Below are 110980 nucleotides of genomic sequence, written 5' to 3'. Positions count from 1 at the left end.
GCAATTTAATTAACTTAAATAAAATAAAGGATAATTGGAGTAGTTGGGGCATTTAAAAATTGTAAAAGAAAGATAGGGAGGTTAATAGTGTTTTGAAAAGTAATGATGTGAGAGGAAAGAAATAATAATAAAAAAAATAGTAGTGAGTTTGGGTAGGGTTATAAAAAAGAAAAAGATATAATAACAAATACACTTCCTTTTTAATATTATATTATTATATAATATTAAAATATAATATTAAAAAGGAAGTGTAACACTTATTAAAACACGGACACATTTGATAAGTGTAACACTTATGAAAACACGAAGGGAGTACATTTAGTGCCACTGAACAGTGGTTGATCAAGGATTTTACGGATGGTAGGTCATCAATTCACCACACACCGTCCTTCAACGACATACGGAGTATTAATCAATAATAATGCATAATTTACAAAAATAAAAATCAATACTTGTATTTCACAAAGATTTATTCTCTAAATATCACCACCTTCATTCCTTTTTATTAAAATTTCATCAAAAATGAGCAAAAAAAATATATAATTGGGTGCACTTTGAATCAGGCCGGGTGTATTTAAAAAGCTATCTCTTTATTTGATATTATACAAAATCAGAGATAAAGATGGAAGTATATTATATATCATTTTTTATGAAAGATATTATTGGGTGTACTTTGTATCCAGGTGTAAAATAAGAATCAATCTCTTCAATTTGATATTATGCAAAATTAGATATAAACTTGGATTTATCATATACCATTTTTTATAAACGGAAACAAAAATAAATGAAGGGGAACGTCCAATAATGCACAGTACATGACGAAAAGAATATTAAGGAACCGAGAAAACACATAGTCTAACCAATTAAACAATCTGATTTTGTCAAACTAGTAGATAATTACATATACTCCGTATAAATTAGATTAAACAATCCAATTTATAATTAATCTATATTTTTATTGATAGTAATTAATCTTAAACATCATTTTTTTCATCAAATAAATTATACTTTCATTTTTTTTAAAATTAATAGTGGGTCCCGTGACCCACCATGCACCAAAATAGCTCTGTCAATGCCACTGAATACATATATAGTACCACTAAATATTCAATTGTAACATTTTATAATCCAATGATACTACTCTAATTTAGGATATGCATTTATCCATGCATAAATTTAATTACGTAAATGCCCCTTGTTATGCACTAGCAAATGCATTGTTAAACTCCCTTTGAAACGCCTAATAGTTTCTCTACTGTTGAAAATCAATCTTGCCATCTTGGGAGTCTGGGCAGCAACTAACCAAATGGTTTACTCCATAGTCCATACAATTGATGTGATGCAGAGTAATTGTTTTAGTTGCTATTATGCTTGTGTATAGAGTTGGTAATCTCTACTAGTTATTGATATCATTTGATAGCGTGATAGTCTTTATTCAAATATGATCATTAGCTAGCAGTCAAATAGCATTCCAGAAGAATATGTAAGATTTAATATTACCTCCATTTCAAATTATTTACAACGATTTGGCATAAGATGTGATTAGAAAATGTTTAATCGTAGTATATAACTAGATTAAACTCCGTGCATTGCACGGTTGTTAAATTATTACAGTGACGATAAATTTACCAAAATGAACTGATATAAAATATTATGAATTAACTCAGTATTTAAAAAGTATGAAATATATGTGAAAGAAATAATTAAACATGTAAAAGTTATTATGGACAATTTAATATTTAAGGAAGTTTATTTTAGATTTTGTACAAAGTAAAAGCCATAATTTAGATACAAACCTTATTTTCATGTAATAATAAGTTTTTCTTAGTAAGTAATTTCGGAGGGAAAACTTTTTACATTATGTTGCCAAGTGTCCCTCTCAATTTCGCCTTTAGTATAATGTAATTAATTTGAAACGGATGTAGTATGTTACTATTCTCTAAAATTATTAAAATATCTCAAGATTCAATTTAAATATGAAAACATGATGGGTGAGATACCAGATACTACTCAGTCCAGTGATAAGGGTTACACTCCAATTTTCATAATTGACAAGGTTAATATGTAAAAAATTCCAATTCGATAAAACGCATTCTCCTTACCTATATTCTTCAGGGCCCGATAAGTCGATAAATACTAGATCAAATCCACGTAATAACAACATCCCTTGCTTGATTGCTCCCTTTCATACTCACATTTCTCTCTTTGATAAAACATAAAGATTGACCAAAATCTCCCATCATTTTCACACTTTTCATTCTCTCTCTCTTCGAAGGTTATTAACATTTTCGTCTTCAATAACTTGGGCTGTTAGTTGAGAGATGTCCCAATTAGGCCCGAGTGGGGAAATTATGACGCTTTAGTAACGTTAGTGTTAAAGTGTCAATAGCCTCATTCGTATGACTTATTGCCTGTTGATGAGATACAACGTCCTGTTGTCCAACAAGGCGTACTCTCTATTAATAAAATCCAACATCGAATGCTCCTCATTTTCTCTCTCCTCCGCTGTTAATCTTCCGTCACTACTCTCCTCCGCTTTCTTCCACCATTACTTCCGCCATTTCGTCGAAACTTGCACTCTTTTCATTTTCTCAATTTCCAGGTTTGTTTCGATTTCTATTCAACTTTTTTCTGGTTTTCTTGAATTGATTTTGTCATCTTTGCATGCAATTATGGTAGATTTTGATTTTTAATATCATAAGTTTAAGCCATTGATTTGTTTATTTGATGAACATTTGGAGATATTTTAGTGTTGATCGTAGTTTGAAATTGTATGTTGTTGTTTAATCAGTTTTTTCTTGATGATTCGAGACTTTTCTTTAATCGTATATTTGTTATTGTTATTATTTTAATATTAGATTTGTACTTGGTTTTATACCATTGATTCTTTTGTTTAATTTTTTGCGATTTGGAAGTCAATTATTGAGAAATTGTTTAATACATACATATAATATGATTGGAGATTTATGAATAAACATAACATGGTAGCCCCCTTTTGTCATATGCCATGGGTCCATAGCCGTTTCTAATATTTTAGTGGCCCGGGGCAAAATAAAATACTTTTGTTGAATAAATCATTTGTTTTTATAATTATAAATATTTATGTAGTTTGTTAATTAATAAATAAGTTTACGTAATTTGTTAATTACTTCATCCGTTATTTTAATTATTTTATTTACACTTTTTCACTATTCACACACCTCTTTTGAATTTCTTTTGTGATTTATTCGTTAGAATATCATATTTTTAAATAGTTATATGTAATAATTTATTGCATTCGCCCCTTAATTTTGTGATTAATCAATTTATTACATGCTTATGACACACACAAAATGTGCATAATTAGACTTCTACATTGGCATCCTTCTTTGACTCGACTCATTCTATGAAAGAGTATTAAATTTACTTACTTGTCCCAATCTATAAATATGAGTGAGAAATCAATAATAATCACGTTCATAAATAATAAATGTAGTTTTTTCTTATAAAATAGAATTAAGGTTACATTAATTTTTTCTTGTTACTTATAAATATATAATTATATGATTTAGTTCACTTTTAATAAATGTATCATCTCATAATTAAATTATCACTTCTTATCATGCTTGTAAACAAGTCATTAAATAGAATTTATCAAACAATCCAAGAATCATAATGTTTTTATAATGATGTCACTTTGATTTTCAAAGTATATAAAATACCCAATAAGATACTATGCGAATATTAAAAAATTCATACATGCATACATACCAAATAAAATTATGATGAATAGCCATAACCACTAAAAATCATCTCACTCGATTCTCCTATATCGTAAAAATAATTATTGTCAAAATAAAATTGCATAACTAAAAAATTTCCTAAAGTGAAGAAGGGAGTATTATACTTTAGATATAGGGTAATTTTGTGAAAATTTAAGAAAATTTTACCAACAACTACCATTATAATGACTACTTAGAGAACAACTAACTACCATTTATTTATTTATTTTTTTTGTAAAAAACAATCTAAAAAAATCTACCACAAAAACCTTGACTAACACAACTACATTTAATTTCTTAGCAATAATCTCCAATTGAGGGAGCTAAAAAATCGGTCGTTTCAACGACAAGGGAAGGGAGGTGGGCGGTTTCATTGACCTGAGAAGGGAGGGGCTATTTGGGGGATGGGGGAAGGGGGGTGGTTTCAATGGTGTAGGTGGGTTGCCCGAGTGGTTTTAGGGGTAGGGAAGGGCCGACCAGCTGTTATCGGTTGCTAGGGGAGGCGGGCGGTCGAATTTCGGTTCGGGTTGGGGGTTGGGGCTAAGGGGAGGAAGGATGGTAACTGGCTGGGAAGGGTTTTTAATTTTTTTTTTCTTTTTTTTACAAAAAAATTTGGATCAATTATGTTGCCACACATCACACATGGCTTTTACAAAATAAAAATCACCCTTTCTTTAAGTCACTGGTAAATCGACCTAATGGAAGAAAATCAACCCAAAAGTTCATAGTGTTCCCTAATTAATGTAAGTTGGGATTATTGAGAGTAAATTGCTGAAAATTCGGATTAATAAATTAAAGTGAATTTTTCTAAAAATTAAAACTTAGATTTTGGAAGCACCCAATATAATAGATCGAAAAGCGAAGACAAGTCGAATTCAGGGTAAATTGGAGGATGAAATGGAGTCGTTTGACTCTTGAAATTGCCCTTTTTAATCTATTTAGTTTTAATAAAAATGTATTCCTTTAATGGAAGTGGTGTGACTAATGTGTGTTGGGAGATGTAGCAAAATTTCAATTTCAGATTTCCATAAACCCGTAGTAAGTGTCGTTAAACCCATTTGTATGTGATATCGGTAAAAGTCATTACAACATCATGACCTTGTATGAGAATATATACTCCCTGCCTCACAATATAGTTTTTGTTTTCCTATTTTAGAGACCCAAAATGTTGTTCCTGTTTCTATTTTTGAATAGTATGTAAAGACCATTATACCCTTATTTTTTACTTTATTCATTGAACTTTCTAATTTACCCTTAACTTATCCGCTTGCATTGTACTTTTTTCACTTTCTCTCTCTAACTTTTGTCTATAATTGAACTTTTCACCTTTTCCCCTTAAATTATCAACTTGCCATATACTTTTTGTCTAGTTCTTTTCCAATTCTCCTCCCATTTCTTAAATATCGTGAAAAAAACACTATACGAACTATATTATGGGACGGAGGGAGTATAAGATATGGTTTTGTCAGATCAAAAAGAAATGTGATTGACATGTATGAAACATAGATCTCAAGAGGATTTCATCCATTTGAATGATTGGGGTCCTTAGGGTAAGACATACTGATTTTGGGTTGTCTCCGTCATTTCAGCAACATTCATAGACTTTTAATTGTATGTTAGAAAATACCTTGCACAACACGAAACATCATCACCAACTTCCCTCGTTCTATCAATAGTCTCATCGCATGTTTAAATGTAAATTGGTAAGCCTTATATGCGTTGTCCTCACTCGTTGTAATAGCTAAAAGGTAAATATCGTTAATGACCTTAATTGATATCGTGTAAGGGCTTCTTATGCGAATAATAACTTATGTTACTTCTTTTTTTTTTTAAGTGAAGTAACTTATGTTACTTATTGTCCATTTGTTTGTTGTATACTCAGTTTAATTAATGTAATTTCAGCTGTTTTTTTTTTAAAAAAAAAATCTAAATTTTTACAAAGAATTGATACAAGCTTTGGTGTATGGAAATATTTAAAACATATTTACATAAAACCTTTATAAAGCCCACATGTCTCGTAATTAGACGATTATATAAAGACCCGCTCCATTTATTTATCAGATCGATCTAACCCATATTATAACTATGGCGGGTCATGCCTTTTAAAGGCCTCCATTCCTATTGCCTACCTCTCTGAGTTTTGTCATTGAAGCGCACTCAACGTTCTCCATTGAAGCGTTCTCCGTTGAATCTAATTCTTGTATCCCCCATCGAAGCAGCTTCTAAGGTAAGTTGTTTGTTGTTGTTATCATCACATCAATTTCACAATCTAGGGTTTATATTTGATCTAATCTAATTTAATTATCAGTGCTTTGAGTTTAGGGTTCGCAAATGCTTAGATTATGAAACATCATATCCAAAAGAAAAGAAAATTATGAGCGTAATTTGATTATTGAATCAAGTATCCCTAAAATTATGTATTTTTTGAGATAATTCAATATGAAATCAAATCTCTTTTCCCTGGGCCTAGGGCGGCCGCCCCTCCTGCCCTGCCTCAGGGACGGGCCTGCTGCTAATTCAAAAATGCTAGAGTGAAATGGACAGATATTATTACAGAAGGATGCTGATCAGCTAGCATTATTATTTAGATATGGACATATTGTCAATGTTCATTAAAAAATGTTAGGTTCAAAGTTAACTTAAGGCATAATATAAGCCAATCCCAATTATACAGAAGAACCTAATTCTTTTCTAAACAATCAGGATGATATGTCATTAAATACAAATAAAACAAGATTGAGAAGACCAAACTAAAATCACTAATACTTAAGCCATTAAGCAATAATTCATCATTTATTAAAAAAAAAAAACAGTTCAGCCAAAATATACATATTAATAATAATATTAAAAAAAATATTAGGAAAATAAAAAAGAGTCAAAAATTCTTTTCAAATTATTCTCTGCCTTTTAGGAATCTCGAAGAATGCTTCTGTAATTTTTTTTTCTATTTGTATTGTGTAATCTATTTGCAATCCATGATTTAAACTTATGTACTGAATATTTAGTTATTATATTTTTGTTTCTTTGTTAATTATGATTCTGAACTTCCGAAGTTTTGAACCCCCTCTTTGGAAATCCCGGAGACGCCACTGAATGGGAAAGAACGAATTTCTAACTCCGAAAGCAATCGCAAATCATCAAAGCGGATGGTCTCCAGAAACTTCGATGGTATTGTCAAATGTGTCAAAAACAATGCCGAGACGAGAACGGGTTCAAGTGTCATTGTATGAGCGAGTCTCATCAGAGACAAATGCAGATTTTTGGGCAAAACCCAGATCGTATCGTAGATGGGTATTCGGAGGAATTCAAAAGTACGTTTCTTGATCATATGAAAAGGAGTCATAGGTTTAGTAGGATTGCTGCTACTGTTGCTTATAATGAGTATATAGCTGATAGACATCATGTTCATATGAATTCTACTAAGTGGTTGAGTTTGACTGAGTTTGTTAAGCATTTGGGTAGGACTGGGAAGTGTAAGGTTGATGAGACTCCCAAAGGGTGGTTCATTACTTATATCGATAGAGATTCCGAGACTCTTTTTAAGGATAGGATGAAGAATAAGCGGATTAAGGCGGATTTGGCGGAGGATGAGAAGAAGGAGAGGGAGATCATGAAGCAGATTGAGCAGGCAGAACAGTTGATGCCTATTGCGGAAAATGAGGGTGAGGGTGAGGAAAAGGAATTGCCAGGTGGGAAAGTAGCATTTGCACTTGGAGGTGGGTTGTCGAATCCCGGGGCTGGGAAGGAGAGAGGGGAGGGAACGAGGGTTGTGTTTGAGGATGTTGTGGAAGGGGAGAAAGCGAAAAAGAGAACTAAATATGGTGATGGTAATGCAGCTGTTAAGTCTGCTTTGGAGGATATGATCAAGGAGGATGAGAAGGTTAAGGAACGTCATAATTGGAAGGATTATTGGGTGTGTGAGGGAATAGTTGTAAAGGTTATGAGCAAGAAATTGGCAGAAAAAGGGTGTTATAAGAAGAAGGGGGTTGTCAAGAAGGTTATTGAGAAATATTTAGGTGAAATTGAGATGCTTGACACCAAACATGTGCTTAGAGTGGATCAAGCAGAGCTTGAGACAGTTATTCCACAGATTGGCGGTTTGGTGAAGATAGTTAACGGGGCTTATCGAGGAATGAATGCTAGGTTTCTCTCCATTAATACTGACAAATATTGTGCCAAGGTCCAGATAGAGAAGGGTCTATATGATGGAAGAGTTCTTCAAGCTGTGGATTATGAAGACATCTGCAAACTCGCTTAGTCAAGGACAAATTGTGCCAAATACTACCATATCAAAGTTTTTTCAGAATTTGGCCAGCCATCTCATCTTTGTAATGTATTGCTGAATTTGCTGCTACATTTTCCTCTTATTCTTGATTTTATCAGATTAGCAATTGTATTTTTCTTGAAACGATCCCTTTTTGCTATTTATATTCTCAGTATTTGTTCTTCAAAGGTGAAATTTGTTATAAATGGTGTTTTGTATATGTATCTTTTGTCAGAACTTATAGTGTGCGCCATTTGCTTTGGATTTTACTGTAATCTGTCACAAGTGTGTTTCTGGTGTAGTATGTCTAAGCCGTGATTCCCATTTTTAGTTTCACCGGTTACTTTTGTATGTTTTGTCTCAAGGAATTACTCTCTTGTGATAGTAGATACTCTGCTTTTAGTTTTCTTCTTATACTTCTATGAGTTCTATTAGCGGTTATGATCACTATAAATTCTTGGATAGATTGTTATAAAGGCATGCGTGATTATTTTTCATTTATCTCATTTGAAGGTGTATGACTGTTTGAAACTAGTTTGGCACCTGCACCCTGTTATATATGATGCCTTTTTTTTCCTTGTTCTTATGTCCCCTTTGACCCAGTTCTGATATATAGTATTACTGCTTGCATGTAAAAAACACTATACTTTTTATTATACACATAGTATATGCTGTTATATGTTTGAAGTATTCAGTTAATGCCTCAACTGTAAACGATGTTCTGTGCTAGTGTGCTGTAATAAGTCAAGAATGTACAGTTCTTGCTGATAGCTTGTTTGTGCTGCCACCATTTGCACCATGTGGCTAGGCACGTGGAAACATTACTTACGTATTCATATTGTTTATGCTTACTTATAGGACACTTGAAATATGGTTTCAATCGAGAAGAGAGGAGTGTTGTGTATTGAGAATGGGCTCCTGCTGCTCAGTAAGTTTGTTACAGGTTTAAATATTTTAAATTTGGTTCAAAGCTGAGATTTTTGGTTTTGCTAAAGATTTTTTGCTAGCTTGGGATATGGAGGGGTGAATAGCAACACTTGAATATTAGAATTAGAGAGAGATAAGGAAGTAGGAAGAGACTCTCTCAAATTTGCATGATTATAAAAAAAATGTGAGAGATTTGAGAGGAAAAAAGGAGTGAAATGGGAGAACAAGTAAGCTGAGGCTTATAATATCAAAAGCCATAAAAAAAGTGTCCTAGAGAAAGAGGAATGCAGATATATAGGGGGAAGAGAGAGGAAATGACTTCAACAATAAGGGGAGAAAAAATGTTGTGAAAAAGCGAGAGTAAAGATATGCCATGCAGAGAGGAGGGAGCAAAATTCCTTAATAGACTGTAATTGAGGTGAAGATATGCACTTTTACAGGTCCATAGTCTCCATACCTCACATTGGAAGATTGGAGTGTCGAGTATTACATGGATTTGAAACGAGGAAGGTAGTATATATGGGGGTAAGAGGGGTAAATAGTAGCTCTTGAAGATTACAATTAGAGCGCGCCAAGGAAAGTAGGAGACTTTCTCAAATTAATCGAGAGGAAAAAAGGATTAAAATGGGAGAACAAGTAGGCTAAGGCTTACTTAAAATATTAAAGCAGAATTGATCTTCGTAGTTGTCTACTGCCCACTAAAAGCACACTGAAAGCAGAATGCGGACAATTTATATTGAAGAACCTCTTAATTCAGGTGTGATACACTAAATTCAACGGCAAACAAGTGTCTTTCTGTCTTTACCTTTTGCAACCGTGCATATTAGTTTAATTTTTATGAGTTACATAAATTTCATTTGAATGCAGAGTCTAAAACTATGATGATATATTCTTATTGATGTATAAGTGTATAACTTAAACTAACATTTTGGTACTCTTAATCTTACAATGAAAGCAGGTTGCAAATTGGTTTATTATTGCACGTGTATGTCTTTGGAACCCAATGGTGGAGGATATGCTCATGATTCAAAGAGTAATGTCAACAAAGGTATTGAGGCTCTTGGAAATAATGACAGCCTTGGGATTTACAATAATTTTAGGACTCTTTCCTTTCCTGACCCAAACGGTGGAGGGCATGGACTTCCACATTTCATCTGAAAATTGCATGGAATTGTGTAAATCAATAATATACTGTTGTAGATTTCTCTCAGGAGTATTATGTATATGTAATAAGAATATAGATCTTGGGTTGGAGAAAATAGCATGTGTTTGTACAAGATAGGGATCATCATGTAAATTTTTGTTTTTGACATTTTGGTAAAATAAAACAGCAAATTATAAGTGTAAAAAATTTTGAGTATACAAATATAGTTACTATTTACTTTTATATTCTTGTATAAACATTGATTATAAACATTGATTTAGAAAACAATTTTCCATTTTTAGATATCGCAGTATCTGTAACACACATAGTGGACGGGGAAGAGTAGTGGAGCACAGTCGTGCCAAGCACAAAAATGCCTCCAAATTGCACATCAAGAATGCCAATAGTCTTCTAAATCTCATTAGTGTTGGTTAAGTGAAGATCTCTATATTATGAAATATACGAGTATCATCTGTAGTAGAAGTTGCTTTACAGAACTAAAAAAATTGCAGAATTATACAGTATCGAGTAGCAAGATAATTTTATCTAAGAGACATTCTCTTCATTTGAAACAGAAGACTCTAGCTCAGCTCTAGATTCAACGGGCACTGGTGGAACTTCGGTGGTGGAGGTTTGAGACTCAGTTGCAGAGGAGGTATCACTTTGGCTAGACTCAGTGGTTGAGGAACTTTCACTTGGGCTAGGTGCAGAAACTTCAATGGTTTCCGTGGGCTTAAACTTGTTTACATAGTAGCTTAGTGATGGTCCAGAATAGACTGTTGTTTGCATTTGGGGCGCATTTTTACCAACCTGAAGCAGGATTGATGAGGCACCTGCAACAATGAATAGGCCAAGAAACGCTGCAATAGCTGACGTGTTCTCTGCACCATCAGAAGAAGAACCTGCAGTTCCTGAGCTGATAGCGCTTTCTGCCACATATACCACGGGCTGCAGAATTATTATCAATGTTAGATTTTTAGCTAAAACAGTAAGCAAGATCTGGACCATGAGTTGCTGAATGTTCATGGAAGCAGATTTACAAATGGAGTCCAAAGAGCTTTAAGCAAAAAAAGATGCCATATTCTATGAGCAAAATTTAGAAGCGGCTTATGGATTTGTGTAAAACCTTAAAAATCCTCCATTACTTATGATCAGACAAGTTTTACCCGTTCTGTACAAGAGCTTTTTTTTTTTTGACAAAGTGGAAAAGGAGGCTATCCTCCAATCGAGTCGACACCACAACTAATACAATGAAAGTTAGCCATTTAGGCTTGTATCTTCTTAACAAATCATAGAGTGGGGAGTACAGGAGGATAAGAAAAAAAACTGGATGGTAATTGGTCAATATGATTCCCAAATAAATAGGAAAAATTATACAAAGTAGGATGTTAAGTGATTCCAAATTACTTTTTGTCAATTTAGCTCTGAGATAGAGGGAATAGTTTTCAAGAGAAGCAATGCAACTTTCAGGAAAAAAGATGTATTCTGAAAACGAAAACCTGGTACATGATTCACAATATGTTTTTGAAATTTTGCATTGACGAGGGAAGACAGCCATAGTACATTTGTACTATCCATGACTTAATTCGTTAGAACAATCAGGATGAATTGGCATGCATTTATCACTTGGAAACGGATGCATACTAGTCGAAGAGCAGCCTGATTCAAAGGTGAATCTATTTCTACGAAATATAATCAGTTTTTGGAGATGTGAATGAGTATAATGATTAAATTACCAGCTACAAGTTCTATGCAAGAAAGAGAGCACAATGTAGCTCAAAACCACATACCTCAACTGAATAGATATTCGTCTGGCCAGCCGTGTCTTTCTCTATGTACCCGGTCCAACCCTTTTTCCGAGGTGGAAATGTTCCCACCACCTGGGTCTTCTCTTCAGCCAACCATTCCACACTAACCTTTCCTACCTGATCATAAAGTAGCCAAGAAAATGATTTGTCACAATATAATGACAGTTTATTTACAAAACTTCAGCACAAACATAAGGGAGAAAGAAAGCAAGAAAAACAAATTGGTGCTCACTGAGCATGGGAAAGAGGCAGACATCATTAAAACTCGATAAGGCAAAGAGTTAAATCGATAATGATCCTGAACAAAACCTACTAAATCAATATAGAGATTACACAGTCGGAATTGATCATTACAGTTAACATACCAAAACATTAAACAATATTCCTGTGAAACAGGTTGTTGCAGAAATTCAACTGCATTGCAAAGAAAAATGGAGATCATAACTCATAAGCATGAAATCCCCAGTTTTGTTTTTTTTTTTTTATCCGGGAAAAGTTAAGCACACCCGAGTATATAACGGATATTGCAGCATCTATGAAATTGAATAGTACTAAACACAGAATTTGAGATTGCAATGAACTAAACCACTCATTTTTTATCCATAAACACCACCTTTTTTTTTTAACAGAAAAACCCCATTTTGTTCAACAATGTTAATAATCCAAAAGCCTCCATAACTAAGATAAAAGGCAAAATTAAGATATACCCATCATACATAAATCCAGGATTCAATAAAGGGTATTAAAAAGAGAAAGAGAGAAAGAGAAACCTCTTTATCAGGGGCGCATTCTTCGGCATTGCAATCATCAGACTCATTGGAAGAAGCTCGAATTTTGAAGTTGGAAACATTAATTCGCCCAATTTTCTTACTTAATTGATTATTCTTGAATGTAAATGAGCTTGTATTTGTTGCAACTGATATTACTGACCGCGAAACACAAGCCATTGCTTACCCCCTCTTGCTGGAGGAGAGAGAAGGAGAGAAAAAAGGGTAATTTTTCGACACCACAAATAGTCCGCTCGAATCTGAAGAAAGATGATTTTGGTGTTTTTGGCGAATTAATGAAGTTCTGAGGTACCCGATCAATGAACAAGAACAACTGTTTGTGTTGTTGTAGCTGGAATTTGAGTGGCTTTCATTTGTGATGATAGACGAGCCACCTAGGCAATTGTTATGCTCGCTCGCTCACTTCTATGTTTTTTTTTTTTTTTGAATAGATTAATTTTGCCCACTCACTTCTATGTTGATTTTAGGCGTGAAAGACCTCTTGGAGCAGTGGCTTAGGAGTCACCTTGCATCCTTGAGGTGCGACCGTGCGAGGTTCGATTCTCATCAGGCACAAATTCCATCCCCTATCCTCTTCGGGCATTGTCAGCCAGACTTTCGATTATAGGAGCCTTCGGTTGGGACAAAGTTGATCTTACCGTGTAAAAAAAAAAAAAAAAAAAAAAAAAAATTAATTTTAGGCTTCAACATACGACTAGAAATCAAAGACTTTTTCGTTAAAAGCTAGCCCCACAGTAGTAAGAGGCAGCCCTGATTTCTCACTATGAGAAACATGTTATGTATCCTAAAATGGCTTAAATGTAAATAAACCGAACTTTATTATTATTTTATTATTTATAGTTGTACTTTTTTTTCATCTTTCTTCTTTCATCATTTTCTTTCTTAGATCATCCAACCTACCTCCATCTTCTTCCTCCAATCACAAACCAGTGAACCACGACCTACGAACCACCACCTCCGCTTCCATCTTCGTCCTCAAGCTTTCCTCTTGTGAACCACCACTTTCACCATCGTAATTTCAGCAGCTTTGCCGCCGAATTAAACGAAAACCCTAATAAATAATGGAGAAATTTATGGCATGGTTAACCCAAAAAGGGTATGAGTGTTATCCTCCTCCATTGAAGCCGAGTGCCATGTTCAATTTTACCATTGAAATACATGCTTCTCCATTAAATTTCTTCTACTTTGCTTATACAGTTTCTCCATTTATTAGACAATTTTACAATTTTAACTCAATTTATTGGCTAAAATGACAAATTTGCCCCTTTTAGATACATAATATGTTTCTCATGTTGAGAAACTTGTATTTTCTCCAGTAGTAATGTTGATAAAATTGTTGATTTATCTATCAAAATGTTATATCTTTGTTTAACACATAAATTAACTTGACCTTTTTCAATTTCTACGTATTTCACTCATAAAAAAAATGCGAAGGAATACAGAGTAACTTTCTAATCTATGAAGTAATAGTTACAAAATGAAATATATTTCCTCCATCTTCTTTTAAATGCAACACACCTTTTTGGCACGCTCTTTTAAGATATGATTAGAGTAGGTAAACGAGCTACATTATCAAAATAATTTCAACACCAAAAAATATAAAAGGGTTAAAAACTACATGTATAAATTATTTTGATTAACTTGTCCATTTAAATTACTTAATCTATTCCTCAAAGTGCATGCCAAAAAAGGTGTGTTGCATTCCGAAGAAGGTAGGTTGCATTTATAAGAAAATAGAGGAAGTATTATGTATGATTTCAACAATAATATCTTTAAGAACTAGCCATTTTTTTAACTCACTAGAGTGAATTCGAGTGGACCAAAAAATCGAGAGGGGTAGCGTCCTTCTCCTTAATTACTAAAGAAGAAGAAGAGGAAAGATCCGGGAGTAAATACGGAATTTATCTAATTTACTACGCAAAGAAAGATAATTTTGACACTTCAAAAGTGTCAGTTTACAAAGTGATTTTCTTTTAATTAAACATTTATTTTTTTTAATAAAAGGGCACAAAATTGCTTCTTTTAAAGATTGGAGTGATGTTCAGATTTCCTTTATTTACACATTGATTCCAAAATTGTTCCTCAATTAACTTTTGTTTCTCTCGTTACATAAACAAATTTAAACCAGAGGTAAACAAGCTAATTTCCAATATAATCCAAACTTAAAATGATTTTCAAATCAACTTGACAAAAAATCCGAGATAATTTGATCAAAATATGACTCATATCCAGAAGTAGTTCTAACCTTAAACATGATAGAATTTGAAAATAATCCAACCCAACCCAGCCTAAATTTGTAATTGATATAAATAGAACAAAATCGTTCACATAGTCCATTCTAATCCGAACCTAGAATAAATAGAATCTGTAATACCCCGTATTTTTATACGTATTTAAAATTTAAATAAGTATTTCTTGAAATATTTAAATAATACGAAATAAATTATTTAGGGTTTTCTCAATACAAAAAGGATGATTTTAATTAAAAATATATTTTTATTATTTAATAATCTTGAAAATATTTTATTTCATGATTTAAAAATAGTGGGGCATATTATTTTATAAAGGATAATTTATTTTAAAAAGTCAAAATTCGAGTTTGAATAGGAAAGGGATTATTAAGGGAATAAGTAGGAAGGAAAAAGAGAGGGTAAGAGAGAAAGGCTTTATGTTGAGGTTCTTACTGTTCACACTAAGTTCATTCATTGCATTGTCAGTTCTCTTGATTACAGCAAACAGGTTGCTATTTCTTTTGTCTATGGTTTGCACAATATCCATGATAGGAGAGAGTTATGGAGTGGTATTATAGTTATTGGTCCTGTTTCTCTGCCCTGGATTTGTACAGGTGATTTCAACATTGTGCTGTAGGATGGTGACAGAATTAATGGAAGTGAGATCACTGATTATGAAGTTAGAGACTTCAAAGATTTTATTGAAGATATGGGTTTTGTTGAGATTAAAAGTAAGGGCTCTTATTTCTCCTGGTCTGACAAAGCCCGTAGTGGTCCCAGAACTCAAACCAGAATTAACAGAGGTTTGGTTAATTTGGAATGGTTGTTGCACTTCCCTAATGTTGAAGCTGTCTACCTCCCTCCCCCCCTCTCTGATTACACTCCCCTTCTTTATGAGATTTTTCCCCCATCTCCAGGTAAGGGAAGGTCGTTTAGGTTCTTGAACCATTTGATTACTCATCCTGACTTCCTGACTTTAGTGCATGAGGTTTGGAGTGGTGGCACTCATGGTAGTCCTATGAATAGAGTTTGGAAGAAATTTAAGAATTTGAAAGTTAAGCTTAAAGAGCTTAATCATCATTCTTTTAGTAATGTTGAAATGAGAATTGATCATGCTCAGCAGGCTTTGTTAGACATACAAGATCAAATGGCTTCTGACCCTCAGTCTTCCACTCTAGGGGATCAGGAAGCTACTGCTATTCAATAGCTCAAGTATTGTAGGTCTGTTCAGGAGAGTGTTTATAGGCAGAAGTCTAGGGTAGAATGGGTTAAGCTTGGTGATTCTAACACTAAGTATTTTTTTTTCTATGATGAAGCAAAGACAAGCTAGGAACAGAATTGACTCTATCATGACTGACCAACATGTTTTACTCAAAACCCCTGGTGAAGTGGAGCAGGAAATTGTTCTGTTTTACAAGCTATTGATGGGGTCCAGTTCTCCTGATCTTGATGCTATTGATCTGGGTACAATGAGATTTGGAAAGCAACTTTCTATGGAAGCTCGGAACATGTTAATTGGCCCTGTGACAAATTTTGAGATTGAGTGTGCTGTAAAGGATATTTCTGATGACAAAGCTCCAGGGATTGGTGGTTTCAATTCAAAATTCTTCAAGTATACATGGGAAATCATTAAGTTTGAAGTGTATGAGGCTGTGCATGAGTTTTTTGAAACAGGCATTATGAATGCTCAATGGAATTGCACAACCTTAACTCTGGTTCCTAAAGTGCAAAACCCTTCTTATGTTAAGGATTTTAGACCAATTGCTTGTTGTACAGTCCTCTACAAGATTGTTTCTAAAATCCTTACAGCTAGGCTTGCAAAGGTTATTGGAGAGGTTGTTGATGAAGCTCAGGCTGGGTTTATTCCAGGGAAGCATATTGGTGACAATATCTTGCTAGCCACTGAACTAATTAAAGGATATAACCACAAGTACATCACTCCTAGATGCATGATCAAGGTTGATTTGAAGAAATCCTATGACTCCATTGAGTGTGAATGTGTGAGCTTGGTTTCCCTGTTGTGTTCATTAATTGGATTATGGGGTGCATTACCTCTGTGTCTTTCTCTATTTTGATCAATGGTACTCCTACTTACCCTTTAAGGCAAAAAAAGGATTAAGACAGGGTGATCCTATGTCCTCTTTCCTGTTTGCTATAGGAATGGAGTATAGTGCTTTCATGAGCTTGTTAGGGTGCCTGATTTTAATTTTCACCCAAGGTGTGAGAAGCTTCGGATTACTCACCTTATGTTTGCAGATGATCTTCTTATGTTTGCTAGAGCTGATGAGGGTTCTGTCAAGCTTCTGTTTAAGGCCTTTCAGAAATTTTCAAGAACTTCTGGCTTAGTTGCTAATCTCAATAAGAGTGAGGTTTATTTTGGAGGAATAAATTTGGAAGATCAGGAGATTCTTTTGGCATGTCTGGGTATGGCTACTGGTTCTCTTCCTTTTAAATATCTTGGGGTTCCGTTGTCCTCAAAGAAATTGACTATTCAACAATGTAAACCTTTGGTGCACAAGATTACTAGTAGAATTGAAAGTTGGGCTGCTAGGTTTCTCTCTTATGCAGGTAGATCACAACTTATTAAGAGTGTGCTCTTTGGGGTCCAAAATTATTGGGCTCAGATTTTTGTGTTACCAAAAAAGATCATGAAGGAGATTGAAAACAGGCTTAAAGCTTTTCTCTGGACAGGCACTGCTAATCCAACAAAGAAAGCCCTTATAGCTTGGAGCACTGTTTGTTTACCTAAATCCTGTGGGGGGTGGAATGTTATTGCCTTACATACTTGGAATATTGCTGCTGTGTGCAAAACTCTATGGGATATTGCTCACAAGGCCGACTCACTCTGGGTTAGGTGGGTTCATGTGTATTACTTTAAAACTGTTGAGTTTTGGGAAGCTGATACTCCTCAGAGAGGATCCTGGGTTCTCAGGAAATTAATGAAATATAGAAGGGTGATAGATGACTTTGGAGGTTGGAGCTCTGTGATGAGGAACAATAGAGTTTGTATTAAAAAGATTTATGCCAATCTGAGACAACAAATTAAAGCTCCAAGGTCCCCTGGAGAAGAATTGTCTGTAACAATAGTGCCTCTCCAAGGAGTGTTTTTATTTTATGGCTTGCTACCTGGAACAGAATGCTTACAAAAGACAAAATTCTCAAGTGGAATCCTGCTTGTGATCCTATTTGTCTTTTATGTTTAAAAGAAAGGGAAAGTGTTCAACATCTGTTTTTTCTTTGTAACTATTATGGTAGAATTTGGGGGAAGGTATTACAACTTCTTAACTGTCAGAAACCAGTTCAAGGTTTCAGTCAGGAAGTTGAATGGGCAGTTAAAAGATGTAGGAGATCAAGCTCAACTAGCAGATTACACTTGATGTTCTTAGCTGAAACTGTGTATAGCATTTGGATCCAAAGAAATAACATTATGTTCAACGGCACTTGTGAGCCTGTTAATGTTGTGTTCAGAAATGTGGTGTATAAAGTTGCTTGCAGGTGTGATTCAGTTGATAGACAAAAGCTAATTATAACTACTGATTAGCTGTGCTGCTGGTTTCTTTGCTTCTGCTAGTGTTCTGGTGTTCAGGCATGGTGATGCTGTGTTTCTGCTGGGTTCTGGTGTGAGTCCTTGAAGCTTATTTTGTCGCCTGTTTCTGGTCTGCTGGGGGTCGGCTTGGTTTGGCTCTGTCCTGTTCCTGGCTGGTCTCTTTTGCTTTCTGTTCTGTGAGCTGGTTTGGATGCTGGTTTCTAGCCTGTGTCCAGTCAGCCTGTGCTCTTCTAGCCTGTAGCCTGTTTTAAGCTGTTTGTATTTACTTTGCTATTTGTGTAATAGTTGTTTGTGTTTTGTTTGGGGTGGTTTGGCTTTTGCTTGGTCCTTGTTCCTGATATCCTTCCTAGAAGGTGCTCTGGCGCATGGGCTTAGTTTGTTCTAGGCTCTGCTTAGAACCCTTCCTAGAAGGTGGCTAACTCAGATCCTTGAACTGTTTTAGGGATGGTTTGACCCTCGGGTCTTGTGTAGCTTGGGTGTTATCGCTAGTGCAACTTTCTTTGTCGGTTGTACTATCCTTTTTGGTAATAAAATTCTATTTTCTAAAAAAAAAAGAGGGTATAAATACCCATCTTATACTTAAGGTGGAGTGCACCCAAAGGTAAATTCTCTCTCCTGTTATTTTATTTTCCTCTTAATTTTTCCCCTTCAGCTATTAATTTAATTTTTTTTTGTTTATAATCACCCCCACACACCACCACCACCGGCCGGCAGCCACCACCGTCGGCGCAAGCCAGCAGCAGCAGCCGCAAGGCAGGCGGGCGGCAGCCGCCAGCCTGGTGGTTCGCCGCATGTATAAAAAAAAAAACGGATTTTTCATCAAATACCACTGAGTTATTGCAAAATTCACCATATACCACACAAAATTATCTAATTCACCATATAGCACTGAGTTAATGTAAATTAACACAGAATGCCATTTTTGGTAACTGCCGTTAACGCCGTTAGTAATTAAGGTTAATTGTGCCACGTGGCAGCTTGTAATTGGTTCTTATTAATATTATTTAATTACTTAAATAAAATAAAATTAAAAAAAAAGCCACCCTCTCTCTCTCCTCTGACCGAACACCCAGACCACCACCAACGCCCAAACCACCGCCCAGACCACCAACCCAGAACCCAAACGCCCAAAACACCGCCCAGACCACCAACCCAGAACTCCAAACGCCCAAAACACCGCCGACAACTCCCTTCCTCGCTCCGACGCCCCACCCAATACAACGCCCCAAACCTAACCCTTCCTCCTCAATTTTGCCGCCAGAATACCCCCAAATCTGACGCAACACGCCACCAAGGCAGCCCGTAAGTCAGCCCTAGTTGGCAGAAAAGCCCCCAAATCTTGACATGACCCATGAAAGGTTTCTTTAATGGCGGCAATGAAGAGAGAAAACTGAGAAAAATCAACTATAAAATCGAGCGAAATCAAATCGAGCGAAACCAAACCCTAAAGCTTTGAGAATAGAAGAAACCCATGATTTTCGACCTTCATCTCGAAACCCTAATTATCTGATTTCGTTTTGGGAGGAATGATTGAGAATTTGGGGATTCTTCGAGGAGGAGGAGGTTTCGGGCTGAGGGAGTTGGTTTCGATGAAGGGGCTGGTGGTTTAGGGGGCAGGAGAGGCGCGACAGGGGGAGGCCAATGCACCGGCGACTGGGGGAATCTGGTCGGATTCCGTGCCGGCGAGGGATGTCGGGATAAGGTGGTGGTCTGGGTGTTCGGTCAGAGGAGAGAGAGAAGGTGGTTGTTTTTTTTTAATTTTTTTATTTAAGTAATTAAATAATATTAATAAGAACCAATTACAAGCTGCCACGTGGCACAATTAACCTTAATTACTAACGGCGTTAACGGAAGTTACCAAAAATGGCATTCTGTGTTAATGTACATTAACTCAATGCTATATGGTGAATTAGAAAATTTTGTGTGGTATATGGTGAATTTTGCAATAACTCAGTGGTCAGTGGCGGATCCAAGATTTCCGAGATAGTGTGTCACCATCAATTATTGATCATTTGTGAAAGTACAATTTTTTTTTCATATTTCACCAAATTGATTTCAATCCAAAAATAGGACACAAAAATACATACCACAACCAAATACAGTACTTAAGAATTCAATTTTACAAGTCGAAAATATTACAAATAACATGTTATAAACAAATGGTACAATAAAATTATTATATTGAATTAACTTTATGATTTTTTAGTTAATTGATAAGCTTTATGGGGAAATATTAAAATCGGTTATACAAATATAAGATATAAAAAGGGAAAAAAAATTATTAAAAAATTATACAAAAAAAAAGTGAGATAACTTAAGAGACCAGTTATTAAATATAACTGGTCTCTTTAATGAAAAAAAAAGTAGCGCAAAAAAATTGCGAAATGCAATAGCAGCATCAAAGAGACCTCTTATATAAATAACAGGTCTCTTTAATATTTAAGTAGCAATAGCAGCATTAAAGAGATCGCCTACCTTTATAAGAGGTCTCTTTGATGTTAGCAGCATCAAAGAGACCGCCTATCTATAATAAGTGGTCTCTTTGATATTTTATTTTAAAAAAAAATACTGTGTCACCGGACCCATTATGACTAAAGGTGGGTCCGCCCCTGTTAGTGTTATTTGGTGAAAAATCCGATTAAATTTAATTATTATTATTATTATTATTATTGTTATTGTTCTTGTTTAATTAAATCCATCCCGCTTATTTATCAGACCCATATTATAACTATGGCGGGTCATGGCTTTTATAGGCCTCCATTCCTATTTCCTTCTTCTCTGAGTTATTTCATTGAAGCGCACTCGACGTTCTCCATTGGAGCGTTCTCCGTTGAATGTAATTCTTGTATCCCCCATTGAAGCAGCTTCTAAGGTAAGTTGTTTGTTGTTGTTATCATCACATCAATTTCACAATCTAGGGTTTATATTTGATCTATTCTAATTTAATTATCAGTGCTTTAAGTTTAGGGTTCGCAAATTCTTAGATTATGAAACATCATATCCAAAAGAAAAGAAAATTATGAGCGTAATTTGATTATTGAATCAAAGATCCCTAAAATTATGTATTTTTCGAGATAATTCAATATGAAATCAAATCTCTTTTCCTTGGGCCTAGGGCGGCCGCCCCTCCTGCCCTGCCTCAGGGACGGGCCTGCACGGGTCTTCCATGCATGATAGTCATTTTTTTCATGTGCCACTACTCGCATTCTGAAAGTACATATCGCGATTTTACGATTGTAGTTTTGGGTACACAAGTATATCATTTACACCCTATGTCCCTAAATAAAAGTCGCATTTCACTAAATCATTTCGTCTTTAATTTTATATTCACTCTTAGTTATTCACTGGTATTAAATCCCACTATCTTGTTTTTTAATGATAACCTATGATTAATCAAACTCCAATTTTCTTTTTCTTTTTCTTTTGTTAATTCTCCTTTAGTCAATCAAATCCCATTATCATTTAGATTCATCTTTCTTAGAAATGTTAGAATTGTGCAAAAGGCGTAACAAAAAGGTAAATGAGACTTTTATTGAGGGTGTAGAAATTATTACTTGGAGTCTTGAAGTTGTTATATGAGTTTATCCAAATGTGGGACCTAAAAAGTGGGGAAGAAGATAGTTTGTCCACGATGTTTAAGATTACATGGAATCATTCTTTTTAACCTTAAACATCATATCACATTTGAGGAAGTATTATTCTATTTTACAGCATATCCAAACAAAGGTATTGCACTTACATATTATTCTCACAAAAAGATGCTTTTGGGGCTACCACAACTGTTCCTATCATAGATTTTATTGTCCTGTTGTTACGCTCTTTTGTGTCAATTTACACGTATAAAAATTGTCAATGGAGAATTACATAAAAAAGATTTGGTGGGTTCCTATTAGTAGGTTCTTAAATAAAAGTTCCTTTTTCTACTATTATTTTTTTTATTAGGAAACTTATTTTTGGCCATCTAGTTGTGTCAAGAACTTTCATAGACATTGGAAATGAAATTAATTTATAAGTGAAAATAATTGACAAAATCATAGTCTCTTAACTAGGAAAATCATCCTTTGAATTGTTCTAAATATTGGTTAACTAGGAATTGTCCCAACTTTGGCGGTGTCTTATTCAAGCAGTATATGATCAGAATTATTGTGCTTGTGTTATATTTTCATCCGCCTATCCCTTTTTTCAAACACGCACACACACGACCCACTGACCTGACCTTCACCTTCTATCTATAATGATGTAAAAGTCATTACAAATAGTCAAAGGATAGTATGTGAAAAGTGTACAATCTCAATTGTTGTGATAAAAGAATGAAGGAAGGAAGTATATGTACCCGAGTTTTTGGTCATACATGCGTCATTCGGGAGCAATTAGAGAAGATATCTTCGAAGTTGGTACTAGTTGTAGATAATCAATAGATGACAATGTTTGAAAAAAATGGGCTGTAGTGTGAATAATATATCTGCTTGTGGAGGCATATGGTTAAGCTTTGTATGTCTCTATCTTACCTTACACTAAAATTGTCCTCAGTAGCTATCATTGTATTTTAAGGACTAATCCGTTGTTGGTTGTGTGATTTTTTGTAGTTCCTGCAAAGTAGTGGACTAGTGGTTGAGTTTTTTTGTCAACTTTTTTCCTCTAGTAAATAGCATGTATATATTGTTTTAAGTTGTAAAATCATTTGAAGTATTTAGTTTTCCTTCAGTTTCATTGTATCTTGAACCATATTGTACTCTGAATGCAAACTAATTTAGTCCTGCTTGATTTAAATTGTTGGCCTGATAATGGGAATCATCTTCAGAAAAGTCATCAGATTTTAGTCATGGGTGCTGTTGATAGTCCCAAAACCAATAAAGAAAATCCATTGCCATCAGAGGCAACGAAGATCCTTCAGTCAATAGCTTCAAAATGGAGTGATGTAGCTGATCCAAATGCTTTACAAGTGATTCGACTCAAGGGGGCAATGACCAATGAAGTATATCAAATCAAGTGGCCAACCAAAGCTGGGGAAATGTCTCGGAAGGTCTTAGTAAGAATATATGGTGAGGGTGTGGACGTCTTTTTTAATAGGGAGGATGAGATTAAGACTTTTGAGTGTATGTCAAAGCATGGCCAGGGGCCTCGTTTATTGGGGCGTTTTTCAACTGGGAGGATTGAGGAGTTTATTCGCGCAAGGGTTAGTCTTTTTCAAGCCATTTATATATTTCCTTTTGAATGATCTTTCACACGAATTTCTCTAGCATGTTTGTAAGGTTACTGTATTATAGAGTTTTAGGCAGCTTAACATGGGAGATTTATAAACTTTTTGAATGTTATTGATAAAGCTTTGTCTTGGAATAATGTGGTATTACTATTACATACCTTGTTGGATAACTATACCTGTTGCTAGCACTTGCTAGTTTATCTCATATAGTAAGCTTTCAGTCAGCCTTTTTTCAATTTGTTGAGCTTACTAGAGGATCTTTTCCTCTGATTTTCTTATAATATACATTTTGTTTTCTTATAGATTGGAGGGGGGATAAAGCAAGTCATTAGTTCCTGTTTATTTTATACAAGGGATGTGCTTGTGATAGGTTATAGATTAGTCGAATAGTATTTTCTAATGCTGACTAATATTGCTTATTGTTCCACTGATATGTCTCTATGAGCCTTTTGTTATTTTAGAGGAATTGGTCTGCATATGACTATTTTGCATGCCTTTTGTAATATGTTCTTGATGAAGATGTGGGTTTTGACTCTATACTGAGAAGGTTTTGGGACATTCTGCATTATATGGAAATGTTGTTGGGAAGAGGCTAATAGCTCTTTAATTTTTGAACTTCAGACATTATCAGCAGCTGATATGCGTGATCCAGATATATCTCCACTTATAGCTTCCAAACTCAGAGAATTCCATGATCTTGACATGCCTGGATCCAAAGTTATTAAACTCTGGGACCGATTACGGTAGTTTTCTATCATTTTCCAATTGCTTGGATTATAAGTTGTATACTTGTATTGTAACAATATGTAACTCCTGTTGTTTGTTCTTTGCAACTTTCAGTAATTGGTTGAATACAGCCAAACGATTATGCTCCCAAGAAGAAGCTGAGGCATTTCGCTTGAATGCTCTTGAGGAAGAAATCTCTGAATTGGAAAGGAAGCTTACTAGCAATCATTGCATAGGATTTTGCCACAATGACCTGCAGTATGGTAACATAATGATGGATGAACAAACAAAGTCAATAACTATAATAGTGAGTTTCTCTTATCTGAAGTGGTTTTGCCAAGCGCTGTTAGGTGCTGAATTTGACTCACCAAATTGAAGTGGCCCACCCCTTTATGGTGGCTTATTGTCATAGCATTTTGCTGTAAATCTTGCACACTGACAGCCACTGCAATGTCCAAAATGAAAGGACATTAGCTTTCTCAATGATTATTTTATTTGACTTATTATCTAAAAAAAATGTTTTTTTAGTAGTTTAGGAGTTGAATAAGCATCTGTCATGATTTTAGATTAAAATGGGAAGGTTTTCTTTATGTTCAAGGATAATGTCGTCTTGTATCTCATCTTTCATATTTTTCTACACTCATCACCTCCCATGTTGAATCCTCTAATTTTCTTAATTCTGTTTTTGTATAGGATTACGAATATTCTAGCTACAATCCTATTGCATTTGATATAGCCAATCACTTCTGTGAGATGGCTGCTGACTACCATTCAGAAACTCCTCATCTTCTGGACTATAACAAATACCCTGGTGAGGACTATCTGTGGTTTTCTATCTTTGATGTTACATCTGTTGGATATCTGCCACTATTACTTGGTTACTTACTTCGTATTTCACACATTTCTTTTTCTTTTTTTTTTTTTTTCATGGAAGATTTTCCATCTTTCTCTGCAAATCTGTAATCTACTTTCGTGTTGACTTTATAATGACTGCAGGTTTAGAGGAGCGTCAAAGGTTTATACACATATATCTGAGCTCCTCAGGTACTTATTTTATATTCCTGAATCATTAACTTCCTTGCTAGATATCTGTTCATCATGCCTGACCTCTTTCTGGTTGGGTTATATCTTTGGCATCTCTTTGGGCATTTCTACCTCTGTCTTTTCTTTTCCATGTACCTTTTCAGGGATGATGGTTAATGTACCTTCACTAGATGGAAATATTGAATGGCCTTAATCCAGTTAGCACATGTTCATTTTTAATGCCAACTATATATGAATGGGTTACGTGAAATTGCAGCTGTAGCTGAAGAGAACTTGGAACTTTAATGTAATGTCAACTGTTATTAGCTTTGTCTGTCATTTTAATTCAAACATCATATGATTATGAGTGCATGGATGGTTTGCAGGAAGCCAGTCCAATGATTGTGAAGCCGGACAGCTGCTTGAAGATGTTGAGAAGTATACTCTTGCAAGCCATTTGTGGTGGGGACTATGGGGCATAATATCGGTACTTTCTACTCTACCATTTCCCTCTTTTGTCATTAGAGTACTGCAAGGAATTCTATCTACCAGAGCATTATGTATCCCTTTCATGAATTAGTTCATCAAACATTGCTTTAACCTTCTTTGCTCCATGTCTATTTTTATTAGCTCATTAATACTTTTAAGTCACACGCTCCAAAAGCTTATTTACCTAGCAGAAACATTACCGTAGTCATACACATGATATTTTACTATTTATCAATTCATGTGAAATCACCACTTAACCTCAAGAGGTGAACACACTTTTGTAGTATTGTTACTGAAGCAATAAGTGATGGGAGTATTCTCAAGGGTGCAATAAGACTGCATGAGAATTGTTCCTTTTTGAGTTATGGAGGATGTTTTGTAATGTTGCCACTATAATCTTATTTCAAACTTAATTGACTTGGGGAGAAAAGACTACAGGGATTTTATTTTATTCTGACATAAACTCCATCCAGAGTATAAGTTTAGCATACACTTTGGAATTTTCCCTCCCCCCCCCCCCCCCCCCCACCCCCTCCCCTTTTTTGGGCAAATGAAAGGAATTTATTACCAAAGTAAGGAAAAACAAAACTGCTAAACAACTACAACTTATAGGTTTATTTTCTTTTGCAATAAAGTCCACCTGCACAACATGCTCTCCTATATCATGGTTTCAAAGATGTAATTTGAATTGGTAATAAAGATTTTTTTTTTGAACTATTTTAATTTTTTCTTTCAATTATATTATTGAAATATAGCTATAGCTTCTAATTGCCTCCTATTCTCAGTGGTAGAACAACAATGTGACTCAAATCATCAGTGTGTGGCCGATAATAGTTATTTGTGTGTCTTTACATTATCATATCTATATATACTGATTCTATGTGAATCATTACTTTTCTATTCATCAGCAACATGTGAATGAAATTGAATTTGATTACTTGGAGTATGGAAGGCAAAGGTTCCAACGGTTTTGGCAGAGGAAGTCGGAGCTGTTGGGTTGTTCTTGACCCGCTGCGATGCTGGTACGTGAAATCCTCTTTTTTTTTTTTTTTGGATGCATTAAAGATACTTCGTACACAACCAGACAAAGTAACTTCATGCCAATAGGCTCACAAGCATACCTTAGCTAAGGCATAATCCAGCTAATTTCTTCTTCTAGTTTATGCTGAGTATTCTGAAATCCCTAGCAATTGTCACATGTTACTGAACATCCCTTAGTAGTCTATTATGTAGTAAGCACACAATTTTGAGGGGCTGGGTTATCACACACCAATTTTTTCCTAGTCACTCCACAATCCCTCTCATGTCTTGATACACTTTCCTAATAGAGAATTTATCCTGCCGCAGAACAATCATATCAGATAGATTAGTTACAACCCTTGATGTCCCAACAGGAGCAGACATTTGTGAGACTCTAAGGTTTAACTGTATCTCAAACTGTTTATATGAACCCACCTGATCCATGCTATGTTTTTCTTTAGGAAAGTCTATATAGAAGTTTGTAAATGGTTGCCTTGTTCCAAGTTGGTAAGCATGTAGGATTAAGACCACCTGCTGATTCAGGGAGACACAATGTATCCTAAGCCACTAAAGCCCTTTCGGAAGCCCCTGAGGTGCCAGCCCACAAGAATTTACAAGAGGGGTTTTGCAAGTTGTTTGAATAAGCTTGACACATTATGTGGTTAAGGGAACACTTGACTCCCATAAGCTTGTACCCCAAATAAACAAAACTATCAGTTGAACCCTCCCTGCATAGGGCAGCAACTTTAGAGACCCCAATTATCAATGTTTGAAAGAATTTTCTTGAGTTTATATATAGTATTTCTTCAAATCACTAGCAAGGTGCTCCAATAATATTCCATGTGGTTGCCGAAAAAAAATGTCATGTGATTATTGTATAGGGTGTCAATATCAATGTGGTTTCTATTTGTGATTATTAATGGTATGAGTTTCAAGGGCAGTGTTTTGCCTTCTTTAACAGGTATTTCCCCCCTAATATAAAGTTATCTTTAACCTTTTTGCATGGAGATTAATGAGTGAAGCTGGAGAGAAGAAAGTGAGTGTGTTTGTGAAGCTCAACTCTCTAGAAGTAAAGAGTTAAACACTAGTAGTTGTTTGGTAGAAGGATACCATGTTTGTTATGTAGTTTAAGGCTTAAGGGATAAAATGAAGGATAAGGATGGGGGTGAAACCGCCTTTATATCTCCATTTCTATACTTAGGGAGAGGGTGGTATGGGGGTTAGTACTTAGAAATGTGGGTGAAAAGACTTTAACTGTTGTAATTAATTGGCTATTCATCCTCGTTGTTTTCTCAACTCATACCAGACAAGGGACAAGATTTATGGATTCCCTATTATAAATTCTCTGTCCCTATCCATTTCTTTATCCCCATTTTATTCCAAACATTTGTTCATTACTAGTTGTTACAAGTAATTCTAAGTATATTCTAATTTGTTGCAGGCAGAATGGCAGATGAGAGTGGTATAGAGATTTAAAAGCGAGCAGAGTGCTCTTTTGGCTGATGGAGGTGTTGATGACTACTTTGCTTGGTGCTTGTAATTAGCAAGAAACATAAACTTTTATAGGTGTTCTGTGTTCATACTCTTCGTAGCTTGCCTTGGAGGAGCATAAATCAAAATGCGATGTAAATTCTATGTCTGCATCCCTGACTAATCTCTAGTTCCTAGCCATTTAGTGGCTTCTCTTCGGCATTTTTGAATAGTGCATATTAAATGCGTAAAGGCTAACATACGTACTTTGTCGTTCTCTCTTGTATTGTAGATATGTTTTCTAGTGTGATAGGTTCAGCTGTAAGCCTGTAACCTTTCTCTTTTGTCTTAAGCAGTTGCACATACAGTTCGGCAATTAAGAATCCTTTTATCAGTGAACATTTAGTCTTGCTTATTACTCTGTACTTGTTAGTACAATTATAAACTGGTGAACACTCTCCTTCCAAATCATGCTAATTGATCGTTATCTAGTTGATACAAGTTTAAGTGCAGAGGAAATGTGGCTTTATTACATTAATTTTTTGTATAAAAAACAAAGACTTGTACAGTATTTGTACTCAAACAACATTTGATTAAATGGAATAACAGTAATTGGTACCTGCTTTACATTGCATTATTCACCTGTTTGTTGCATTATTAATCTGTTCGTTTGATTCGAGACCTTCAACGGCGACCAACCTCGCTATCACAGCTGAAAAACCAATCCTTGAGCTATAGACTACCATCAATCATCCTTTGCTTCATTCCATTTCCATTCAACATCTTTACGATAAGAGGATTTAAGAAAGTTGAGACATTAATACCCATTGTTGTGACATTAATACCCATTGTTGTGAGTCAATTGTGTTGGGTTAATCTCCTCAAATCACATATTAGTATAAAAAATTGTTTTATTGTATTGTAAAAGAAAATGAAAAAGAAAAAGAAAAGAAGGATGAAAAGTGGTGTGCAATGTTACCTTGGCCTCCAAGGTGAAATTATTAGGTGTTAAGCTAGGCAAATAGGCCTTGAATTTTTGGTACTAGCATTAATGTAGCTAGTTGAAAAGGCTTGAGTTGTCACCCGAACTGCTTTACCAAAGCGACTATGCGGCCTATATAATTGGCAATTGACGTATGTAAACAAGAAGTGAAGAAAAACTTGGAGTGAAAAGAAGTACTAGTGTGAGTGTATTAGTGTTGAAGAATACACAAACACAAGTGTGAGAGGGAGTAATTGGTGTGAGTTAAACACAATATTAGTGAGAGGGTGTTTAGTATTACTTAGTGGAAGTACCATTGTGAAGGGTACAAAGTAGCACTTTGTCCTAAACACATTGGCTAATATTGTAGTTGTAGTCATATCCTTTGTACTCCCAAAAATATTATAGTGACGTTTCGTCCCTTGAAATCAGGATCGTAGGATCGTGGTTTTTCCCTAGTTCAAGAGGATTTTTCACGTAAAAATATTGTGTCCAATTTTTCTTTATTTTCGAACTTTATTTTCTTCCCGTCGATATTATTTTTATCTGTTACTCGATTCTCAACAAATTGTGACCGTAAGAGTTTGTGACATACTTTATATAGTTGATTGTAACCATAAGAGTTTGTGACATATAACTTTATATGGTCGATTGTGATTGTAAGAGTTTCGACATCATAGTACACCCTAGTTGTTTATGTTTATGAATTTTCTAATTGTTCACAATTGTAATTCTATACCTGCATGGTGGGTGTTCCAAATTTCAACACAAAAATAAGGATAGAATAATTTTTACTCTCCATCTCCTCTCCTCCTCTTCTAATACATTGTTGGCTCTAGTCTGCAAATCCGAAGGAAAAATTTTGAAAAACATATTCAGTTCAATTTAAAATCTATGAATAAGATAGATTTGACAAGGTCATCAAGTATTAATTATCATTATTTTTTTTTAATACCATAAGATACGGGAGTCTCCCACCCTATCACAGGAATGAGGGGATGAGGATCGAACCCCCAACCATTTTGGGGGGGGGGGGATGGAGGGACTAACCATCTGTAACACCCCAATAATTCTCTCTAAAAGAAAACCTGTGATAACCTGTAAAACCTGTAAGAGAATTATTAGAGTGCTACCGCCACGTGTTCAAACGTTAAGGCTAGTTTCAGAAATCAGCAGCGAAAAACTTAGTTTTAAAAAGAATATAAGTTTCAAAACTGGAAGTCAAAACTCAAAGTCTTACAAGTTGGAACCATAACGGCCCGTATTCAAAATCCAGTAAAATAGGAAGTAATGGAACCAACACCAAAATAAAATTCAATCTGTGTTATGAAATAAGCTAACTGGTTAACCAACTCTCCACTCAAATCCCATCACCCTGATGCAAGACAGTTTATGCAAAAACCTGTGGTGAATCTACTCCCCAATATTACAAGTGTAATAATTGGATCATTACAGGGTCATTGAAGGCGAAGGCCATGACCAAAGAAAGACACACAAAAGCACGCAATCAGCAACGCTGAGTACATACAAGTTACGAAATATTTAAAGAGTTCTAGCATGATACTAACAAGCATTCCATACACTCACAATATTAACATTGACTCGAACACATGACTCCATGGTTACTCATTACTAAGTTTTTATTTAAATAGCATTGATTACTTCATTAATTGATTGGATTAAGCAATAGACCGGGTTGTCCCCCTATGCTCCATTCCGGAACATTAAATAAGAAAACCCTATGCCTCCTTTCGGAAGACATTAATAAACATCCAATGGTAGACGGGCGCGACTCCGTGGCTATAGCTAGTATAAGATCTCATCTAACTCATTATAATTTTAAAAGAATTTAAAACAAGAGACTCGTAGATCAGACGGCCTCTGAAAAGTGCACGGGCCGTCTGAAAAGTGCACGGCTAATACCTTGTGAACCCCAACCCATGTTTGTCATTACTCTAGATGTGCACAAATCCAGAGTTTTATTGCTCATCCTTCTTGCACTTTTCGTGATTTACCAGTTTAAAATTTGGTGATGACTCATATACAAACAACTCAACCAATCATACATCAATCAATCAAATAATTAGTACTTGAACTATGAGTTTATATGCTAAAATCATAAAAGTATAGCTTATAGCATAAAATTTCAGCACTTTAAAGTAACATTATAAATCTGAAAATTTAGTTTAAAACTATAAAACAACCGCATAAACGTTTTCATTTAAAATAATCGTTATATAGTACGTTAGTATGTTGGGAACTTGAAAATCCATCATATAACCATGATTTAAAGCTATTCAAAGTTAAAAGTTAAAATCTGAAATTTCAGTTTAGTAGCAAAATATAGGGATACATACATCTAAACTTGAAATATATGATTAAAGTTCAATCATATTCATAAATACCCAATTAACTTTCAAATTTCACAGCTTAAACCCATATACATATATAGTTTGAAATCTGAAATTTAGTTTATAAACGGGGTAATCAAATTTTAAACATAATTATATACATACTATAATCAAATAATCTAAGCTTCCTGCTTTGAACCCAAAAATCAGCTTTCTAAAAAAAAAAAAAAAACTGAAAATTATTATACTCATCAAAAATTAAGGTTAGGATTATAATTAACACAAGGTAAGTACTTAAATTAATCATTCATGTTTTAAACCCCCAAATCATGAAAGATCAATACTTAAAACCCAAAATCAGATTTTCTGAAAATCTGAAAATTGTTTACAATCATCAAAATTTAAAGGTAGAACCATGTTTAAATACAAAGTAATTAGTTAAATCAATTATTCATGGTTTAAGTCCAAAACTTGCGAAAATCACGATTTTTAAACCCTAATTTCGTAGCTAATAAAATCTGAAATTAATCACATACTTAGTATGTCATAGACTCAACAAATTCGCAACATAACTCAATAAATTTGCAATATTTATCATGTATATGCATAATCAAATCAAAAATTTATATAAAGATTAAATTTTAAAAGAAATTAAACAAGAAAAGAGGAAGATAGAAGAGAAGGGGAAACCGGCTGGACGGCGCGCTGGGCGGCTGGGCGGCGCGACAGCAGGTGGGCACTGGTGGTGGTGGTGCTCGGTGGCTGCGACTAGTGGAGCGTTTTCTCTTCTTTTTTTTTTTTTTTTTGTGTGTGTGTGTGTGTGTTTCGTGAATGAGGAAGCAAGGGAGAGGGAGTAATAAGGGAAGCAGTAAAAAAAGAGGGTTTTGAAAAAGTTTACTTAATTAGAAAATGAGGGTTTGGGAGGTTTGGGCTTCTTTTATTTTTTTGTAAGGTTAGAATGGTGATCATAGCCCAAGGCGAGTAAAATGCTATTGAAGTGTAATTTTTTTTTTTTTTAAAAAAAAAAATCTTCCCAAAGTATTTATGTATAATTATAATATTATTAAAATAATCGTATACATAAAAATATATAATTATTATTTTCTAAGAAAATATGGGGGATTACACCATCCCTCCACTTCCTATGTCCTCGTCATCAAGTATTAATAGGTGTGGATACCTTGGTGAATTGATGGACAATGGTACAAAGATTATTGTATAAGATTTTGTATATGTCATGGGTGATACGCAAGGATGGTAATGAATTTATTATATTTATACTTGTGGATTGCTAAACACCGTCATAAAAAATATCTCCACAACCAACATTTAGTGTAAATGGACAAACACGCCCTTACTATTTCACCACCCCTTATCCTCCCCGGGATCCGCCCCCTTTTTGACCGGCAACGACCACCACCACCCTGATCGGCGTCCCACCACATTCCCCTCAATGACGACCCACCACCTTCCCTCGTTGGCAGGAAGGTGGTAGTTTTTTTTATTTCCGACAATCGCGTTAACTGAAGCCCAAAACCAGGGTAACCGGAGCCCTAAACTAATATGCAAAAATGAGAATGAAAATGAGAATGAATTTATTTATACTTTTCTAATATAATAAAGGAAAAATTACTTTTAATAATCCAACATTTAACCGTTTCTCTTAAAATACACCAACCTTTTGATTATTCCAGATTAAACCAACCTTTACCCCATCTTTCCATATTGCACCAGGTTGATAGGCAACCGCTACGAAAGTCAACCCTTTATTCTTCACCCCTCTTGACCTTTACACTGTTCATTTCCCTCCTGTTTCGGGGTTTTCTGATGTCCTGCGGGAGAGTTAAAATTCCGAGACTGGAACCGGACGCCTGTACCTGCAAAACAAACGGATGCTCCGAATGATTGGAGATCCGCCTCCGACGGTCAAGTTAGTACTTGATTAAGGAGTAATTAATGCGGAAATTAAAGTGATTGGGTCTCTCTAGGTGAGAGTGTTTAATGTGTGTAATCTGCTTTTTAGCGTAATCTCCCTTAATGGGGATTAAGGGAGGTATTTATAACCTCGGGAAACGTGTCAATCTAGGTTTAGGTTAACCTTGGGCTGATTGGGCTTCCCTCGGAAGTTGGGCCTAGGTGACCGGTTATCCCAGGTGTCATGGGAAGGACACGTGTCGTGTCGTAATTGGTCCATAGTGGACGGATCATTGCTTGACACGTGGCAGGCTCCTATTGGCCCATGTGACGGACACATGGCGGAACCTGATGGGTCCACTTGTCAGATGGTGATTGGTGGGGAAAAATCCCCTAATCATTTGCCCCTCACAAGTGGCACGTGACTGGTCACGTGTTACCTGTGACAGGTATCGCCCTGTAACAGGCGACGGCCTGCTACAGGTGTCACTCGGCGAGAGGCCGAGAGATTCTCCCGCCAAAATTTTGAATTCTGGAAGTGACAAAACTTTGTGAGAGAACATTCGGACCCCTGAACTTGCTCTGACATTTTGGACCCTTTCTGCCTACCGCCTGCTCTGACAAGCCGACTGCAAAGGATTTTCAGAACTTCATCAATCGTCACTCGTTCAGGTAACCGTCGGTTCTCTTACTCTTAATTTTCTCTTTACTTTATTCTTTTTTGAAATGGCACCACGGAAGCACACGACACGACCTAGGTTAGTGATCAGCCGGTCACCGGGGACGGCTGAATCTAGAACTAGGAGTGCCGCCTGCCCTTTTCTGGACCCATCTTTGCCCTTTATACAAAGTCCGACTGTATCTGTGTCTATGCAGAGCATGATGGCCAGAACAAAAAAGACTGCCAGGATCTCAAACTCAGACGGCTCCTCCCACAGGGTGCCGATTAGTGAAACATCTGACCAGGCGCCAGATGTGGAAGTGAAACAAAGCGGCTTGAAAGCCGGCAGTTCTGAGGGAGGAGTCAAAGTGACCCCTTCCCATTTTACAGTTGACAATTCTACATTCTCTCCTGCTCCTTTTAAAGGAGAGGAGGCTGGCCCCTCCGGGAGAGGGGAGGAGTCGTCCTCTTCGGACTCGTCAGAGGACGATTCCGAGTCTAGCTCTTCTGGCCATGCTTCCCTGGACACAGAAGAGAAAAACAGTCGCCTACAAGAGGCGAGGCTTTCTCACGCAGTTGAGAAGGGGGACGATTGGGCGGAGCCATCCGCCTCTCACCGAGAGCAAAATACCCCCTACTACTGCACGGTACCTCGGGGCCGGATCACGGCCATGCAAGAGAAAGTGGAGAGCTTTATCGCAAACCACACAATGGGCCCCGGCTTTTTAGTGTTCGTGCCGGATCCAGAAGACACAGTCGTATGGACGGCTGGTACCAGTTATGATGGCGCCTGCTTTGGCTGCTACGAGGCGGCCATCAAGGCTGGGCTGCGCTTCCCACTACATCCAACTGTTCAGCGGATCTTGGATGGGTATGAGTTGGGGTTATGGCAGTTAGCCCCGAACTTCTGGGTCAACGTACTCGGCTATGTGGCCGGGTGCGAACTGCACGGGGTGGAGTCGAGCTTCGAGGCTTTCGCCCACATGAACTACCTCAGCCGGACCCCTAAGGTAGGCGGTACCGGCTGGTATCAATTGACGAGCCACAGGGGCTACCTCATGACGAGAGGTAAAGCAAACAAATGGAAGGACTGGCGGAGCACCTTCCTCATCATTGAGAGCTCAGACACAGAGCTGAACAAGCGCTTCAACAGGTGGAAAAGGAATCCGCCCCTTCTTGCAGGCGGCCGCAGCATGCCGCCTGTTCCCCCCAAGGCTAAGAAAGAGATCCTAGATAAAGGACTCTTCAAAGTAGAGTCGAAGGTGAACTCTACTTCAGGGGTACGAGAGCAAGTACCCTGCACTGCGTCCCGAGCTTCAAATGGCTCTACGACGAGTACTTTTTGGCCGCCTGTGGCCTCAGCAGTCGGTGCTCAAGAGGTAGCCGGCCTGTCGAATACTCTGTTGTTCCGTGCATTTCTTGTTATGACTTTTATTAACTTTGCTATTTGTTTTTGCATCGGACGCCATGAGCAAAATTACCGCCTCCAAGACTGCGGCGGCCATGTTGCGGGCCTCCATCATGCAACAGTCTTCAACCGACTCCCCCAACAAGGGGGCACCCTTGGTGGGCTTCGAACCTTTCACCCTCTTTTTGGAGTTGTGTTTATGCATATACTGACTCTTTTCTTCTTTTTTAGACGGGCGCTCCAAGAGCTTCTTCTTCCCAACAGCCGGACCCCAAGGCCCGTAGGACGACTGTTGCGAGCTTTCCTGGTTCTGCCAGGAAACATGCGGCGGCTGAGAAAAAGCCGGCCACTTCTTCTAAAACTCCAGCTGGGCCACCTAGAAGTATGAAATTGTCCTTGTAAATTTTAGATTTGATCCCTTCTTTACTAGGTCGAGGTGGCCAAGTCTATGATCAAGGTCGTTCCTCCAGCTGAAAGGGAGGCGGTCAGGGGTGTCGGCACCCTTGACCTAGACGGGATTGCAGGGGTCCTTGCTGAGGTATACTTAGCATATTTTTGAGTATTTGAATTCCAGGACGCCTGTTTTCTCTTTTTGTTTGGAAACTGACGCCTGTTCCCATTTTTACTTAGGCCCTGCTCCGAGTGAACGGCCTTCGCAAGCCGCTTGACCGGAAGAACAAAGAGGTAAAGGTTGCAAAAGCTATGGCCGCCTCTGACTGTGATAAGGCAATGTTTCAAATTGCCCAAAATGAAGTTCTGACCATTGATATTCTTTATTATCAGGCGCAGGCTACCGCCGCTATTTGGGCTCAGTTAGAGGCGGCCCAGAAGAGGAATAGCGAGCTAGAGGCGACCATCAACAACCTCAAGGCCGAGCTGAGACCTCTTCGCCAAAAGATGTCCTCATACGAAACCTTGGAGAAATCCTTGGCGAGCGTAAAGGTACGCCTGGTGACCCAGGAGAAGAGTCTTACTCAGGAGCTCTCGGAAAAGGCCGAGCAAGAAAAGAAAGAGCTGGTCCGGGAGATGATGGAAGACTCTGCTCAAATCCAGCGGTTGACTTGGGGCCGCCTCTTCCCCAATGCCGACTTTGCCTCATGGGAAAAAACGTACCGCCAGTGTTCTGATAGATATAATCAGGAGATCCTGGCGGCTGCTGAGGAAGAGGCGTTGGCGGCTGCTGAGGAAGAGGCGTTGGAGGAGGAGCAGCCGGTAGTGGCTCTTGTGCCGCTTGGGGGTAATGCATCAAAGAAGGATGCAGCTGAAGCCGAGTCCAGCAAGAAGAGTGCTGACCAGGCGGCAGCTGCTGATATTGAAGATCTGCCCCCTTCTTAAGCTTTATGTCTTCTTCCCACGGCCTGCGTGCCGTTTGTTCGTATTTACCCAGCCAGGGGGCCGGGGCTCTGAATATTTTGCCGGTCTTTGATGACCGGCTTCTTTTTAATGAATTTTTTTTTTGTTTTGCTTCAAATTTGTTTAAGTATTGAATATTCTGATATCCAATTGTACACACTATACCGACTGTTTTACATGGCCGATAGTTGCAAACAGGTACGGATAGTTAGTCACGCCGCCTATGCCCCTGGACGACTGGTTGTCTGTTTCCAGGCTAGACGATCAGTCGGCCATTTATCCAATCGGTATTCGAACCATTTTAAAGGTTGGATCCCCTTTAGGCAGGCGGTCCTGTCATTTGTAAAATTTAACCAAGTAGGAAAGTTGTTTCCTACTTGTCATGCTTTTAGGCTAGAGACTTTAGGCCGTCTAGGCCGACTGTATGAACACCTTTTTAGTTTCAAACTAAAATTTTTAGGGAGTGACCAAGTAAACATGATTGTTACCTAGTCGCCAAGTAACTGAGTAGTAGAGGTATCAAGCGGTGGATACCGGTTGCTCCCCTTTATTCGCCGATGTTTGTTGGCTTTTAACTCATAAGTTGTTAACCTAGCAGGAGTAGTGATTGAGAGCCCCTGTTTGCTAAAAACAGGCGGACGACTCATACCTTTTAGGCTCCATACTAAGTTTGAGAGAGTTACTATGAGTTAACTTTGGAGTTACTCAGTCGCCGTCACTCCTGCTTGAGTAGTAAAGGTACCAGGCGGCGGAGGCCGGCTGAACCTTTTGATTCGCCAATGTTTGTTGGCTATGAACTCAAGAGGTACCCCCTGCATTTATCCCAAGTAATACAGGCGGTCATCTGACTCAGATGTCAACTGCTACCACTGGTTTGGTTAGTGATAGAGTTATCCTTGTCTCAAAAACGGCTACGTGGTTGCCCTTTGGGACAGTCGTATAGGTGCCGTGTAATTAGTTTATAGAGCAATGTTCCACCCAAAAGGGAGCTGCTCTCTGCGACGAATTTCATCCGGAGGGATGCCGCCGGACGCCTGCTATGATGTTGGGACATGTCGTATTAGTTTTGAAGATTGGATCAGTTGGCTTGGCGCCTGGTCTAATCATTCGACCTGTGGCCTTGGTTAGTCCTTTAGTGGACGCAGATGCTAAGTAAGAGGAGGGCAGCCGCCTATTAGGCACAGGCGGCATGCCCCTCTGAAGATAGAGTAAAATACTCAATGGAGAGTAGCCGACTGTAAAGGTACAGACGGCATGCCCCTCTGAAGATAGAGTAAAATACTTAATGGAGAGTAGCCGACTGTAAATGTATAGGCGGCCTGCCCCTCTTAAGTAAGAATAAAAATTAAACATGGAGAGTAGCCGACTGTTTGTCAGCAGGCATGCCCCTCTTAAGTAAGAATAAAAACTATGGAGAGTAGCCGACTGTTTGTTAGTAAGCGTGCCCCTCTTAGTACAAAATTGAATATTAAGTATGCAAACTTTTATTAAGTAGCCCTTGACTATTTACATCATTCAAAACAAATATTTCTTAAGATTATCTACATTCCAAGTTCGAGGCAACGGTTGTCCGTCTGGTGTTCCCAGACGGTAGGTACCGTCCCTGACCTCTCCACAGATTCGGTAGGGTCCTTCCCAGTTGGGAGTTAGTTTGCCAGACTCATTAGCCCTACCAACTTCTTCCATTTTTCTAAGTACAAAGTCCCCCACTTTGAGTGGACGCCTGTGTACTTTTTTGTTGTATGATCTAGTCATTCTCAGGCGGTAAATTTCATGGCGCAAGACAGCATTGCCCCTCCTTTCAGGAAGTGAGTCTAATGCCAGGCGCATGGCTTCCCAGTTTGCCTCTTCGTCATATAGCATTATTCGAAGAGTCGGCTCGTAGTGTTCTATTGGAAGAACAGCTTCCGCACCATAAGTTAGGAGGAATGGAGTTTCTCCAGTCGCCCCTTTTTTAGTCGTCCTAATGGCCCAGTGAACATGTGGTAATTCATCCGCCCATAGGCCGCCTGCTCGTTCAATCTTTTTCTTGAGACCGTCTGAGATGATTTTATTAAAGGCTTCTACCTGGTCGTTTGCTTGTGGACGGCCGACAGATGCAAAGTAGTGTGCAATTCCTTGGTCACCCAATCAGCTTTTGAGAACAGGCGTCTCAAATTGGGGACCAATATCAAAAACCATAGACATGGGAACCCCGAACCGAGTGATGACATTTTTCCAAATGAATGAAATTACATCCTTCGTCTTGATTCCCTTTACAGCCTCCGCCTCTACCCATTTAATGAAGTAGTCGACGGCAACAAGTATGTACCTCCTTCCGCCTGTAGCAGGCGTATATGGACCCAAAATATCCATGCCCCACTTAGCAAACGGTAGTGGGCTATGAATGGTAGTGAGGTCAGTAGCCGGACGGTGAATTAGTTTGCCAAACCTTTGGCACTTGTCACATTTTTTCACCATCACCATCGCATCTGCTTCTAAAGTAGGCCAAAAGTAGCCCTGCCGCCTTGCCCGTTGAGCAAGCGTCCTACCGCCTATATGGGAAGCACAGTAACCAGAGTGAAGATCGTCTAGTATCTCTCGTCCCTTTTCTGGAGTAACACACTTTAAGAAGGGTTGAAGGTACCCCCTTTTGTGAAGTTCTCCCTTTATTATTTCAAAACTGGTTGCTCGTTTTTTCAGTGCTGCCGCCTGTTGATGATCATCCGGCAGGGTACCGTTTGTCAGATATGCCCTGATTGGATCCATCCAGGTTGAGCTTCTGTCTAGGATTCCAATAGGGTCTTCCTCGATGCTTCTCTTCTCCATTACTTCCCAAAAAACAGTTCGAGGAGTATCACAGGAGGCGGATGATGCTAATTTTGACAGTGCATCCGCCTGGTTGTTTTCTGATCTCGACACTTGGGTCAGATGGAAATCCTCAAGGGAGCCGACTGTAAATACTTGATCATGGCCGGATGGGTTGCTTCGTATTCGCCATTGTACTGACTCACTATCAATTGTGAATCGGAACAGGCGTCTATTTTTCTTGCCCCTGCCGCCTTGCACATGCGGATTCCGGCTAGTAAAGCTTCATATTCTGCCTCATTGTTTGAGGCCTGAAAACTGAAGCGTAGAGCATACTCGTACCTGTCGCCCTTTGGCGACTGACATATGACGCCTGCTCCACAACCATTTGAAGTAGAGCTTCCGTCCACATATACCTTCCAGACTTGGTCTGTAACATGAGAGTCCGGAGGACGAGTCATCTCAACAATAAAGTCAGCAAAGGCTTGCCCCTTCACTGCTTTTCTAGGCTCGAAAGTAACTTCGAGGCTCTGAATTTCTATGGCCCATTTGATCATTCGGCCTGACGACTCCATGATGGTCAGTGGCCGCTTGATAGGTTGGTCTGTATACACGACGACTGCATGTGCCAAAAAGTAGGGCTTCAATTTTTTAACAGCCATGAAGAGTGCAAGACCAAATTTCTCCACTAAGGGATACCTCAACTCGGCATTTTTCAGTACATGACTGACAAAGTAGACCGGGAGCTGACAGCCGTCTCTTTCAGCAAGGAGAATAGCGCTTAACACATGATCAGAGACGACCAGGTACATGTAGAGTACTTCTTTGGGCAAAGGGCTGACCAGCCTCGGCAAGGAATGCAAGTGAACTTTCAATTTCTGGAAGGCCGCCTCAGCATCCGGCCCCCATTCAAACCTTGCCTTTTTCTTAATTGCCTGGAAAAAGTATAGGCATTTGTCGCCTGATCGGCTTAGAAATCTTCCCAAGGCCGCCAGACAACCTGTTAACTTCTGAACCTCTCGGATGGTACGAGGCGACTGCATGTCGATGACCGCCTGCACCTTCTCAGGGTTCGCCTTTATTCCTCTCTGATTGATAAGGAATCCGAGAAATTTCCCACACTCAACTCCAAAGAAACATTTCCTGGGATTGAGCATGACATGGTGCCGCCTGAGTGTGGCGAAAGTTTCTCGGAGGTCCGACAGATGATCTTTCTGGAGTTTAGACTTGACAATCATATCATCAATATATGCCTCGACATTTATCCCAATCTGATCAAAGAACACAGTGTTTATCATTCGCTGGAAAGTGGCCGGGGCATTCTTAAGACCAAACGGCATGACCGTGTAACAGTATAACCCCTGATCAGTGACGAAGGCCGTCTTCTCCTGATCTTTCTTCCATAAAGGAATTTGATGGAAACCAGAGTAGGCGTCCATAAAGCTCATCAAAGCACGGTCGGCTGTTGAGTCGACCAGGTTATCAATTTTAGGCAAAGGGTAACTGTCTTTGGGGCACGCCTTGTTTAAGTCTGTGTAGTCTACACACATTCGCCAGGTGCCATTCGGCTTTTTAACAAGCACCACATTTGCAACCCAGTCTGGGAAGTAACATTGCCGAATGAACCCTGCATCAAGTAATTTTTTAACTTCGGCGGCTGCCGCCTGACTTCTTTCTTCGCCATGGTTCCGCTTCTTCTGCCGTACTGGCTTCTTTTTCGGATCCACGGCCAGTTTATGTACCGCCAGATCAGGACTAATGCCTGGCATTTCATGAACTTCGAATGCAAAGATGTCCTTGTATTCTTTCAATAGTTTGTGAAAGTCGTCACCCAGGACTCTCAGAGCAGTTGTCCCAACTTTGACTGTTCGCTCAGGACGTGAATCGTTTAAGATCAAGTCCGTATGCTCACCAGTCGGCTGAGGGCGGAATTCATCCGACCGCTCCTCTGCCAATGATTGCTATTTTCTGTCTTTTCTTGCGGCCCCTGTCTGGGATGCCTTTCTCTTCTTGCCGCCTGCTTCTTGAACAGGCGCACTCTCCTTGACATTGTCAAGGTCTATTTTTCCACCACTCGACCCAGTGGCCATAACAGTGGGCTTGACATCCGAGAGATAGCACTCTCGGGCCATCCTCTGATCTCCCCTCAGGGACCCGACTATTCCATTATCCCTCTCAAACTTGAGCAACATAAGAGATGAGATTATAACAGCCTTGGAATTATTCAGGGTTGGTCGTCCCAGAATCATGTTGTAGGCCAAGAGTTCTTTTACTACCAGGAACCGGACTACCATGTGTCGTCCTTCCCCTTTTTCGCCCAGGCGGATGGGTAAATCCACTCGTCCCACTGGGTGGACGACTCCTCCTCCAAACCCTACTAAAGGGTGGGATGCCGGATGTATGCAATCAGTCTGATATTTTAGTTTCGACAGACATTTGCTACTGATGAGATCTGAGGAGCTTCCGGTATCTATGAGGATTCGGCCAACTCTCTGGTTGGCCACTTTACATTCAATAACGATAGGGTCGTCATGCGGCCCTCTTACCCCTCCTAGATCTTCTTCAGTGATGACAATCTCAGGAAATGGATATTTGGAGGGCCGTTCTTGGTGAACGGAATTTACATCTAACCGTCTGATATTGTCTTTGTTGCCCCTAATAGTGGGGCCGCCTCCTGAGAAGCCGCCTGCAATGGTGTAGACGACTACATCATCTGTATCGGAGCTGTCGGCCTGTTGATTCTTTTTGGTCGACTGCTTTTTTGAGGAAGTGTTCCCCGTAGATTTCTTGACATAAGTGTCAAGATCACCTTGCTCAGCCAGGCGGTCCAGATGCCGCATGAGACTGATGCATTCATTGGTGTGATGACCAACATCTTCATGATAATCACAGAATTTTTCTTGGTTCCGATTGTTTGCAGAACCCTTCATGGGGACCGGCTTCTCAATTGAGATCCGTCCCTTGATTTCCTTTAGGATAAATTGGCTATCCTTGTTAAACGCATACTTTGGGGAGTATGGTTTGAATTCTTTTTTCTTTTTCTGGGCCGGCTGTTTAGAGGAATCAGCCGCCCATACCTCTTTTCTCTTCTTGTCTTTGTTTGGCGACTGTTTCTGTCGTCCTTCTCTTTTGTCGGACCTTCTCCCTTCTGACTGTTTTACCGTACTACAAAAATCAGTCGCCTGTATATAAGCTTCCGCTTCAATCAAGGCCTCTTGAAGAGTCGCCACCCTCTTTCGGACCAAATCAAATTTGAAGGTCGACCCGTCTTTGAGACCTCTCAAAAAGTCAGTATAGGCTACTTCATCCGGTAACCCTTGAATCTGTATTCTCATCAGGTTAAACCGCCTGATGTAAGAACGAAGCCCCTCCTTCTCGCCCTGCTGAATTGTTCCTAAATCAAGGGTCGTCTTCTTCGCAGGGATGTTCATGGCGAAGTTGGAGGTGAATAAGTAAGCAAGCGTCTTGAAGTTATTTACACAACCAGTCGGCAGGTTGCCGAACCATTGTTGTGCAATTCCTTTGAGAGTCGCTGGGAAACACTTGCACCAAGTGGGATCATCCAACCCTTGAAGGTACATCAGGTTGGTGAATGCCATCAGATGGTCTTCTGGGTTAGTAGTGCCGTCATAGGCGCCTACTAATACATTTTTCACTTTGGCCGGCTGAGCGGCTTCAGTAATTTCCTTGGAGAAGGCCGACGGCTGTTCACCAATTCTAAGCAACCGTAGCTGCCAGTCCATAGGTTGGACATTTTTTGCTGTATGTCCACCAAACGGAGGTGGCTGTAAAAAATACTGTTGTTGCGGTACAAACGGTAAGTTTGGTACCGCCTGGTCGCTATGAAAGCCGGACTGACGGGAGGTGCCGCCTGACTGACCCTCATGATACGACTGAGTATGCCTTATTGAGGTATTTCGCAGACTGTCTTGGAAGTTTGAAGTAGAGGCCGACTCTGACAATCGGTCACTCTTCTTCTGCTCTAGCAGTAGCCGAGCGTCTGTGTATGTTTTCCTCGACCCGTCCGCCTGAATATGACGAACAGGTTTCCTATTTCCTGGAGTAGGGAAACGGTATTTTGTGAAATCAAGGGCAGGTGGCTCCCACTTCCTAGATTTAGGATGAGGGGTCGCCTCTCGCCCTTGAACTGGTTTCCTCTTCAGTGAAGTGGAGGGTTTCTTAGCCGACTGCTCCTTGTCCAGAGCAGGCGGCTTCTTGTTGATCAACTCTTGAATTTTTCCCTTGAAGTCCCTCATGAAGGTCATGAGTTCGTTCCTTGTGATGGGAGCAGACCCATCAGTCGGCTGCTGCCGAACAGGCGGTGCGCCTGCTGGCTCACTTCCAGTTTGAAGATGTTCCCGTTCCCTCCTTTCGGTATGACGGGTACGTCGGGCCCTTAGGGTCCCGTCTGAAGCTGTGTGAGCTTCAACTTCAAATTCATTCTCAGTATCGTGGTCCGACTGAACTAGAGGGTCGTCCAGGGGACGTCTCTCTTCAGGAGCCGGTACAAACGTGGATGCCATCTCAGAAGTACTCTCCCCACAGACGGCGCCAAATGTTTCGGGGTTTTCTGATGTCCTGCGGGAGAGTTACAATTCCGAGACTGGAACCGGACGTCTGTACCTGCAAAACAAACGGATGCTCCGGATGATTGGAGATCCGCCTCCGACGGTCAAGTTAGTACTTGATTAAGGAGTAATTAATGCGGAAATTAAAGTGATTGGGTCTCTCTAGGTGAGAGTGTTTAATGTGTGTAATCTGCTTTTTAGCGTAATCTCCCTTAATGGGGATTAAGGGAGGTATTTATAACCTCGGGAAACGTGTCAATCTAGGTTTAGGTTAACCTTGGGCTGATTGGGCTTCCCTCGGAAGTTGGGCCTAGGTGACCGGTTATCCCAGGTGTCATGGGAAGGACACGTGTCGTGTCGTAATTGGTCCATAGTGGACGGATCATTGCTTGACACGTGGCAGGCTCCTATTGGCCCATGTGACGGACACATGGCGGAACCTGATGGGTCCACTTGTCAGATGGTGATTGGTGGGGGAAAATCCCCTAATCACCTCCCATATTTAATCTCCCTCCTAAAGCCCCAACTACTTATGTCTCCATCACCATCACCATTAATGTCTGAGCTTACCGACTTCACTCTCCATCAAAATTTATTGCGCTCCCCCTTATTTACTCAATCGCGTAGGTCTCTCTTCTCCATTTACTATAAAAGGGTTAAAAACTACATGTATAAATTATTTTGATTAACTTGTCCGCTTACATTACTTAATCTAATCCTTAAAGTGCATGCCGAAAAAGGTGTGTTGCATTTCGAAGAAGGTGGGTTGCATTTATAAGAAAATAGAGGAAGTATTATGTATGATTTCAACAATAATATCTTTAAGAACTAGCCATTTTTTTTAACTCACTAGAGTGAATTCGAGTGGACCAAAAAATCGAGAGGGGTAGCGTCCTTCTCCTTAATTACTAAAAGAAGAAGAAGAAGAGGAAAGATCCGGGAGTAAATACGGAATTTATCTAATTTACTACGCAAAGAAAGATAATTTTGATAAAGTGATTTTCTTTTAATTAAATATATTTTTTTTAATAAAAGGGCACAAAATTGCTTCTTTTAAAGATTGGAGTGATATTCAGATTTCCTTTATTTACACATTGATTCCAAAATTGTTCCTCAATTAACTTTTGTTTCTCTTGTTACATAAACAAATGTAAACAAAAGGTAAACAAGCTAATTTCCAATATTATCCAAACTTAAAATGATTTTCAAATCAACTTGACAAAAAATCCGAGATAATTTGATCAAAATATGACTCATATCCAAAAGTAATTCTAACCTCAAACATGATAGAATTTGAAAATAATCCAACCCAACCCAGCCTAAATTTGTAATTGACATAAATAGAACAAAATCGTTCACATAGTCCATTCTAATCCGAACCTAGAATAAATAGAATCTGTAATACCCCGTATTTTTATATGTATTTAAAATTTAAATAAGTATTTCTTGAAATATTTAAATAATACGAAATGAATTATTTAGGGTTTTCTCAATACAAAAAGGATGATTTTAATTAAAAATATATTTTTATTATTTAATAATCTTGAAAATATTTTATTTCATGATTTAAAAATAGCGGGGCATATTATTTTATAAAGGATAATTTGTTTTTAAAAGTCAAATTTCGAGTTTGAATAGGAAAAGGGATTATTAAGAGAATAAGTAGGAAGGAAAGAGAGAGGGTATAAATACCCATCTTATACCTAAGGTGGAGTGCACCCAAAGGTAAATTCTCTCTCTCCTCTTATTTTATTTTCCCCTTAATTTTTCCCCTTCCCCTTTTAATTTAATTTTTTTTATGTTTTTAATCACCCACACACACCACCACCACCACACGCCACCGGCCGGCAACCACCACCGTCGGCGCGAGCCAGCAGCAGCAACCGCCAGCCTGGTGGTTCGCCGCATGTATAAAAAAAAATTAATTATTATTTTATTATTGTTATTGTTCTTGTTTAATTAAATCCACCCTAAATCTAATTATTGTTTTTGGGTTTTGTGATGATTCTTAGGATGTTAAATAACAAGTATTTTAATTATAAATTTCAGATTTTAGTTTTAATTAAAAAGCCCCAAAATTGAAAGCCCTAGGTTTTTAAATTAATGTTTATTAATGGAATTTGATTGTGGTTGATTGAAATTATTGAAACTAATGTTTTAAAACCAAATTACAACAATTTTATAAGTTTCAATAATGCTGGAAATTTTATATATAAGCCTAATGTAAGTTTCTTGAAAAGATCTTTAAATTACCCATTTAATTGGGAATAAAGTAAGGGTTTTAAATAAAATTTCAGATTATTTTAAAAGGTTTTTGAGCGATTTAAAGAAAGTATATATTGCTGGAATTTTGTGTTAAAGAGGTATTAATACTCCTTTATAATTGTGGTTTGTAGGAGACTTCCAAGTGAGTGACTTTGTGTAATCGTGGCTATTTTAAAGATCGTATTCAAGGTACGTTCGCGTACTTGGTAAAGTTTAAGTGTATAGAAGCATGCTAGGCTTTGTTTAATTGATTCCAAGTAGCATCATGATAGGTATTGGATGGAATTTGTGATTGGATTGATATCGGTGAATGATTTGTGATGTGTGAATTAATTATGGTGATTTGGTGATTGGAATTAATTATATTGGCATGTTGATTGTGAACCATACTTTATTATTGACATGTTAGAAAGCATGTTTAATTAAAATAAATGTTTGATTTGGATTAGAATATTGAAAAGGAATTTTATTATGGTTCAAATAAATTTTACTGATGCTATAAGTATGAGGAAGGAGCTATTTAAGTGTCTTTGTACACTAGGATTAAATTATATTTTGGCGCCTATGAGCACTTAAGGTGTTTCTAACACCGAGGGATAGGATTTGTGGCGCACTATGCGTTTAAGGTGTCTTTGACACTGAGGTAGTTTAAAAAGGGTTCAACATTAAATTTATGTGGTCACTAATTATTCAAGAATTAATCGCAATGTTTGATTGCTTGAATAAATTGTAGTGTTTGGTTTGTGTTGTGTTGAGAGTCATCACCAAGTCTAATAATTTGTAAATAACGTGAAGTGAAAGAGATTACGCACCAAAACTCTTGGAACGTATATACCTTGAGTCTAAACATATGGGGGGAGTTATGCGACTTTATATTTGACCATAACTTCTACTGGAGTACAGGATGCTGTATTTTCCTTTTCTTTTTTTTATTATGCGCAGGAATTCCGCCACTTACGAGTGGTTATTTTATACTCTCACGGTTAGCTCCCGTGTTAGTACCCCTTTATTGGGGCAGGTTAGGGGGAAACCCGTTCGTTGCGTAATCAAGCTAAATAATTGGACTAGTTATTGGTATAGTCAGGTGTTGAATGTTTGTATGCTTGTAAACAGGTGTATCAAGGTAAGTTGTGTGTTGATAGGATGAAAGCATGTTAGTGTGTTCTTATTACGCTTATGTACTCAGCTTTGCTGATTGTGTGTGTTGCATGTTTGTTTGGCTTTGTCTTTACCTTGGCCCTACGACGACCTATTTCTAATGGCGAGTAGTGGGGACAAGTAGAGAGAAACTTTTCAGGTGATGAAGCATAATCATGATGGGGCATGAGTGAAGAGTGAATCATGCTTAGTTCTCATTAGAATATGACATGTTTATTGCTTTAAATTATTATTTCTATATGTTGATCATGAGACCAACGCAAAAGGATCTTTAAGTGTTTTGGTTTAAGGGCCTACAATGGTTCCAAGTTGTAGGTTGACTTCGTTTGACTTTTTTTTTTACTTTTACTTTCGTTTGGTTTGACTTTTAAAGTTGACTTGATTTTAAATAGTTTTAAAGATAGTCTTCCGCTGTGTGTCTTTGATAATTGCCTTAGCCGTTTTCACGGTGGCGGTAATATCTTAGATTTTCCTTTTTCGTATTTTAAAAAAAGGGCAAAACAGGTATTTTAAAGGGAAGGAATTTTTAGGGTGCTACAGAATCGAACCTAACTTAATTCAAAGGAGACTCGAAACGACATAACGAACCAATCCAATCTTAATTCGGGAAAAAAGGAATTAAACCCAAATCAACTATCACTTCAATTCCAATTTATTTGCAACGATATGACATTCATCTATATCTTGGTAAAATTTGTTTGTGAGTGGCAAATGAAAAGAGAAAAACAAAGTTGCATATGATATTATGATAAGGAAATATGAAAGAAATGAACAAGAGTGGTTTCCATATAAATTTCTCCAAAATAATTAAATTCCATAACTATGCCACATTTTATCAATATTTTGGACATATCGTCCACACCATCACAATTTTTTTCCCCCAATTCACACTAAAAACGTTAATTGAATTAGTGGTTTTACTCTTAATAAAAACCACTAATTCAATTAGCGGTTTCTTAAGAGTATGATTATTAAACTATATTTTGATATATGTGTATTTATAAAACCTCTAATCGAAGCGGTTTTTAAGGTTTATACCCTTTTATAAAAGTGGCCCAATTTTTGGTTGACGTGAATAGTATGCAAGGTTTTTGTAAATTGTAGCGTACTTAAGGAATTTAACTATCTTTGAGCATTTTCTGTGGAAATCACTCAATGAACAATAAAAGAGGGAGGGGGGGGACTTTTGTTACAAACTATTTGTAGTTTCTATTTTTTTATGTAAATGTAAATAAATTGAAATGAAGGCAGTAAAATAAAACTCAAAATGATTAATAAACCTAATTCAGTCTTAACCCGACTCGACCCATATGGATAAACAACCTCAAATCCAATCTTAACCTTGAATAATTGGAATTATACCAATTCAACCAAATTAAACTTAAAATGATTCACGAACACAATTAGAACTAACCCGACTCAACCCGTATAGATAAACGAACCCCAATAGGCAATAACCCAATTGAATCACCTCGCAAAACCTTTGCACTAGCACTAGCACATCAGAATAAGGCATAAGGGTACTTTTTCTCTTATCTCCTCTTAAACCCACACTCTGCAAATACCAAATTCCTAGTTGGGATTTCTTCAAAATTGGAAAGATAGTGAATTCATGGCATTCAGATTGGGATTACAACGAAATTTGCAGGGAAAAGTTGATGGATGTCTGCATAATGTCAGAAGATTTACTCATGCTTATGCACTTCCACCATCTTTCGGCAATTCAATTGACCCGATTTCATCGCCCCCTTAAATTCTTCCTGAAGATGACACCAATTCTGTTCATGGTGGCGGATTCATGGACCTCATGGCTGTTCCCAAAAAGAAGGTCAAAGATCATTTTTTATTTATTCCTGGTTTTTATTTTGTTAATAAATTTAGGGTTTCGAATCGTGTAATGTTGTTTGATTGATTTGTTTTTTTCAATTTGGTTGTTCTTTGTGGTTTTCGGCTTCTGGGCTATTAGGGTTTAAGGAAGTTAGTTTTGATGGTTTTATGGAATTTAGGGTTTCGAATCGTGTAATGTTGTTTGATGCTTCAATTAATCTATGTTTGTTGAAATTTTGAGTTAATGGTCAATTTGGAAGCATGATGATACGGCATTTCTGCAATGTATATTGATTTATACGATCTTTTCGTGCTTAGTGATGTTCTTACTAGATGACTAGTTGATGCATCATTTTGATTCTATCTTTGTTGAATTTTTTTTGTTGTTGGTTATTGCCTACAATATCGAAAATTGTTGAATATTCCAGAGAAGGGAAACTAAGTATGAGCTACGAATACTAAATTAATGGTTTCGGATATGATTCATGACGCCGAGGAGTGTGAATAAATTGTGATTGTTGCATTATATTTTATTTTGGGTTTAGTTGTTAGCAAAAAAAAGTTTGAAGCAGTTTGTTAATTCTTACAAGGGTACTCAATTCAAGCAGCTAGTTTGACTGTAGTTATTGTCAATTTATCATGGTTGGTGTGGATGATACTTGTTGAATTTGCTTGTTTCTTATCCTATTTGTATAGAGTATAGATATCACAATCATGATGGTTAAATTTGAAAATGATATATGAAGTGCTAGTGCTAGTGTAAATTTATAATGGAATATATAAAAATCTGTGTATTGGTTAAAAGTGTAATTGACTGAGATGCCAGGTTGCTTAGTATGAAGTATATCTTAACTTTCACCTCCTGTTGTCACTGAGACACTGTAATTTGTTTTTTTGGAAATAGGCTGGTTTTGTTGCTAATGCTGCTAGTTACAAAGTTGTGATGTCATATTTTTTATGCTGTTTGTAGAAGATAATTTTGACAAGTGTATGAACAAAAGATGTTAAGAGCTGTTAAACTACACAGTTTTGCCTGTTGCATGATTTATTAATGTAAATCTTATGCTTGATCAGGTTTCTAAACACAAGAGAGGCATTAGAAATGGGCCGAAGGCTCTGAAACCAACTCCAGTTATAGTCCGATGCAAGTAAGGCATTTCATCTGATATCTATCTGAAATTTTGATCTTTGATTTGACATTCTTGACAAAAACTGTGTTTATGAACTGCATATAAGATATGTGCTTTACATTCTTTTGGTTCTTCTATGGAGTTACAAGTAGATAAGAGTTTTGATTTGGGATTTGTTTTGCAACTCTCGTAAGATAAGCAATGGAAACATGTCCACTCCTTCACAACATTTTAATATTGAGGGGGTGTGTTACACTGAACTTATTCTCTTAATTAGATATCATATCCAATGTGAATATACACGAGAGTGGACAGTGAATTCAGTGGCAAAATTAGGTTGCATCACATCTTGGCAATTTGTAGCAACCAGCAAATGGACTACTGTTTGCTTTCTTTTCCCTCTGCACCAGGTTAAGTTTCAGCGAAAGTTTTGGTTAAGAACAGGAAAATATTTGATGAGATGGAGGTATAAAACAGAATAGTCTGAAAAGGAAGTGTGAATATCATTTTGGCCATCTAAATTAAAAAGTGTGAAATTTTTTTTTATTATTTTTTTTTAAACGAAGGGAATGATTTCGTGACATACTCTGTAACAACGGATATAGAGTAAGAGAAGATGTGCAATACTAGGACTGATGAAAAAATCTATTTCTGGGACTGTCTAACCTGCATTTTTAATGATATTTTGGACATCCTGAGATTTTCTATTTAAATATAAATAGGAAGTTTAAAATAAAATCACATAAATCGCAATGTTGATCAAGATCAATGCCTGTTTGTGTTTTATTTTTGGGATGTCTCACTAAGTTTTAATTGCGGTTGCAGTTGTATTCATCTTTTAACCTTTGCTATTGCCTGTTGGCTGTGTAGGGGTTGTGGTCGTGTGAAGCTGCCACATTTCTACTGTTGCAGCGGCTGCAGCGAAGATCATTGCGAGAGAAGTGATGCAATCAATTAATTGTGCTCATTGCTTTTTAGAACTAATTTTTGTTCCAACCCCACACCCTTGGAGTGAAACTCAGAACTTGCTATAGTTAAATTTGCACGGATATGATCAAACCATCTGCTTATTTCCTATGGGTATCTGTATTTTTCAATACGAAAATGTGGCCCTCATGTTTAGGTTTACTCATGTATTGTTCTATTGACAAATGTAAGTGATAAAATAAAGACATTCTCTCATAACAAAGGTTTGTACGATAGTGTAAGACTGTAAGGCAACTCGATCATATAGCAAACCACTTCCAGGTAAAGAAACGGGAGAATGAAAATTAGTTTATACAAGTCAAAATGTGAGAAAAATGGTTGCTCAGAAGCAAAAGATGTCTGTAATAATTGTATGTTCAATTGAAGCTGTTTTATTGAAAAAATGGTCAAAGCAATAAAGTTTAAGTAATTACATTTTGATTAATAAATGTAAACTTCAAAACATCGAACTTTCATCCACTCCAGAGAGGAGAGAGACACCGAGATTGTTTGATGTTGTAGTCACAAGGAGGATGTGTTGCATATGCTTCTATTGCTGAAAGAGTAAACCTAGCAAGCAAATTTTCAATATAGTGATAAAAACTTAATACCTGGTATAAACACTTATTCGACATAAAATTTCCTTGTATATGAAATGGTACTTCGTATAAAATTTCCGATTTTTGATTAACATTATCGAGGACTTCATGTTTGTCCCAAACTCTACCAAGTCCAATTGTTCGAACTATGTGAGTGTTTTCAATAATGAATGCTAAAGAAAGTCTATCTAAATACTCACAAATCGTAAAACATAGAGTCCGAATGATTATGTTGCTTTTGCAACTGAAGGCAGAGTTCTTAGGAGAGAGAGAGATGGCTTGCGAACAGTATGATTAAGCAGGATCATCATAGTTAAAAGAGTTAATGCTCCAGCCTGATGAGCTGTGCCAAGTGAAACCGGAACGTATGACAACAAAGTTGAGATTCCCAGAGTAACCTGCAAATAGAATCACACATTTGACGAATACAAATTATCAAGGTCATTCATGTACTCATTGTACTATTTACAATAAAAGCACGAGTAAACTGCAAGTAGAATCATGCAATTTGCAGAATTGAAAATGAAAGTTTTCGGCATAGCTGAACATATGCAAGAACTTGAAAGTTTTAATTCACCTGTAGACCAGCAATTCCAAGAGTGCTGCCAACCAAAGATCTCACAGCAGGATGGATATCCAACTTCCTTGCTGTCCACCACAAACCGCAGATTGATGCCAAGGTTGCAGTGGCTAAGATACGATGATCCAACTGCAAACATAGTAATGCAAATTATTTATATTTCTCATTGATACAAAGATACTTGAGGGTCATAATAATGTTCTTCACAATCTGAAAATTTAATTCTGTTTATTTATAACAAGGAAAATACACATATTCTAGTCATGCTATATGGTATCCAACTTTAAGTAAGAGTAGATTGTGGTAAGCTAGATCTCAAGGGACTTAAATGCATAGAAAACATCATCTACACACTAGCTCTAGAAAAGGATATACAATACAGTAACAACAAAAAAAAAAATCCTGCTAAGGTTACATTACAACTGGTAAAATTTTATTAAAGGGTCGTTGTGTTGGCATATGTACTGAGAGATCCTATTAAGCTTAGTCATTGCATTTGTTGGGTTTGAATAAGGCCATCATTCATAACCATAGTTGCAAGGTTTGCAGTAATTCTAACTATCAAGTCACTTATTGAATTACATAATACACAGTATGGCATATGCTACTGCTTATCTATGCAAGAATAGGAAGTAGATATGAGATGCACTTGAGTCTAGAGGTCACCATTTTATGGGGAAGGGTTGTGTTTTAACTTGTTGTCTGTGATGAAATGAAACGGATTATAAGGAATTCCATATCAGTTCTTTATAATTATTTCAATTTTGTTTGAATTAACTTTTCTTCTTCTTTTCTTTTTTTTTTTTTTTTTCTTTTTTTCTTTTTTTTTTGTTTGGAGAGGGGGCGCACAAGAGTTATATGATCCGACCCTGCCAAATCAAAAGATTTCAAGAGACTTTAAAAGAGCATACAATTGGCCAGGATTAAAAAAGTTAATATGAGATGTAACCTAAATATAGGAAAGCACTGCAAACATAATGAGCCTATTCAGTGTTATTTTCCCTGTACTTGAAAAACCAATGCCAAGCAGTACCGATTACCGAAGGATATACTTATTAACTACTTGTCTACACTTCAGCGCAAAGAAAATCCTAAGGTTTCAAGAACGCCTTAGGATAATCATAGGTGACGCCATGTTTTCTATCAATATAACAGAGTTGAATATTGTACAAAATGAAAGCACGATTCGTACCTGTACTGTAGATGTATTTTCAAAAAAATTTCTCATAATTGGCTTCATACTCAAAACATCATCTGGAATCCATGTATCACCCATCTTAGGAAAGGTATTATATGCACGACCCTAATGAATGATACCTTGTTAATCTTTGTCATAGATTATAGCAGATAAACCAGATAAATGCAAGTTAAATTATAGCAGAGAACAGAACAATCATACAGCATCATTTCCAGCAACAAATGCTCCTGAGACTGCAGTGAGACCAACAAGAAGACTCACGGGGATGGCAAGTCTCTTAAGTTTTGCTGCACCATTAACCCATCCTAACGACTCAGCTGGTGGTTCAGGCATCACTACAGAAAGAGCAGTCCAAAGAAGACCACAATATATAGCAAAAGCCGAAGTAAGGTGAGCTGCTAGCCGGTAAGGGCTTACCCTTGGCTCGGCATATTCTGATACAGGTTCCTGAGGAAAGGAAAAGAAGAAAGTAAACTGGTCACTTATCATTATGGAAACATATAATTGATGGAGTCCTTGATTAAGTTTGCACAATTACCTCAAGACCGCTTTTAACCATCCACCAGCCAATGAGCCCCTGCCCAGCCCCAAGAGCAAATAGAGTTGAAAGCCTCAGACCAAGACGTACTGTAATAAACCCTTTACGCAGGAAATATGAAAATGGCAAAGCAAACATGACACCGAGTGCCCTTCCCCACATTCGATGTGCATATTCCATCCAATAAATGAACATGAAATCTTCAAGACTCATCCCCTTGTTAATACTGGATGAAACTCATATAAAACAACGAATATCAAACAAGTTGTACAAGAAACTAACTTTTACACTTCAAGCTGCACGCAGCTATTAGCATGAATGCCACCATTATAAAACAACTGTTGCATGTATGAAGACAATCGTTGCTTTATTGTAGTGTTATTTTCAAGAGAAATGAGCACTAACCGCTTGTACTCGGGGGATTGCTTGTATTTCTCAAATTCAAGTGCCCATTCTTCCTCTGACATAGGAGGAAGGTTCCCAGTAAATTTCCAATCAGTCATCGAAAGTCCAGAGCGAGTAAGTCGAGTAATTCCACCAAGAATAACCATGCTGAACACCCATGCCGCAGAACCGAATAGCCAAATTCCAACCATCATCTGAGCACGTGGCCCAGCTGTCACTAATAGCTTTAATCCTGCCTTTTCAATCGGAACTGAAGAAGCTGTGCACATACCCCTCATCGAGTATCTATGGACAACCTGTGATATAGAACAATACAACATCAGGACTTAGGAGCAAAGACATATATTATTCATGAGCATAGAAATAGAAGCAGAATTAAACAAGAACCTTATAAAATTAATCATACAATATTACAATGCCATACAGCCAAAAGTTATTCATCCTCAGCTCTGAAAAACTTGGAAAAAAAAATCTCATTCTCCTTTAGGTTAGTAACCATATTGTTAGAATATGCCTTGAATCAGTGTCGCTCCAAGTGACCCTGCAGAATAATCAATCCAGGCTAATTTCTTGGCCCTTAATTGGTTTGTATTTCGAGGAGTGATACATAAACTCCTTAATTCTTTACCTAGCCTAATTTTGTAACCTATATTTCTCAAGAACAATATAATTTCAACTTCTTGTCTATGGATGTAATAAAGCATTGTTAGTCACCGATGTAAAATAGGTGTTCTTGTTGATTCAGCTTAAACTTTTTGCATTCTTAACCTTGTCAAATTCACAAATTTCTCAAAAATATTACTTGTATATTGAATGATCCTCCCAATCTAAAGAGGCTTTTTTTAATTAACTAATTAATGCCAAAATTAACATAAAAAGAATTAACAATTTCATCAGATTGAAGATATGTAAATTAGACAACAAACATTTACAAGAATACTACTTCATATATCAATTTTTAAGCACCCAAATAAACAATTGCACAAAAAAATAACAATATCCAAGTAAAAAACAGAATATAACAACAAAATTTGAGCTAGAATAATTAGAAAAAAAATTCCATGATCCCAGAATAATTGACAAATTCAGGGGAAAAAATGAGAAAGAACCCAGAAAAATCAAGCAAGAAAAAAACCTTGGGAAAAGATCGGAAGCTAGAAATGGCGGCATTTCGAGCAGTAATTGAAGCAGAAGAACCAATTGCAGAGGAGAAGAATCTGAAGCCTTCATTAGAAGAAGAAAAAGTTCTGCAACTGCTGGAATTACTCAAAAATCCCTTGACATTATTGTATAAAATGGAATTCAAGGCTTTGTTCTTCTTCAACAACAATGACGCAACTCTTCTCATTTCTCTCTCTTGGGTTTCAAGGGTTAAGTGGCTTCAACTGCATACACGACTGAGCAGTGGCGTCTCAAGGATTTTCGAAGTGTGGGTTCGAAACTTCGGGAATTTGAAATCGTAATTAACAAAGGAATAAAAATATAATAATTAAATATTCAGTACATAAGTTCAAACTATGGATTACAAATAGATTACACATAGGAAAATGAAAAAAAAAAGGACTACAGAAGCATTCATGGTATATACTGCTAGTTTGCTACACACATGATAAATGCAGAATGAAATCAATGAATGAATTATAGATTCAATAATCAATATCAATTAAATAGAAAATCAGAAATAATAATCAGTGTAAATTAAACAGAAATTATACTATTATACAGCTCAAATACTCAAATATACGGTCACAAGCAGTCAAGCACAACTTCAATTTCTAGAGGAAAAATACCCAAATCGGCTAATCAAAACCACTGCTCAGTTTTTGATCGGCTAACCATATTTAAAAAAATTCATTTGGGACTAATAAATTATGAAGACAAATTAAAACTATCGTAATTACTGTCAAAAGACTCGAAACCATCTTCAAAATTATGAAATTCACTGACCTCACTACCAGAGTACGAGGACGAAATTCAACGACGTCTCCCCACGTCGGACCGTCGGAGTCGTTGCCTGGCTGATGACGCGTCGGCTGCGGGGCTGGGGGACAGAGGGACAGGCGGAAGAGGAAGAGGTTATGGTTTTACAATTTGGGGGAATGAGGAAGAGGAAGGAGGTAATTGCGTTCTTCAGTCTTGAGGAAAGCAGGAAACAAAAAGAAAAAAAAAAGTGTGAGTTATGGGTTTTGAACCCACAAACTCGTGTGTGATGAGAGGTTAAAAAACCCCTAGGCTACAGCTTTATTTCTTGCCATACGATAAACAAATATTCTATTTAAACCTATTTTGCCTTTTGATTTTTTTTTTAAAAAAAAAACTTTTTAATTTTTTTCAAAAAATCAGTGGGTTCAATGAACCCACTCAAACCCACATTGGATCCGCCTCTGCGACTGAGGTTTTAGAGGAGTTTTCGCCCAAACTATACACTTTATTTTTCTCACACGAATAAGAATTACTAATGCTCGTGTTCCTCTAAATTATTTTTCTTAAAGACAAAATTGATCAATGAGTTAGCAAAATACATTTACCTGGGATTTTATAATACGGAGTAAGAGACACAATAGCCTCTAGTCCTTTATTTTTTACGAGTAGTATTAGTGACGTATTCAAAAATTTTAAACTTATATAACCCAAAAAAAGGATATTATTGACGTTGATTAGTATTATTAATGTTTCAGTAATGAGTAACGTTCTTTGTAACAAAGCAGTATGTTCTTTCCGCCTTTTTTTTAATTTATTTATTGCCTGCGTTTTATTTTCCGAGCAATGTCGTTTTTGCCTCATGGTACACCTGGATGTACAGATCAACGATTAAACAAAGTCAGTCTAAAAAATTAGATTATGATTTAGATGATTAGCATAATCACAAAAAGGATTTAAATTATAAGGCCCCACAAACGGAAAAGGTGGGTAGCATAAATGTAGGTAAGTCTAGAGATGGGTGACACTATTTATTTACTACTCCTTCCCACCATTTTCCCCCAGAATCCTTCCACGTGGGTTTGTGCGCCCACTGCTTTCTTCCAATTCCTACCCATATTCAATCAATGCTTAAACTTCCAGAATCATCTTCCAATTTCTCATTTATATTCATACCATGATCATATTACATACCAATAACAACACAAAATAACGACGCCTTTGTTCAATACATTCGATAATCGCGATCGTAAAGATGATGCTGGTGTCTGTTGTGGCGGAGATGTTGGAGGAGTACACGGCCGTGTTAGCCCGAGTATTGGAACATTTGTTTAACGAAGCACCGTTACCTCGAAGGGTTCGGTTTTTGATCCTTAGGAATCTTCCTTTTGCTTCTTTACCTCTTAGCCCTTCTCTTCTTCCTCCTCCTCCTCCTTCGCCGTCTTCTTTTCATTGATTTTGCCATTTCTATGGAGGGTATTTATGGAATTTCCTATCTCAATTGCTAGCCTTTGTAATTGTTTTTTTTTTTTTTTTTTTTGGTTTTTTTCATGTAAAGTTTTGCGGGGTTGTAAATACGGAGTTTTCATGTTATGTGTAATCCATCTTTAATTTGACATGTCAAATTTTCATTATTTCTTACATGTGTGTAATATACCCGAGTGTATACAGTTCGCACTATTCCCGGCCTAGACATGATCTTTGACGTAAATCAATACGTCTATCCGGGTTTTGGTGGACACGTATTCGTCTTAAGGGTAAATGATATGATATAATATGGGTTATATTAATGTCTAGACTCCTAACTTTGGTGATGATACACGTCGTCTTTGATGCATTGGTACGTGCTATTTACTCATTCAATATTATTGTCAAAAATTTACAAATAAGACTTGTAAGTTGTAATATAGAATTTACAAAATTTTATTTAAACAATTGACAAATTGATTTCAAATCAAGCGATGGACGAAATTATAGACAATACTAAACTTAGACGGTTAGACTAAATATCATATTACAAAACGGTACACTGCCAAACGCCAATTGTAAGAAGGCCATTTAAAAGTAGTAATTTATGGTCAATAGTATTTGTAGTTGGTAATCACTAATTTATTATTTTAGCCGTGAAGGCACGTCAATAATTTAAATCCATTTTTAAGGACTAATCTAAATTACATTGCTGTGAGCTAGGCAAGTAAGACTTTGTTTATTTTATCTTAAAAAAATAATAGCTACTAAAATTAATTTTAGTTTAGTAAAAATAATTTCAATACAGGAAATATATGTTCAGTTCAGTAAATTTCAGTAACTTTAAAGAAGAAATATAATAGAAAATCAGTAAAAAATAATTTCAGTTCAGCAAAAATAATTTCTGTTTAATAAAAATAATTTAAATTCAGCAAAATTTCAGTGCAATAAAAATAATTTAAGTTCAGCAAAAATAAGGTGAAGTGAACTGAAAAGATAGGCCACTTAATTTTATTAGAAAAAATAATTCTAACTATCTAGACAAATAGACAATGACTCAATGAGAAAGTTTTCGAAAAATAAAAACCGACGTGGAAGCATTTGAAAAAAAAAAAAAAACAAGATATTGTGAGAGTTCATATTCACAATGTAATAAATACAAATTTAGATATTTCATATTAACTTTTGTACATTTTACAAAAAATATCAATTACTTGGTATCAAATTTTGGAATATTTTGACATTTCTAGTTGCTGATTTTAGTATTACAACTTGACAAGAATACTTGAATAGTTGATATCAACTACTCATGGTAGAGGAATGAAAGTTTCTCTCTTGTAACCGTTTCTTTCGCCAATTAGTCCAATAACAATCCAGCTCTTGCGGTGCAGCATGCAGGAGGATAAGTTCAAACACCTTGTAGCGGAGGATCTCAAACTGAATGAGGGCGACGAGCTCGACTGATGTGTGCACTTGATCATCAGTGTCTTATCTTGCCATAGTGTTTACATGGGTTGGGACACTTAGAGGAAGGAGACCACAACGAAAGAGATTGACAGAATAGAGTCACTAGTTGTAACATTTGAATATGACCATTTCAACATCTTTTTTAGTACTATTAAACTTTTAATATATCCACCTTTTTTTTTTTTTTTACAACATAACTTTTAAAGTATAATTTTAAGAAGTATTTTATCAATCGAAGCTTTGAAAGTGTAATGGTACTAAATATTTGACTTATCTTGCATATGGTACATTCTCTCAAATATTGAGGGAAACCTAATTACTGCAGATGGTCACAGAGCAACAAAAACAAGAATCAGAAAGCTATATAAGCCTTCACTCAAATCCTTTATATCAGAAAGCTATATAAGCCTTCACTCAAATCCTTAATATCAGAAAGCCGGATTCATCTTAGTCTAGTGTACTGCTTCTTCGTTGTCATCTTCATGATTCACCTTCTGAGACTTATCTTCAATGGTTTCCTCTGAGGTGGTTATGGTGGAAGAAATTTTGTACTGTTCTAACTGAGAAAAATGAAAATTCTTCGTCAGAAGATAACCTTCCTAATTTGCTAATACCCTTGTTTGGTTTGAATCAATAAATTGAGGGAAACCTAATGATCCACCCACCATCCGGAAATTAAAGTCGCATGTACTAATTTCAGGTGATGTCCAAAAATTAACGTCACTTTCCCTAAAATGTAATAAATCATCCATATGTTTCCGCTAATGCTCACACCACTTTGATGTACGATCAGTCCATATATAATTTTCTTGTAATTGTAATGCGAAATTTAAGGATATAGTCTGATAAGTAACAATGTCATAGGCAACTACAAACGGATATAGAAGATGTTCTTACCATTAACATGGGGCAGATCAGTCAAACACTTTCATTTCTTAATTATGAGGTAGTGGTTTTAATGTGACATAAATCTAGGAAAAGCGAGCATGTCCACAACAAACACCCCCCCCCCCAAAATAAAAAGAGAAAAAAAGAGAAAAAAAAAAAAAAAACCATATATCATCAATAGGATGAACAGATCAAATGCTAGGATGATATGCATGTTGTCATTAAGATAATGGCCCACTAGATGATTAGTAGTGTTCGCCAATATTAGAAATATATTCATTTGCTTTTCTGCAGGGTCAATGTTTATCAGGCTGATAATCAGAAATTCAGAATTGTGCCATTTGCGAGTCTCAAACAGAATCACATAAACATCTCTTTTTTTAAAGTCCCTCAGTATGGCTTGACCAAGGGATTCGAGACAGGATTGGTATCACACCTTGAGCTTCTTATCTAATGTGCTGAATTGAAACAGGAGCAGAAGCAAATTGAGCAAATTCAGGAAAGGCGCCCATTATGCTGTCATTTTGGCTACTGTATATACTATCTAGAGTGTGATAGTCTGATAGATTATTCCCAAATATAGGAAGAGGTGATAGGATGATGCAGTAGTATAATTCCTAAGAAAACTAGCAGTAATGATAGAAGTTGGTTCTCAATCTTGAAAGTTGAATAGTTCTTTTTTTAAGACACGTTAGCCTATTTTGTTAAGTCCAGAAGTGCCTGTACTTTAGCCTCATAGGTTCTAAAAAGACTTGCTTGGTTACAGCAATATACTTAACTTTTGGCTATCAAAAGGAACACACACACACACATTTATCAGGCTGAGGCCGGAAAAGAAAGAAAACCAGGGTAAACTATGACAGTTCCAGAGCTTGCAAGGCTTACATATACACTGCCTACGGAAATTATACAATGAATACGATAAAAGGAAGGAAATACCTGCTTACAAGTCTCTTGATGGGTGGCCAAAAGCTCCTTGTATTTTACCTGCAGCTCTGACATCTCAGCCTGAAGTTTCTCATATTCAGCAACAGTAGGTCCCCCTAATTTTTGTTGCACAAATCTGTAAAATCAAAACTATAAAACATTGCAACAAGGATGAAATTACGCATCCCAAAACATATTTTATACGTTAAATATCTATAAATATATAAGAGTAAAAATTATAAAAAGTTGATATTGTGAAAGTATTTTACGAGACGAATCTAACAAAATCCCACATGACTATATTTTACTTACCGTATAAATCATAATTTGTGGTCAAACAAGCATGCTGAATAGTGCAAAAGTCCAATTGTTGAAATATTATTAGAAAGGAAGAAGTATTATTTTTGATTAGTTGTGTTGAAAATATTTAAAAGTAGTATACATTATAATACACTAATGATGCATGTTATTTCCAATAAAATTATACAATGTAGATGTCGTATGACTTTTTATTAATAAATTAATTTAATTCAAAAAAAAAAAAACCTATACAATGTACTTCCAAAATATAAGCTAAGTTGAATAATTAAAAAATTAAAAAAAAAAAAAAAAAAAAAACTTAAAGCTTACATCATATATTGTATTGGCGGGAATTTTTTTAATGATAACAACATATGTCCAAAATGATCAATATAAGCATGACCTATTTTAGTAATATTTAATAGATTTTTTGAAGGAAAAAAAAGTTATAAGTTAGTAAAATTATTACAATAAACTAACTCAATTATTATTATTTCATATGATTACAAATGTTTGGTCGATCATCCAAAAAAATAGTGACATTGATCAAGATGTGGCCCACAGGATTAAGTCGGGGTATTTAACTAGAGAGCGGCCACGGGAGTGTTATGTGACTGAAGCATTCCCTTAAAATTGAAGGAAAAATTCTACAAAAATGCCATAAGACCAGTATTGCTCTATGGTACAGAATGTTGGGCTTCTAAGAAAGAGTGCATTAAAAAGATGGAGGTTACAGAAATGCGCATGTTGAGGTGGATGTGCGGGAACACTCCAAGAGAGAGAATCAGAAATGAGGTTTTTCGCAAGAAAGTAGGTGTAGCAGGCATTGCAGACAAACTAAGGGAAAATCGCCTATGTTGATTTGGGCATGTAAGACGGAGACCCAAGGGTGCACCGGTTCGAAGAGTGGAAGAGTGGGACCATGGAGGGGTTAAACGAGGGAGAGAGAGATCGAAAATGACTTGGTTAGAAGGAGTTAGGAAGGATATGAACTATATGGATTTGCATGAGGATGAAGCATTGAATCGTAAGGGATGGAGGAGGAAGATTATTGTGGATGACTACACGGAATAATCAAATTTGGTTCATGTAGCCGACCCCACTTATGAGATTAAGGCTTTGATTGATTGATTGATTGATATGATTACAAATCAACACCATGAATAGAAATGCTTTTATTATGATAAACTTTAACTATCAATAACTTTAATTATCCATAAGTAAAAATTATAAAAGTTATATATTATGATAGTACTTATTGAGACGAATTCAAAAAGATCCAACAGGAAAATGTTTTTCCTTACATATTATTCACAAAATACGGTCAAAGGAGAAATGGTGAATAATGTAAAAGTCAAAACGGGTCAAGTAAAAAAGAATGGAGGAAGTAGTTTATTCTCCCTTAATTAAAAACTATTTTAAGTAAATAAAACACGAAATAAAAAAGGAATACAATTATTATAAAGATAATGTATAAGATTATGAATAATATATTATTATAGTTGTATTATATAAATATTCCAAAAGTAAAATATTTTTGCTAAAAAGGGAGGGGGAGTTTTGGAGGGAAAAAATAACACTAGGAAGTGACACGTGTCATTTCTGGTGTCTATTTTAGTATTATGTTATTGATAAATCCCAAAAGAGAATTTAAACAGTAGGCACCTAGCCACCTAGGTGTAATTTTACACAGCTAAAAAAATAAACCAAAGCTGACAAACCAACAAAAAAAAATCACTAATGTGGCTATCCTTTGGCAGAGGCACAGAGGATTCATCATCTATTTATCTTCCACATAGGTACAACGTAATAATCTTAATGATCTGCCTTTAAGCTAATCCATAATTGATGGAGGTGGGATTGTAGAAATGAACACATTTGTGGGACTTTGAACCTAGTTACCTACTCAAAAGTATAGCTGCCAAAGTCATGAAGACGCCAAGCTGTTAACATTGTATCTTTGGAACAGAGCCAAACACCTAACCTGCTGCTTTGATGTTTAGCTAATACTTCTTCTGTTCACTTTTAATTGCAACACTTTGACCAAAAGCGCTCACATTTTTAGACAATGTGTTGTAATTAAAAGTGAACGCAGGAAGTAGGCGTTTTGGAGTTAAGAGAGCAGACCACAATTAAAAACCATTATTTTACCATAAGGACTCTACAGTGAAAGTCAATTTCTAAGTCAATGCAGATATCACAGAAAAAGATGAGGAGAAAAAAATACCTGTATGATAATCTCTTGTGTCAACAATAATATGATAGTAGACAAATTCATAAAGAAAACTGAGAGAAAAGTGTAAGAGATGCTTACTCTATAGCAGAGGAAGGCTTGTTATCTTGCTCATACAATGCAACAAGAACTACAAAATAAATGTACAAGAAATGGTAAGTATAATGAAAATTTATGCAAGAAAACCAACATTTTTTTTTTTTTTTCAAATATAGAAGTGATCCACCTTTAAAGCTCTTGTGTTTCTGTGCTCATATATGTGTACATATCAGTATATGTACACATAAGTACATCTATGTGTACATATACTGATATACATACATGTATCATGTATGTGTCTCTTCAAGAGATTACATATGTATAGGTCAACAGAAATGCCAACCTTTAGTTAGAGAATCAATAGCGCCACTAGACTCTAAATACTTCCTAAAGGCTTCCTTTTTTGCTTCTTTTTCCTGCATAAAGAGGATATAGTAAGAGTCAATAATAATACAGGATGACTACCTCAGCTATAGTTTGACATAAAGAGACCCATAAACAGAGTCCTTCAAACAGTGTCCACTAAATATTAGCAAACTTAAAGGTAGACAAAACATTTAATGGGGCAATTTTTATCTAGGTTCACAGTAAAATATATCAACACACATGCACATGTGTGAGAAGAAAAAATGGAGCTATCTCGTCCCTCCGCTTATTGAATGCTAACCTCAAACTAGTGCACTTCATGTTGCATACTTGCATTCTAGTTTGTGCCACTAATAATATGTTTGTGGCTTTGTGCAGTTCTATGTTAGATGCCGGAATTTGAGTCAAGTTAGTACCTACAAAGGAGGAGAGCTATACAGCTTATACCACTTGCAAGTTGATGTGAAGTCTTATCCCATAACCAATTGGTAGGGAGAGGAGTATCTCCCTAGGCTTATAATTCTCTCCTAATCTCTAATATTGGACAACTCACAAACATATAACAAATAAATTACTCATAAATTTTGAGAGAATAGTAAAGAGGGAAGTTAGACCATGTATAAGTCCAGGTGAAGCACCATACCAAAATTAATTGGCAACGGAAGAAATAACACCCAACGCTTGTAATGTAGACAACTCACATAGTCATATGGAACATCTACAAAACCTTTAAGTATTCATCTTTCATGGCTTTCCCTTAATCCATGTGATCAGAATTTTAGAATTTTTTTTTTTGGGAGGGAATAATATAGCAGGGTTTTGATAGCATGTTTAGAGTGCACATAATTTAAGCATATTGACAGCTGTATGATAGGGCAGCAGAGATGTTCTAGGGATGATACTGAAAGTAGAAGTTGGAAAGCATAGAGCTAGGAGTTCAATCTAATGAAAGTTATAGAGCTAATGTAAGAGATAACAGTTTACCAACTAAGATAAGCAAAGAAGAGTTATAGCCTAATTTGTGCTAATTGTTACTCCCTCTATCCCTATTTGTTTGTCCCATAGACAAAATGTGCTTTATTAAGGATTGAACCAAAAGATTGCAAGTGGGTGAAGGTTAAGGTATTTTTACCCCGCCACGTGGTCCAATTAGAGTCTGCCACGTGGACCAATCAGAGTCCGCCACGTGTCACCCTAAGGAGAGCCCAAAGTGGACCTACCAGGGCTCGACACGTGGCACAACCAGTTAGTCCTAGGTTTCTGTAACCTAGGAAGGGCATGATTTCGAGGCCCTATAAAAGGGAGATGTTTCCTCCTAGGAAACGGATTTAGAAAAATTCACAGAGCAATCATTAATAGCAGATATTTAATTCTCCACTGAGAGAATACTCATGATCTCGGAATCCGAGAAGATACTTTACTTTCCGCACTTTTTTTACATCATCCGAACACGTTCTAACTTGATCGTCGGAGGCGGAACTCCACCCAACCAGAGTCTCCGTTATTTTGCAGGTACAGGTGCCCGGAATCCAATCTTGGAATTGTAACTCTCCCGATGGACACCGAAAACCCCGGAACAAAGGTATATTTGTCTTTTTCACTTTTATGAGTGTATGCAAGTAGGTTTAGTGGTGGGGGCATGTTATTATATTAGGGAAAGGGGCAATCTTTAAGGGACATCCCAAATTGGAATATGGCGCAAACAAATAGGGATAGAGAGAGTACCAATTAAGAATGACACTATTAAGTATTAAAACAATGGAGTTGTTCAAGCAAAGAATACATTCTAGTATAAGAGTACTAAGACGATAAACATCTGCTTTCAAATTTAATTTTACAATCGAGCCACTATTTATTGTCCACATATGCACATATTTAATACCATGACGAAGTTGGAAGCATATATGCTACAAAGTTCAACATACATTTTCAGTAATCGAATTAATGCAGAACCATCTTCAACTAAAACAAAAACAAGTGAGATTTTAACCCAAGACACATAATCCAAGCTGTTCAACATTGGAATTTCCCATCCATCAAGTGAAAAAACTTCGCTATATCAATTGAAGTATGACATATTCTAAATTAAAATTGAGCTCCTAGTAGAGTCTTCTCTAACCCCACTAGCCATCTCTTTTCTTCAATACACAAAGCCGATCAACATACCCTAAAAAAATGCCTACTCCAATTTTAAATCTATGATAACATTACTAATTTCCTATTCCAATACCCATTATCTTGTTAATAATCTGAAGATAGTGAAACATATATGAAATGTACCCATCAAATATTTACTATCAAAATACCAAGGTACACTACACTACATTGGCATCAAGAAACATGTATTTTCCTAAAATAGGGGTGCTTAAATCTCAAGAATTTCCACATAATAAATCATGCCCTGAAAATTTCTAACTTTTACAAAAATAGAAGTATAATTTTCGGCAATTGTGGTGGATCAAAGAATTATGTAATTACTTCCCAAAATGCAATATGCCCTTTAGCTTATACTTCTCGAAATTAATTTTCAGTGCTTGCATTTTAACAATGGAAATCAAATAAACTTGTAACTGCTTTGATCTAAAATTGACCCAAATAATTCAAAGAATGCAGAATTATTATTTTCTTTTTTTTTAAAAAAAAAACCCATCTAAATTTAACAATAATTTTACACCAACCAGCAACTATCAGAATTCAATATGACATAAGAAGAAATTAGTGTCTGGTTATCAATTGTCAAGCAACAAATGTAGAAAGTTAAAGTTACATTGGGAAAGTTAGTAGCTTTGCAAAAATGTAACAATAAGAAACGCATGATAATGCATATGGATTTAGTGGGTAATTTACAGATTTACAGGAAAAAGCATATACAGAAAGTTGAGAGATTATTTAAAGCTAAACAGAATTAAGAAAATTGCAGATGAAATGGTTTTAGGAGACTTACCATCATTGCTTGGTTTGAGTGATACTCTATTTTTATTTTTAAAAAAATTTGGTAGAGGAGTTGTTTGTTTAATTGAAGCGAATGGAGAGACAAAAAGGAGGGAGGCGGAGAGGGGAAAGAAATTACTTTTAAAAGTTACTCTTTCGCGTCTTATGTATTTCCTTATGTCCCAGACTCCCAACTTTGCATACATGTCGAATTGTCGATACACTATTTTGATTTTTTTTTTATCTACTTAAATGTTAATGAAATTATTTTTAAAATTATATTAAGAAATTTTATATTAATACTTATCTAACAATATATTTTATGATAAAATAAATTTTTATTATGTTAGTAAAAAATTATGCTCAAAGCTAATACGAGTACATAATAGTGAAAAAAAGTCCAATGTCTCACTTATTCTGTAACGAAGGGAGTACTTAAATAAAATTTACGAGGCATTTGGCACAAAGGATTTGGATAAGAAGGTAGAATAGTTTATTCTGAATTTGTCGTTTAGTCTAGATTATATGACTTTTATTCTGTATTCTCCTCACCTTATTATTATGATTATTCTTTAAAGCTTCTACGGAGTGATTTTTTATTTTTACGAAACTCAAATTATTTTTTTTAAATTGAATTTAACATATCGAACTTAATTATTTTTTCAAAATATTTTATGAGTAAGTTGGAGAGAACAATGTATTTTATAGACATAAATATAGATAACTTGACCTTTATGCATCGATTTATGAATACCAATAATGATAGATTTAGACATGATCAAAGTTCGCCCAACCCGAAAATGTCAAGTTTGGGCTAGTGGTGATCACGGGCCGAGCTTTGCCAAAAAAAATTTGGCCTATATTGGGTCAAGGCTTTGTGTCCAAAATAACATGCATGCCTAAACCCATTATTTCAGACATAAAACAACAGGCTTTTCGGGCCAAAATCGAGCCGGGTAAAAAATGTAACTAAAAATGAATTTTTAGATTGCCCAATACCCACCCAAAAAAAAAAAAAAAGTTTGGGGGTGGGTAAAGGTGAAGATCAAGTGAATCAACCACCAAAATAAAGGTTTTACGATGTAAAAAGGTGATTCTATTTTTTTTCCCTTCCTACACTGTGGCCCCATTTTTTTCACTCGAGATTCACAAAACTGAATTTTTGCTAAACATTGCTGAAATTAAGTTATCTTTGTTGAAATTAATTTATTATCACTAAAAATAATTAGTAATTTTTATTGATATAAACTTTTTTGTACAGATTCACTTTATATGTAATCTGTTAAGAATTAATTTTCTTATTAATTGAAAATTTACCTTTCCTTAATTCTATCAAACTTAATGTAATTTTGTCGAATATAACTTCTTTTTATTAAGCTAAAATTGTTTTTATATTAATTAAACTAAATATTATTTTAGTGTAATAAAAACCGATAACTTTAAAGAGAAATATTATAGAAAATAAGTAAAAATAATTTCAAATCTATAAAATTAAGTTAGTAAAATTAATTTAAGTTCCCAAAAAAATAATTTCATTTCAATATAAATAATTTTAGTGCAACAAAAATAAGGTGATGAGAACTAAGCCTAAGTATGAAATTAAAATAAACAAGAAAAAAAAAAAAAGAAGTAAAATTCTCATGGTACCATTGTGGTATTGACTTTTTCCATTGATACACTCCTGAACTTTTGACTCCCCACTGGTACACCTGTGGTTTAGTCTTTTTCGCAATTGTGACTAACACCGTTAATAAATAGCAAATCATTTTAACTAATTAAGAAAAAGACTATAATACCCCTTTTAAACACCTAATGTCTCGATTTGCGTGTTGAAAATTATTCTGTTAAAGTTTTGGGCATCATTTTAGCCACAAAAGTCAAAATTGACCTCCAAATTAGCAAATAAATAACGCAATGTCTTGTATGTGTGTCAAGAAATGTCTCGAGTTGCGTGTCGTTATTTTTTTCGTGATATAATCATTGTTTGGTTTTGGTTCCTTTTGGGGTCTAAATCGAGCTCGAAATTGACAAAAAATAACGGAAATGTCTCGTTTGCATCTCACGACAAAAAGATTTAAAAATATCATGACACACAAAACGAGACATATTCGTTATGTTTTTGTCGATTTTGAGCTCGATTTAGATCAAAATGACCCCTAAAACTTTAACCAAATAATTTTCAACACATAAATCGAGACATTAGATGTTTAAAAGGGGTATTATAGTCTTTTCCTTAATTAGTTAACTTAATTTGCTATTTATTAACGGTGTTAGTCATGGTTGGGAAATAGACCAAACCACAGGTATACTAGTAGGAAGGCAATAATTCAACCGTGTATTAATGAGAAGAGTCAATACCAATTTTATATTTGCACAGTAACAAAACTTCTTAAAAAAAAACCCTAAAAACTTCTCTATTCTCTCTCTTCAAACTTAAGCCACCATATTAAAACTTAGGGGCTCCCATCGATTTTTATCAGTGGTAAGCCCCAAATTCTTCTTCAATTTAATGTTTTTAGCCAATAAAGATCACCAACAATATGGTGATTATAGTCAGTCCTTCCATGTAGGCTGTAGTATTGTTTGTTTGTTTGTTTTTCGTGTGTGCAGGGATACAAATTTGGAATATTCGTCTTGCAAATTTGTGGAATTGCGAGTGTGTTGGTATAGGGGTGCAGATTCAGAAGATTCATTTTACAAATTTGCAGATCTTGATGATCAATCAAGTTTTATCACTTTTACGACTATACATCAATGGAGCTCTGTCAAGAACGATGTAAAGACATCTAATTTATTCAGGAGCAATTTAGAAGAGATGCCATTAGTTTAGGGGTGTTTAATTCTTGTATTGAGAATTTAGATCTCTTAAGGGATAATTGTAAGTGACGAATGATATTATTATTTAATGAAATCACCCCTCCCTATTCCATTTAAAAAAAAAAAAGTCAATACCACGGTGGTATCAATGGAAATTTCCCAAAAAAAAAGGGGAATAATTAATTAGTGCTACGGAGTATGAGCAAAAGTTAACTCTTTTTTTTTTAGGAAAGCAAAAGTTAATTTCTATAAACGAGAGACAGCAAAAATCTACACGATTTTCATTTTCATATTGCCTGTACAACTACAGCCAGGAAGGACTATGTTTTTATGAAATCCCAAAGGCTCCAACTGAAGCTCTGTAAAACTGAGGAATTATAGATATTCTAGGAATCTGGATATTGAACTACACTAGAAAGCTAGTGTAAAAGCAAAAATAATACGTCAAACCTATCTATTTTTTCAGAAAATTTGTGCTAGACTCAAAAACAAGATGATAAAAAAAATTGTGCTATCTTGAACAAGTGAAAGTAACTAGTCAGAACGAGGCAGCAGGAAGCTGAATCCCGAATTGTCGCGAATAAGAGGAGGAGGTTCAACGTCTGAGATATCTGTTTTTTCCATTGATTTTGATATGTCATCAACAGAAAATGGAATACTGCACCAAATTGAAAAAAGTAAAAAAATTAGTCTCTAACAAGCAGCATATGATCTACTACCTCCGTTTCATATTTTTTGCAACTTTAAGATATTATTTGTGAGATATAAAATATTTCAAAACTGCAAAAAATATGAAACGTAGGTAGTAGTTTTTGTTGATCACTTGAAAAACTCTTTATATCTTGAGTATATCAAGATGATAAACTTGAATTTTCTCGGAGAGAAACATGTTTGTTGAGTAAGGCATCACTACTAGTTCTTCAAGTATGTAACACATAAACCAGTACAGAAAAGAGTTCCAGAAGAAATGGAGGAATGCAGTTCACACTATGGCAAGACAAAGCGGGATCAATGTAATTATTGTAATTCACTATATTCTCTAAGAGAAGTCAGAAATACGAGCAGACCTTGAATCATCATCCAACAGGAAAGAACTGCTAACTGCGCTGTTTGAGTCTTCCGTCATTAGGACCCTCATATTAGATATAACCTGGTTGCAAAGAATAAATTATGCTAGCAATTGGACATATTAATTCCAAATAATCATGAAGGCAAATATTGACCGCTGGGCTTACCTCTGGACTCACGCTATGGGTGCCATACCTGTCATCCCAGTACATTGTGCTTATCCGGTACAACTGTTGTATACTTAGAACCTACCCACAGGCATAAACAGTGGTCAAAACTTTTTGAAGATATTACTATGCTGATCAACTATTGCTCTCAATTATTTTTCACTCACAGGGCAGAGGTGATGGCTAATTTCATCCAAGGATTTCTTTGGCTTCTGATGTATGACCTGGGGGGAAAAAAAAGTACAAAATCATATTACCACTCAGCTCTCTTGCACATCAGTCGTGATGATAACTGTGTCTGATTAATCAAAGATGATGAAAGGAGGTACGTTACCAGAAAACCAATAGCCTGCCTAATATGCTTCAGTTCGTCCCAGGCTGAACCTGCATACTGCATCCTTTCCATATTACTTCATATTAAATAGAGGATAACTGCATATATTCAAAGATCAAGTAAGCTTAAAATCTGATACCTCTTCTGTTGCAAGGTAACACCAATGTTCAAGCTCAGCCAAACCGGCCTTAACATATTCACCATTACTAAATGAACAGCATTCACGCCTTAATAGAAGGCTGCACCAAAAAGTGGAGAAAGCTTATGTTATATTTTCTATCAAGAGTAAGAAAATCCCAAAATATAAATGAAATACAATACCTGTTGAATAATTGAACATTGATGAATGAGAATATTTGTGTGAATACCTTTCGTGCCAAAAATGGAGGCACCTGAAACAGGGGGAAGAAAGAACAAGCCAAAAAAGCATTAATGGTGCAAAGACTAGCAAAAAAAAGCATATAATAGGATGGATGTTCACTTAAGACATCAAAGGGGGAGTAGTAAAGTTATGTCTATATAAGATTGTTTTTTTTTTTTTTTTTTTTTTTATAATCAAAAAGGCATTCATAGACCAGCGCAATCAGAACCAGCCCATTGAAATAAATTGCCTCATTGATCTTCCCCCTTTCTGTCTAGTTCTTACTTTCTTCCACCTTTTCTGTTTACTCTCTTTCATGCTGCTTCACCTTTTCTATTCTTTTTTCCAGTGGAGGTAAGCTACTATGGCACAGGACAAGAAGAAACCAAAAGAAACATAAGAACAAAGAGGTTAAACTAACATGATTTGCTTTCGATGTGTTCAAGAAAGTCCTGAGACTTTTAACAATTGCTTGCCAGTGAGCAATCAACGATTGCTGGGCTGCAGTGCTTGCAACTGAACGTGATGAACTCTTGACTAAACTTGCCCTTGATGTTCGGGGAGCCTATTTAGAAAAAGGGCTAGCTCAAATTAGAGATAACATCCAGGACTAGTGACTTCTATTTCAACTCAAGGAAAAAAAGGCAAAGTACAAAACCTGGATGCACAATCCAAGCAGTGGAGAAATTTCTTTCTTAAGATTGTCTCGAATCATTCCATAAATCTTTTCAACGTATGCTGTAAGCTGCTGCTTGAAAAGCAAAGCCGGGTACTTGGCTTCAACTTGGCGCAGAGAATCTGTACCACCAGTCATGCCATTATTGACAAAGGCAAGACTAACTCCATGTGGAATTCCTCGAAAACTCTATATAGAGGCAAGGAGGATACGGGACAGTTAAGTTTGTCACTACAAAAATCAGATCTTTCAAGAAAATGTATCTACTTCAAATGACATAACTTGGAAAGATAACCTTCTCAGATAAATCCTCTTGTACCTGGCTCATCCTCCCAAAAAGAGTAGCTGATGACGTCCTGCGGCGCTGTGGTGCCATTCCAGCCGCGGTATTTGCCTTCAGTGTGTGTTGCAGCAGCAGAAGAAGAGTTGACGCATTTGACAACCAATAAGCCAGTACATCATTGTTATCCTGGGCCTATTTTCAAAGAAAATGAGATTTAACTTAACAGATTTGAAAGACTAATCCAGAATATAAGCTAATATATGTTACATTATATCTACTTTGATTCTCATCTAGAAACCTCAATAATCTCAAACCACTTATTCGTAAATAGAATGTAAAATGTGAGGGGCAAAAAGAATTTGATGTGATATCTGTCCACAAATGGGGATGAAATCAAAATATTAACAGCTAGGAAACAAGTCAACTTGAAAAGTGTGCATGTGTTTGTAATTTGTAACGTAAAAGACCATGCAAACTTTTTTTGACTAATGGATGCCAAGGACATCCCGCTGGTGTCCAATCATTGAACAGTGTCCCTGTTTCCAAAAAAATTTGAGCTTTAATGTGTCTGGTACTTGCATATGTTCCAATGTCCAATACATTCACTTATATCTTAGTAACATAGTGGCTCAGATTACAAACCTCAATAGCATGACCAATTGTCTGTATAATTCGGTCGAAAATACCAGTTCGCTCCACTTCAAATGATCTCCAATGGAGAAGGCATTTGTATATTAAGCAGGCAGCTATAGGTCTGTTCCCTGCAAACCCCAGAGGCTGCACTATACATTGAATAAGCAATTCCTGATTCTCTTGCTGTTTCTCATTAAGAGATTTTTGTGGTTTCTCTTCTACTTCAGTTTCTCTATGATTCATGGAAGGGCTATGCAAATCCTGAAGCATCAAGAGGAAGTTATATGAGTAAAATAGAAACTGCAGTAGGCATAATGCAAAGTGGCCGAGCATAAATATTTTAAAGAAGGATATCCTATAATGCGTGTCAACATATTGGTTACTTTCAGATCCCCTCTGCCAGTCAAACAGGAAAACAAGGAGCATTAGAGAACATTTAGATTTCATACTTTGGAGATTATTAATTTGTTAATCCCTCCATCCCAAACCAATTTTTCTATTAACATTAAGTCAGTTCCCATTGTAAGATGTCCCAAAAAGATCATCCTGTCAGTTATAATGAAACAATAATAAAAATGTTATCTTCTCATGAGCACTTTGGGCCCTTCTCTAATTACCTTTTCACACTATCACATCAATTTTTTTTCACTTTCCTTTACAAACGTTTTCTCTCTCATCCACTTATTCTCCACGTCCAAAACTAACAGCAAGGCTATTTTCAGATAGAGTGAGTATTCAGTATTCATCACCGAGTATACCTGAAGAACCAACCGATCTTTGGCGACCTGAGGTGAACTTATTGGATGACAATGAGACAGCTTGTTGGCGAAGAACTTGATTCTCTGATTCCAAATTGGCAATCTTCTCTTCTAGCCTGATTGGAAAGAGAGGGGGGGGGGGAGTGAAATAAATGGAAGTGTCGCCAAAAATTCGATTTATCAGAACTGAGTCAAAAATATTGAAGAATAGTATACACATGTTTTGAACATGCCAAAATAATGTTGATTCAGATCCTCCAAGCCTCTCAATTCACTATTGAAAGTCTATATAATGCAGCAGTTACTGATTCACATCTTAATGAAAGAAATTACTAGCTTAACATGATATAAGCAAACTAAGCACATTACACAAACACCCATTCAGGATTGGTATCCAATGTAGGTACTGCAGTCTCGAAAAGAAGAGAGAGAAATAGGCAAAATGACAACTTAAAATTAAAATCAAATAGCATACATAGCATCACATCAAAGGGATGGAGGCATTGATAGAAACACCACACAGCAACTTATTGCTTATGACCGAGCACTACCCCACCCTCTTCAGGGAAGGTCAAAATGTATGCATTCAAGTTTCAATTTCATGTTTCAGACCAACTCTCAGTGCTTAAGGCTCACAAGGTCTTAAACACTATAACAGAGTTATCTTGAATGCAAAACTTATCAGCTTGCAAGGCTTTCTCCTTGACAACAACGTATATACAGTTTCTTTTATAATAACGAACCAATAAGTTCAAAACTTGATATCGGGAATTTTCTCCAAGTAAAATACAGGTTTACAAAGAACCAGGCAGTCTGAACATATCATCAGGAAAGCCTCTCAGATAAAGTTGACAGGATAAAGCATCTAGGATCTTCGAGATACCGCAGATTTGGCAGCTTCTATCACCATTATCTAAAAGTAATATACATATAATAAATTAATTATCCAGCTACTTTTCTGCACCAATTGCACATAACTTCCTAATGAGATGAAAGTAAAACCTTAGCATCTGTAATCAAGGAGACATGGACCCATTAATTTATAGTCTTCATGACTCAGAATCTACACAAAAATGAGCTAGAACCAGCTTCCTTTACATTAAGTTACCAGAACAAAACCCACAGCAATACCAAAATTTGGGTTGCTAGTAAGGGAATGCTTCAACAACCTTACATTGTGGAGGTGAGAAAACTCTCTTCTAAAGTCTTCTAAAGCACAACTTGAACATCTATTTAAGCCACTTATAACACCATCTTTATTCAGACATGTAAGAAAGGAGACTTGCATATGCTTGTAATAACATTACCTATTGAGGGATTGTTGGAGCAGCAGGACCTTTCTATCTGAGTCATCCAACTTTTTAAGCCTCGCTTCATTCAATTCATGTGCTTCAACAAGTTTCCGATCAGATTCATCAGCTCTTTGTTTTTCTGCTTCAAATAAGGCCTGAAGATCATAGAGCTTAAGAAGTCAAATCAAAGTAAAAGTAATAATAATAAAAATTACAAATTGCACATAAGCTGATCGTGAAATGTGGAATTCATGCAATACCAAAAATAATTCAAATGCAATTTCAACTATATTGGAACGCGTAAAGATATACATTTTTTACTAATTTTATGGGACCAAAGAAGTATGTCTAAACCTTAAAATTTTCCACTTCTGCTTTCATAGAATTTAGTTTTTCTGTGTCTTCAACAAATACTGGAGTTTCTTTGACAATAGGGGGTGCTTCTTCATGGGCCTGTTTCAGAGCTTCTCGTTCCTTAGCAAGTAATGAATTTGTCTCATCTATTTTGATCTCCATAGCTTGCACAGTAGTTTGCAGTTTTGCTATTTCCTGGGATTTTGCTTCCTCTATATCAGTCTGCAAGATAGTAGCATATCTTCTTATTAGAGCATCAAAGGAGGATAAATAATGACTTGAGAGCAGTATTCAGCCAAAACCTAGTTCTTAACAGAATTCACAACTTCATAACTTGCAGATAAGCAAAAATGCAGTACCCGCAACCGTTTTTCTAGCTGTAAACGCAATGATAGGTCCTCAACTTTCTTCTGAAGCTTGTCCTTTGCTTCCTTGAGGGCCCCTGTTTCTCTTGACGCCTGACCAATACAAATGGAAACCGTTGATCAAAAGCATGAAAGTAACAAGCTGAGGGGAGCATCCATGAGATATTATCATGTTAAATGATGGTTCTTTTGACTCGGATTTGAGTGTTTGACAAAGACGGTAACAGGATGTTATATATAGAATGGATAAACAGAAGAAATAAAAATAAGAAGAAGAAATTTGGGAAATTATTGATAGTTAATTTTTTTTTATGAGACTAAATCACCAAATAGAGCAAATCAATCCCAGCTTAAGTGGCTGGACACTTTCACTAAGAATTAGCTACAGAATAGAACTTTTCATCAATATTGATCACATCTCCTATCTCCCTATTGGGCTCTATTTATAACATTCCTCCTCTACTTAGCTCACTTTTTTTTGTTTTGTTTTTTTTTTTCCCCCTCAAGATACTAGTCAGATTGCACTACTTATAATGCCCTTCCCCATCGACCTGATGCATTACAGATACTGATAAGATGGAAGATTGCATTTAGCTTTAATCATATCCATGCATAGATGGTGATTATTCCGGTTCAGAAAATCGAGTATGAAAAGCTTAAATGTTAATGAACTAATCAATTGATTTACTAAATGGATTCTACGTAACAATCTCTCTCTCTCTCTCTCTCTCTCTCTCTCTCTCTCTCATCTCATTTCTGATCTCCATGCGATCTCTCTCTCTCTCTGATCTCATTTCTGATCTCCATGCGATCTCTCTCTCTCTGATCTCATTTCTGATCTCCATGCGATCTCTCTCTCTCTGATCTCATTTCTAATCTCCATGCAATCTCTCTCTCTGATCTCATTTCTGATCTTTCTTTCTATGATATCATTTCTGATCTCTCTCTCTCTCTCTCTCAGGGGTTTTGAATTCCCCACTAACTCTAAGACAATCATTTGAAGACGAAAGGAGTATGTATAATATGATTAATATCTACAACAAAAACAAGGATGAGAAAATCAAAATGACAACAGCATGATCAAATTGACTGTAAACCATGGATTAAATATAAAGTATATACCAAGGCAATTCTAGTTTCAGAAAAAGTAGCAAGGAAGATATTGTAAACAACAAGCAAAGTAACAAAATTTACAATTATCCATGGATTAAATATAAAGTATATACCAAGGCAATTCTAGTTTCAGAAAAAGTAGCAAGGAAGATATTGTAAACAACAAGCAAAGTAACAAAATTTACAATTCTCCTAGATTTGCATAGAGGATAGCATCTATTCAAAGATGAAAAAATAAATAAATAAATAAATAAAAATAAAATATCATAAAACTAAGGAATTCCCTGCCATATCTCCACAACTAAACAAAAAAGGTCTAAGCTGTTCTTGTCTTCAACCTGTTAGTTTTACTTAATTCTATAATGCTTTCATCCAAATAGAAGGGTATTGCTTCTACTTAATATCATAAAGGCTAAAGTATGTCCTTAGTCTGATCCTAACAGAATCGCAAGACAAAAAGCTTCGATTGCTACGTGATTAGCATTCTTAACATGTATTTGTACAAAGAGTTGCATCACCCTGTGCCATCAACACTCAAACCCTCCTATATAGGTTATCAGAAAATCTATCTTGACTGAAAAACCAGCTGCAGCATTGCACGACACTAAATTTATTTGAACAAGAATAACATACAGCTGACTAATACTACGGCCCTGTTCACTTCACCTTAAAAAAATAATATTAAGTAAAAATAAGTTCAGTTTAGTAAAAATAATTTCAGTTCAGTAAAAATAAGTTCAGTTTAGTAAAATTCAGTAACTATAAGGAAAAAATATAATAGAAAATCAGTAAAAATAATTTCAATTCAGCAAAAATAATTTCAGTTCAGTAAAATTAAGTTTAGTTCAGCAAAAATAATTTCAGTTCAGTAAAATTAATTTCAGTTCAATAAAAATAATTTAAGTTCAGTAAAAATAATTTCAATTCAGTAAATTTAATTTCAGTTCAACTAAAATAAGGTGGAGTAAACGGGGCCTACATGTCCAGAAAACTCTTTTGAAGCACTACCCAGTAGACCTTACCCTATCCCCTTCACACAGTAGCATTAGCAGAAAAGGTGTTCATTTCATTAAATCAAATATCTATATTACATGTGATGGCCTAAATTTTTGTTCAATCAGCCAAGCTTGGAGCATTTAATTCTTCCTCAACCACATTCTTCAGATGTATGCTGTTGGTATCAAGAAATAGAATCATAGCCATTAAATATGATGTATTTATCAAACCATGAAGTTATGTGAATTCCCCATGAATTTGTATCAGGGGGACAAGGACTTATCCCACAGACCTGTCTCCATAACCTGCCCAAAAGGGATCATCTGAAGCCAATCACATGTCAGTCAGTCAATGCTTAAAAATCTAAAGATGTACCATGTCAAGCCCCTCACACACTAGTTAACTATTGCGAGGGGGGGGGGGATTGGGTGTATATAATTGTTAGTTTCCCTACCCAATCCTTTGTCAGGGTAAATTTATCTCCTGCCAAGCTATATAAGAGAAGGGCTAATCCAGTTTATCAAGAAATTCATCTCCCAGCATTATGTGAATTTTCTGTTTATGTTGGCTGAGGACATAAATGATAAGAGACACTGCCATGTAACTATAGGATGGATATACAGGATGGCACAACAAGCATGATGCAAGCAAAACTGAATAACTGACCATCTTGAGCTTTCTTAGTTCTCGTTTTGCAAGTCTTCCCCTCCATCTACATTGTGTAACTAAGGATGCTTTCCTTAGCTTTTTATAGTATGAAGAAGCTCTATGGCAACACCATCGGCTCTGTCCCAAGTATGACCAGAGTGTCAGAAGTATTATCTTCAGAACAGAATAATATGATAAAATGAGCCAATTCTGAAAGAAAAAAATTGAACCTGAATAAGAGTTGCCACTTTGTTTTGCCTTCTAATGTGGTATTCTTTATGAGCAGCCATTGTCCGTAAAGTCATTTGCAAGGCTAGAACTGCGACACGAAGTTTATTATACTTATTCTTAGCTTGATATTTACGTGCATTCTTTTGAATTCTTGTAGCGGCTGCTTCCCTTCTCATTTTGTCAAACAATTTGCAAGCAAGGTTTCCTAAAGCCACATGAAAAATGCACATGAATCAATCATAAGTATAAATTACATGTTAAAATTCATATAACTAGGCAAAGGAACATTTCCTTGGGTTCTCACACAGAGAGACAGAGAAAAGAGGAAACAAGGGGGGGGGGGGTGAGGGGGAGGGTAGGAGAGACTTGTAAGCAAATGTGCAGCAAAATTGTACGATTTATAATCCTTTAATTTATAGAGATTATAATAAAAAGAAATACACTCATTTTTACTAAATATGAGACATGAATGAATTAGTTCCCTAATTAGATTAACAGTATGTTTGGGCAGGAATGGCGGAGGGAAGGTGTGGGTAGCCTTCCAAATCTTCCAACAACATAAGGATTTGGTTTATTGTAAGTGTAAGGGTAATGGATCCCTTACCATCTCATCCCATCCCTTCCCTTCCTGTCACCCATTCCCATATCCAACAAGGGAAATAAAGTTTCACTCTCTTTAACCCTTTAAATTCCCTCATCTAAACAAACTATTAGAGATTCATATTTTTTTGTTTTAGAATGTTGACTCATGTTCAGGGACTGTTAGGAAAATAATATTGGGGGCATAAATGTATGATCATATGTGTATAAAAGCTATCTTAAAGCAGCACATAGAAGTGATCAGCTTTATGTTTCGGCATATTTGGCTTATTAAGCATCTAAATTGGTATTGGATAATATATTTAGAACCTAGTTCCATCTCTTTTGATTTTGAGGGAATGCGGTTGAAGATTGTATATACCATAAGTTCAATGGGAGTAAACATATTTTCCTAGTCTTATGTGTTGATGACATATTGCTCGCGAGTAACAATATAGAGCTATTGCATGAAACCAAGAGATTTGTATCAAAGAAATTTGAAATGAAAATCTAGGAAAAACATTCTTTGTCTTAAAATTTGAGATATATCGAGATTTTTCTCGAGAATATAACAAAGAAACTATATTGAGAAGATTCTTGAAAAGTTTGGCATGCAAGATAAGCCAGGTGATACCCCTGTCGCTAAATGGGATAAGTTTTGTCTCGACCAATGCCCTAAAAATAATTTCAAACCATAGAGATGCAAAATGTTCCCTATGCTTTGGCAGTGGGGAGCCTTATATTTGTACACGTCCAGACATTGTGTAAATTGTTGGCATGTTTGGTAGATATTTAAGCTATTCGTGATTGGAACAATGGGAAGCAATCAAAGACTAAAACAGTAATGTGATATCTTCAGAGAACAAAACACTACATGCTCACACATAGGAGGTCGGGCCAGTTAGAGAACACTGGGTATTCCAACTCCGATCATGTTAGATGCCAAGGCTATTCTAGATCCACTTCAGGCTATGTTTATCCTCTTGCCATTGGATCCATATCCTTAAAGAGTGATAAATAGGAACTTATACAGATTTCCACTTTGGAAGCAGAGTTTATAGCATGTTTTGAGGCATCTAATCAGATTTTATGGCTGCGAAATTTAGTCACTGGACTGTGAATTGTAGATGGTATTGAAAGACCTATAAAGATATTGTATGACAATAGGTCCGCGGTATTGTATTCTAATAACAATAGTAGATCGTCAAAGTCAAAACATATTGATATCAAGTTCCATGTTAAAAAAAAAATTCTTAGTGGAAAGAGTTGAGGGAACATATTGAAACAATCTTTATGAATGTGAATCTCCTTACTAAGGGACTACCACCCAAGATCTTTCATGAGCATACAACTCACATGGGTACTATGACATTTGGTAATGTTTTGATATATGTAATCATTGGGGGCTTAGTCATAATATTAAACACAAAGGCTGTTTTTGGTCCTAAGTTGGCATGATTATTGATTAATGGACAAAATTTCTAAGTGATACCCTCGTTCATGATAGCAAAGATTTGAGGTCATAAGAGTATACATATTATACGAGGAAATCAAAAAATACATGAAGCCCAAGTGGGAGATTGTTCATAAAATAATAACATAGGATCATATGTGCATTAAAGCCATCTTAAAGTCAGCCCATTGAGGTAATCGGTTTTATTATTCAGTGTATTGGGAGTGTCTATTTTGAAGTAATTCTAACAATGGCGCTATTTATAATGGAGAATTTACCTCTCAAAGATGCTTGTATGCACTCTGCTGCCTCACGCAATGCAATAAACTGTTTACGGGCATAATAAGTTCGCATACGTCTCTGTACAATCTTTGCTGCATTGCTGAGTACCTCGGCTCTTCGGGCATCCAATTCAGCCATCTGACCAGCTCTCAGGAACACTTTAGTTTTGCCTATCTGCAATAAATCTGTTATGTAAATATCTGAAGACAAAATAAAGGAAACCAACCATCAAGTGGACAAATAAGTTTGGCTGAATTTAGATAGGATTAAGCAGAGCAATTCACTTCAACAATACACTGATGTCCATATCAAACACAATAACTCAATTCTGTTGAAAAATTAGCATCAAGCAGAAACCTTAGAGGCTATAGTGAAGAATCAAATAGTCATCATCGCAAGGATAGGAGTAGAGTAATACCTGGTAACCTTTTAGCCCTTTCTTTTCCAATATTTTTTCACATGCAACTTTGTCATCATAACTGCACACGAACTTGGTCAGTTAATACCAGATAAACCATTAGGAGGGGGAGAGGAGAAGAGGATGGAGTGACTTTGTCAAAAAAAAAATCAACAGAAGCAATAGTTCAAATTCAGCTTTACATTAAAAAAAAAAAATTGAAAGAAGATGATACATACTTCCCTTCTAAGGCCTCTAGAGCAAGGAGTCCAAATCTATTAATAAACTCAAAGAAAAGACGACGAGTAGGGTAACCTGCACAACTGATTCTGATTGCCTCTAGGACCCCCTAAATGAACAAGCAAAAAGTCGATAAGTCAGATTGAACCAGAACAATAAACGTGATAAAATTCATTCTATAAATTACAAGTAGTAGTCAAATAGATAAGTTGCACTCACGCCACAACGCAATTGTTGTAAGATGTTCACATTCTCAAAAATAGCAGGCTTAAGATGATTATTTGGCTTTATACATCTTATGTAATGAGGTTCTGTTGAGCTTAGTATCTCCATCAGCTGTTGCAGTTGTAACTACAACAATAAACCATATAACAACATTATCAACCTATTCTACAGAAAATGAAGAAAGTTCCTTAAAAGTCAAATATGTCGAAAAGTACCTTAAACCGAGAGCCTATAGAGGAAAACTTAGAAGATTTGTTTGAAGATTTTGTTGTCTCCTCAACCAATGGAGGAAAAAGGCCTGCTACAAATGGACATTTGGAAGATGTTACCAGGTCTTGATGTTCAGGCACCATATAGTCCTTATTTTTGTCCAAAAATTGATCTGATTGATATAGGACCTAAATCAAAATGCAGTGAATGCAAATGAGTATCATTGCACCAATGACAAAGCACAATAAATGACTGAAAGGTCGACATACCTCCCCAGCATAATGAGAAATAATGAAGTCTGTTCTTGAAAGCTTTGGCTTGAGAAGGCGCTTGTGATTTTTGTAAGTCTGATAAAGCTTTGATGCAAATGTCTCAGGAGTTGACTTGGGGAACATACTAGAGAAAAAGAAAGTATAACGAAAAATGTGCGTGAGCCCAACTGGGAAAGTGTTTTAACCAGCCTGCCTCAAGATAAATCTTGCAAAGGTAAAGCAACCTTAGAAAAGGCGAAGGAACAAGAACTGTGTGCTTTCTTTATTCAATACATGCGTATCTATACAAAAGTAAAAAAAAAGATAGCTTACCAAGCCTCATCCAGAAGAGCTATTATTCCGCCTGGTTTCTGCAAAGAAACATAGGGAAAGGTCAGGCAAAGCAACTATCCTAATTCTAAATAATAGTTGCATGGGAAAAAAAAAAGTGAGCAAGAAATTCAACTTAATAGGTAAAATCCGTATCAGATCAATAAAAATCAGCTTAACACAACAGGGCCTTTGACGCGAAGGAAAATGATGATTAATGGTTCAAGTCTTTCTTCAAAAGTTTAATGTTGATTACTTTACTTAGTTTATAAAAGCTAAACCTTAAAAAAGAAAAAATAAATGGGAAAAGAAACTAGAAAGAAAAGAATATGCATCTCACAACATTGAGAGAATCAATTTTAAAATAGGTATATATAGAAATTTGTCTCAGTAATTAGCCCACATTCTCCCAAAAAACATAAAATATTTCACAAATTTACTTGATCCATTAATCTCTTCCCCTGGGGATTGGGCCTCCTTGTCTTCCCCTCCCCACTCCCTCCTTTTTTCCTTCATGGCATAACAAGGTTCTCCAAAACAAGGAAAAATAAATTATCAGCAATAAATGGGAAGATAAAGGACATATATGGTGAAACAAACACTCAAACCCAAAGAAACAAGAGCAATAAAAGAGGAAAAAAGAAAAGACGAAAGACAGGCACATATATAATTCTAGGGATGATTACCATGGTAAAAGAAAAAATGAAAAAATAAATTACAGACCAAGAATCCATGTGAAACTAAACTAAGCTAATCACAAGGCCAAAAATCCCCCTTTTTGTTCGATTTTTTTTTTTTTTTTTTTTTTTTTTTGGGTGAAGGAGAGGGGCAAGCCCCTAATTTGTTCGAAATGTTCCTCATAATATAATTATATATACAAAAAAAAGCCATATCAAAGATAGGCCATAAGACCTCTTGGTTCTTGCAACTATGCTAACTGATAGTAGATTATTCATATGATTACATTTAGGGTAATGATATATGTAGCCCTTAAGGCTATATATAAGCATTAAATATACTTCCTGAAATGGAATTAAGTTGGGAATTCATGATAAAATCACGCACAGATTGGTTAATTAATGTTATTTTATCTTTAATATTTCCTCTTTTAGCTTCTTATACATAGCCCTTAGGGCTAAGTTTATCATTTTCCTTATATTTATTATCATTGACTTGTTCTCCGATGACAAAATTACAGATCCTACCCTCTAGTCCTCTACATAGAAGCTTCCTGCACTCAGTTTCTAAACTCCGACCTATCACCCTTAAGTTTGAAGGTGCAAGGTTATTAATTCATAATTCATGACTATGAATGTTGATGTGCTAAACTAATCACTCATAAGCACTGGGAAACTTCAACTCCCAATTTTTATAAATCCGTAGATAGGAAACAAATTTTCTAACTGGACTACTTGCCGTTAACATGAGATTTTATACCTCAAGTTCTAATCTGTATATCTGCATTCTGTAAATTTCTACCTCTAATCTTATTTTGACAATAAGCTCTAGATCCTGCCTTTCATTTCTTGCAAACAAGAATGTAAACAACTAAACAATCATGCAATCACCAGTTCTTAACTTTGTAAACAACGCAATTATTTTATATGCTAGTTAACCCAATCCTATTTAACTTTACATATCAGCACACCAAAAATTAAAAGAGCAGACTATTACCAAAAATCGAGATCACGAGTCTATGGTAACACTTAGAGAAGCCCCAAGGTATAGACCTGTTTCATTTTATCTCAACCCCCAACCCCCCCCCCCCCCCAAAAAAAAAAAAAAAAAAAAAAAAAAAAAAAAAAAAAAAAATCCCACACCCAAAATCTTTGGGATAATGTGTTGAAGGTGAGTGCATTCATGATTTCCTCACACCTATAATATGACTCATGACTATCATACATGGTACTTCAGTTTATTTCCACTCCCTTTTATTTGGGCTGCAAAAACGGCATAGAGCTACATTGTTCTTCAATTTGTGTTGATAAAGCTCAATTGTTTCATTGATTCACTTTCTGATCTAGAATCTTAAGATAAACTCTGATCATAGAAATAATTCCCCCCCCCCCCCCTTCCTTCAATTCAATTATCATAACCTTAAAGGATTTTTCTTAAAACCCATATCATTTAGGGCTGAGACTGAGATTCTTGGTCAAACAACAAATTGAAAGATAACTGAGAAAGAAAATTACCTTTTCTATAAGATCAAGAACACCTTGATTGTCGACAAACTGAATGTAGCTCCAATCAATCTTCTCTTTTGTGTACTCCTCTTGCTCCATTTTGAAGACATGCTGCAAGTGCCCACAAAGTTTTATTAAAGCTGAAAAAGTAAAAGCAATTGAAAGTGCAAGATTTATACAAAAAATCTCACCTGGTTAAAATGTTGCTGAAGCTTTTCATTTGTAAAATTAATGCAAAACTGCTCAAAGCTGAACAAGATGATACGAAAATATAAGTTTCTCCTTGTCTTTCAAGACAAAAAGGCTTTCCAAAAGTTTAAATAAACATAATCCCTTCGTATAAGAATAACTGTCACATTGTCCCAACCCTGTAAATTTTACAAGTCTCCATGGTTTTACTAAAATAACTTTGTGATACTTGTGATACCTAGTGTCCCAAGGAGTATACATGACTAAAATTTATGGACAGATGAGAATTGTTACAAATGACCAGGAGTGATCCACAAGAATCAGAAGGACATATCATAAACAGTACAAATTTAGCAATCAATGTTCCTGAAAAACGGGAGGGAAAAGGCCACATGCACTTAAATTCTGAGACAAATTCTCAAAACCACTTTTAAGGCCACCAAAATCCAATGAATGTTGCTTACCCTTCCAGTAGGAACAAACAACAATGACACATGTCAAATGATATTCCAAAGAACGAAGGCTCATTTAAGAGGTAACTACCTTAACCAAAACAGCACTCACATTACCTAACTAGACATGTAAAGGGTCCAACTGGAATCTACACAAATTTTGCCATTGTAATGCTTAGAATGCCATCAGCCAAAACAGTCCCAAACGCCCAGAACTCAGATCTGCTAATAAAGTTACAGCTTCCATAATAAACAACAGATGTATACTAGGTACAAGCAAAATTGGCTGACGGAATTCTATTACCAAGTAAAATAGATTCTCTGCAGATGTCTAACCTCTGATAGACCAGAAATTAGTCAGAATAACATGAAACTCCTACCCATGTCTTCACAGTAAATATATATATATATATATATATATATATATATATATTTTTTTTTTTTTTCTTGTCAACTTTGTTTATTCTTACCTGTTATGCTTAAAACTTTCAAAACCATAGATATCAAGGACACCAATCAAGGACTTTGAATTTGAATCCTGTCCAATTGATACATTAATTTTATCAACAAGCCTGCAAAAGGAAAACAAAAAATCTAAGAGGAGAATGACATCAATATTCAAATTCAAAAATAGATAGGAAGCGGCAGCAATAGGATTGCTCTAACACTATAATCATACCAGTCAAAGAGACGAGAGTAGATTGTCTTAGCTAAGCCATCCCTGCTAACTGTGGCATTCAGAGGATCAAGACTTCTTTTTATGACTTCTTCAGGGGTAATCATGACACGTTTCAGTAACGCATCTTCCAATGCCTGAGCATCACACCTAACATAAATTAAATAAATGTTAATTTTCCTGTCTGTGTTTAAGAAGTTGCTGCAAATTGTTGATATGCAGAAGTAGTTCATACATGAGAAGTTCTGAGACAACGTTGAGATGAAATCTTGACTTATCATCTTTTATAACAGAGGAATCTATCTCCTTTCCTTTAGCAAAATCGATATTTCCAAGATGAAGAATTGCAGCAACTACTCTAAAAATTGCTTCCTGAGGGCAAAGAGAGTGAGGAAAAGAAAATGCACAGCGCCACAGCTTCATATCCATGCACAGATAACTAAAAAGAATACCTGCTCCTTTTCACTGATTCCAACAACATCCATAGCTCTTCGAGTGGCAAGATAGTCTTCTGCATCACTCACGCCAACCAAGTCAATGCACTTTGACTGATTAAGATAATGGAATGTTTTTGGACTTCCTAGTTTGTACTTCTCTATCTCCTTGAAACCAGAACAGCGTTGCACAAAAAAATCCCATTTATGTCAACATTTAAAAGAAATGGAATACACACATAACAGTAATAAGACTTATTTGAACAAATTAATACCTCCTGAGGTGCTGCACAAAGCAGATAAAAACAATGGTAATTACGCTCAGGATCACTGACTTGGCAAACACGAGATCTTTCTAAAAGGTAAGTTCTGATAGCGGCCCCTGATATTCTTCCACGCTTGTCAAACTGGATCTCCACAAATTTACCAAAGCGACTGCAATAGCAAGTAATTTAAAACATCCAAACAAACAAAAAACTTAAGAGCATCAATCATGGATCCCGGGACAAGAAGCGATTTCTTATTTTTATGCAGAATCAAAGAATATCTTTTGTACAATTATTACTGCAGTCTATGCTTAAAAATGGATTAACACTGATCGTTAGCAGCCAAACATCCTAGAAATTAAGTTGCATAAAGATGTTTCATTCGAGTGGGAAAATATTGTTCACCTGGAATTATTATTTCTGACTGTTTTAGCATTTCCAAATGCTTCAAGAACTGGATTTGACTGCATATCAACCAAATAGTACATGTAAACTTCATATGACAGAAAAAAAAAAAGAAAAAAAAAAGAAAAAAACCATATGGGGAATAAAACAAAAGAATCATACTTCAAGAACTTGTTGCTCAACCGTGCGTCCCTCAGTTGATGAGCGACCCCCCAAATAAGCAAGGTATCGCATCAGCATCTTTGTAGTCTCAGTTTTCCCAGCTCCACTTTCACCACTTACAAGAATCGAATTGCTTTTCCCCTCATTTATCATTGCCCTGTCCATAAAACCACAAAAAATTACTCTTGTACAACACTTATATTTTGAAACAAAAAGCAACAGGATCAAATATAACCTGTAAGCAACATCAGCCACTGCAAAAACGTGAGGACTTAGCTCACCCAAGGGTGCCCCTTTGTATTGTTGCATCATGTGAGAATCATAGAGATGAGGCAGTCTTTGAAACGGATTTATTGCGATGAGTATATTTCCAGTATAAGTCTATCAACAACGGAAATTATTTGCATAAATTTTGAAAGAATTCGGTTAGAATCTTACCTTAAGTGATATATATATTTTAAACTATATGGTGAAATATATTGAGGAAAGCGATAGATACACAAATTAAGCCCATGGTGTCCTCTGAATTAAACAAAATTTACATGTAATCCTAAGTGCATGACAACCCCTAAAAAAACCCATGCAGCAAAGGCCTGCAAGGCAGGCACCTAAGTAAACCATTCACTCTCAAGAAAGAAATTACAAAGAGACCAACCAAAAAATCTTATATTAATCCTTCCCAACCCTAGGCGCCAAAAGGTAAAGCCGTAAAGGTGGTAAACCTATTCCCAAACTAACATAAACAGTAACAGGGCAGAACCAATGGGTATTCTTCTTGTACAATTATGAAAGTCTCTCTCTCTCTCTCAATACTGTTTCTTAGAGGGAGGGGGGGGGGATGACACCCAGCAGTACTTACATAGATTTCGTTGAACTCATATCTAGTGCGCAGGTTCTGTAAAACACCTGGCTCATGCAAATAAGACAGCTTGGTCATGTCATCAACCCCAGCTGGAGGAGCTTCCATATCTTTGGGATATAAGTTTGACAATTTTGCAGCAACCTATACAGAATTCAGGTAAGACACTTAATAGATTACAAATCACTAAATTCTTCTATTTTGAACATGAACAGATTCATTTTATTAGCCACCAGAATCAATCAATTTGAAGATGAATAGATAAACTATACTTTTCTACCATAAGAATAAGATTTTATACAATACCCTAGTGTTAAAAGATAAATGCTTGAAGCAACAAGTCTGATGTCAAATGCTTTTCATAAATAAGCAATGGGAGTAAACAATGCCATGATGTTCAGAACCACAATAAATAACAAGCTCTGAGGCAATCAAAATTTTATCATCTATTCTATATTTCTATGAGCTTGTGTGAGCCAAGTCCTTTCAATTGTATGACAAGGTAACATTGGGTTTTGACAATAGAGAAATTAGAACAGAGTCGTTTGCAAATAAGTAATTTTCACAATAATGTTTCAGCCAAAGTCCTTTCCAAGTATGACGGTATACACTTGGGTTTTGACAATAGTAGAGAATCATATATAACGAACTAAATTAAGCTGAGTTGTTGGAAATACTAAGAAAGAAAGATTAAAGCTACAAGTAAACTTAAGGAGGAATTGAAGACAGACTGACAGAATAATTGAAATTATCAACGGACTATCTTGCTAGCCCAAAATTTGTGTACAACCAGCATAACTCCTCTCCTCATGTTAACATCAAAAGGCACATCAAACCTCCATCCACTAGTTTTGAAAGTGTTGATTGACAAGCAAAACATAAAATGTCAAGGTACCTTATTTCCATCTGAAGTTTCAATTTCAGCTTCTTGTCCATTTATTTTTATAACTTGTCCATCAATCCAAGCTGATTTTAGGTCCTCAACCCAGACATGAGAGCCTGCTTTTATGTTAACTGGAGTACCCTGTAGCAAATAATATGAATAATAATACAGATCATCTTTATACCAAAAAAAGGCATCACAATTAAACAGTATTTGCATTAGAGAAAATGGACCATCAAAAGAATTGTCATCAAGAACATTACTTTGTACATGTCACACTGTACACTAGCAGCTGTGCCTGAGACGAAGTGAATAAGCTAAAGTCCAGGACTTAGCAATTAGCACAACTTTATGTCCTCGGATAGAATAGCTTCTTTATATTTTGATTCTGTTTACTTGTGGTGCATTCCCCATTTGGCAAAGGACTAATCAACATCAGATAGATTTTTTGATTGAGATTACAATAAACATAACTCAAGGCTACATGATTACTAGCTTTTGATGCAAAAGATAAAGTTAGATTGCTCCTCACTATGTACATGACATGACCTTGGTATCTCCCCACAGCAACATAAGAAGGACACGGACGCAATCAAACCTGATAAAATAGGCATATATATTAGCATGTTACATCATAGATAGTAGAGAAGTATAGGAAAAATTAGCATGACATTAGTATTCATTGGATCATACGAAGTACATGGATTTGAACCCTGGACCATCTTAGTTAAACTGGTCGAACTTATCACTGAAACTATTTAGCTGGCTAATGTGTTTTTTAAATCTTCACTGCATTGGGCTCTACTATAAACTAGCCATTCCACTATATTTTTCTTGCCATAGAGAAAACTATTACATGTACTTCAATATTATAGTACTTCGATTTAAAAGGCGCCATCAAAGAGTTTCGAATAAGAGCTATGTTAACGTAAGTCTACCATTAACCCTAATCAACTTCAGCTGAAACGGAGCCTCTGTTACTTTGCTCAAAGGATCTAATATGAACTTCATACACCTTAAGTTGATAGGATGAAAAGTCATTTTATTTAGTCCATCATAAGCCATAACCAAAATAACGAGGACAATAGTAAATCTTTACGGCTTGCCATTTCATAAAGTCTGCTTTCATAAAAGCATACGAAGTTAAACTTATATTTCGCTACCATTTTATGAGGACACCTCATAGCAAAGGTAGAAGTTACTTCTACAACTTGCTGCTTTATACCTCATTCCATAGTATCTCCAATGTCAAGCTAATTGCCAAATTAGCTAGTCATGCCTAATAGGATTTCAAGCTATTCCCATTTTTAGCTAGATTCAATAGTTTGTATCCCAATGAACTAGCAACTTAATTGCTAATAAAATCCTACTTGTCAATAAATGGTTAAGTACCATTCTACATCCTTTTTCCAAGCAAATAAGCTTGCCCAAGCTAATTTTCCATTTCAACTTCAACAATTAGCCAATCAAGCTTAATAGCTTGGGCCTTCTAAAATTTGCAAGTTAGTCGCTAGCTACAATCATTGGAGATGCGCTTAATTCAGTATAGGCTATGCACATTATAGTGCACAGTTTTTCTAATATGACGTGTTTATGGAATGAAAAAAAGTTCATTAACTCGATAAATAATATGCAACGAAGGGAATATCATATTAGACTACCACTTCATTAGTATTAATTCGACATTACCAAGCCTTGTTGCATTAATTTTACCAATGATACTTCCATGACATTCTCCATCATCTAATATATCCCAATCAAACCAAACAATATGAAACTATCTAACACATTCATCATTCTTACAAAATTTGACATCTAAAATTAAATTTGAAACCGAATATTTTCAGTATTTTTATTTCAAGGAAATATTTTCAGTATCTCATAACAAACAATCATCAATCAAATTCCAGCAATTCAAAAACAAAACAAAAAAATATAATAAAATCACATACCATTTTTAGGTATCAAAAACTCAATCAAATATTGCCAAAATTCGCAATCATATTCATCAATAAAACGTTTACCAATCAAAACCCTTGCCCAAATTTCTCCAATTAGGGTTATAATCCTCCAAAATCAGAGAAAAATCATTCGATTATTTTCTTCTTCCTCTTCTTGGTGGTTGGAAATGGAGTTGAGAATAGTAATTTTCTCTCTCTTCGGCAAAGAAGTGGGAGTGACATTCTGCAATTAGCCCTGTAACTTCGCGTTGATTTTCATCAATCATTGCAAATTACTCCCAAATTGTAGGAGATTTTTCATGGTTCTTAATTAATCGTAATTTTGCAGTTTTTCTCGCTCGAAATTGGCGCGTTAATGGGTTCAATCTATTGTGTGCATTTTAGAGATTGTTACTTTTATGATTTTGGGAGGGAACGGGAAATATTGTAGAAATTATTAGATTCATCTTTCTTTCAATATTTGAAAACGACTGTTAAAATTTTCCAAAAAAAAATGGAAAATTAAGCATGAAATCACAAAAGACAATTAGTTTATCCTTCGTTGTTACTCCCTCCCTTCATTTTTTTTTTTTTTCCTCATTTAACTTTTATATGCGTAAAAATTATATAAACTTGACATTAATAAAATAAAATATACATTGACACGAACTAACAAGACCCACATGACCCATTTATTTGTAATGGGACAAAAAAAAATAGGAACAGAGGAAGTACAAAAATGGATGATAATTTGAAAGAATTTTTAGAAAAGAATCTAACAAAATCTCACATGTTTATATTTTTAGAAAAATGGGTAAAAATAATCTTAACTTTGCTCGTTCGCTCGAAATAATTCCAATTATGGATTATTTTTAAATAATCGGAATCAGGTTAAGGGACATGTGGCACCACATGATTGGTTGAAAAAAATAAAATAGATTAAAATAAAAAACCAAAAAAAATAAACCCCTCCTAACCTCATCGCCACCCACGACAACCCCACCACCCCTCCCTTCCCCATTTTTGGCAGCCCCCCTTCCATCCCCCACCCTCTTGATGTAACACCCTAGAAATTCCTTTCCTTTAAAATACCAAATTTACCCTTTTAAAAATACGAAATAGGAAAATCTAAGATATTACCGCCATCGTGAAAACGGCTAAGGCAAATATCAAAGACTCATATAGCGGAAAACTCTCTTTCAAACCATTTAAAACAAGTCAACTTAAAAAGTCAAACCAAACGAAAGTAAAGTCAAACGAAGTCAACCCACAACTCAGAATCATTGTAGGCCCTTAAAACCAAACAATATTAAAAACCTTTGCGTTAGTCTCATGAGCATAATAAAATAAATAATATTCAAAGCAAATAAAACACATTTTATTCCTATGAGAACTAAGCATAATTCGCTCTTCACTCATGCCCTTCAAGAAAATGCTTCATCACCTGAAAGCTTCTCTCTACTCGTCCCCACTACTCGCCATTAGAAATGGGGTCGTCGTAGGGCCAAGGTAAAGACAAGGCCAAACAAACATACAAACACACAATCAGCAATGCTGAGTACATAAGCGTAATAAAACACACTAACATGCTTTCATTCTATCATCACACAACTTACCGTGTTGCACCTGTTTACAAGCATACAAAACACTCAAAACCTAACTAGACAAATACCAATGTTCATTTAATTTTGATTACACATCGAACGGGTTTCCAACCAAATCTCTGCCTCAAATAAATTGAGGTAAACTACACCTGGAGCTAACCGGGTAGGCAAATGTCACATAAAAGTGACTGGACGTCCGGCCGTCCTGTACTCCCAGTAGAAGTCATGGTTAAATATAAAACCCCATAACTCCCCCTAGGGATGTCAATGGGGCGGGTCAAATAGGAGACCCGCCCCATCCCCGCCTCAACGAGGTGTGGGGCGGGGATGGGTCTTGGTTTGGCGGGTGATGGGGATAAAAAACCATACCCGCCATGGGTGATGGGGCGGGGGTGGATTTTAGGTTGTACCCGCCCCGCCCCACCCCCACCCGCCCCACTTCGTACCCGCCCCATCCCCATCCACCCCACTTTGTACCCGCCCCATCCCCACATCCATGTATTTTTAAAAACAAAATTATATACTTTTATACTATTTTATAAAAAAAATTATGTAAAATAAAATAGTATATTATAATACTTTGTAATACACTTATATTATAAACAAAAAAATGTGTTTTATTAACAATGATTTTTTTCTTTTTGCAATCTTTATTAATTGTGAAGGATTGTGCATTTGGGAGGCGGGGATCAGGCGAGTCTTAGGTGGGGATTAAGTGGGGGTGGATATCCAAGTGGGGGTTAGGGCGGGGATGGTTTTGGAATTGTACCCGCCGGGGCGGGGATGGGGATGGGTATGAAAATTTTAGATGGGGATGGGGATGGGAAGGACGAAATCAGCCCCGCCCCGCCCCATTGACATCCCTAACTCCCCCTATATGTTCATACTCAAGGTATATACGTTCCAAGAGTTTTAATGTGTAATCTCTTTCACTTTACGTTATTTACATATTATTATACTTGGTGATGACTCTCAAACCATAGTACAATCAAACACAATAAATCATTCAAGCAATCAAACATACCAATTTAATTCTTGAATAATTAGTGACCACATAAATTTAATTGTTGAACCCTTTTTAAATCTACCTCGGTGTCAAAGACACCTTAAATGCATAATGGGTTGCAACTCCTATCCCTCGGTGTTAGAAACACCTTAAGTGCACATAAGCACCGCAATATAATTTATTTCTGTGTACTAAGACACTTGATAGCTCAATTCCCAAGCTTAAAGCATCCATAAAAATTATAGAACCATCATAAAATTCCCTTTTCATATTCCAAACCAAATTAAACATCTAGTTTAATTAAACATGCTCTCTAACATGCTACTAATAAAAGTGTGGTTCATAACCAATATGCCAACATAATTAATTCCAATCACCAATTCACCATAAATAATTCATACATCACAAATCATTCACCAACATCGATTCAATCAACAAATTCCAACCATCACCTATCATGATACTACTTGGAATTAATTAAGCAAAGCGTAACATGCTTCTACATATTCAAATAATTACTAAGTACGCGAACGTACCTTGAATATGATCTCAAAATCGCCACGACTAAATTAAATCACTCACTTAAAAGTCTCCTACAAACCTAAATTATAAAGAAGTATTAATACTCTTCCATACAAATTTCCAGCGATATATACACTCTTTAAATCACTCATAACCCTCTAACATAAGCTGAAATTTTATTTAAAACCCTTACTTTTATTCCCAATTAATGGGTAATTAAAAATCCTTTCAAGAAACATAATTATAGCTTATATATAAAAATTTCAGCATTATTAAACTTATAAAATTGCTGTAATTTAGTTTAAAAACACTTATTTCAATAATTTAAATCACTCATAAACAATTCTCATCAATTTAAAAGCCTAGGGTTTTCAATTTGGGGCTTTTTAATTAAAAATCAAATCTGAAAATTTATATACAAAATACTTATTATTTAACGTCATAAAATCATCACAAAACCCGAAAAAACAATAATTAAATTTACAGTAGATTTAATTAAAAAACCAAAAACAATAATAATTTTATTTTTTTTAACACCACCGACGCACACAACCACCATGGCAGGTTGCTGCCGCGCCGCCTGGTGGCTGCTGTTGCCGGCGAGGGTTGGTGGTGGTGGTTGCCGGTCGGTGGTGGCATGTGGTGGTGGTCGGCCGGTGTGTGGTGTGTGTGGGTGGTGGTGATTAAAAACATTAAAATTAAAATAAAGGGGAAGGGGAAAAGAAAATAGGAGGAAAGAGAGAATTTACCTTTGGGTGCACTCCATCTTAGGCATATGACGGGTATTTATATTCCCTCTCAAAATCCCTCCTACTTAAAATTCCTTTACTACCCTCAATGATCCCTTTCTTAGTCAAACTAGTATTTTGACTTTCCTTAAATACCATTGACTTTAAAAATTATCTTTTTATAAAATAATATGCCCCAATATTTACAAATCTTAAAATAAAATATTTTCAAGATTATTAAATAATTAAAAATAAACTTTTAATTAAAATAATTCTTTTTAAGTTAATAAAAACCATAAATAATTCATTTCGAATTATTTAAATACTTTAAGAAATACTTATTAAATTAAAATATGTATAAAAATACGGGGTATTACACTTGACCCCCAACCAATGAAATCTCCCATCACCACCCACCCACCCATCCACCAAAACAAGCCTCCCCACCCCGAATTCACCCCGCTTCCCACCCCTCGCCCCGTAAACCATCCTCACCCCTTTTCCCCCACCCCGAAAACCCCCCCTCGACGCCGGAGAAGGGGAGAGGGTGGTTTTCGAGGGTGGGGATCAAGATGGATTTGGGGAGGAGGGTCGATTTCGGTGAATGGATGGTGGGGAGTGGGGATTCCGGTGGTTGGGGGTGAAGAGAGGGGTTATAGGAGGGTGGGGGGCTGCCGAAAATAGGGAAGGGCGTGGTGGTGGAATGGGGATAGGCTGGTTGGGTTTTTTTTTTTTTTTTTTTTTTTTTTTTTTTTTTTTGCAACCAATCACATGGTGACACGTGTAGTTTAAACAAAAACAAAATCCTCTTTACAGGTTACTAGTCACTTGGGACTAGTAAAAGTTAATGACCCCCAAAGTTCGGATTATTTAAAAATAATCTATAGTTGGGATTATTTTGAGCGAACGGACAAAAGTTATGATTATTTTTACCAATTTTTCCATTGTGTAAATCACAAAAGGTGATTAAAGGAGTGTGAGTTAATAGTGTAAAATTTCAAACGTTGCGCTTAAAATAGCGGAGAAAATATTTGAATATGATTTGAATTTTAAACCATTTTTTTCTAGTCTGGTTAAGGTTTGGTCTCATGTTAACCGGTCAGATCTTCAGTTCTTGAAGTTCCAATCAGATCTCCGATTCTTGAAATTTAAATTTATAGTATTTAGTTCAATTTGATCTTGTAACCCCCTACAAAATTCCCTTACGTTAAAGTGACCATTTTACCCTTAATTAAATACTATTTTAAGAAAAATCTAAAATATTATCGTCGTCATGATAACGACAAGGTTTTTGTCAAATATACACACCAAAAATCGAACTCAAACTTTTTAAACGTAAACTATTAAAATCCAAAACAAATATAAACCATTTCAATCAAACTAAACCAAATCAAAATACAAGTTGGAAGTTTGGAACTATATCACAACCCAAAATAAAACCAAGGTTCAAACCAAAACCAAGTCCATCAAACCAAATTTCAATAAATTATAACCAACTAAACAAATGCAAATATCTCTCATCACACTGCAAAGCTCTTAATCCAATCTGAGTGTTCACCATAATAGATGATCACAGGGCCGAGACAAAACTAGACCAACACACAACAAAGCACGCATAAATAAAAGTTGAGTGCATACAATGATATGTAAAAGCACAATTCTAAGTACATACAATGATATAGTAAAGCACAATCAATCACTAACCCTCCTACATCTGTTGATTTTTATCAAATTTGAATTTGTTTTTCAAGTGTTTTGTGACCTGAAATCATATGAGATTGATGAGAAAAGAAGGCAGCCCAAATATGATTTATAAACCTTTGAAGTTACATCAAACAAATTTATCTAAACAAACGAATATTAGCCAAAAAGATATGAACACATATTAAAAATAAAAAATAAATAGAACATTTATTAAAAAACGGAGGGAATATTAGACAAAAAGATATGAAACATTTGAAGTTACATAAAAACAATTTAATTTTAACATGGAAAAATTGTCAAAAATAATACAAACTTTGAGCAGTCCGTCAAAAACAAGTCAATCTTTTGATTATTTCTGACAAACTTTCGGGGGCATCCGCTTTAAACAAGATAATTTACCTACAACCTAGAAGACCGGTTAACTTTTTTTTTTTTAATAAAATTGTTTAATACTTTAATTAACTCCTAATCAAAATTTTAAGTATGGTTACTTTTCAAAAAAAAATTAAGTATGGTTAATTTCTTAAATAACACTTAATTATATTATTAAAAAATTCCTAACTAAACAATTATTTTATTATTTCTAATTAAATCACCCCTCCCCTGCCTCCCTCACCAGCCAACCATGGAACCACCACTCTCCCCGGAGCACTCATCGGCGTCGCCCAGACCACCCTCGCCGGTCTGCCCTTCCCCCCACCCCTGCAAAAGGCCCGTCGCCCTTCCCTTCCCCCCGAAACCACTCCCCTGCCTCCCTCACCAACCACCCTCGAAACCCCGATGAAATGCCCACGAAACTCCCTCCTTAACCCCTGAAACCCCTAACCGCCCTTCACTCCACCATCGAAACCCCAAGCCGCTAGGGTTTTAAAGGTGGGGGAGGAGCGATTTGGAGTTTGGGGGTTAGGGATGGGAGTTTTTAGTAGTTTTCGTGGGAGTCGGATTAGGTAATAGGTAGGACGGGATGCTGGGTCAGCGTTGCCGGGATTGAGGAGATGGCTGGGGCGCCCACCGGAGGTCGCTGGAGGGCCGAGCCCCGCAAAACGAAATGCTGGCAGGGAGGGGAAGGGGGTTTCTTTTTAAAATAAGAATAATAATAATAATAATAATAATAATTACGTAGTATTTTATATCTTTTAAAAGATAAAAATATTAAATACTTTTAAAAAGTCAAATTAAATTGTCAAACCAATCAAACAATGACACGTGTCTCATATACCTATTAATCAAGTGACCAACCAGTCATAAGCTGTTTAAAGCGGATGCCCTCTAAAATTTGTATTATTAAAAATATTCAAAAGCTTGACTTGTTTTTGGCGGACCGCACAAATTTTGTATTATTTTGACAATTTTTCCTTTTAACAATAATAAATTAACAAATTACGTGAAACATTTATATTATCGATTTAAATTAAATTAAAATATAAATTTTTTTAGGGAAAATCTCAATGGTGCTCATCAATTTTATAAAATTCTCAGTGGTGAACAAAGTTTTATAAAATTATCTTTTGTACTCACTAATTACAGTTTTTAATTCAATGGTACAGTGACATTAATGACATAAATATGCAATTATAAGCTAACCCTAGTTAACTAACGACATAATGACTAATATAACCCTATTAATAAAAAAAAAAACCAGTCACCCCAACCCCCACCTATTGTTAGCCCTCTCCCCTACAAGCGTCGGCCGGCGACCCTCCTCCTTCCACTAGCGCCGGCGACCCTCCCCCCTAGCGCCAACGACACCCCTTCCCTGAAAACCTCCCGTTTCCCCCACCCCGATACCTCCCTCTCCCCCCATTTCCTTGTCGGAATCGCCCCCATTCCCCTGACCCCCACCCCGAATCGACCCCCTCCCCCTTCGCCACCTAGTAAACGCCACCCCCAAACCCTAAATCCAATCCTCAAGGGTTTCGTTTACGGTGGTTTTAAGGTTTGGCGGTGGGGGATTCTAAGTGGCGAAGGGTTCAGGCCAATTGGGGGGGGGGTCTGGCGGGTCGGGAGTAATGGGTGGTGGGGGAAGAAGTGGGTGGTGGGTTTTTTTTATAATATTATTTAATTATTGCTAATATATACTAATAATACATGAGTACCAAAGATAATTGAAATTTTTGTTGTTCACCATTGAGAAAAATAAAAAATTGATGAGCACCATTGAGAATTTCCCAAAATTTTAACAAAGGTTATTACTTTTATTAGTAGAAACAGCTAATAACATGGATGTATTAAACTTTAAATACAACTTTTAATACTAAAAATGAGATATTTTCATAAAATGAAAAAAATAACATTTTAAAAAAACACCATAATTAAGGTCAAGTCCACAGACGATTTTTATTTTTAAAAAGATATTTACTCAATTTTTTTTCTTAGTTTGGGATTCATTGTCAACCATTTATTGAATGAGAGAGTGTGATAATTATAAAACTGTCAATTTTTTTTTTTTTGTTTTATTAATTTGGGTTTTTGGTGTTTTATACACTTAATAGTATTAATAACATCCTAGTATTCGGCAAGTTACGAATAATACTTTTTTTTTTTCTTTTTTTTTACTTTGGTGTTTTATACACTTAATAATATTAATAACATCCTAGTATTCGACCTGTTACGAATAATACTTTTTTTCACTTTTTAAGATGATTAAAAAAAAAAAAGATTATTCACAAGTGGCCAAAAGATATGCCAAAAAAACAAGGTTTTCAATTTTCAAAATAATGAAAATTAAATTATGAGTATTGTTTTGTGAGAATTGGTTTTAGTATTGTTTTCACCCATGTTCAACTTAAATTACGAGTAATTATTAATTTATAGTTTCTATTCCATCTTATTTTGTGCCTTTCTTTTTATATAGTTCATAAAATGGACTATGTAAAATTAATTAGCCAAAATACAATTAAAGTAAAAATAAAACATAATACAATTGTAACAGATTTATTTTCTTCTTATTTAAATGATCAATAACAAAAGACATAATTAAACAAATGAGTATATTAAAAATATATCATTGACCATATGAGTCTTTAAATGGGATCCCATTTAGACATTTAGTAACATTAAGTTGATCTTTTTCAAATAAACTATGATAATATAAAAATATTAGAGATACTAAAAATAAAAATAATGAAATTTTGATTAACCAATTGTGTTACATGCTTACATATATAAATTAAGTGTTCATAATGTTATACTACGTGGTTATACTCCCTTTGTTTTCTAATGTTATTCGCATTAGAATTAGGGACAAACCAATTAAAGCATAGATAAAGGCAAAATTCCCATTGTATAATAAAAAAAGCTAAGAGAATCTATTTTAGATGTTAAGAAGATAAAAATTGCAACCATAGCACAAATTATTATGCATTTAATACACTTTGTAATGGTGGAAAACATAAATAAATAATTCATAAATAGCTGAAAATTTAAAAAATCGAATAATACTACCTCTGTTTTTTTAGTTGACGTTTTGACTTTAGCACTATTCACACACTCCCCCTTGACCGTGTTTTGTGCTTTATACGTAATGAAAGTTATAGTCATGTGGGATTTTGTTAGATTCGTCACGATATATATTTTTTAAAATATCAACTTTTCATAATTTTTGCTTATCGAAAATTAAAGATATGAATGGTTGAATTTGTGCATTGGCAAACGTGACTAAAGAAACGTGTCAACTAAAAAGAAATGGAGGAAGTATTAGTTTGGTTTAAAAAAAATTCTATTAGTAGAAAGATTCCTAATAAGAAGAATGAATAAGGTTATGGTGAGCTTGTGATGCAGAGGGTGACCAAGACCATTGCACTTATGGATAAGGTTGCTATGCAATACCTCGATGAGGCATACTCAGTCGTATCATGAGAGTCAGTCAGGCGGCACCTCCCGTCAGTCCGGCTTTCATAGCGACCAGGCGGTACCAAACTTACCGTTTGTACCGCAACAACAGTATTTTTTGCAGCCACCTCCGTTTGGTGGACATGCAGCAAAAAATGTCCAACCTATGGACTGGAAGCTACGGTTGCTTAGACTTGGCGAACAGCCGTCGGCCTTCTCCAAGGAAATTACTGAAGCCGCTCAGCCAGCCAAAGTGAAAAATGTATTAGTAGGCGCCTATGACGGCACTACTAACCCAGAAGACCATCTGATGGCATTCACCAACCTGATGTACCTTCAAGGGTTGGATGATCCCACTTGGTGCAAGTGTTTCCCAGCGACTCTCAAAGGAATCACACAACAATGGTTCGGCAACCTGCCGACTGGTTGTGTAAATAACTTCAGGACGCTTGCTTACTTATTCACCTCCAACTTCGCCATGAACATCCCTGCGAAGAAGACGACCCTTGATTTAGGAAGGATTCAGCAGGGCGAGAAGGAGGGGCTTCGTTCTTACATCAGGCGGTTTAACCTGATGAGAATACAGATTCAAGGGTTACCGGATGAAGTAGCCTATACTGACTTTTTCAGAGGTCTCAAAGACGGGTCGACCTTCAAATTTGATTTGGTCCGAAAGAGGGTGGTGACTCTTCAAGAGGCCTTGATTGAAGCGGAAGCCTATATACAGGCGACTGATCTTTGTAGTACGGTAAAACAGTCAGACGGGAAAAGGTCCGACAAAAGAGAAGGACGACAGAAACAGTCGTCAAACAAAGATGAGAAGAGAAAAGAGGTCTGGGCGGCTGATTCCTCTAAACAGCCGGCCCAGAAGAAGAAAAAAGAATTCAAACCATACTCCCCAAAGTATGCGTTTAACAAGGATAGCCAATTTATCCTAAAGGAAATCAAGGGACGGATCTCAATTGAGAAGCCGGTCCCCATGAAGGGTTCTGCAAACAACCGGAACCAAGAACAATTCTGTGATTATCATGAAGATGTTGGTCATCACACCAATGAATGCATCAGTCTCATGCGGTATCTGGACCGCCTGGCTGAGCAAGGTGATCTTGACACTTATGTCAAGAAATCTACGGGGAACACTTCCTCGAAAAAGCAGTCGGCCAAAAAGAATCATTAGGCCGACAGCTCCGATACAGATGATGCAGTCGTCTACACCATTGCAGGCGACTTCTAAGGAGGCGGCCCCACTATTAGGGGCAACAAAGACAATATCAGACGGCTAGATGTAAATTTCGTTCACCAAGAACGGCCCTCCAAATATTCATTTCCTGAGATTGTCATCACTGAAGAAGATCTAGGAGGGGTAAGAGGGCCGCATGATGACCCTATCGTTATTGAATGTAAAGTGGCGAACCAGAGAGTTGGCCGAATCCTCATAGATACCGGAAGCTCCTCAGATCTCATCAGTAGAAAATGTCTGTCGAAACTAAAATATCAGACTGATTGCATACATCCGGCACCCCACCCTTTAGTAGGGTTTGGAGGAGGAGTCGTCCACCCAGTGGGACGAGTGGATTTACCCATCCGCCTGGGTGAAAAAGGGGAAGGACGACACATGGTAGTCCGATTCCTGGTAGTAGAAGAACTCTCGGCCTACAACATGATTCTGGGACGACCAACCCTGAATAATTCCAAGGTTGTTATAATCCCATCTCTTATGTTGCTCAAGTTTGAGAGGGATAATGGAACAGTCGGGTCCTTAAGGGGAGATCAGAGGATGGCCCGAGAGTGCTATCTCTCGGATGTCAAGCCCACTGTTATGGCCGCTGGGTCGAGTGGTGGAAAAATAGACCTTGACAATGTCAAGGAGAGTGCGCCTGTTCAAGAAGCAGGCGGCAAGAAGAGAAAGGCATCCCAGACGAGGGCCGCAAGAAAAGACAGAAAATAGCAATCATTGGCAGAGGAGCGGCCGGATGAATTCCGCCCTCAGCCAACTGGTGAGCATACGGACCTGATCTTAGATGACTCGCGTCCTGACAGAACAGTCAAAGTTGGGACGACTGCTCTAAGGGTCCTGGGTGACGACCTTCACAAACTATTGAAAGAATACAAGGACATCTTTGCATTCGAAGTCCATGAAATGCCAGGCATCAGTCCTGATCTGGCGGTACATAAACTGGCCGTGGATCTGAAAAAGAAGCCGGTAAGGCAGAAGAAGCGGAACCATGGCGAAGAAAGAAGTCAGGCGGCAGCCGCCGAAGTTAAAAAATTACTTGATACAGGGTTCATCCGGCAATGTTACTTCCCAGACTGGGTTGCAAATGTGGTGCTTGTTAAAAAGCCGAATGGCACCTGGCGAATGTGTGTAGACTACACAGACTTAAACAAGGCGTGCCCCAAAGACAGTTACCCTCTGCCTAAAATTGATAACCTGGTCGACTCAACAGCCGGCCATGCTTTGATGAGCTTTATGGACGCCTACTCTGGTTTCCATCAAATTCGTCACTGATCAAGGGTTATACTGTTACACGGTCATGCCGTTTGGTCTTAAGAATGCCCCGGACACTTTCCAGCGAATGATAAACACTGTGTTCTTTGATCAGATTGGGAGAAATGTCGAGGCATATATTGATGATATGATTGTCAAGTCTAAACTTCAGAAAGATCATCTTTCGGACCTCTGAGAAACTTTCGCCACACTCAGGCGGCACCATGTCATGCTCAATCCCAAGAAATGTGTCTTTGAAGTTGAGTCTGGGAAATTTCTCGGATTCCTTATCAATCAGAGAGGAATAGAGGCGAACCATGAGAAGGTGCAGGTGGTCATCGACATGCAGTCGCCTCATACCATCCGAGAGGTTCAGAAGTTAACAGGTTGTCTGGCGGCCTTGGGAAGATTTCTAAGCCGATCAGGCGACAAATGCCTATACTTTTTTCCAGGCAATTAAGAAGAAGGCAAGGTTTGAATGGGGGCCGGATGCTGAGGCGGCCTTCCAGAAATTGAAAGTTCACTTGCATTCCTTGCCGAGGCTGGTCAGCCCTTTACCCAAAGAAGTACTTTACATGTACCTGGCCGTCTCTGATCATGCGTTAAGCGCTGTTCTTCTTGCTGAAAGAGACGGCTGTCAGCTCCCGGTCTACTTTGTCAGTCATGTACTGAAAAATGCCGAGTTGAGGTATCCCTTAGTGGAGAAATTTGGTCTTGCACTCTTCATGGCTGTTAAAAAATTGAAGCCCTACTTTTTGGCACATGCAGTCGTCGTGTATACAGATCAACCTATCAAGCGGCCACTGACCACCATGGAGTCGTCAGGCCGAATGATCAAATGGGCCATAGAAATACAGAGCCTCGAAGTTACTTTCAAGCCTAGAAAAGCAGTGAAGGGGCAAGTCTTTGCTGACTTTATTGTTGAGATGACTCGTCCCCCTGATTCTCGAGATCCAGACCAAGTCTGGAAGGTATATGTGGATGGAAGCTCTACATCAAATGGTTGTGGAGCAGGCGTCATATGTCAGTCGCTAGAGGGCGACAGGTACGAGTATGCTCTACGCTTCAGTTTTCAGGCCTCAAACAATGAGGCAGAATATGAAGCTTTACTAGCTGGAATCCGCATGTGCAAGGCGGCAGGGGCACGAAAGATAGACGCCTGTTCCGATTCACAATTGATAGTGAGTCAGTATAATGGCGAATACGAAGCAACCCATCCGGCCATGATCAAGTATTTACAGGCGGTACGACAGGCGGTCGGATCCCTTGAAGATTTTCGTCTAACTCAAGTGCCGAGATCAGAAAACAACCAGGCGGATGCACTTTCAAAATTAGCATCATCCGCTTCTTGTGATACTCCTCGAACTGTTTTTTGGGAAGTAATGGAGAAGAGAAGCATCGAGGAAGACCCTATTGGAATCCTAGACAGAAGCTCAACCTGGATGGATCCAATCAGGGCATATCTGACAAACGGTACCCTGCCGGATGATCATCAACAGGCGGCAGCACTGAAAAAACGAGCAACCAGTTTTGAAATGATAAAGGGAGAACTTCACAGAAGGGGGTACCTTCAACCCTTCTTGAAGTGTGTTACTCCAGAAAAGGGGCGAGAGATACTAGACGATCTTCACTCTGGTTACTGTGCTTCCCATATAGGCGGTAGGACGCTTGCTCAACGGGCAAGGCGGCAGGGCTACTTTTGGCCTACTTTAGAAGCAGATGCAATGGAGATGGTGAAAAAATGTGACAAGTGCCAAAGGTTTGGCAAGCTAATTCACCGTCCGGCTACTGACCTCACTACCATTCATAGCCCACTACCGTTTGCTAAGTGAGGCATGGATATTCTGGGTCCATATACGCCTGCTACAGGCGGAAGGAGGTACATACTTGTTGCAGTCGACTACTTCACTAAATGGGTAGAGGCGGAGGCTGTAAAGGGAATCAAGACGAAGGATGTAATTTCATTCATTTGGAAAAATGTCATCACTCGGTTCGGGGTTCCCATGTCTATGATTTTTGATAATGGTCCCCAATTTGAGACGCCTGTTCTCAAAAGCTGGTTGGGTGACCAAGGAATTGCACACTACTTTGCATCTGTCGGCCGTCCACAAGCAAACAGCCAGGTAGAAGCCTTTAATAAAATCATCTCAGACGGTCTCAAGAAAAAGATTGAACGAGCAGGCGGCCTATGGGCGGATGAATTACCACATGTTCTCTGGGCCATTAGGACGACTGAAAAAGGGCGACTGGAGAAACTCCATTCCTCCTAACTTATGGTGCGGAAGCTGTTCTTCCAATAGAACACTACGAGCCGACTCTTCGAGTAATGCTATATGACGAAGAGGCAAACTGGGAAGCCATGCGCCTGGAATTAGACTCACTCCCTGAAAGGAGGGGCAATGCTGTCTTGCGCCATGAAATTTACCGCCTGAGAATGACTAGATCATACAACAAAAAAGTACACAGGTGCCCACTCAAAGTGGGGGACTTTGTACTTAGAAAAATGGAAGCAGTTGGTAGGGCTAATGAGTCTGGCAAACTAACTCCCAACTGGGAAGGACCCTACCGAATCTGTGAAGAGGTCAGGGACGGTACCTACCGTCTGGAAACACCAGACGGCCAACCGTTGCCTCGAACTTGGAATGTAGATAATCTTAAGAAATATTTCTTTTGAATGATGTAAATAGTCAAGGGCTACTTAATAAAAGTTTGTTGTTTCATTCAATTTTGTACTAAGAGGGGCACGCCTACTAACAAACAGTCGGCTACTCTCCATATTTAGTTTTCATTTTTACCTAAGAGGGGCATGCCTACTGACAAACAGTCGGCTACTCTCCATGTTTAATTTTTATTCTTACTTAAGAGGGGCACGCCGCTTGTTTCACTCAACCGGCTACTCTCCCATAATACAGTTCACCAAGAACTATCAAAAGCTCATGGCTAAAATGACCAGACCAGGCGTCAAGCCAACTGATCAAAATATAAAAATTCAATTCGACCTGTCCCAATGTTATAGCAGGCGTCCGACGGCATCCATCCGGATGAAATTCGTCGCAGAGAGCAGCTCCCTTTTGGGTGGAACATTGTTCTATAAAATCATTACACGGCACCTATACGACTGTCTAAACAAGACAACCACGTAGCTGTTTCCCGGACAAGGATACCTCTCACTTAACTGACTAATCAGGTCAAACAAGTGTTCGCAGTAACCATCCGTGTCAACCAACCGACTAGACTACTTGGGATAAGAACAGTCGGTATCTTATGAGTTGATAGCCAACAAACATTGGCGAATAAAGGGGAGCAACCGGTACCCACCGCTTGAAACCTCTACTACTCAGTCACTCGGCGACTAGGTAACAATCATGTTTACTTGGTCACTCCTTAAAAATTTAGTATGAAACTAAAAAGGTGTTCATACAGCACCTGTTCACACTAGATTAAATGTGGCGGGGAACAGTCGGCCTAGATTGCCTAAAGTCTCTAGCCTAAAAACATGACAGGTAGGAAACCACTTTCCTACTTGGTTAATTTTACAAATGACAGGACCACCTGCCTAAAGGGGATCCAGTCTTTAAAATGGGTCGAATACCGATTGGATAAATGGCCGACTGATCGCCTAGCCTGGAAACAGACAACCAGTCGTCCAGGGGCATAGGCGGCGTGACTAACTATCCGTACCTGTCTGCAACTATCGGCCATGTAAAACAGTCGGTATAGTGTGCAATTGGATATCAGAATATTCAATACTTAAATAAATTTGAAGCAAAACAAAAATATTCATTAAAAGGAAGCCGGTCATTAAAGGCCGGCCAAATATTCAGAGCCCCGGCCCCCTGGCCGGGTAAATACAAACAAACGACACGCATGCCGTGGAAAGAAGACATAAAGCTTAAGAAGGGGGCAGATCTTCAATATTAGCAGCTGCCGCCTGGTCAACACTCTTTTTGCTGGACTCGGCTTCAGCTGCATCCTTCTTCAATGCATTACCCCCAAGCGGCACAAGCGCCACTACCGGCTGCTCCTCCTCCTCCAACGCCTCGTCCTCAGCAGCCGCCAGGATCTCTTGATTATATCTATCAGAACACTGGCAGTACGTTTTTTCTAGGAGGCAATGTCGGCATTTGGGAAGAGGCGGCCCCAAGTCATGCGCTGGATTTGAGCAGAGTCTTCCATCATCTCCCGGACCGGCTCTTTCTTTTCTTGCTCGGCCTTTTCCGAGAGCTCCTGAGTAAGACTCTTCTCCTGGGTCACCAGGCGTTCCTTAACAGCCGCCAAGGATTTCTCCAAGGTGTCGTATGAGGACATCTTTTGGCGAAGAGGTCTCAGCTCGGCCTTGAGATTGTTGATGGTCGCCTCCAGCTCGCTATTCCTCTTCTGGGCCGCCTCTAACTGAGCTCGGATAGCGGCGGTAGCCTGCGCCTGATAATAAAGAATATCAATTGTCAGAACCTCATTTTGGGCAATTTGAAACATTGCCTTATCACAGTCAGAGGCAGCCATAGCTTTTGCAGCCTTTACCTCTTTGTTCTTCCTGTCAAGCGGCTTACGGAGGCCGTTTACTCGGAGCAGGGCCTAAGTAAAAAGGGGAACAGACGTCAGTTTAAAAAAAAAAAAAAAAAAAAAAAAAAGAGGCGTCCTGGAATTCAAATACTCAAAAATATGTTAAGTATACCTCAGCAAGGACTCCTGCAATCCCGTCTAGGTCAAGGGTGCCGACACCCCTGACCGCCTCCCTTTCAGCTGGAGGAACGGCCTTGATCATAGACTTGGCCACCTCGACCAAGTCAGGCTCCTGAGGGCCGACTGCATTAAGCATAGACAAACGGATTAGACCTAGTAAAGAAGGGAGCAAGTCTAAAATTTACAAGGACAACTTCATACTTCTAGGCGGCCCAATTGGAGTTTTGGAAGGAGTGGCCGGCTGTTTCTCAGCCGCCGCATGTTTCCTGGCAGAACCAGGAGAGCTCGCAACAGTCGTCCTCCGGGCCTTGGGGTCCGGCTGTTGGGAAGAAGAAGCTCTTGGAGCGCCCATCTAAAAAAAAAAAAAAAGAAGAAAAGAGTCAGTATATGCATAAACACAACTCCAAAAAGAGGGTGAAAGGTTCGAAGCCCACCAAGGGTGCCCCCTTGTTGGGGGAGTCGGTTGAAGACTGTTGCATGATGGAGGCCCGCAACATGGCCGCCGCAGTCTTGGAGGCGGTAAATTTGCTCATGGCGTCCGCTGCAAAAACAAATAGAAAAGTTAATAAAAGTCATAACAAGAAATGCACGGAAAAGCAGAGTATTCGACAGGCCGGCTACCTCTTGAGCACCGACTGCTGAGCCACAGGCGGCCAAAAAGTACTCGTCGTAGAGCCATTTGAAGCTCGGGACGCAGTGCAGGGGTACTTGCTCTCGTACCCCTGAAGTAGAGTTCACCTTCGACTCTACTTTGAAGAGTCCTTTATCTAGGATCTCTTTCTTAGCCTTGGGGGGAACAGGCGGCATGCTGCGGCCGCCTGCAAGAAGGGGCGGATTCCTGTTCCACCTGTTGAAGCGCTTGTTCAGCTCTGTGTCTGAACTCTCAATGATGAGGAAGGTGCTCCGCTAGTCCTTCCATTTGTTTGCTTTACCTCTCGTCATGAGGTAGCCCCTGTGGCTCGTCAATTGATACCAGCCGGTACCGCCTGCCTTAGGGGTCCGGCTGAGGTAGTTCATGTGGGCGAAAGCCTCGAAGCTCGGCTCCACCCCGTGCAGTTCGCACCCGGCCACATAGCCGAGTACGTTGACCCAGGAGTTCGGGGTAACTGCCATAACCCCAACTCATACCCATCCAAGATCCGCTGAACAGCTGGATGTAGTGGGAAGCGCAGCCCAGCCTTGATGGCCGCCTCGTAGCAACCAAAGCAGGCGCCATCATAACTGGTACCAGCCGGCCATACGACTGTGTCTTCTGGATCCGGCACGAACACTAAAAAGCCGGGGCCCATTGTGTGGTTTGCGATAAAGCTCCCCACTTTTTCTTGCATGGCCGTGATCCGACCCCGAGGTACCGTGCAGTAGTAGGGGGTATTTTGCTCTCGGTAAGAGGCGGATGGCTCCGCCCAATTGTCCCCCTTCTCAACTGCGTGAGAAAGCCTCGCCTCTTGTAGGCGACTGTTTTTCTCTTCTGTGTCCAGAGAAGCATGGCCAGAAGAGCTAGACTCGGATTCGTCCTCTGACGAGTCCGAAGAGGACGACTCCTCCCCTCTCCCAGAGGGGCCCGCCTCCTCTCCTTTAAAAGGAGCAGGAGAGAATGTAGAATTTTCAACTGTAAAATGGGAAGGGGTCACTTTGACTCCTCCCTCAGAACTGCGGGCTTTCAAGCCGCTTTGTTTCACTTCCACATCTGGCGCCTGGTCAGATGTTTCACTAATCGGCACCCGGTGGGAGGAGTCGTCTGAGTTCGAGATCCTAGCCGTCTTTTTTGTTCTGACCATCATGTTCTGCATAGACACAGATACAGTCGGACTTTGTATAAAGGGCAAAGATGGGTCCAGAAAAGGGCAGGCGGCACTCATAGTCCTAGATTCAGCCGTCCCCGGTGACCGGCTGATCGCTAACCTAGGTCGTGTCGTGTGCTTCCGTGGTGCCATTTCAAAAAATAATAAAGTAAAGAGAAAATTAAGAAAAAGAGAACCGACGGTTACCTGAACGAGTGACGATTGATGAAGTTCTGAAAATCCTTTGCAGTCGGCTTGTCAGAGCAGGCGGTAGGCAGAAAGGGTCCAAAATGTCAGAGCAAGTTCAGGGGTCCGAATGTTCTCTCACAAAGTTCTCAAGTGTGAAAATGACCGAAGGCAACACTCCCTTATATAGGCGAAGTGAGAAGGCAAAAAGTCACTTCCGGAATTCAAAATTTGGGCGGGAGAATCTCTCGGCCTTTTGCCGAGTGACACCTATGGCAGGTTGTCGCCTGTTACAGGGCGACACCT

General features: G+C 37.1%; 7 protein-coding genes, 2 long non-coding RNA genes and 1 pseudogene across 13 annotated transcripts; 5 read left to right on the top strand and 5 right to left on the bottom strand.

Moving 5' to 3' along the window:
* The first annotated feature begins 5833 nt into the window (after positions 1-5833).
* Positions 5834-6559, top strand: LOC110737148. The gene is made up of 2 exons (XR_002514345.1): positions 5834-5988; positions 6232-6559. It is a non-coding gene; the product is annotated as an uncharacterized LOC110737148 (long non-coding RNA).
* A 285-nt stretch (positions 6560-6844) lies between these two features.
* LOC110737145 lies at positions 6845-10339 on the top strand (annotated as a pseudogene).
* A 163-nt stretch (positions 10340-10502) lies between these two features.
* On the bottom strand, positions 10503-13117 carry LOC110737147. The gene is made up of 3 exons (XM_021917520.1): positions 12675-13117; positions 11887-12021; positions 10503-11044 (listed from the first exon to the last, which is right to left on the bottom strand). The coding sequence occupies exons 1-3, from the start codon at positions 12849-12851 to the stop codon at positions 10643-10645; spliced, it is 714 nt and encodes a 237-aa protein (XP_021773212.1). The 5' UTR covers positions 12852-13117; the 3' UTR covers positions 10503-10642.
* Positions 13118-21167: 8050 nt separating this feature from the next.
* Positions 21168-28819, top strand: LOC110737143 (probable choline kinase 2). Of its 3 annotated transcripts, none has more exons than XM_021917519.1 (9): positions 21168-21342; positions 23272-23646; positions 24295-24416; positions 24514-24706; positions 25093-25210; positions 25396-25443; positions 25809-25909; positions 26820-26933; positions 28373-28819. In XM_021917519.1, the coding sequence occupies exons 2-8, from the start codon at positions 23293-23295 to the stop codon at positions 26916-26918; spliced, it is 1035 nt and encodes a 344-aa protein (XP_021773211.1). In that variant the 5' UTR covers positions 21168-21342; positions 23272-23292; the 3' UTR covers positions 26919-26933; positions 28373-28819. The 3 variants fall into 3 exon arrangements, 2 of the variants coding, with proteins under 2 accessions (XP_021773211.1, XP_021773210.1); XR_002514343.1 differs by lacking the exons at positions 26820-26933; positions 28373-28819 and adding exons at positions 21586-22961; positions 25587-25729 and having other exon boundaries at positions 21180-21342; positions 25809-25904; XM_021917518.1 differs by lacking the exon at positions 21168-21342 and adding an exon at positions 21759-22961.
* A 1766-nt stretch (positions 28820-30585) lies between these two features.
* Positions 30586-32973, bottom strand: LOC110737144. Its single transcript, XR_002514344.1, has 2 exons — positions 32425-32973; positions 30586-30796 (listed from the first exon to the last, which is right to left on the bottom strand). It is a non-coding gene; the product is annotated as an uncharacterized LOC110737144 (long non-coding RNA).
* A 16313-nt stretch (positions 32974-49286) lies between these two features.
* On the top strand, positions 49287-51875 carry LOC110737142 (50S ribosomal protein L32-like). Its single transcript, XM_021917516.1, has 3 exons — positions 49287-49676; positions 50750-50823; positions 51676-51875. The coding sequence occupies exons 1-3, from the start codon at positions 49647-49649 to the stop codon at positions 51761-51763; spliced, it is 192 nt and encodes a 63-aa protein (XP_021773208.1). The 5' UTR covers positions 49287-49646; the 3' UTR covers positions 51764-51875.
* Positions 51876-51971: 96 nt separating this feature from the next.
* LOC110737141 (cytochrome c oxidase assembly protein COX15-like) lies at positions 51972-57289 on the bottom strand. Of its 3 annotated transcripts, XM_021917514.1 has the most exons (9): positions 57039-57288; positions 56227-56532; positions 55092-55387; positions 54687-54912; positions 54350-54595; positions 54143-54253; positions 52948-53079; positions 52571-52768; positions 51972-52341 (listed from the first exon to the last, which is right to left on the bottom strand). In XM_021917514.1, the coding sequence occupies exons 2-8, from the start codon at positions 56437-56439 to the stop codon at positions 52598-52600; spliced, it is 1395 nt and encodes a 464-aa protein (XP_021773206.1). In that variant the 5' UTR covers positions 56440-56532; positions 57039-57288; the 3' UTR covers positions 51972-52341; positions 52571-52597. The 3 variants fall into 3 exon arrangements, with proteins under 3 accessions (XP_021773206.1, XP_021773205.1, XP_021773207.1); XM_021917513.1 differs by lacking the exon at positions 51972-52341 and having other exon boundaries at positions 52363-52768; XM_021917515.1 differs by lacking the exons at positions 51972-52341; positions 56227-56532 and having other exon boundaries at positions 52363-52768; positions 57039-57289.
* Positions 57290-58027: 738 nt separating this feature from the next.
* Positions 58028-58828, top strand: LOC110736084. The gene has a single exon (XM_021916224.1). The coding sequence runs from the start codon at positions 58267-58269 to the stop codon at positions 58465-58467; it is 201 nt and encodes a 66-aa protein (XP_021771916.1). The 5' UTR covers positions 58028-58266; the 3' UTR covers positions 58468-58828.
* Positions 58829-59452: 624 nt separating this feature from the next.
* On the bottom strand, positions 59453-67895 carry LOC110737140 (C-Myc-binding protein homolog). The gene is made up of 5 exons (XM_021917511.1): positions 67643-67895; positions 64676-64748; positions 64375-64423; positions 61773-61896; positions 59453-60505 (listed from the first exon to the last, which is right to left on the bottom strand). The coding sequence occupies exons 1-5, from the start codon at positions 67646-67648 to the stop codon at positions 60398-60400; spliced, it is 360 nt and encodes a 119-aa protein (XP_021773203.1). The 5' UTR covers positions 67649-67895; the 3' UTR covers positions 59453-60397.
* A 2809-nt stretch (positions 67896-70704) lies between these two features.
* On the bottom strand, positions 70705-92771 carry LOC110737139 (myosin-11-like). Its single transcript, XM_021917510.1, is given in 38 exon segments — positions 70705-71104; positions 71514-71596; positions 71682-71762; positions 71849-71905; positions 72016-72072; positions 72155-72254; positions 72337-72407; positions 72798-72941; positions 73035-73241; positions 73372-73527; positions 73978-74229; positions 74677-74842; positions 76034-76173; positions 76373-76594; positions 76732-76830; positions 79513-79632; positions 79725-79930; positions 82036-82213; positions 82458-82518; positions 82676-82785; positions 82896-83027; positions 83117-83299; positions 83381-83507; positions 83696-83733; positions 85885-85986; positions 86067-86124; positions 86987-87088; positions 87196-87342; positions 87428-87564; positions 87645-87794; positions 87902-88061; positions 88298-88356; positions 88460-88616; positions 88695-88840; positions 89319-89462; positions 90214-90342; positions 90465-90799; positions 92154-92771. Coding segments are annotated over 37 exon segments (4614 nt in total). The 5' UTR covers positions 90474-90799; positions 92154-92771; the 3' UTR covers positions 70705-70980.
* Between the last annotated feature and the right edge of the window lie 18209 nt (positions 92772-110980).

The sequence above is a fragment of the Chenopodium quinoa genome, unplaced genomic scaffold, assembly GCF_001683475.1.
Source record: "Chenopodium quinoa cultivar QQ74 unplaced genomic scaffold, ASM168347v1, whole genome shotgun sequence".
Taxonomy (NCBI): Eukaryota; Viridiplantae; Streptophyta; class Magnoliopsida; order Caryophyllales; family Amaranthaceae; genus Chenopodium; species Chenopodium quinoa.
Note: the sequence above shows the minus strand (reverse complement) of the source record. Positions and strands in the feature narration are given on the sequence as shown.

What these genes read in the sequence shown, in the direction of transcription:
- LOC110737147 (XM_021917520.1), bottom strand. Translation starts at nt 12,851, where the DNA reads ATGGCTTGTGTTTCGCGGTCAGTAATATCAGTTGCAACAAATACAAGC. An exon ending in AATGCGCCCCTGATAAAGAG is followed by an intron (nt 12,022 to 12,674) that starts GTTTCTCTTTCT and finishes CTTTATGATCAG; the next exon opens with GTAGGAAAGGTTAGTGTGGA. An exon ending in CGAATATCTATTCAGTTGAG is followed by an intron (nt 11,045 to 11,886) that starts GTATGTGGTTTT and finishes ATAATTCTGCAG; the next exon opens with CCCGTGGTATATGTGGCAGA.
- LOC110737143 (XM_021917518.1), top strand. Translation starts at nt 22,908, where the DNA reads ATGGGCTGTAGTGTGAATAATATATCTGCTTGTGGAGGCATATGGTTA. An exon ending in AGGAGTTTATTCGCGCAAGG is followed by an intron (nt 23,647 to 24,294) that starts GTTAGTCTTTTT and finishes TTTGAACTTCAG; the next exon opens with ACATTATCAGCAGCTGATAT. An exon ending in GACTATGGGGCATAATATCG is followed by an intron (nt 25,910 to 26,819) that starts GTACTTTCTACT and finishes TCTATTCATCAG; the next exon opens with CAACATGTGAATGAAATTGA.
- LOC110737142 (XM_021917516.1), top strand. Translation starts at nt 49,647, where the DNA reads ATGGACCTCATGGCTGTTCCCAAAAAGAAG. An exon ending in TGGCTGTTCCCAAAAAGAAG is followed by an intron (nt 49,677 to 50,749) that starts GTCAAAGATCAT and finishes ATGCTTGATCAG; the next exon opens with GTTTCTAAACACAAGAGAGG. An exon ending in CCAGTTATAGTCCGATGCAA is followed by an intron (nt 50,824 to 51,675) that starts GTAAGGCATTTC and finishes TTGGCTGTGTAG; the next exon opens with GGGTTGTGGTCGTGTGAAGC.
- LOC110737141 (XM_021917514.1), bottom strand. Translation starts at nt 56,439, where the DNA reads ATGAGAAGAGTTGCGTCATTGTTGTTGAAGAAGAACAAAGCCTTGAAT. An exon ending in CAATCCCCCGAGTACAAGCG is followed by an intron (nt 54,913 to 55,091) that starts GTTAGTGCTCAT and finishes AGTTTCATCCAG; the next exon opens with TATTAACAAGGGGATGAGTC. An exon ending in AAAATACATCTACAGTACAG is followed by an intron (nt 53,080 to 54,142) that starts GTACGAATCGTG and finishes CTATGTTTGCAG; the next exon opens with TTGGATCATCGTATCTTAGC.
- LOC110736084 (XM_021916224.1), top strand. Translation starts at nt 58,267, where the DNA reads ATGATGCTGGTGTCTGTTGTGGCGGAGATGTTGGAGGAGTACACGGCC.
- LOC110737140 (XM_021917511.1), bottom strand. An exon ending in TATTGATTCTCTAACTAAAG is followed by an intron (nt 64,424 to 64,675) that starts GTTGGCATTTCT and finishes TTTATTTTGTAG; the next exon opens with TTCTTGTTGCATTGTATGAG. An exon ending in AAGCCTTCCTCTGCTATAGA is followed by an intron (nt 61,897 to 64,374) that starts GTAAGCATCTCT and finishes TTGATTTTACAG; the next exon opens with ATTTGTGCAACAAAAATTAG.